This window comes from Euleptes europaea, chromosome 6 (assembly GCF_029931775.1).
Source record: "Euleptes europaea isolate rEulEur1 chromosome 6, rEulEur1.hap1, whole genome shotgun sequence".
NCBI lineage: Eukaryota > Metazoa > Chordata > Lepidosauria > Squamata > Sphaerodactylidae > Euleptes > Euleptes europaea.
In genome coordinates this window covers 50285293-50429471 of record NC_079317.1, presented here as the reverse complement: position 1 = coordinate 50429471, position 144179 = coordinate 50285293, and the positions used below count along the sequence as shown (strand labels likewise).

Here is a 144179-nt window from a genome sequence, read left to right as displayed (position 1 = left end):
GGCTGTGGTGATTCTCCTATTGGACAACAGGGCATAGCTAACATTTGGGGAATCAGATCAGTAGGGTTGCCAACCTCCAGGTACTAGCTGGAGATCTCCAGCTATTACAATTAATCTCCAGCCGATAGAGATCAGTTCCCCTGGAGAAAATGGCCGCTTTGGCAATTGGACTCTATGACATGGAAGTCCCTCCCCTCCCTAAACCCCACCCTCCTCAGGCTCTGCCTCAAAAAACTCCCGCTGATGGTGAAGAGGGACCTGGCAACCCTACACATCAGGCAAGCCTTACCCTAGTTAGTAACCATTATGTATCTACAAATTGGTTTCCAAGAGAGGGTAGCCCTGGCTGAATGAGTCCTTCTGCGCAACACAGTTTGTTAATGCCTGTTGCTATGGTCATGGCAAGCCTTTTCTAAAGGAGTTTGCTTATTTTTAATGCCGCTCCAAGGACTTGGGCCTGGAAACAAGATATCTTTATCCTGTTTTTTCCATCTCACAACAGCAGCTTGAAAAGATAGTGACTTATTTAAGGCCACCCCTTGAGTTATCATAGCTAAGCAGTGACTTGAACCTTGATTCTGTATCCACACACAGTGCTACTAACTACTCCACAATGGCTCCCGCAATCAGGACTCCCTTTAAATAAGTCATAAAAGGCTTACCATTAGTTTTGTCTGCCAGGCCCTATTGTAAGAACTCTTTCTCTTCTCACGTGAGCAGGCGAAACTTAACCAGCAAACGAAACTTAGTTAACTTTATACTCTCTCTGGGGGTTGACTTAAGGCTGTTTTTTATAATAGCCGTGCTATGGTTCAAGAAAGGGCCTTTTGATGGTCAGTTCAGTTGTCTTTTTCTTTTAAGTTTTTAGTGTGGGCACATTTTGCTCAATAAGAATGTACAAAACGTTTGTGTCTCGCTTATTATTCACTGTCTACAGAATTTTCCTCAAGGTTGTGCTTTTGTTGCAATATCCCACTTATCCAATATGCTTTTAATGCTGGGAACATATGACACAACTAGGGTTGCCAGCTCCAGGTTGGGAAATACCTGGAGATTTTTGGGGCGGAGCCTGAGGAGGGCGGGGTTTGGGGAGGGGAGGGACTTCAGTGCCATAGAAGTCCAATTGCCAAAGCAATTTTCTCCAGGTGAAATTATCTCTATCGGCTGGAGATCAGTTGTAATAGCGGGAGGTCCCCAGCTAGTACCTGGATGTTGGCAACCCTAGATACAACAGCCCTTGCACAGACAGTGCCATTCTTTACTCGTGAGAGTTGTTGAGTATACCGTGTAGGAAAATACAAACAGCTGAATTTTTTTGGTGGTGGTGGTTGGGGAGATATCAGAGAATGGGTTTTTGTCTCACTGTTGAGCTTAAATGATCTGGTGAAAATACAGATTCAGGCTTTCTAGATCTCATAACTGCCAGTGGAATAGCAGGTCACAAGTGACCTTGTAGAAGTGAATATTCGGGTGTTCAAGACAGCAAAGCAATGTCACTCCCATTGTATACGCAGAGATCAGAGTTACCGATGCATGTTACCGCAAGCTTATTTCTGTGTTTGGGGTCAGTGATATGCGTAAATATTGACCTTCACCCACCAAACTATCTTGTTTAACTTGCTTTTCTGTTACGCTGAAACTCTTTGCATCCCTTTAAGGGAGAGGCCAATTGAAGGTTTAGGTTAGAGAAACCTACAGAACACTAGCTATGGGGGAGGAAAAAACCAATTTCCTCATACCAGTGCACTGTGCCTGAATCCTGACTGGGTTGGCCAAAGGCATGCAGGTCCCTGAAAACAGGGCACCTTTTTCACACCATCACTTCTCTCCCGTTCTCTCTCTTTCCATAATTCATGATTTGACCGGTATTGTGTGTTAAGTGCCGTCAAGTCGCTTCCGACTCATGGCGACCCTATGAATGAAAGTCCTCCAAAATGTCCTATCTTTGACAGCTTTGTTCAGATTTTGCAAATTGAAGGCTGTGGCTTCCTTTATTGAGTCAATCCATCTCTTGTTGGGTCTTCCTCTTTTCCTGCTGCCCTCAACTTTTCCTAGCATGACTGTCTTTTCCAGTGACTCTTGTCGTCTCATGACATGACCAAAATACGACAGCCTCAGTTTAGTCATTTTAGCTCCTAGGGTCAGTTCAGGCTTGATTTGATCTATAACCCACTGATTTGTTTTTTTGGCAGTCCACGGAATCCGTAACACTCTCCTCCAACACCATATTTCAAAGGAATCTATTTTCTTCGTATCAGCTTTCTTCACTGTCCAGCTTTCACACCCATACATAGTAATAGGGAATACGATGGCATGAATTAATCTAGTCTTGGTGGCCAGTGACACATCCTTACACTTCAAAATATTTTTTAGCTCCTTCATGGCTGCCCATCCCAGTCTCAATCTCCTTCTGATTTCTTGGCTGCAGTCTCCCTTTTGGTTGATGGTGGAGCCAAGGAATAGAAAGTCTTGAACAATTTCAATTTCCTCATTGTCAACCTTAAAGTTGTGTAATTCTCCTGTAGTCATTACTTTTGTTTTCTTGATGTTCAGCTGTAGTCCTGCTTTGGCACTTTCTCTTTTAACTTTCAGCAGTATTGCTCCCCTCTTAACTTCTTTCCCTTTCCTCTTTTAACCAAATGTCATCCGGGTAAGGAGAGGGAAATAAGTGCATGAACCTATTAAGCAAGGTAAAGAGTTCCTTTCATCAGATGGAGGTCAGTAACTATTGAGGTCATACCAGAAAACCTGCAAGACACTCCCTGCAAGTGGGCAAATTTATGCCAGAAGTTTATTTATTTACCACTTTTTTATCCCACCCTTCCTCCAAGGAGCTCAGGTTAGTATACACCAGTTTCTCCTCCTTAATTTTACCCTCATGTCTCGTAACTTTCAATGCACTTTAGTGATCATTTGCAAATTTTGCCATTTCACACAGTAAAATCCAGTTGCAAAATTCATTGAAAGTGCATTATTACTAATAGGTGTGAAAGTGCCCTTATAAGTGACTGGTCCAAAATCACCCAGCAAGCTTCATGGCTAAATAGGGATTTGAACTTCTATCTCTCAATGCCATCACTACATCCCACTTGATCTCAAATATCCTTTTTGGTCAATGTACAGGCCAGTTGTGGTCATGACAGCATATATGAAAATATTCTGGGTCTGAGGGCAACAGGAATCTGCAAGGGTATTATCACATCAGTGAGATCTCATATCTAATGTGAACTGACCATCAGGTTGACAGCTTTAGGGTCTGTGGACTACTAGCAATCGTGCCTCAGCAGCAGTCCATCTGGGAAAAGGTCCAGGTGAACCTTACTGTCCAGCATCTTCAAGACTGAGAGAGGCTGTTCCTTCTTTTGGCCATGGAAATGGTATAACCAAGAAGATGTAGTTTATTTTTTGGTAAAGCTATCACTTCTAGAATGCTTTCCTTCCCAGTTGATGATCAGAAAATATTGGGAGGAATCAGCTCTCATTTTGAGTATGACATCACCATATAGGGAAGCAACACTGAGATGCAGGCTTGATGTTCAACACAATTTGCACCCGTTGTGATTCACATGTTGGTGTATTCTTTTTACTAAACATAAATTATATTTTTAATGGCAGATCTCTGTGCCTGCCAACTAGTTTCCATGTAGGGTTGTGAGGTACTTAGAAATAGGACACTGAGGGAAATGCCCAGTATCTTGAAGATCAAATCAGAATCTCAGCAACTCTTTTGAAAAGGAACAGGTTTCTCTTCTTTCTCTATGTTTAAGATGTGGTAACAGGCTCAACCGTCTCTTAACCACAAAGAAGCCGAGGCTTTCACATCTGCTGTTGTGGTTGCTGAAGAGGCATTGTGTTGTTTTTTTATTTCTCATTACTTCCTTTCTTCCTTCTACATTCACACAGATCAACTCTCCTATACAGAAAAAATTAAATCAGCTCTTCTTCTAACACAGTGGTGGGCTAACTTTTCAAGGAGGTCCAAAAATTGCAACAGCAGAGATGGTGGTGATTGGGTCCAGGACCCTAAAATTCAGTAAGAAAATCTCTATCATTGCTGTATCTTTCCCCATCTTTTGATCAGGGGGTGGGAGCCTTTAGTCCCATTTCATATCCCAATAGCTACTGGTTGTCCAAATTATTTAATTACCAGTAGGGTTGCCAACCTCCAGGTACTAGCTGGAGATTTCCTGCTATTACAACTGATCTCCAGTTGATAGAGATCAGTTCACCTGGAGAAAATGGCTTCTTTGGCAATTGGACTCTATGGCATTGAAGTCCCTCCCCTCTCCAAACCCCACCCTCCTCAGGATCCACCCCGAAAACCTCCCGCAGGTGGCAAAGAGGGACCTGGCGATCCTCATTACCAGCTAGTCACGAAAGTGGGGTGAGATACTTTTCTGCCAGGTTTGCTATGTAGAACTGTCCTACCATCCCACAAGATAAAAAAATAACAAACTTTTTTTTTGGGAGGGGCTGTGGCTCAGTGGCAGAACATGTACTTAGCATGCAGAAGGTCCCAGTTTCAGTCCCTGACATCTCTAGATCAGGTAATCTGAAACACCACTGCCTAAAACACTGGAGAGCTGCTCTCAGTCTGAGTAGACAATCTTGAGTTTGAGCACCAATCCTGAGTGTGATTCAGTGTAAGGAAGCTTCATATGTTCGTATGAACAATAGGATAACATAAAAACCAACAAATAGTAAATGACTTTTATCTATTGTGATTTTTTAAAACCACTGTTGCTCAAGAATCAATATGCTCTGGGCCTTTACTATTGCTACCCTTCATCTCTTCTCAGTTTTGTTAGGAAAACTTTTCCTTACTACTCACAGTTTTGAGTGTGCCCAGGAGCCTGTCTGGCCACTCAAGTGGCAACATTGGGATCCCAATATCTGACTTTGAATTCTTCCATTCCTAGAAGATATTTGCATTTTAAAAAAATTATAAATAATCAAGATCCTCTGACAATGTACTTAAATTACTATGGAATCTTGTGTGCGTTAAGTGCCATCAAGTTGCTTCCGACTCATGGCGACCCTATGAATCAGTCCTCCAAAATGTCCTATCTTTGACAGCCTTGCTCAGGTCTTGCAAATTGAGGGCTGTGGCTTCTTTTATTGAGTCCATCCAACTCTTGTTGGGTCTTCCTCTTTTCCTGCTACCCTCAACTTTTCCTAGCATGACTGTCTTTTCTAGTGACTCTTGCCTTACAGGGATCATACAGGGTAGTTAAAAGTATTTTACTGTGGGAGACACATGAATAGTTTCAGTTAATTTCTTTCTTTCTATATTCCCTTTTTCTAAAATGCCCTGGTTTTGAATCTTCCCTCAAGACTGTGTTCCTTTGGTTGAGTTTCTTAAAGTGCAATATTTTATACCTGTGAAAATTTAATCCCCTCCAAGTAGGGTTGCCAGGTCCCTCTTCTCCTCCGGCGGGAGGTTTTTTGGGCAGAGCCTGAGGAAGGCGGGGTTTGGGAAGAGGAGGGACTTCAATACCATAGTGTCCAATTGCCAAAGCGGCTATTTTCTTCAGGTGAACTGACTATCGGCTGGAGATCAGTTGTAATAGCAGGAGATCTCCAGCAAGTACCTGGAGGTTGGCAGCTCTACTTCCATGCCACCTCTGGCACTTTCCTGCATGGAGGGATGTGGCTGTGAATTTTTTCATGTGTATTTTAATGTGTGGCTATGTTTAGTGATGAAGATCCAAGTCTCATTCTCTCACTGTCTCTCCCATGCCTACAGAATGTTGTGGGAATATTTTACATTCATTTTTATTAGAGGCCATTCACTCTCATGGTACTACCCAGTGCTCGTCTACTAACCTTCAAGGCTGACTCTTCTTCCTGCTCTCTGCCTTTTCAGTAAATCCTTTTGATAGCGCACAGCATTTAACAAATTGATAAAAACTATCAAATTCCTAAATGGGAGTGCATATCTCGCCATATAGTTGGGGGGGGGGGATCACAATAAAACTGAAGGCCGAGCATCTCATCTGCACCATCTGTTAGATGTTGTTGGGATGTTGGTCTGTTGTCATGGAAAAGATACCAGAGATTTGTTGGTGTATCACACGAAGGCTGAAATATGATTGGGACACCCTTTGCCTAATTGTCTTGAAAGAGTCTGAAGAAACGAGGTTTCCTAGCAGTAAATACTTGCAAATTTTGAAGCCAGTTGTTTTGGCTCCTTTCACTCATCTGCTCATGGCGTAAAGCCTGAGAAAGGATTAACCCTGTCTCTAGAAAATAAAAGAACACATACATACCTTAGCTGAGTAAAGAGCACCGTGGGAATATCACTGGCTGGTGTTAAGTACTGGCTGTTGTCACCTTTTAGCACAGGAAGTCTGCTGTCCTCCATTACACACGCATGCTAATTTTGCATTTTGTTAAGATTTATCACCCAGCCTCTTCTCTTTCTGTGCCCTCTATTAGCTGTTCTCTGGCTCCCCAAATATCCAGGGATTTCCCAACCCAAAGTTGGAAACTCTAGCCCAGAGACATGTCCAAAACAGAAGTCTTCATTTAAATTTATACACTGCTCAGACACAAGGTGACTTTCACAACACTTTAAAGCTACATCCTACACTTGATGTTTGACCTCTTTGGTCAGTCATTTGCATATTTAGGCTTTTATCCTGTTTTTTGGTCCCATCCATCCCATAGCTTTCAGACCTTCCACTATCAGAACACTTTCCAGATTTGTCTTGTCTGACAAGAAACCCCTTGAGCATTTGCTCTGAAACACCCATGAACTGCAGAGGATTCTGAGGTAATACAGAATTTTCACCAGGCCTTTCTGGGACTCATCAAAACCCCACATTAACTGAACGTGTGCTTTACCTCAGGAACTGCATATGGGGGGTAACAACAGACAAGTGCCTTGGAGATGCTTTTCTGCTGTTGTTGATATTCTCAGTGAGGAGCTTTCAAGGAGCCTCAGCATTTACTAGAACATCATTTGAAAACCACCGCTCTGTCCCATCCCTCCATTATCCTTCTTAAGAAACATTTCATACATTTTTTTAAAGCAAAACATTCAGTCAAGTGTCCTTCTGCCTGTTCTTTTTCTTCCATTCATGAGAGCTTGTTCAGCCTCTGCTGCTTTATTTTCTCACCCAGATCCAACGTCTGTGCCCTTCAATAACAGCGACCCAAATCAGCTGACTTTGACAGGCAGCACAATCAGCTGTCAGCAATAGGAGAACAGCACTAGTTGCAGTTGTAATGTTTCAGTCTGGATGGTAGGACAGTCTCTGTTGCAGGGACATTGTGTTGCTGCAGGGCTATATAAATCATAAATAAAACCCAACTAGTCGATGTGTTTAGCAGGAACATACTGTGCAGCCATCTCTACCAGGATGCATGCAAAGACAGGTGAGGGTGCAGCTTGAAGTGCTATTACCCCTCTCACACACATTACTTTGCTGTTCTCCAGGTTTTGAGAAAAATGCTAAGATCATGCTGGCGGGGGGTAAGGCATGGGAAGGGGGCAAGGTTTTGCTTCCCTTGCCCATGTGTTATATTATTGTTTAAAAACAGCCCCCTCGCCTTGTTTAAAATGTGAATGGTTAGACTCATGTACTGATATAAGGTGTTTCCTGTGATACGGCTGCCAACCTCCAGGTGGTGGCTGGAGATCTCCTGGAATTACAACTGATCACCAGACTACACAGATCACTTATTTATTTTAAACATTTATTCCACTTCTGCAGAAAATGGCTGCTTTGGAAGGTGGACTACATAGCATTATACCCCACTGAGGACCCTCCCCTCCTTAAACACCACTCTCCCAGGCTCCACCCTCAAATCTCCAGGTATTTCCAAACCCAGAGCTGGCAACCCTACCCCAATCAAAAAATTGGTCATGAATTAAAATGCTGTCAAAAACCATAGCAGGTCAGAGATAGCAGAATAACTCTTAGCAAATGGAGCCACAGCCCTTCCTGAGCTGTTTTTACAGTAGTATGACTAGTAGTTTTGTGGTGGAGGAAAGTGCCATGAAGTCACAGCCAACTTATGGTGACCCCATAGTGTTTTCAAGGCAAGAGAGATGGTTTGTGATTGCCTGTATAGCAACCCTGGACTTACTTGGTGGTCTCCCATCCAAGTACTAACCAGGGCCAACCCTCCTTTCCACCACTACCATGACTGACAGAAGTGCTGTACACAGAAAGACGTCACTAAGGGACCCTGTTAGGTGACACAATTGTGTGACCCTTTTAATTGAAAAATACCACCCTCAGTTGAATTTGTGTCTCATATTTCCTGTTGCTCTCAGCCCAGAACTGTGAAAACCAAATATCCAAATGGTGAGCTCTCCTTCCCTGGAGGTTTTTAAGCAGAGGCTAGATGGCCATCTGTCAGCAATGCTGATTCTATGACCTTGGGCAGATCGTGAGAGAGAGGGCATCTTGGCCATCGTCTGGGCATGTAGTGATCACTGAGGGTGTGGGGGAGGAGGTAGTTGTGAATTTCCTGCATTGTGCAGGGGTAGGGTTGCCAACCTCCTGGTAATAGCTGGAGATCTGCTGCTATTATCACTGATCTCCAGCCGATAGAGATCAGTTCACCTGGAGAAAATGGCCACTTTGGCAATTGAACTTTATGGCATTGAAGTCCCTCCCTTCCCCAAACCCTGCCCTCCTCAGGCTCCACCCCAAAAACTTCCTCTGGCAACCCTATGCAGGGGATTGAACTAGATGGCCCTCGTGGTCCCTTCCAACTCTATGATTCTATGAATAATCATCAGTGTAGTGGTTAAGAGTGGTGGTCTCTAATCTGGAGAACCAGGTTTCATTCCCCACTCCTCCACATGAAGCCAGCTGGGTGACCTTGGGCTAGTTACAGTTCTCGTCGAGCTCTCTCAGCCTCACCTACCTCACAAGGTGTCTATTGTGGAGAGAGGAAGGGAAGGAGATTGTAAGCCGGTTTGATTCTCCTTAATAAGGTAGAGAAAATGGGCATATAAAAACCAACTCTTTTTTTTCTTCTTAACTCCTGTAAGAAAACTAGCTAACAAAGGAGAGGCATTTGTATTGCATCTGAAGCTGCTGGGTTGGTTTTTGCCGTGTCAAATGTTCCTTGCAATTATGGAAGTGTGTTGTGGCAAACATTGCACAAATAGTTTACCACTAGTGCAGTTTCACTGTTGACAGTAAACAACTATAGATATTTAGGTCAGAGATTCTATTACTTCATTTGTATAGCTACAAGGGAAGGGCCGGCCAGAGAGTAGCTGAACAAGTCTAAAAGGCCTGAAGGTGTGTGAAACCATTGATTTTGGACTCGGCACTTCCTGTATCAGAAACAGTATGGGGCATACACATTGCCATGTTTGATAGTTCACTAGGGTTGCCAACCTCCAGGTACTAGCTGGAGATCTCCTGCTATTACAACTGATCACTTTGCCTGGAGAAAATAGACGCTTTGGCAATTGGACTCTATGGCATTGAAGTCCCTCCCCTCCCTAAACCCTGCCATCCTCAGGCTCCGCCTAAGGTTGCCAACCTCCAGGTACTAGCCGGAGATCTCCTGCTATGACAACTGATCTCCAGCCGATAGAGATCAGTTCACCTGAAGAAAATGGCTGCTTTGGCAATTGAACTGTTGTAATGCCTGTAATCATTATTGTATGCTTATGTGTTCAGTTTGCATAATTGCTCTTCTGGAAAAGCTAGGCCTAAAGTATAAAAGCAGGTTTGGAATACTGTGTATTCATACCGCACACATGGAAGCTTTGGGAAGGCTGGCATCGGGGGGCCATGAATCAGCCAGCTCACGCTGTCTGTGTCTGATACAGGCTTTCACCAGTAAGCAGCGTATCTTCAGAATTACCTTTCTGTTGAGGAATGTGGTATCTAGTTACTTCCAAGATCACAAGACCTAGAGCTTGCCTAGAAACAACATCAGGCAAAATCTATAGGATAGTCTAATCAAAGTAAAGTATATCCCTAAAGTGTGATTGGGGCTTTTCTATGTCAATCTGCTTGTCAGCAGCCATGGGCCTGGCCCATGCGAATGCATAAATGATACTGACTTTCCTTTGTCTCTCTGGTGAGTACCCCGCATCTTAATTGTGGGCTATTTCACCCCAGCTCTGTTGTTTAGCTAAATAAAGAACTGATTGTAACCTCCTCCTAATTGTCTTTATTGGACTCTGTGAGACGATTAGGCATTTCACTGTATGGCATTGAAGTCCCTCCCCTCTCCAATCCCCACCCTCAGGCTCCACCCCAAAAACCTCCTGCCAGTTGCGAAGAGGGACCTGGCAACCCCATAGCTCACATAAACTGTGTGGTGTGTAGATGCAATATATACATACTGAGAAGCCATATTTGGTCCAGTTATAGGGTTGGATTCAGCCAGTTTTTCTGCTGCTGGTGAAAAGGGACCCCCATTAAACATCAAAACATGATATGCTGAGGTGCATGGGACCTGAATGCACAAAACCGGGTAGAGGGGAATTAGGCAACATTGTGTGAAAAGGCTGGCTGAATCCCACCTATGGCTTCCTTGTCATGTGTCAATACACAAACTGTGTGTGTGTGTACGTGTGCAAACACAGTTAAATGGGAAGTCATCCCTCAAGTCAAGGATTATGTTTTACTTTATTAATACTTTGCCTTTCTCCCTTATGGGGCCCCAGAGCTGTTTACATTGTTCTCCTCTCACCCAGTTTAAACTTACAACAACCCTGTGAGGTAGGTTAGGCTGAGACCGTGCGACTGGCCCAGTGAGCTTTTGTGGCTAGGGATCTGAACCTCTGTCTTCCAGATCCTAATGCAACCACTACATCAGACTGGCTCTCTAAATCTAAATGTTTGGAGGGTGTAGAACTCTGTATTATGTTGTTGGTAGGGTACAGCCTAACCAAACTTGAGCTTCCTCTGCTGTCAGTTCAGAAAATTAGCACAGCTGGGAAGTGGGATCAAGGAAGGCGCAGGCGTTTGTTTTCTATGTGGTAGAAGGATATATCTGACTGCATGGCTTGCAGTGGCCCCCAATTGTTTGCCTGTGGAGTACATGGGTGAACAGACTGGTTAAGGCTGCAGTTATTGGCACATGTGGCCTGTGAGAGTTTGGATGTGCTTTCTGTTCACAACAGACCTCCCCACTCCCTTCCCAGATGTGCTAATTTATGTTCCTTAATGCATTTACCAACTGTTTCCAGTTCTGGCTGGGAAAGGAGATGCTTATGAATGTAGATGGAGTGTATTGGTAAGCACTTACCCTCTTTCTCTCTCTGTTTGCAGTTCAGGTCCTGGTGGATGGAGCACCAGTTCGTATCCAGCTATGGGACACTGCAGGACAGGTGAGGCCCATGAGCCAAAGCAGCTTTTGTTGAGATAAGATGCCAGTAGTGATGTCAAAAATAATGAGAATCTGAAAATAATATGAGTGAAATGGCAACAGTTATATTAACTATAAAATAATGAATAGATTTTGTAGAGCTTATTTCAAACACTGAAAGTGCTTCAAATGCCTTATCTTGGTAATTATTGAACAGGCCTATACAGTAGGCTAATTTAATTATCCCCATGCTGCAGACGGGGTATGCTGAACTTCAGTGGAGAGCGGCCTGCCTAACATGTTTGTGTTTTTACTGAAATCTCTCCTTTAGTGGACTCAAAGCCTGCCATCCTCCCTCCTTTTCCCCATTGGCCTAACTGATGACTGAGCCTGTACCTGGCATGAGAGTGTATGAGGTGTGCGTGTTCCACTAAGAGTGGAGACTGAAGTTCATACATTCAACTGATTAGCCTGCTATGGAAGCAACCTTTCCACATTTTTGACAACACATTGGTTCAGGATCAGGGCAACCATTTCTTCTTCTGTTTAAGGAGAAGCTGGGCTTTCATAGGATTGACTTGCTGGCCTTTGTGTCAATCAAGAAGCCACACATACAGAGAACTAATTTTAGAGTCCAAAGAAACAAAACAAAGAAACAAAAAAGGGGGAAGCCTTAAAGCACCAAGCTAATTTTTAAACAGATTATCACAACAGGTATGGGGGGGGGGGGGTTGAGGGGAAAGATCCACCCCAAATGGGCATCTTGCCAGTTGATCCTTTGCCTGTTGTACTTCAGTCACCTTTCACTCTGAAGCCAGGTATGTGTGCCAGAGTAAAGACCAATAGATCCCCACAAAAAAGTGCCACACTGACTCCAGTTTGTACATACATCGATCTCCAGGCTTAGTTACCCTATTAGCTTGGGGAGATTTTCTGGGACAAAGGCGGAAAATTCCTGAGCTTTGTGGAAGAGACAAGGTCATTCTATCTATGCTAGCTATCATTATTCCTGTAGGCACCCTTCACAAACTGATCTCTGTACTTTTCTTTTTCCTCTGCAGGAAGATTTTGATTGCCTGCGCTCTCTCTGTTACCCTGACACCGATGTTTTCTTGGTCTGCTTCAGTGTTGTGAACCCCACATCCTTCCAAAACATTACAGAGAAATGGATCCCTGAGATAAGAACTCACAATCCTCAGACCCCAGTGGTGCTAGTGGGGACACAGGCTGACCTGCGGGATGATGTCAATGTGCTGATCAGTCTGGACCGCTACCGTGTAAAGCCTGTTCCTACAACTCAGGCGGAAGGACTGGCTGAGAAAATCCGGGCTGAGACATACATCGAGTGCTCTGCTCTGACTCAAAAGAACCTGAAGGAGGTTTTTGACACGGCCATTGTAAGTGCAGTGGAGCACAAAGCCCAGCAAGAAAAGAAAATGACAGCCAAGGGAATAAAAACTCTTTCCAAATGTCGCTGGAAGAAATTCTTCTGCTTTGTCTGAAGCTGGTTTGGCAATGCAAAGGCTTAAAAGCCAGTGCTGGACCTCATGACTGTCTCTTCCAGAGAGTGAAGTGACTCACTAATGGCTCCGGAGGAGGATTGTGATAAGCCAAGCTGACCCAGAGCCACAGATCTTTCTGGGATATGGTAGAACTTGCCTGTGGGGCAGGAAGTGGACTTGTGTTGCACCATGATATCCTATGGTCCATATGACCTTTAAGCACCTGGGATGCTGGATTTGTTATTCACAGGCAGCCAAGCTTATAATTTTTAGAAACACTAGGCAGCATAGCCAGTTTCTAGAACCTCCCAAAGAACATTATTAATCTCGGATATCAAGTCTGAGTTATAATCTTGAGAGTTTTGTTCTTGAGGCACAGTTAAGGATGGAGGGATTTTACCCAGGAGGCCACACTGAAAAATAATATGGCCTGCTCAACTGAAATGGAATGAGCCTTCTAAACATAGTATTGGGTGTTTTGTGCAAAGGGGTATCAGTTGTGTGGCTCACCCTTAGAAGGAGAAATCATGCCCTGATTAAATTGCATAGGAAGACCTCTCTGGATCCAAAAAACAGGCAGACTTTCAGACTTGAAGGTTCAAAAATGCATATAGGGCTGAAGCATCATTTGACCCCTGTGGGATGACTTATTGAAGTGGTCCCTGAGACTAGAAATGAGGAAAATGGGTCTCATGCTCCTAGCAAGAATTACGTGGGCAGGTTACAACAGAAATGTAGGTTGTCACTCTAAGAATTATATCTGGAAAAGTTCCATCCATTTTGATGAACCTTTTCCTTTGAACACACTCACCGGATCATCTGAAAAGTCAGTTCACGAGAACAGGAATTTTGAATGTCTGGATTCATGGATTCTTTCTCCTTAATAGTAAAGGCAATGTCACCTGTACACTTCAGACATTTTTGGTTACATACTGCACTGTGTCCCACATACTCGTGGTGTATATGAGAAGGCACGATAATACCTATTTTTAATAATGTCAGTAGATACCTTGCCAGCTACGGCTATGTGTAAGAGAAAGAGAGTGCCCTGCCAGTAGAGTTGCCAGATCTGGATTGGGAAATATCTGGAGATTTTGGGGGTGGAGCCTGAGGAGGGCTGACTTTGGTGAGAGGAGGGACCTTAGCAGGGTATAATGCAGCCATTGTCTCCAGGGGAAACTGATCTCTATTGTCTGGAGATCAGCTGAAATAGCAGGTGATCTCCAGGCCCCACCTGGAAGTTGGCAACCCTATGTGCCAGGTACTTACCTTTGGGATTCCTCCTACGTGATACTCCTTAGCATCTCTGTCCTGACCTGTAGTGCTTCTACTCCCTTCCCAGTTTGTTCATCTGGTCCTACCAGCTTAGGTACTAGGATGGGTATTATGCAACAGCAAGAACTAGATGAAGTTAAAATGTAATTCCTGAGAAAGCAATACAACCAAACCTCCAAAAACAGGCCAGAAAGGTCAAAAGTGCACCAGCCAAATACCAAAACACATACTGTGAGTGAACACCTGAAGTGCCACCTGCCCAAATTCTTACCAAGATCCTGTATCTCTACCCTTGGATTCAGTACATTTTAATATTAGGCACAGTTGTAAACAAAAACAGAGGGATCTACATGAAAAACTAGGCCATTTCAGGTGGTACATTTGGGAGGATCCAGTTGTGTGCTATCCATAATGCTCCTGATATACGTGGTCATCTTGTTTATTTTCAGATTTTGCACACACAAGATAAATACAACATTTTTCAGAGTATGGAGTCACGCATACTGAAGTTAGAAAATATGTACATTTCCACATTCAGAAAAAATGGTAATTCTGTGTATTGAGAGCATTACAGACAGGGCACACTCCTGGTTCATGTGCCCCCAAACTAACATTTGATTACAATGTAATGTTTGGTTCAGCCATGAAACCCAAGGAATGAACCTGGATCAAGCCACTGTCTCTCAGCCTAACCTACCTCAAAGGACTGTTGCAAGCAAACAAAGATAGCAGGGTGGATTACAATATATTCTCCTATCTTTGGAAAGGAAAAGAAAGGAACAAAAAATGTATCCTCAGGAACCTATAGAATTCTTTACAGTAGCAATATTTTAAAGACCTTTCTAAAAGTTGTAAAAATCAATTAAAGTTAGCATCTGACAGTGTCATGGGCCATTCCTTACGCAATGACCTATAAAGGTATCCACAGAATGGGAGAATATCTACTTCAAAGAAAAGACAGGCTACCACCTTTTGTGGAAAAAAAATATGCTATGGTGATGTAGTTAACTCCGTTCTGGTCCTTTAAATGTGAACATTTTACTTTTAAGAGAATCCTAGTGTGTTTGAAAGAAATCTAAAACAATTTCACCTGGGTTTGATTCATATGTTGTAAGGTGAGGCAGTAAAATAGGAAGTTAAGGGGGCGGATGGGGGTAAAAGGGAGAAGCATGTGACAGAACGAGGAAAGAGAAAAGGGAGACCATGTGATAGAGAACAGGAGGCCATGGGCCTTTTATGCAGGCTGTTTCCCTCACCGACACCCCTCTGATGATGGCAGGTCTTTGTTTGGATTACGCATGCTGTTTCCAACCGTCAGAGGTCGCCTCGCTCTCTCCCTGTGTTTCCCCATGTTTCAGAGACCTGTTTTACCTCAAATTTGAAAACGCGGGCAAAATGCAAGGAAACACGGGCAGAGCGAGGTGAACTCTGACGGTCAGAAATGGCATGTATAATCAAAACAAAGACACGAAGTCATTGGAGAGGTGACCGTGAGGGGAACAGCCATGCATATAAGGCCAGACTACAGTTTAAAGAAGCTGAAAGGAAGGCATGTAGAGAAAGAGAGGGAAAGAGAATTTAATGGAGTTTAGCTAACTTGTCTGGGAGTTTTGAGCACTAGGAAGCCCTTAATGACTTCATCTCTTAATTATTAGTCATACCTCACATTCAAATGAAGGAAGAAGCCCTGGGAGTGGGGGAATACAATCGTTATGGAAATAAGATTTGTTTTATGTGCTGTGGAAAAAGGGAGAGCTTACATTTCTTCCTGTGTCATGAAAATCCAGCCCTCTACATCTACAGGTGTACAATGAGAACCAGAAGTTTAAAATACTACACTTTCCCTTAGTGCCCATAGAGTTTTATGGTAGTCATCAGGCAGCCTCCAGCCACTGGCAGTGCCCACACATGAATTGAGGATGGAGAACTGCATCATTTTGTAAGGGCGTTTTGTTTTGTTCCGCTTTGTGCAAACTACAGGGAAAGAAACAATACTGTGTTGGTAAATAAACTACTTTGTGTGCAGGGTTATGTATCCTATGAATGTAAAATGATCTCTGTCAGAATACCTTGGAATTCAGATTGCCAACTCCTAGTTGGGAAATTCCTGGAAATTTGGGAGAGGAGCCTTGGGAGGGCAGAGTTTGGGAAGGGGAGGGATCTCAGTGAGGTGTAATGTCATACAGTGCATCCTCCAAATCAGACATTTTCTGGCTATAAGTTGTAATTCCAGCAGAGCTCCAGGCCCTACCTAAAAACTGGCAACACTACTTGGAATCCATTCAGTTACTTCAGAAAATGTATCTGAAGCTAGAACTTGAGCGGCTTTGCTTTTTTGTCTCCACAGGCATAGTTCTGTGCTGGGAAGCTTACCTGGGCTGCAGTGTATGAATTGTAGTTCTTGGAGCCTCTTCAGATGTGATATATTTAATGCAAATAGTGTTTGTGTGCAAGAAAAAAGCCTCCAGATCAGGCACAGATCACCACAAAATAATCATACACACATCCATTTGCCTCACAGACATGCGCTAGGGAAGCTGTGCCATGACTTCCCCACACATGCACACCTTATTTGGTTATCTTTATATCCTTTTTTAATACAGCAAGTGCTGTTCATGTGGGAAATTTGCCACGCTGAAGCATTCTTTACCATTCCTATTTCCCTAGGTATACATTACTGTATAGTTAGAATACTTTGCATGTTGGGTCTTTATGCATTTCCACTGTATTCAGAGAATGAGTCCTGGAATGAGGCTGATACATAAGCACAGCTTTGTCCCAGGGCTCAAATCTCAAAGGCAGGAGCCCACTGGGAACATCATGCTCCCCTTTTCCATAGTACTGAGGGATTCCTGGGTGTTGTCGATCCATGATGTTCTTTCCTGGGAAAGAAACAGTACTCAGTCATTGGTCTAAAGACTGTAATTGAACTCTTTGTACAATAAAGATGTTTTATTTGAGTCTGAATGCACTTTGTACATTATTTTTTTAGTGAGATGCACCACTTGCAGATGAAACAAATTTGTTCAAGAGGATATGAAAGCTCAGATAGACTATTAAGCATGACAGAAGTAACAAAAATTGAGGGACAAAATGACAGATAAATTTCAGGTATCTTTCCTGGTGAGCCCGGCTTCTACTCTAGGAAAGAGTAAGAAGTAATCAGTATCCAGTGTTAAAAACACTGTATCAAAACTCTCATGAAATTCAGTCTTATGATTTTGTTCTGTTTATGTTCTGCTAACCAGAAACCTTTGTTTAGAAACAAGTCTAGAACAAAGAAAATGTTTTATAGAATAATTTTTTCAGGTCTGAACCCCTAAAAATAGGGAGTGATTTAAATGACTTAATCAAAATTACAACTTTAAATATGTAAGAAATTAATTTTTTCAGTGTCCAATCTAAGCTTGTGCATATCAGAAACATTAACCTTAACACTCAGGTGTGACTGAATTATTAAAGTTATCAGTTTATAAAGATTGCTAAAAAAAATCAGCATCTGTGCCAGAGCTACCTTTTTTTTGAAGGGTGGCAAAAGTACAAAATGACACCCCCCTTATATACATAAGTTTTCTTTATATATAAATGTATATAAGCAACAACTCTTTTAAATGATACAATAAATTATGTCGACCTCTATGAACTATTAATGAATAATTACACTTTTAGATTATTTTATCTATAATGTTTGAATATGCCCTCAACCCCTCTGCACACATAAAAACCCAATCCAAGGAGAAAGTTTTTCAGACTAGCCTTTTCCCAGACATTTTTTAAAAATACAGCACACATAGTTTTGACATGGGAAACACTATACACACCTCATGCTTCTTTGCAGCCTGATCAAGTACAGCCCAAGAAAAGCTTTGTATGGTCATTATGCTGCTAGAAGCTAAAACGACTAAACTGAAGCTATTGTACTATAGTCACTGGAAAAGACTCATTGGAAAAGACAATAACACTAGGAAACATTGAGGACAGTAAGAAGAGAGGAAGACCCACTATGAGACGGATTGACTCAATAAAGGAAGCCAGTTTGCATGACCTGAGCAAGGCTGTTAACAAGAGGACGTTTTGGAGGTCACTGATTTATAAATCAGAAGCGACTTGTTGTCACATAAGGCATGTAAACAGGTCCTCTGTTCTTGTCACCTCACTTTCCCGGGCTCTTAGGGGAAGGCCAAGCCTATCAGATGAGGGGTAGGTCTACTCGTAGCCTTTGGCAAAGCTAAGCATAACACAGCTCCCAGTTTTAAAGCAGGAAGACAAGGAATTTGAAGGTCCTGCAGGTGGAAGAGCGGAGGGTGCCTCGACGGGGGAAGGAGGGAGACTAGTGAGACCAAGGAAAATTATTTTGGAGTCTGTGTCTCCCACTGCACAGATCTTGACATCTTTGAACATCTCCTCAGGAACCTCTAGCTTCCCCTCCTCTTCGCTCGCCATAGTCTTGCCTGACTAACAGCTGCAGCTTCTGCTTTACCAAGGGCTGGGACTTCCCTCTGAGGCCCGGGGTCTCCCTCTCCTTCCTGCCCACCTCCTAGCAGCAGCCTAATCAGGAAAAGGGTGCACATACACTGCAGAATGAGCAATCTCTTCCATGCAATTGAGCCTCCCCCACCTCCTAGCAGCAGCCTAATTGGGGGAATGGGTGGGTGGGTGGTTGTTGCACTGCAGAATGAACCATCTCTGCTGGGCAATTGAGCCTCCCCCACCTCCTAGCAGCAGTCTAATTGAGAGAAAGGGGAAAGAGTGGGGGAGTGGGAAGTGAAATGCCTCACGCAAGTCCATGCAGGTTCCCACTTATTATAATTAATTACAAAATGTATATCCTGTCTTTCTGCCTAATCAGGGCCACCAAGGCAGCTAACAATTAAAAACAAAACCTTACAACAGTATATTCTGTTAAAATCAAAGCTAAAATACATCTCTAAAATTTAAGGACAGCAATTAAAGATTAAGACAAGAGAAGGGGTCATCAAGGGATCACCAAACAAAACAAAAAGTCTTCATCCATTGGAGGAAGACAGTGATAGAAGGGGACAGATGACTATCCCTGAGGGGGGCACCACAACTGAGAAGGCCCTCTTTTGAGTTGCCATCTAACTTCAGAAAGAGGGGTCACTGAAAGCAGGACCTCAGAAGATGATCATAGTGGTTGGATAGGCTCATATGGGATATAGACAGTCCTATATCCCATATGGGATATAGAATGCCCTAAGATTCCTAGATCTAGACATCCAAGAGTGTCACCCCCAACATGATGATACCATCAAGGACATTTACTCCACCCACCTAGGGTTGCCACGTCCCTCTTCACCACCAGTGGGAGGATTTTGGGGTGGAGCCTGAGGAGCCAGGGTTTGGGGAGGGGAGGGACTTCAATGACATAGAGTCCAATTGCCAAAGCAGCCATTTTCTCCAGGTGAACTGATCTCCATCTGCTGGAGAGCAGTTGTAATAGCAGGAAATCTCCAGCTAATACCTGGAGGTTGGCAACCCTACACCCACCCCCAATTTCCCCCCAAGGCATAAATATTCTCTGTGGCTACCTCCATGCTATGGAACAATTCCACAGCCTACTGTCCAGATTTTCAGTAAGCACTAAAGTCGGATTGTTTAGTAGAGCACTTTGAGGACATATGAATGGAGGTTACTTAATTTGTTTGTTGGATGGTTTTTGTTCTGTCTTCATTGAAGGCAGCTTTTGAGAAATGTGGGACTGTTGAACGGCATGAGATATTTCATGTCTCTGATGGTTGTAAATGCATTGGGCAGGGTTCTTTTGGCCTATGAGTAGGGTTGCTAGCACTGGGTTGGGAAATACTTGACGATTTGGAGGTGGAGCCGGAGAGGGAGGGGTTTGGGGAGAGGAGGGACTTAATGGGGTATAATACCATAGAGTCCACCTTCCAAATTGGCCGTTTTCTCCAGGTGAACTGACCTTAGTCATCTGGAGATCAATTGTTATCCTAGATCTCCAGCCACTACCTGGAGGTTTTGGCAATCAAAATTGGATCTAGTGCCCCAAGCGAAAGCTACTGGAAATCTCAAGCACTTATGGCACTGGAAATCTCAAGCACTTATGGCATAAGTGCTTGAGATTTCCAGTAACTACCTGGAGGTTGGCAACTATGAATTTTTCCTTGGATTTCTAAAAGAGTATTTGTAAGCTGTCTCCTTGAATCCCGATTCAGGAAGAAGGTGGAATAAAAGTATTTGAAACTAAATAAACAGATAAGATACATGTCTGCAATTGGTATATATAATGCATTCTCACAAAGTGAGAAGATAGATGCCATAAATGTTAGATAGGTATAAGTGAAAAAAATAGCAGTGCCCCAAAATAACTGAAATAGAAAAAGGTGTTGATTGGTATAACTACTGGTCTAATGGGCTAGACCAGGAGTGGGGAACCTCCGGCCTGCGGGCCGTTTAAGGCCCGCAACATCATTTGGTGCGGCCTGCGAACTCTCCGGCAGAAGCCGCCGCCATTGCCGCCACAGGGCCACACACGTGCGTGTGTGTGGGAAGCCAGGAAGGCTTATGAGCCCTATGGCGCAGAGTGGTAAGCTGCAGTACTGCAGTTAAAAGCTCTGCTCACGACCTGAGTTCGATCCCGACAAAGTTGGTTTCAGGTAGATGGCTTAAGGTTGACTCAGCCTTCCATCCTTCCGAGGATGGTAAAATGAGTACCCAGCTTGCTGGGGATAAAGGGAAGATGACTGGGGAAGGCACTGGCAAACCACCCCGTAAACAAAGTCTGCCTAGTAAACGTCGGGATGTGACATCACCCCATGGGCCAAGAATGACCCAGTGCTTGCACAGGGGACCTTTACCTTTACGTGTAGGGTTGCCAACTCTGGAGATTTTGGGAAATACCTGGAGAATTTGGGGGTGGAGCCTGAAGAAGGTGGGGTTTGGAGAGGGGAGGGAATTCAATGCCATAGAGTCCAAGATTCCTAGATCTAGACATCCAAGAGTGTCACCCGCAACATGATGATACCATCAAGGACATTTTCCCCACCCACCTAGGGTTGCCACGACCCTCTTCGCCACCAGCGGGAGGATTTTGGGGCGGAGCCTGAGGAGCCAGGGTTTGGGGAGGGGAGGAACTTCAATGACATAGAGTCCAATTGCCAAAGCAGCCATTTTCTCCAGGGAAACTGATCTCTATTGGCTGGAGATCAGTTGTAATAGCGGGAGATCTCCAGAGACCACCTGGAGGTTGACAACCCTAGTTACATGAAACACAACCCTGAGCATCTGAGATAATTGTGTATTATTGGTTCTTGTAGGTTATCCGGGCTGTGTAACCGTGGTCTTGGAATTTTCTTTCCTGACGTTTCGCCAGCAACTGTGGCAGGCATCTTCAGAGTAGTAACACTGAAGGACAGTGTCTCTCAGTGTCAAGGGTGTAGGAAGAGTAATATATAGTCAGAAAGGGGTTGGGTTTGAGCTGAGTATTGTCCTGCAAAAGTAATGTGCTAATCATTGTCCTGTAAGTATCAAGATAATGTGCTAATGATGGTATGGTATGTTAATATGGAACCATAATATGGTTCCATATTATTAACATACCATACCATCATTAGCACATTAATATGGTTCCATATTAACATACCATACCATCATTAGCACATTATCTTGATACTTACAGGACAATGATTAGCACATTACTTTTGCAGGACAATACTCAGCTCAAACCCAACCCCTTTCTGACTATATATTACTCTTCCTACACCCTTGACATGGAGAGACACTGTCCTTCAGTGTTACTACTCTGAAGATGCCTGCCACAGTTGCTGGCGAAACGTCAGGAAAGAAAATTCCAAGACCACGGTTACACAGCCCGGATAACCTACAAGAACCAATGAACTCTGACCGTGAAAGCCTTCGACAATAAATTGTGTATTACATTCGTTTCTCTAGTCCTTTCTCTGAACTCTGTTTCAGTCCAGCGCCTGAAGTTCTCTTGCCATTAGCACAAAGACTCTCCATGTTGTAATGACATTATTTTTTTTAGGGGGGGGATAATCACTATTTTCATATTGTGCTGTTGAGATGCCAGCAAGATAGATACAGCCTAAGCAGTTTAATCCTGCTGTAACCAACCCATGACTTGACCTGACTAAGTTACAGCATGCCATGCTTTTTTTTCAAAATTTTGGAGCCCAAGGAGGTCGATGTTGACAAGGATTTTGAAGATGATAAGTCTGCTGCTCTTTCCCAGCCTAACTACTAAGGATCACTGTTATGAAGAGACCTTTGCCTAGAAGCAATGTCAAAGCCTGCAAGAACCATGGCAGTAATTCATTCCCAGCAGCAGCATCCTTCATGAATATAACAACCCTGTATAGCTTAGAAAAACACCAACAGAAATCAATCCTATAAAAAAGTAATTGGGATGGGGCCATTTCCATGGCATTCTGCAGAGTATTGATTCCAGTACCTTTCTTGATTGCTCTGCACTGAGCCACACCTTTCTTACTCACTCTGGTCCTTGTGATGTTACAGAATCAATCTTGTTGGAAGACCCAATTACAAAATCCTTCAGGTCATAGCAGGGTTATTTTTTAAAAATAAGGATAATAATTCATTAAACATGTTTGATGTGGGAAATGTCTTACAGTGTTTATTGTGTTAATGCTGCAAAGCAAAGCGTTCATAATAATCATAGCATTTCAAGCAAACATTATCTCATTATTCCTTACTAGGTAGGTCGCTATTAGTATCTCCGTACACATTGCAGATGGTTGGGAAAGCAGAGGGTTTAGCTGACAGACTAATGGTGCACCTAAGGTTCAGAGCCATCATACTAGCCACTAGACAGCAACACTTCTCAGTGGGAACCACCTTATTTGCTTTTTTACTTCTTCCTGCAGCAGGAAGTTACATTAACTGTTCCTCAGATCACGCTAAGCTAAGCAACGCAGCTGAATCATGATGCAAAAGTGAGAGCTGACACAATTGAATCGAGAAAATGTGCAGATTGCGTTGCAATTTACACTCGCTGCATTTTTAAAAATTTACTTTATATCCCACCTTTCTCCCCAATGGGGACCCGAAGAGGCTTGCATTGTTCTGCTCTCCTATGTTTTATCCTCACTCTGCATATCACAACTAATCCAATCACGCCTGCTAATGTTATTTACTGGCGTTTGACATTTACGTTGCCATTGTGTGTGTCATTCACTAGTCTATACTTAAGGATAGATAGGCTCACATTATAGTTGTATCTGGTGAGCTGTGGCTCACGGAAGCTCATACCCTGCCAGAAATGTTGTCAGTCTTTAAGGTGCTACTGGACTCAGGTAGGTTAGGCTGAGAGTGTGTGACTGGCCCAAGGTCACCCAGCAAGCTTCCTCAGCAGAGTGGGGATTCAAACCTGGGTTTCCCAGATTTTAGTCCGATACTTTAACCACAACACCACACTGGCTTTCTTTCCAAAGTTCTGTAGTTACTAGTTAATACAGTAACACAGAAACTATGTTGTCTAGCTCTTTCTTTATTAAGTTTGAATTTAATTAATGTCATTTCACCCCGTAGTTCCTGCATTTCATGGTCCTTTGACCCTGCAGTTTAATTCTTTCTATACTTCCTGCATAAAATGTTTGCAGAGTTAGGATCCACTCATTGCACAAGAGGCAGCAAAATCTAATTCATGAAAGGTTTTTTCTATAATAGAATTTTGTTACATTTTTAAGATGCCAAAAGATTCATGTTTGTTTTTTGCTGCATCAGACTAACATGGTCACTCCTCTGGAATTATTCTCCATAATCAATGTCATTTTGCTAAGACTGGTCCCACATTACAGAAACAGCTGGACATTTTGGAAGATGGCATTAGCACAGCTGGACTTTTGGCAGCTGACTGGTTCCAATATAAACCCTCCAGGTACCTCTGTTGATGGCAGGGTCCAGTCTAATTTACTCAATGGTGGCCCCAGCCTCACTAAGGTACCAACTTCAACTCTAGCATTTTAAGCCATGGAAAAGCTTCCACCCAAATGCAAGGAGTCCTTTATCTTTCTCTACTGAAAGCAGCACATCCTTCAAAAGGCTTAGCTGCACCTCATCAGCCCCCTAATGGCTTCTGCTACCCTACTCCGCCTCTGATCTCAGGGTGAGAATTAAGCCCTGGAATACCCCCTATTGTCCCTTGCAGTGGGGTGCCTCTTCCTCAAAGGAGGTGTCCCTGGCCTTTGAACACCCCCAAAAGATTTGTGCCTCCTGCTGTCTTTGTTTAGATCTTCTTTACAGTGCATGACAAAGGGTAAATGTTAGTGTTAAATGTTAGTGTTAGTCCCAGCCAATCCATCTGAATTTGTAATGGTAATGAGAGCACTGGGAACATAACTTGTGCTAATTAATGGGGCTTTTTGAAAAATAAAATAGTGATGGTTACCCCAGTTCTCCTAACAAATGATTTGGGGCTTTTTCCACTCTTAACATTTATTTATTTTTATTTAAAACATTTATTAGCCACCTTTCTACCTTGTGGAACTAAAGGTGGCTCGCAATGTAAATAAAACTACTATTACAAAAACACCTAAAATGCCACAATTTAAAACCTCAGTTAGGATTTCCAATAAATAAAAACGAAATTAGTCAAATGCAGTCCTAAATAAAACTATCTTCAGCTGCCTCCTGAAAACTGAAAGATAACAATCCTGTTCAATAAACAAGCAAAAAGCTGTTTCTAAGACTTAAACGTTTGGAGGATTATTTATGATCTGCTTAGTACCTTAAATTCCTTATTGGATTAATCTGCACAAATTTATTCCAGCATTATTGATTTATCTGTAAGAACCTAGAATGGCCAGCCACTATGCAGGAAGATGTATATTGAATCAAACCATTGGTCCATCAAAGTCAGTATTATCTACCTTGGAGGAGGCTCTCCAAGGTCTTTCATATCACCTACTACTAAGGCTGCCAGCTCCAGGCTGGAAAATACTTGAGGATTTTGGAGGTGGAGACTGAGGAGGGTGTTGTTTGAGGAAGAGAGGGACTTCAATGAAGTATAATGCCATAGAGTCCACCTTCCAAAGTGGCTATCTTCTTCAAGTGAACGGATTTATGTCACCTGGAGATCAGTTGTAATCCCAGAAGATCTCCAGCCACCTCCTGGAGGTCAGCAATCCTACTAACTGGAGACACCAGGGATTGAACCTGGGACCTTCTGCATGCCAAGCAGATGCTCTGTCACTAAGCCAAAGGCACCTCCCCAGCCTCATGGTGTTCTTGAGCAGATACATTGCAGGAATGTTGTGGCAACTTAAAGACTAGCAAAACGTTGTTCCAGCATAAACTTCCACGGCATACTGAAATTTTTAAAAGGTAGTTTTTAAGGTGCCACATGATTCCTATATTTTATCTGTGCAAGAGACTGGCTGATCATTCTAGATACTTACAGATGAACCAATAATTCTGGCATTATATAGTCATGAAGGCACTCTCAAAGAAATCATTAGTATTGGTAATTGCTGTAAAAGTTACTGTTAGGGTAATTAACTTCTTATTTTTCATAGTTATGGTTAGATGACTTCTAGTGTTCACTGAATTCATTTATTCAATTTGCATGCACACACATACGTTCACACTACCTTCCATTCAGGTGGGTTTCATTGTTAACCTTGGTATCACCCACTCCAAATGAGATCTGAGTCTTTCATACATAATAGCAAAAACAGGGACATAAGGGATTTGAGTCATGTAACTTATGAACTTGCTCTTAGACTTGATTGACTCACACAAGTCAGGATACTCATTTAGTCTGCCATGTTCAGTGGGTGGCGATTCCTGGGATCTGGCTATTTAGTCCCCCCTCCCTTCCAGAGTCATCTGCTTCTTGACTGTTATTGCTAGTTTTCTAGACCAAAACGTAGTGTTGCCAGGTCCCTCTTCGCCACCCGCGGGAGGTTTTTGGGGCGGGGCCTGAGGAGGGTGGGGTTTGTGGAGGGACTTCAATGGCATAGAGTTCTATTGCCAAAGCAGCCATTTTCTCCAGGTGAACTGATCTCTATCAGCTTAGGGTTGCCAGGTCCCTCTTTGCTACCGGCGGGAAGTTTTTGGGGCAGAGCCTGAGGAGGGCGGGGTTTGGGGAGGGCAGGGACTTCAATGCCATAGACTCCAATTGCCAAAGCTGCCATTTTCTCCTGGTAAACTGATCTCTATCAGCTGGAGATCAGTTGTAATAGCAGGAGATCTCCAGCTACTACCTGGAGGTTGGCAGCCCTACCAAAAAGAGAAGGTGAGGTGGCAGAAGCTCAAAGTGACTGTAGAAACAAAAGTCTGGGGGTGGACAGGAGAACTCAGACTAGATATAGGATGAGAGATCCGTGATATGTTTGGAGATTGTCCAGCCAGGTTCAAAAAGAGGGTGAAGGGCAAAGCTCAAGTGGCAGGTGGCCTGGTGACAGATGTTGGTGCCATCTTGCACAAGCCAATCAGGGTTTGAGCCTCACGTTTAACAGCAGTTTCACCGGACCACGCTGATTCAGGTCAGTAGGTACCGACTGGGTAGTTAAATATTGCAAGAGCTCCACAGGCAACAAGCTCGTTCAGTTCAATTTGTAGCGTGGCTGTGATCCCAGCAAGGATAAGGAGAGGATATAAAAAAGCCAGCTCTCATCATGCTCTGAGGGCCTCCTGCAATCTGCTTACTCATGTAAACTGTAGCCCTTTCTGAGCTAAACAAAAGTTCCAAACATAATGATAAATGCTGTATTGTTTTGGCCCTGCAAAGACCTGTTGTGCAAGCTAAGGAAGAAAGGGTTGGGGGCAGGGAGAAGGGAAATGGTATAACTCCAGCCCTGAGACAGGTATCATCTGTAGCATGTGATGTCAGTTCCCAGGCTGACAGGATGCCCTTTGCATTGTGAGAGCTGCAGTTCTCCACGTCTAAACTGGTCCAACCAGTCCTGGAAGGGAAAGATCAGCTGCAGGCCCTGTCTTCCTTTCTTCCACCAATGCCCCCATTCCTCCCCCCTCATGAGGCTGAAGTGCTGCATGTGTTTTCGCCTCTGACTGAGGTACATCGGGTGTGTGAAATTTGGCTCCCAAACAAGTTTCACCACATGTCACCGAGCCAGGGTTTTCTTTCCCATGAGATAATCTTGGGCAGGGCAGACAATCTATTAAAATTGAAACACAATGAAAATGAATGGCTTCTCAGGGGTTAGTGTAAATCTCTCTTGCCTGGCTTTCTCAAGAAGCAAGCCAGAGCATATGAAACTGCTACCCAGTTTCTGGCATGGAGGATAACCCTATATATGGTCACGGTGAAAAACTAGAATCATCCAGAGTCTATTGGTCTAAGGAAATATCAATTATCTTAAATAAACATCTCTTATTTTGGAATACCACAGGTCTATAGAACATTGGGTGGATACAGGTGACCATCAGCAAGCAATTACCTACTAAGGTGTAGAGGAAGTCACCATTTGGCAAGCCAGTTGTTTGTATCGCAATAACCATTTTGGAAGGACAAGAGAAAACGCCTGCAAGGTGATCAGGGCCTTTTATGCATGGCTGTTGCCCTCCAATGACTTCGGGTCTTGGTTTTGCCTATGCATGCCATTTCTGACCATAAGAGTTCACCCCGCTCTCCCCCTGCGTTTCCAAATTTGAGATAAAACAGGTCTCTGAAACGCGGGCAAAATGCGGGGAAATGCAGGGGGAGAGCAAGGCGACCTCTGACAGTCGGAAACGGCATGCATAATCAACACAAAGACCCAAGGTCATCGGAGGGGTGACGGCAAGGGAAACAGCCATGCATAAAAGGCCCAGGTGAGAGAACTCATCCCACAATAGATTAATCATCTGTAGGAGCTATTTGAATATTTCTATTCATTGGTAATGTAATTTTGCCACACAAATTCAGATATGTAGAAAACATGCTTAAATCCATGGGGAAATGGTTGTCTGAGCCAAGAAGCAAAATCGCCTAACCCTGTACAGCCCTTTAGCTCAGTGGACTGAGGAATGATTCACACTTAGCACAGCAGTCATGTTTTCCCATGTCTGGCCATCCATATTTGAAAAGTATGAGAGATTCTTATCTCAAAATACACAGTGGACGGACACTATGGAGGCACTCTTAGTCACAGATACCATGTGTGTGTCCAAAGTGTTCGTATAGGTACATCTCCTCTCCATCCCTCATGAACCCAGGGCACACAACACTGGTGTATAGGTGCCAAACAACATATATTCTATGAAAAGTGTGAATTGGCCTTGAGATATACATCAGGACAACAAGGGCACAGATTTGTTCATACTTGGACAGAAACGTGTAAAAAGCAAAAAGGATACATCCACCATAACAGGGTATATGACTTCCTCTAAACTCTGGATAACTTATTTCAGTAGGGTAGCCAGGACTCTCTTCGCCATCAGCGGGAAGTTTTTGGTGCGGAGCCTGAGGAGGGCGAGGTTTGGGGAGGGCAGGGACTTCAATGCCATAGAGTCGAATTGCCAAAGCAGCCATTTTCTCCAGGCGAGCTGATCTCCATCAGCTGGAGATCAGTTGTAATAGCAGGAGATCTCCAGCTAGTACCTAGAGGTTGGCATCCCTATATTTCAGGGTCACATCACCTGGTATCTATACAATTGCACACCCAAGCCTTCTGCACCAAAAAGCAGAATTTCAAGGCAACAAGAACAAATGTTTCTGTATCTGAATTTCAACTTCCTGACTTACTGAAATCATCACGGCATAGGGCATATTTAGACAACTTCCCAAAGCCATTCAGTTAAGGGTGGTGGTGTTTTGTTGAAAGTGAGGTTTTTTTACAGACAGTGTAACAAACTCCCAGCAAGCCATTGAAGTAATTGGAACAATATGTGGAGACATATCTGGGTGGTTGTAAGACAAGTGAAAAGGCTACCCCTATGTTCCTGCATGCTCACCAAAACTTCATGTGGCTGTAAATATATTGGGCATATGTCCTACACTTCAAAGGCTGGGGGTGGGGAACATGCTGCAATCTGTGGCTGCAGAAATACAATCTAAGTATGGTCAGGATTGCCTGAGCTGTTCTTTTGCCTTCCCCTTCAGTGAGTCGATAGGTGCCCCAGGCAGTGCAATGACGCACCGCGCACCTTAGATCATCCGTTTTCATGGGAATAGACTCATGAGAGAGAAGAGAAAAGAGTCAGTGAGACTCTCCCAGGACTTCACTCACTGTCAGCACTCACAATGCAGATTTCACAAGATAATCCAAAAGCCCTTAATAACCGCAAGAGACCTAACTTTGAAAACCTTCCGGATTTATGCCAGGAAATACAGTCAGCTTGGGGACACCGCAACCCTGATCAAGGTACCTGACTACATCCAGACAGGGGCGGGGGGGGAGGGGAGTACACTGCTTACTCACCCAAATCCAGTATTATTTCATTAAGTGCTGGACAATACATACGTGAGCCCACATGTCTGCTGAGATCATGCCAGCAGGCTCTATCTATGGTACCCTCTTTGCACCAGGTCAGATCAAAGGTGTTCAGCTGTACAGCCTTTTTTGTCATGGCCCCAAATAAAAAAGTAGGAAGAGCTGGTTCCTTGCTGCACTCCTGATATGGTTGCCAACCTACAGGGGGAGCCTGGAGTTGCCCCCAGAATTACAGCTGATCTTCAAATACAGAGATGTTTCCCTGGAGAAAACAGCATCTTCGGAGAGTGGACTTGACGGCATCACGTCCCTGCTGAGGTTCCTCTGCTTCCCAAACTCTGCCTCCCCCAGACTCAGCCCCATATCACTGGGAATTTCCCAGCTGGGAGCCGGCAACCCTGTATGCAACCCTGTTTCTTTTTCTTGCTTTCAGCTCAATATGTTATCTGACAAGGCCAAGCAGATTTTCATTGTTACTTTTTGTAGTTTAATAAGTGATTGGATGGTTTTATTGTTTCCAGTGATTGTTTCATAGTTACTGTACCAGAAAACTTGATTCCAGTATGTTTATTGCATAAAATAAAAGCAGTTGTAAGAATTGGACGCACAGTGAGGAAAAACTATTCAAGCATTCCAACATGGACCTGAAAATAGGTATGCCAGGTCCTACCCGGCCTCCGGTGGGAGCTTCATATCCGTGTTGACAAGAGGCAGTGATCCGCGCATGTGAGTGAGCGTGCGGCGCATTTCCCTCACTTCTGGGTTTATTCCAGAAGTGCCGCTCATGCAATACTCTAGAAATTCCCCTCTAAAAACTCTATGGAAATCATTGAGTCATGGGGGAGATTGCTAGAGTATAGCCGGCACTTCTGGGATAACCCGGAAGTGCCAGCAGTGCAGTGCGCACACGCATGGCACACATGGATTGCCACCCCCCCCCCAGCTGGCCTACTTCTGCCCACCGGCATTGGTGGGCAATTGCCCACCCTCACCGGGCACTTGGGAACCCTACCTGAACAGGAATGATCTAAGCATTAAAGTGAACAGCTAGAGTTCCCTGGTTCACATCTCAGATGTGCTGAGCACTCACCAGGCAAGCCACATTTTCTCCCCACCTCAGTCTTTCAACTGTACTATGACTATTTTTAAAACAATGTCCTACCATAAGCATTTCTTGTGAAAACTGATGAAGTGCACTGAGGACTTAGATACACAAGTGTGATATAAATAGTAAATACTAGCATTATGTGTTTATTATTATTAACAGATGCTTCACCTGGCTGCATCGTCACTTCTCAGCTGCTATAAGGCAGCTGGTGAACCAGGTGTTCTACCAGCCAAGCCCCAGTGCCCTACAGCTTGTACCCCAGGACCAGTTTTCTGTGTAAAAATCAAGGAAGGCCTGATACCTGGCCCAGTAACACTGGGCTGCAATCTCCTTTAAGGCTTCATCAGGCCCTGCAAGACCAGACCCTGTTCTGAAGCACAAGCACAACCATTCTCAAAATGGGAGAGAGGCCTCCCTAAATGGCTCTGATTGTCCTCCCAGGTTAGGGACAACCAAGTGTTGGCTTTCAGACTGCCTCTTCAAGCAGAGTTGCCAGGTCACCCATGGCTACCAGAGGAGGATGGGTGGGGTAGGGTTGCCAGATCTAGGATGGGAAACTCTTGGAGTTTGAGGGATGGAGCCTGGGGAGGACAGGGACCTCAGGCAGCTACAGTGCCATACAATCCACCCGCCAAAGCATCCATTTTCTCCAGGGGAACTGATCTGGAGATGAGCTGTAATTCCTTGGGATCCCCAGGTCCCACCTGGAGGCTTGCATCCCTGTCTTCAAGTCTGGACAAACTGTCATACTGTGGAAAGGCTTGGCCTTGACAGAGCTTGTGCTTACGGATTTCTCCTGCCCTACCTATTGACTTCCTGGAAATGTGACCTTGCAGCCAGAGATTTTACACCTGAGCTCTTAGAGAACTAGAATTTAGCATCCCTTGAGCCCCGTGGCATTTTGTTCATCCAGCTTCAAGCATCATTTTTGGGGGGTGAAAGAGGAAGGGGACAGCTGGAAAGATCCCTATCCATCAGTAACTTCTGCTCACGTTTTGTAGGATCCAACCCTGAATGATTATAATAATCAATTAAATGGGCCTGTATATTCATAGTTGTGTTAAAGGCCCAAACCCCTGTGACTGCTTAACTTATGCTGATGGAATCACTATAGTTACCATAAGAAGTGCTGTTAAAATCCATTTTTCATTAGGTTGCATTTTTTAAAAACATCTTGAAGAACAGGAACTTGTGAATCTTGGCCTCCTTACTGAAATCTGAAATGGTACCCTTGGCTCAGTTATGAAGAAAGTTGCCAGTCCCCTTTGTAAGCAGAGCATTTACTTGCTTTTTAAAATATGTCTGCAGGTGACTTTACATCTATGGTCACCATCTTACACATATCGGTAGAGCACTGCATTAGGACTGGGAGACTTCCATGTGAATAGTCCTCCAGAAACAAGGTTTTACTTTTGTTGGGTGTGCTGGATCTTCTGGTCAAATATACTCAAGCCACATGGGAAACAAGTTATCCCTGACAGGGAGTAAAAGAGGAGCATAGAACCAAACCTAGCCTCTTTGTGGAGGTACTTCTTCTTCGGCTTCTGGATTGGCAGTAAGAGCACTATTCCAGATCCTTGGGAAAGTCACTTGTGCCACCTGGAAAGGTGTCCAGTCTCCTCAACTCAAGGACATATCAGATTAAGAAAAAATATTTCTAGATATATAGATATTAAGAGAAGTCAACTGGTCATTCCTCATTCAGCTTTGGTGATTCATTTGACCTTGTCGCCAAAAGATGGGATGTAACTCTAATACAACAGATTACCAAATACGTTCAGCAGGTAACAATGTAGCAGCAAAGGCATTATGAAATCTTTTTCCCCACTGTTTAGCTTATGGGGCTAGTTGGCTTTAACCTTTTGGCTTCTCCCCACTTAGCTGCAACTCTGAGGTTGTCTCCGTGTGAATCACCATTTCCTTGAAGCTGGTATTGTTACTCTATTTGTCCTTAATGGAGCCAAGCCAGAGTCAGCCACATGTCATGCACCATTTCTCTTGAGGAAATTGAAAAGTGTTTGAGGGGTAAATTTCCTCTCACCAAGAAGAATGCTGAACATCTGGTGAGCTTTGGCACTGCTCCACTGAAAACAACAAAATGTCAGAGAAAACCCAGATTTCTTTCACACTGATGGTCTAGGTGCAGAAATTCAACAAGTGCTACTTCCCTCTCTGTGCAACTCTATGTTTGGAAAGAAACACCTGTTGAAGCTAAGGTTACTGTACAGCTGTAAAAAGCCCAGATCCTGGATTGGGGGGGGGGTAGCATAAAATGCCACATCTTGAAGAATTAAGGGTTTTGAGACAGAATTTGATGCTGAGCTTGTAGAACACAGAAATTACAATCTCAATCAATGTAACGTGTGAACAAGACATATCATCTTGCCTGAGCTTCCTGACTCTTAGTGCCTCCCAGTTCTTCTCAGAAAGAAATTCCAGCTCTTGTCATACAATAGTAATACTTAGCAATTAAAGATCACTGCACACGCTACATTTTTAGGAATATCTAAAAATATAAATGCAGCAAGCACTCATCTGCAAACATATGCACCTTCCAGGTACATCCATCAGGGAGCCATACTTGGCTACTGCTCTTTTGATTACCCCTCTGTAGTGTGTGAATGGAGAGCTAGCATGGTGTAGTGTTTAAAGTGTCAGATGAGGACCTGGGAAAACCCAGGTTCGAATCCCTACTGGTGCCATGGAAACTTGCTGGGTGACCTTGGGCCAGTCACACACTCTCAGCCCTGACCCTGGCTAGTATTTGGGTGGGAGACCTCTAAGGAATACCAAGACCGTGATGTGGAGGCAGGCAATTTTCAAACCACCTCCAAACGTCTCTTGCCTTGAAAACCCTACAGGGTCGCCATAAGTTAGCTGCGACTTGATGGCAAAAAACAAATGTGTCAGTAACCCTCATTGCATAAGGACTTTTTACTGTTTAAAGCACTTCAGATATCACAACAATCCTGTAAAACAGACCAGTATTATTTTCCTTATATCGCAGATGAACAGCAGAGGCTCCGAAACAGGGACTTCCCTAAAACTAGCTAAGGAGTTCTGCCTGAGTTGTGATTTGAAACAAGGGTTTTTCCTTAACCGCTATACTACATGATACCAGCTGATGTTTGACTGGGGCACCAGCCAGCATGAGTCAGCATCAATTGTGTAAGATTCTCATACTTGCAGTTCTCATAATTCAGCACAAGAATCCTTGATGCAGAATTCTAAGAAAGTCCATGTGTATTTCTTGCGATCTAAAATTACATTCTCATCTGCCCATTTTCACTAGAGTACTTTCTAGTTCCAAAATGTCTCACCTGAGAACTACTTTGCATCTGTATTCACACTTTCACTTTGGATAAAATTAATCCTTGTTTGTACTGGGCGCTTGCTTTCCACATTTCATACTGAGAATAGCAATCACACATTCACTCAAGAGAAGAATGGGATGCTCAGGCTGTACTGTGTGTGACGTCGGAGTCCCATGATTGGAACCCCAGCTGTGTAATTTGGCCTTAAAAAGTCATGGTGGTGTAGCTCCAACCGTTGTGCTGGAAAGGGGGGTGTTACCTTCACCATTTCCCTGATCAACTCTTCCCTGCCTCCCGCTACCTTAAGGTCTGGTTGGGCCTTTTTCCTACTTGGGCTTAGTTGGGGGGGGAGGCAGGATTTCTAGCTGGAAAAATTACATGAATTCATTTCCCTTTACTTAGTGCTGTGGTGCCAATACACCCCACTGTTATGGTTTTTCAGGCCAAAATTACATGTCTGATTTTCCAAACATAGACCTGTATTGTTACCTATTGCCTTTCACAGAAACGGAGAGCACTGATGTCTGTCTTCAGCATTACCTGTACAGAGCACTGACTGGCCATAGTCCTAACAAAAGATTTTCTTTTCTAATATCAGTTAGGGTTGCCAACTCTGGGTTGGGAAGTTACTGGAAATTTGAGGGTGAAGCCTGGGAAGGGTGGGGTTTGGGGAGGGACCTCAGTGGGGTAAAATGCCATGAAGTCCACCCTCCAACATAGCCATTTTCTCCATGGGAACTGATCTCTGTAGTCTAGAGATCATTTCTAATTCAAGGAGACCTCCAGGCCCAGAGTGACACCCAAGTGGAAGGAGGCAGGGTAGGTTCTCCCTTTTCTGTTTGTGCCTTTCAAATACCTTCAACACAGGAGATTTTAAATATATTTTGTGTTGGTTAGCATATCCATAAGGAAAAAGGAAAATGGGCAGGCAAAATCATTACTTGGTCAGAACACAAGGTATGGCAGGCTGTGAGCTATAAATGGCCTGAATCCATGCCAGCGAGTAAAACCAGGAAACTAGCTCCTACAAGAATCCACTGGTGAGCTGGAGAACCAAGGCAGGACCAGGGATGGAGCACTTGACTGAAGCTCAGGCAGAAATTAGAGCTGGAGAGAATTTGGGGGTCTTGGCAAAACTGGAGACACACAGAAGCATAGGAAGGAAGAGCTGTCGATCATGGAGAGAACAGCTACTTTGGCCGCAGAAGGTCCTTGGTTCAATCCCTGGCAACTCCATTAAAAGGGACAAATAGGGCCAAAAAAAACCCTTAAAGTTTATGTATGCATGTGCACAGTTGCATGGGAAGGGGAGAGTGCCACAGTACTCATTTTTGTGCACTCCCAGCATTGTTATTTACATTTTAAAAGAAAAAATAAGTGTCCTTGAAAAACTTGTACTATTCTGCTAATAAATGATGATTAATATTTAAAATGTTAATAATAAATGTTCCTGTTGATGCTAAGAAAAGTGTGGGACACAGTTTTGATTAGTAGAATTCAACAATAATTGAGGGGTTACATTCTTTCTCCTTCTCACATGATACCAATTCAATTTGCCTTCTGTAGACTGATGGATATCCATGAATACCTGTTTTGGGTTATAAGAGAGTGGTTACTGGGAAGGGCCCTTTTCTGCCTTGAGACTTTACAGAGCCATCACCCCCATAGTAGACAGACTTGCATTCAATTTAAGGAATTTCACATGTTCATAAGGACATGGGGCTGGATACCTGGGCTAAAGAAGGCAGCCACAGAGATTGGAAGAAATATATATAGCCTACAACTTAATAATAATGTGGCAGAGACAAGAAGATCTCCCAGGACATGGGTTACATTTGACTTGAGGTCATGATAAAGTCAAGAGTTTATTCATAATTCCTTAGTGAAAGGCACTAAGGCAAGCTGGTAGACACCTGATCCTTATTACCCACGATAACATCAAGTTTCACAGTTGCATGATGCACCAATATTCTTTTCTCATTGACAAAGGCATGTGGAAAGGGAAAAAGGAGATATTAAACAGAGGGGAGCTGAGGGGATGCACAAACAAGCAGGAGGAAGTATTATATTGTGAACATGTCCAGACATACATTTTGCACCAGGTGTGGCCAGGACTCGTCTACAGAAACTGCAATAGGAACTGGAGTGACCTAAGATTAGATGATCAAGATTAACAAGGCCATCCTAAGCAGAGTTACACCTTTCTAAATCCATTGAAGTCAATGGGTTTAGTAGGGTGCAACTCGGTTTAGGATTGCAAAGTAGTTTGCAGAGCTACGGCATCACCAGCTGAGCCAGCCAACACTTGTGTGATGAGGGTATTAGTCATCGAGCAGCCCTCACTAACATGTCTTGTTTTGAAAACAGAAGCAAGTGGAAGAAGAACCGCATAAACCTAACGGTTGTGTTACAAAGGATAAGAACTTAGAATGATTGGCCATAGGAAAGAGAAAATCACTACTATCTCTGCGGAAACATTGATCCCCCATCCAGCCTTCCAACTGCAGCAGTGGAGTTGTATTTGCAAGTTGCCATTGCAGGATCTGAGAAAATTTTGTTGTTTATGTGCAAGTAACAGCACTGTGAGATAAAAAGACACAAAAAACAAGACTTAACTAGCAGTTTTTTTCATTGAGTTAGCAGAATTCTGGAGAAATGCATTAGACTATTATATTCCACCTGCTGTGTGGAATAAGGATGGAAAGGGCCTTAAAACAAAATGCTTCCATTCACACTGTGGAAATATAATATAGTAGTGGCATGTATCCAGCCATCTATGGACTTCACAGAGCAGGGCTTTCCCATTTCCTCTTCCTGCTGCAGCCCACTGAGCTCCCCCCACTTTTGTCCCCGGGAGTCAGCAGACCCTCAAAAAGCAAAGGTGGCAAAGGAATGTCTGAGCAGGAGGGGGAAATCAGCAGAAATCACTGCTCTCTTTCAAAGATTTAAACACCATTAACTCTTTACAGCTTCATGTTTGGATGCATGCCAATAAATATAAAATAAATATTAGGTATAAACACTTCACTGGGTTTGTAGCTGTGTTAACCTGTGAGTCCTGTGGCACTTTAAAGGCCAACAAAGGTATTGTATATGTGAAGAAGGACCAAATTCTATGAGGAATGGTTGAAGGAGCTGGGTGTGTTTAGTCTGGAGAGGTGATATGATAACCATCTTCAAGTACTTGAAGGGCTGTCATATAGAGGATGGTGCAGAGTTGTTTTCTGTTGTCCCAGAAGGTCGCACCAGAACCAAGGGGTTGAAATTGTAATGCCCAGATATAAGGGCTGGTTTAGAACACTATGTATTCATACGCACACACATGGAAGCTTTGGGAAGTTGGCATCCGGGAGCCATGAACCAACAAATCATGCTCTCTGTGCTTGGTACGGCCTTTCACCAGTAGAGAGCTCTGAATCACCTTCATCCTTAGGAATGTGTTTTCTAGTTATTAAGATCATAAGACCTAGAACTTGCTTAGAGACAGCCTTCGGCCAATATCTATGGCTATGCTAATTAGAGTAAAGTAGGCACTTAATGTGCATTGGTGCTTTTGTGTATCAATCTGCTTGTCAGCAGCCATGGGCCTGCCCCATGCGAATGCATAAATGATACTGACTTTCCTTTGTTTCTCTGGTGAGTAACTCTGCATCTTATTTGTGGGTTATTTCACCCCAGGATCTCTGTTTAGCTAAATAAAGAACTGTTGCTTATTTTAACCTCCTCCTAGTTGTCTTCATTGGACTATAAGACAACCAGGGCACTTCAAAATTAAATCAAAAAAGTTTTCAGCTAAACATTAGGAAGAACTTTCTGACAGTTAGAGCAATTTCTCAGTGGAACAGTCTTCCTTGGGAGATGGTGGGCTCTCCTTCTTTGGAGGTTTTAAAGCAGAGACTAGATAGCCATCTGACAGCAATGCTGATTCTGTGAACTTAGGCAGATCATGAGAGGGAGGGCAGGAAGGGTTGCATCAGTGCTTGGCTTTCGTGGCCCAAGAAAATGCCAATTGGCACTTTGGAGTCAGGAAGCAATTTTCCTCCAGGCCAGAGATCCTGGAGGGGAGGGTTGTTGGGGTTTTTTTTTTTTTTTTTTTTTTGCCATTTTCTGGGCATGGAGTAGAAGTCACTGGGGGTGTGGGGGGATTTCCTGCATTGTGCAGGGGGTTGAATTAGATGACCCTGGTGGTCTCTTCCAACTCTATGATTCTCCAAGCACTGCCCCCAAATTTCCAGGAATTTCCTAAGCAGAGTTGGCAAATCTGTGTGATCCTCTCAGTATGTATGAGAACTATTTTATGTAAGCAGGACAGCAGACATATTTTCCACTTTTGGTACATGTGATTGGAAACCTAGATTTTTGAGGAAACCCCATTCACACACAGAGCACACAATTTGCTAAGGTTGCCAAACTCCAGATGGGGCCTGGAGATCTCCTGGAATTACAACTGATCTCCAGATGACAGGTATCAGTTCCCCTGGAGAAAATGGCTGCTTTGGAGAGTAGACTGTATGGCATTATACCCTGCAAGTGCCACAATGGAAAATGGTGCTCATAAGAGCCACAGGCTCATGTCAAAGAGCCACGAGATGCTTTTGAGCCACTGAGTATCACTGGTCTAAAAGATGCTCTCAGAGACTCGAGTTATCTGCAAAATGACCACTCACAACAATGTGGAGATTTTTCTCTGCTTTGAAAAGAATCAAGATAATCTAAAGAAAATCACGAAGGAGGACAGACAGAACATGTTGGTAATGCTACAGATCAAGAAGGGACTTATACAGGTTATTGCAGATGTCAATGGAATGCTATTGATTATGTGTTATTTTAATAGCTCTGTTTTTTATTGCTCAAACTGTTTTTTATAATGTGCTTTTTGTGCAAAGCCACTTTGAGCACTGGAAAAGTTTACATAAAAAATAAGAACCACAGCTTCAGGAATGATACACAAAGCTTTTCCCTCAGCTATTTCCACATAAGCTTAATAACAGGTTCCCATGCAGGTTGCAGATGTCATTCAGCATATTAAAATATAAACCAATTGTATTTGGGAAAAGGAAGCACTGGGAAATCCCTATTTTGACCACAATATGCTCAGGAGGATATAAGGAAATGTGCATCTTCACAAAGCTACTTGGTAGCCTGACCAAGAAGACAGTTAAAAATAAAATGGATATTGTTGCCAGTGTGTTTTGGCTACACTATTCAATAGTCTCCTTTGCATGTCCTGAATGCAGCTCAACAGGCGCATCTTTAATGATGACGAAGTGGACCTGAAATCAATTTGCCTTTGCAAATTCAGAAAATGATTTATTTATTTTTTTACTATTTGGCCAGGTGAACAACTACCTGGGTTCCAATTTTCATGCTTTAAGAAGCTTGCTGCTTTTAGTTGTTGGCTGTTTGCATGTTGCAGATGTATTAACAAACTTACTGGTATTTGCATATTTTGTATGATTGGCTTCCTCTTCATGGATGGGCACAAGCAAATAAATTACTGAATAAGAAAATGTCTATTAATACCGGTGCTGAGCCAAATCATCTCCAGTTTTAGCTTTAAAAATAGTGGATTTTTCAGCTAAAAAAATAGTGGGGACTCTGCAAGACTTGCAGGGGGAATCCCATCTCCCACCCACTGCTGAGTTTGTCAGGCTCCTTCACCCACCTTATAGCCTGGCAGTGCCTTCAGTGGTGCTTGGGCTTAGAGCGGTGCTTGTGCTCGGAGCGGGCTCGGAGCAGCTCCCAGAGTCCTCTGCTGCTGCAGCTGGTCCCACAGCAGCTTTCAGCATCCTCTGCCACTGTGGCTGGGCCTCGAGTGGCTCCCAGTGTCCACTGCTGCCAAGCCCAGAGCCTCTCCTGGCATGTGCCACCATTACGACCAGGTCCAGAGTGGCTTCTGGCGATCACCGCTGCTGCCAGGCCCGGAGCAGCTCCCAACATCTGCCATGGCTAGGCTCAGAGTCGCTCCCTGCGGCAGCTGCCCACCAGCTCTTCCAGTAAGTGTTTTTTCTGCAATGCACAGAAGATTCTTCTTCTTCTTTTTTTTTTATTTGGGGGGAATTTAAACCTCCAATGTGTTTTCTTTAACATTTCAAATTTTTCTGCAAACCTGGGGAGTCCCCCAAGTTTGCAGAAAAATCTGTTTACCATCAGTGTGGCCCCAATCTGTGGATTAAAGCAACTGCAGATAGGGGCCACATGTCACTATTTGATATATAGATGGTGATGATATTGATGATGGGGGTGATTTTATTGTAGTTGCTTTGAATCCCATTTACCAGGGAGAAAGGTGGAATAATAAATGTTGTAAATACATAAATAAATCTTCCATGTATGCCCCAGGAACCTGGATTGCTGCGCAAAAATTATGACAGGGATTTCCAGGTATCTTTAAGTCTTACTTAATTTATAAATTCTTTTCCTGCCCTCCAAGTATGCACAGACTTTTATCTTGTTCATGGCTATCCCCATTCCCCATTTCACTGCACTGTTAACCTCCACGTGGTGGCTGAAGATCTCCCACTGTTACAACTGATCTCAAGACAACCAAGATCAGTTCCCCTGGAGAAAGTGGCTGCTTGGGGCGGAGGGGGGGGTGAACTCTACGGTATTAAACTCCATTGAAGTCCCTCCCCAAACCCCACCCTCCTCAGGCTCCACCCCCAAAATCTCCAGGTTTTTCCCAACCCACAACTGTCAACCCTACCTGTGGGTCTTCAAAATCAATATTGCTCTCAAACAATACAGTTTCATACTCTACTGATGGGGATGTTCTATATTCCCCTCAGTTATGCATTCTGAGCAATTAGGCTGAGGGACCATTTGGCCCATGCCAGGATGTTGGGAACTGCCGTGCTAGCTGAATTTCACACTGAATTAAACGGAGGGGTTGACTTCATCCTCAGGACAAGGCAAAGAAGATTTGGCAGCGGTCTGTGGTAAGAGGCCCCATCGTCTTGTTTTTAATTTTTCAAAAATGCTAAGCAGGCTAACAGCTATAGAAAGAAAGAAAAAACATCTTGGCCATGATCCCTGACCCTCTCCCCACAGGAAAATAAGGAAGGAAGAGGGCAGGCAATGAATTCAGTCTCCTTGGGGCTGACAAACCTGACTTACACACAGGGCTGGATTAAGGTTTGATGAGGCCCTAAGCCAGGGGTCTCAAAACTGCGGCTCCAGAGCCGCATGCGGCTCTTTGGCCCGTTGAGTGTGGCTCTCCGAACTTGGTTCTGAGCCCCTGCCAGCGCGCCTGAGAGCGGGAGAGCGGGCGCTCTGTTTCTCCCCCCCCCCGCCATGGAGAATTGCCAGGTCCCCCTTTCCCTTGCGCTCAATGGTTGGGAGGCTAAAGCCTCCCCTCCAGCCGCGCGATTGCTGGGCGGGCGGCTCGGCGGTTCCTGCCCCCCCCGCCTATCAGCTGTTGGGCGGGGCGGGCTTCCTTTGGTAGACCTGGCCTCCGGCTGAGTCCCATTGGGAGGCCATGTCTACCCACTGGCTTTCTTGATAGTAGACCTGGACTCCAAGGAGGGGAAAAAGTCCCCCTTCAGAGGCCAGGTCTACCAATTGGCTTCTATGGGCCTCCGGAGGCCAGGTCTACTGCCAAGAAAGCCAAGGGTAGACCTGGCCTCCCAATGGGACTCAGCCGGAGGCCAGGTCTACCAATAGGCTTTTATGGCAGTAGACCAGGCCTCCAGACGAGGACTCCGGACGGGGAGGGGGAAATGGCAGGGTAAAAAAAAGGTAAAGGTCCCCTGTGCAAGCACCAGGTCATTCCTGACCCATGGGGAGACGTCACATCCCGACGTTTTCTAGGCAGACTTTGTTTGCGGGGTGGTTTGCCAGTGCCTTCCCCAGTCATCTTCCCTTTACCCCCAGCAAGCTGGGTACTCATTTGACCGACCTCGGAAGGATGGAAGGCTGAGTTAACCTTGAGCCGGCTACCTGAAACCAACTTCCGTCGGGATCGAACTCAGGTCGTGAGCAGAGCTTTTGACTGCAGTACTGCAGCTTAACACTCTGCGCCACGGGGCTCCTAAATGGCAGGGACTTACAATTTAATTTTTATCAATAAATAAGATCACTATTAAGTATGATATCGTTTTATTCAGTGTACCTATAGTTTAATTAAGACTTAAAACTTTAATTAAAGTTTATTAAGTTAATAAACAGTGTACCTACCTATATAGTTTAAGTTTAAGAAATTTGGCTCTCAAAAGAAATCTCAGTCGTTGTACTGTTGATATTTGGCTCTTTTGACTAATGAGTCTGCCGACCCCTGCCCTAAGCTATAGCTTGTTTAGCTTATACGTAAATCCGGCACTGCTTACACATGACCACATTGTTGTACAAAAGCCACTGCCATGTGGCCATAAGGTGCCAGGACTGGCCGCAGCCTCCTTACTCCTATTCCTACAGTAGATCTTGTGAGCGCCACCTTGACACAGTCTGGGCAGCCATGCCGCTAAAGCAAGGTGGAGACAGCTTGTTTCAGGAAGCAGATTTTGAGGTAACATTGAAGAGCACAAAACCTAACCTTTTTGTTTGTTTGTTTGTTTATTAGTATGTGTTTACTACCAAGGCAAGGGAGGGAAGATATGGATGTTCTGCCTCAGGCAGCAAAATGTCTTCAGCCCTCTCTGCTCCAGAGAACCACAAGTGCATGAGGGTAAAGTGCAGTCAAGTCGCAGGAGACTTACGGTGACTCCACCAAGGAGCTTTCAAGGCAAGGGAGAAGCAGAGGTGGTTTGCCTTTGCCATCCTCTGCAGAGCCTTCCTTGGTGGTCTCCCTTCCAAGTACTGAACCTGCTTAGTTCCCGAGATCTGTAGAGATCAGGCTATACCATGCTGCCTTCCCTCCAGAGAACCATGTACGCAACAAAAAATAAAATTCCTTCTGATTACAGATAGGTCAACAAGCAATATTCTCATCCATCACCACAAATGTGGCTCACTCTCATGCACCCCAGACAGAATCACAACAGGCTATTTCGTGCCTCGTTTCCCAATGAATGCCAAGGGAGTAAGTGACAGAAACACTAATAGTAATTTTCTTAACCAGCTTGTGCAATACTGCCCTCTGTCGGTGTGAAGGACATGCAAACCCCTTTACCATCTTGGCTGGGCAAGGCCTTATAGCCTTTACCGTCTTGGCTGGGCAAGGACTTATAGCTGGGCAAGGCCTTATATCAAAAAACATATCCTACCCTTCCTTTTTTCCTCTTTCAGCCTGTCTAATGAAAAAACCATCAGAACAGACAGGTTTAAGAAACTTTAAGATTTTATGGCTAAAGTAGTATGGATTTATAAGCTTGTAGAACTGTTCAGTCCAGTGAACATCAGAGTGGTACCCATTGATGTGCATTCCCTGAGACCTGCTTCATTCTTCCTAAAAGCTAAGAGCCACCCCAGCTTTCTTTCACCACACTGAAACAAGAGATGCTTCAGAAGAGGCTAGGAGGGGAGCATCCATTTGGAAACAGCAGTCTCCATCATAGGACAACACTTGGCTTAGAACTGCCTGATAATTTGTGATTGGTTGCAGCCCCGCAGTTAGGGTTGCCAAGTGCTCCCACCCCAGTTGCCCAACCTCACTCTGATGAGTAGTGGGGGGGAGTAGAACGGCATCCCACGTACTAGAGGTGACATTGCCATGTTGCTTGCCAGCCATTTTGTGGCTGGCTGCTAGTGAAGGGGTGGTAGCCACTCAACATTCTCCAACTTCCAAAAGCCCAACAACCTCAGCAAGTTTGGAGACCCCTGGATTAGGCTCATTAAGACTCTTTCATTGCCTGACATTTGTGCAGTGACAAGTCACAGGGCCTGGATGGCCCAGGCTAGCCTGATCTCGTCAGATCTCAGAAGCTAAGCAGGGTCAGCCCTGGTTAGTATTTGGATTGGAGACCACCAAGGAATAGCAGGGTTGCTGTGCAGAGGAAGGCACTGGCAAACCACCTCTGTTAGTCTCTTGCCATGAAAACCCAGAAAAGGGGTTGCCATAAGTCGGCTGCGACTTGACGGCACTTCACACACACACATAAGTCACAGGGCAAATGACTCAGGAGAACAGTTAGCAGGAACAAGAAATCATGAACAGAAGAACCAGCCAGAAAGTGGCCTGAATCCTCCTGAAGGAATCACTTTTTCTGGCACTGTAATGCAGAACCATGTGAGGGCACAATATTGCACTCCAAACAATCCTTTCTTACGGCAGTGCTTTCCAGCACGCAAAGCACTTCAGGAGTTTCTGTGTTGCCCTGGAGCCGTGCACAGAGATAACCTCCAAACGCTCTTTCAGAATTCTGTTTCCTGCGCCGATCCCCTTGCAACAAAGCACAGTGGCCATACCGGCATATGCCGCCGACTCAGCTAGCCACAGGGCAGATGGTCAGTTGCTACTGCATCATCATTCAAAGCATGGACAATCAACTGTCCTGATTTTTCACTTGGTGCGTTCCCATAAACTGCTCAAAGCATAATGTGAGACCCAGGAGGGTAGAATGGAATCTCTTCCATATTAATATCTAATTATTGCACATCTTCCATCACAGTGAAGAACAAAAAAATTACCCCATTTATGTGAGGAGTGGAGCTGCTCTTGATTACTAGCCTCATTCTGATCAGTACAGCAATATTCTCTCTAAGGCTGAGCAGACTGTAAACCTATCCTGCAAACATGTGGCAGAAAAGTTTTGCAAACTGATTAGAGTAGGCAAGTGGCGGGGGGGTCCCACAAGACTCAGGGGAGGGGGTGAATCCCATCTCTCCTCCCCCCACTCGCTGGCCTCCCAGCCAACCTGCAGCACCAATGGCTGCCTGGCTCACAGGGCGGCAGTAACTCCACATCTCATAGAATCATAGAGTTTGAAGGGGTCACCAGGTTCATCTAGTCCAACCTCCTGCACAATGCAGGAAGCTCACAACTACCTCCCCCCACACCCCCACTGACCCCTAGAAGATGGCCAAGATGCCCTCCCTCCCATTAACTGCCCAAGGTCATAGAATCAGCATTATTGACAGATGGCCATCTAGCTTCTGCTTAAAAACCTCCAGGGAAGAGCTTCTCAAGGAAGTCTGTTCCACTGAGGAACCACTCTAACTGTTCGAAAATTCTTCCTAATGTCAAGACAGAAACTCTTTTGATTTAATTTCAATCCGTTGGTTCTGGTCCGACTTTCTGGGGCAACAGAAAACAACTTGGCACCATCCTCCATATGACAGCCCTTCAAGTACATTAAGATGGTTATCGTATCCTTTCTTAGTCTTCTCCTCTTCAGGCTAAACATACCCAGCTCCTTCAACCATTCCTCATAGGACTTGGTCTCCAGATCCCTCACCATCTTTGTTGCCCTCCTCTGGACACTTTCCAGCTTGTCTACATCTTTCTTAAATTGTGGTGCCCAAAACTGAACACAATAGTCTAGGTGAGGTCTAACCAGAGCAGAGTAAAGCGATACCAGCACTTCGTGTGATCTGGACACTATACTTCTGTTGATGGAGCCCAAGATCGCATTTGCCTTTTTAGCTACCACATCACACTGCTGACTCATGTTCAGTGTTTGGTCTACTAAGACCCCAAAATCCTTTTCACACACACTACTGCTAAGACAAGTCTCCCCCATCCTATAATTATGCATTTGATTTTTCCTACCTAAATGCAGAACTTGACATTTATCTCTGTTGAAATGCATTTTATTGGATTTAGCCCAATTCTCCAGCCTGTCAAGATCATTATGTATCCTGGCTCTGTCTTCTACTGTATTTGCTACCCCTCCCAATGTAGTATCATCTGCAAATTTAATAAGCATCCCCTCTATTCCTTCATCCAAATCATTTATAAAGATATTGAACAACACAGGGCCCAGGACAGATCCCTGAGGCACTCCACTAGTCACTCCTCTCCAAGTGGAAGAGGATCTCTCTTCCCCTCCTCTTCCCCCTCCACCTGCCTGCCCACCCAGCCCCCTGGGCCATGCGGCGGTGGTTAAAGTGCCCCGTCCTCCCTGCTCACCTGGCTAATGCGTTGTTGGCCGAAGCTCCCCCTGCCCCTTTCTCTCCCTTCTCTGCCTCCCTGCCAAACTCAGACAGTGACAGATCGCCTGCCTACTTCTGGCAAATGGGGAAACACTTTTACATACTTTGTACAAACACTAATAACATTGCTCTGTTGTGGGGAATTCAATCCCCACCCCCATTTTTCTGAAAACCTAGGCGGTCCCACCGGTCTGCAGAAGAATACTCCGTACCTGAACCTAGCCCCATATATATTCCTTGTATAGTAAAAAAGAAAACGCTGGGCTAACCCCGCAGGAACGAGTCACCCCTCAACTGTTCCTATTGGCCAGAACTATGGTCAAACAGCGACATCGTGTGGCTGCTTTGGGAACTTCACCTCATTGTCAAATACTGCCAGTTATATGTTGTATAGCCGTATTGGTCCACATAAAATCCCAAAACAAGAACAAAATCCATGTAATACCTTTTGTTGGTGGTGGAAAGGGCTGTCAAGTCACAACCCACTTATGGCAACCCTATAGAGTTTTCAAGGCAAGAGACAAACATAGTTGGTTTGCCAGTGCCTGCCTCTGCATTGCAACCCATGTATTCTTTGGTGGTCTCCCGTCCAAATACTAACCAAGGTCGATCCTGCCTAGTTTCCAAGATCTGATGAGATTGGGCTAGCCTGGGCCATCCAGGTCAGGACAATACCTTTTCTTAGGGCCAACCTGTGGTGAGCTCAGAAGCGTGCACAGCTTCTGTGCCAATTTGATTGGTCCTGATAAAAGGTATTACATGGCTTTTGTCCATTGTAATGACTGGTTGCTCATTTGTTCTTTTTGCGATTGTATAGCTCTCCCACAATCTCAGTTCCTTTCCCAGTTGCTTGTGAATTGGAAACGTTTAGCACAACTGCTGTCATTTCTCCATTTACTAACCTCTTATCACTGGTCAAAGGAAGATAGAAAAGAGCTGTAGTGACCTTAGACACACTCACAGCTAAAGCAGAAGGTCAGAATGGCACCACTTCCCTGCTGATTTTTTAAATGAATAAACAGAGGTCCATTGCATGAAGCAACTGTCACTTTACGGCAAAGCCTGAGGGTGGGAAGAGAACAGGAATGGCTTGTATTTGGTCAGCTAGAAAGCAATTGTGTCCATCAGTCCATCAGCCCACACTCCTTATCAGGCAAGACCATGTGTTATACTACTGCCTTTCTAAGCAGCCTCTATTGCTGCTAATTGTTGCTGAGGAGATATCTTTGATACTGCCCTACATTTACCAGAACACAATGGAAAACTGATTACAATGTCCCTGCAAATGGTTGTATGTGAGGATGACCACACAGACTGTTAGGACCAGGATCTGGGCCAACAATTATTGCCTAAGAACTGGCAAGACACAAGTCCCACTTGTCAAACATTTCTCCGCTTTGAGTCGTTGAGAAGATTCAATCATCTGGCACACAGCTCTGCTAGAAACTCAAGAGATCTTAGAACCAGCATTGCTGTGAGCCTTAAGGAAGATGTTGACTGGATGACTGTAATGTAGGGCTGTCAGCTCCAGGTTAGGAAATACCTGGAGATTTGGGGGGCAGAGCCTGAGAAGGGCAGGGTTTGGAGAGGGGAGGGACTTCAATGCCATAGAGTCCAATTGCTAAAGTGGCCATTTTCTCCAGGGGAACTGATCTCTATCAGCTGGAGATCAGTTGTAACAGCAGATCTCTTGCCACCACCTGCAGGTAGGCAACCCTACTGTAATGTAGGATGTTTGCTCTGGATGCATTACTTGGTTACTGCTTGCCTTTATGAAACATTTCTTTGTGTATTTTTTTCTAAATCATGTGTTGCTTGGATTTTGTATTTATATTGCACCAATTCTATGTCATTCAGGACTATATTTACCTTTAAGGCCAGGGTATTGGTGTTTCATCTCGGGCATTATTCTTCAGGTGAATTCAGTTGAGTGGACAAGAGCTTGACCTTTTTCATCCGTTGTTCTCCTCCACTAGATCATTCAGCACTGAGACCCTTCTGAGACTAAGTTCAAGTAGTATTACTTTTGGATGCAGACTTTTTCTCCATTTTTGGATTTTTGACACTTAAAAAGCATACATGAAATTCAAGTGCTTTGGAGACTCTTACTATTTATTCCATTGCATTGTTTCCAAATCCATATTAAGTGGTGTGTATAACTACAACAGTGATCTTGTTTGGCTTTAATGTTGCTTTATTTTTTAGGATATAGTAATTAGTCTTTTACTGATATATTTCACCCAATAGAGAAAGGTAGTCTGATCATCTTAAGGTGGGTGGGATTTTTAACCTCAATATACATTAAGCATATTTTTACAACAAACTTTTAAAAAGTCTTTAATTTTGCTGTTTCTATTTGCTAGAAAACAATTTTATTCATAGTGGATATAGTTCATTATGTGGGGGGGAACTTGATTTAATAATTGCCTCCTTTATCTGTGCCCCCTATCTATTTTATGCAGTATGAAAATGTTTCAACTTGTATGTTTGGGTTTCCAGAAAGGCTGTAAAGAATGACTGAAAGGGCATCGTGCAGTGGATGCTGATTGTATATTAATATTTTTGATCTTTGTACTGATTCTGCAAATATTCATGGGAACCCCATGTTTACAGAAAAATAGTAAAAATAAATCAGTCTGGGGATTTTCAACCCCCCTCCATGAGTTTTTAAAGTATGAGGTCTGAACATCCAAGCTTCTAGCACTGCACTGTGAAGAGGGGTGCGGACATGTTTATGGAGGATAGGGCTATTCATGGCTACTAGTCAAAATGAGTACTAATCATGACGCGCACCTGTTCTCTACAGAGGTTCCCAAACTGTGCTCTAAGGAGCACTTGGTGCTCCGCGAAGCATCTCCAAGTACTCCGGTGAAGAGATCGGAAAGAAAAATACTACTGTCATTTGGTTTAGTATATAGGTGCTAGGTGAAAATTAGTGCTCTTTGATGAATTTCTCTTCTAAAAAGTGCTCCATGACTCAAAACGTTTGTGAACCTCTGCTCTACAGTATTAGAGGAGCATGCCCATTACATTAAGTATTGTGAAACACAGGCAGGATAATGCTGCTGCAGTCGACTTGTTTGTGGGCTTCCTAGAGGCACCCGGTTGGCCACTGTGTGAACAGACTGTTGGACTTGATGGACCTTGGTCTGATCCAGCACGGCTTTTCTTGTGTTCTTATGTCTTCCCGAGATTCTTGAACAACAGCTTTATCTTATAGGAGTTTATATGTTTATACCTGCTCTGTTTTTTGAAAAGCTATTTGTGACTCTTCCAGCAATAGCTACTGCTCTCTACATCTCAGCCCACATGATGTCCATGATTAGGGTCATACATTATCAGTTTCTCACTCATCCTCCAAGGAGACGAGGCAGCACACACAGTCCTCTCTCCCCTTACCTCACACCTGTCCCGTGGAGTAGGTTAGCCTAAGAGTGACTGGCTCAATGACACCCAAAGCCTCTGCAGATTCACCCCTTTATGAGCAAGCTTTGCCACCACCTTACTAACACTCCACCTTTGAGCTTTCATACTCTCCCCATCTACTTTTATTTCTGTTTATTTTGTACCACTTTAGTCAAGCTTTGACTTATGTTTATATAGAAGTCACCACCATGTCATTCCCCCCCAGTCGGGCAGAATGCATGCAATAGAAAATATGGAGAATGGTCTGACTTATGTCCAAGACAGTCACTGATAAATACAATTTACATTATAGTCATAAATATATCATCAGGTTAGAAGTAGATGTCAAGACAGCTTCCCCCCCCCCCCATTCTCCACACCAAACTTCTCTGACTAACTGAAGGCCTAGTTTCAGGCTATGCCCTTCCCTAGTATTGCATACTAATGAATCAGAAATGATCCCTGTGACCTTAATTGTGACCTAGTTCGGGGTGGCATCTGCCATTACAGCGCAGCAAACCAAGTTCACCATGATGAGAGGCCCAGCTTCCCTAAACCATTTGCTTCCTCGGGCCTCTTTGAAGTCAACAGGGCAAGAGGAATTCTGGGATCATAAGAGAACACATATCTGAGCAAGTATGTTACAAACAAAATATTTTTTAATTAAAATCTACATTTACAGTAGAAGAGCGATCTACAAGTATAAGGGCTCAGAAGGCAGTGAAGGTTTTCAGGAGGAGAGGATGGTGCAGGCATATAATTAATGTGGAGAAACCTGCCAACTACCATTCTCTTGTCCCATCCTTGTTTCCAAAGGCACAACTGCGAGCTAGGTCATCTTCTCACCCTGCCATTCTCTGAGAAGCACGCTTGGGCAGTCCCACACTTGAGAAGGCTGCCCTAGTAGGGTAACCACTTGAAGTATGATGCTTCCAATATGCTCCCCAACAGTTCCACTGGTTTTCTCAGCCAACAGAGGCTTAAAAGCAAGCACTTAAAAACAAACACAAGTCTTTATATACATACACAACATACAAAGGGAAAGACAAAAACAGCTTCTGCTATTGCTCAATTTCATTGTGGAGAGGGGACTTGTTTCCTAACCAGCCGATAAGAGCTGCATGAATGAATGAAAATGTATCATAGTTTCAGGACACAGGTCCCTAACAGGTGCCCTCAAGTGAAAAAGTACCATTATTAGCTTTGGTTCACAAAGCAATACTTGGCTATGTTATTGGATTTAGTGGCACTAACGGGCCAATCAACTAGTATGGAAGCAAACTGAGGCTGACCAACTCATTACAGCCACCAACTAGAACCTGACCAAGAGAGCCTCTTAAAGGCAGGTATCTGTAACAGCAGCTAGCCACATGTTACCATTCCAATTACAAGCATCCCACAGATGCCACCATTAGGAAATCTGGTGGGCACATGAAATTCACCACATGATGGGAGTGATTCACATGGCCAGCCTGGAGCCACCAAGCACATGACGTTTGTCTGAAACAGCTTCTAGTTGGTGGTCACAGACCAGCACTCAGGGAAGAGAGTAAGTTCAGATCCTAGAAGCTAAGTGAGGAAAATGAGATGTCTAACACTAGACAACAAAATATAGCAGCAAAAGGACTATTCTGATCAGCAACTTCATTAAAACATGAACATCAGGTATGGCTTTATATATTTTATGGTTTGACAGCTGAAGCTGGGAGGAAGAAAGGAAATGGAGAGTAAAAAAGCAGCGCACTCAACATGTGGTCCAGTGGACCCCACACCCCTCTCTTTAAAAAAATTTTTTTAATTATTTTTCAAACTAGTTCACATTCTATTGTATCATTCCGTTCACAAAATGTATAAACATTTTCTATCTTATCACTAAACAAATATATATAGTTGACTTCCCCTCTCCCCTCCTCTGTCCATTTGATATCCTTATTTCTCTCTTTGTATCAATGTCTAATTCATTATAATAAACCACTTTTAACATTTTCTTAAAATCTCATCTTTAACTTTGGTATCTTAATTGCTTCAGAAAGTTTGAATTAGATCAAAACATATCCCTTAATGTTTCCTAAATTAAATTCATTTACACAGTATGTTGTCCATGCCTCCCATTCTCCCACAAATTCAGTGTTTTCTTTTTGATTTATTAATGCAGTAAGTTTTGCCATTTCAGCCAGTTCCATCATTTTATCTATCCAAGCGGTCTTATCTGGTATTTCAGATGTTTTCCATTTCATTGCTTGGACCAATCTTGCAGCAATAGTGGCATGTATCAAAAACGATCTCTGAGTCACTACAGTCTGGTATTATACTTAACAACATCATTTCCGGTGTTTTAGGGATATTATGTTGTACTATCAACCTTAGTTCATTGTAAATCATATCCCAAATTTTTTTTCCCTTTTCACAAAGCCACCAAGCATGGTGAAAAGATCCAACTTCTTCTTGACATTTCCAACATTTTGGTGACATTGCTCCATACATTTTGGCTAGTTTCTTTGGTGTCAAATACCATCTGTAGATCATTTTATAAATGTTTTTGGAACATCATGTTCTCTTTCCCCTCCCCCCCAAAAAACCTTCCAAATCCCTGCAGGGCTCTGGGATGCTGCAGGGAGTTTCCCCTCCTCTCTGGGGAGGGTCCAAAATGCCACCCCCAACCAAGGAGACAGAGGCAGTGTACTGAACCCATCACCACCACCACCCTGGAAGATTCTGCTGTGGTCCCTGGTCTGGGACATAGCAAGAGGACTGAAGAGGTCAGAACATCTCCTTCTCAACTGATAGGTGGCATTCTGTTCCCCTCCCAACTAGGTAGGCAACAATGGGCAACCCACTTTTGAGTCCTAAGTGGGACTCTCCACTTAGCTCCAGACACAGTCCATTACAGCCCACATAACTGTCTGAGTTGTGCCTGCCAGCCTGGAATGTACTCTCCTCCCCTGGTTCATCTCTGCCCATTTGAGGAAGGGAAGCTGCTACTTCCCCTTCATACCACTCTCTCTTTTTATTGCCCTCTAAAAACACAAACTTCCACCTTTCATGAGGCTCCTGTCTTTCCAAACTCTTGTTAAGCCGCCTACAAGGAATCAGCATTGGCACTAGCTTAGGAAAAGTACATTTGAATTTGCTATATCTGGCAAGAGAAAAGGGGGAATAACTTTGTATTCTAAAGGCAAGCTAGAAAGCCAGGTGTATGTTTCCAGTCACATTTTAGTTCTAAAAATAAATACACACAGGGAACTGAAAAACTAGTAGTTCTTTAACATTAAAAGTAGAAATGGCAACCTTAGAGGTAGAAGCAGAAGGAGAAAACGCAGGCCTAGCTTCTCAGTCACTTAGGTACACCCTCTAGATCAGGGGTGTCAAACTCAATTGTTACGAGGGCTGGATATGACATAAATGTCACTTGGTTGGACATGGCCATGCCTCGCCAGCCCAGATTTAGAGTGGGAAAGGGGGCCGTGGCTGCCTCAGTTGGCTTGCAGGCCAGATAAGATCTATCAAGGAGCCAGATCCGGCCCTTGGATCTTATGTTTGACACCCCTGCTCTAGATGCATTAAAATTAATTTAATAAAAACAAATGTGGGTATTCCTTCATGGCCTATATTCACTGGGGCACCCAGGACTACCACAGCACACTAACCATCCAAGCAGCCATTTCAACTAGTGGAAGGCAGTGGTGTGGGAGGATGCCACGAGCATTATCTTCCAGACCAGCCCCACCCCTGGGCCAAGGGGAGCGCCAGCAGTGCTTGCGGCACCAATGGGGCCTGCCTTCTTCTTAGGTCCAGGGTGTTGGTGGGCCCTCCCCCCAGTCACGAGGCTACAACAGATTTTAAACCAGTAGCTACTGGAAGATTAAGCCAGTTCTACTGTATGAAACTTCTCTTTCCACCTTGAATCTGCTGAAAGACTGTCATGTGCATTCCTATGCCAGAGGATCCCAGAGAAACCAGGAAAACTTTTAAGGCATTAATGCTATTCAAGTGAAAGAAGGGGAAAGGCCTGACATGGGGGAGAGCTTTGTGGGATGATGAATTCCACACAAAATCAAACTGTGGTTTAAAGTAGTACAATAAGTCCATTTACTTCAAATGGACTCCCCATTCCCTCAGGGAATCAAGTGGAAACCAACAAATAAAGGCATTGATGTATCACCAGGAGAAAGGGTTGAGAAAACTAGTCTCCACATCATTCCGCCTCTCCTCAGGGGCTGGATTTATTCTGAACTACTAAGGGTGGTAAAATGGCTGGAGTTGATCAACAGTCTACGAGAAAGGAGGGTGGGGAATCCTTCAGCAGTAGGCCTTGGTTTCAAAAGCATCAACAGTAAATAAAAACTGTCCCGTTCCCCAGAAGCGGAGGGCAGCTCTTAGGGGGATCAAATAGGCTTCGTAGTACTGTTGTAAACCAAGTGCTCGGTGTCCTCAGTGGTGGAGAGAACTGAAGAGAGAGTGGAGTTGGCAGCAGTGACTGGTTGGCGTCGCCGGCGATAGGCCTTTCTGTTCTTGAGCAAGAAGTAGCCCAGGATTGCCAATACAACCATAATGCAGACACCAAGGAGCACGGCAATGGCCACTTCAAAGGAGCCTGTAGACACGTGGGGGGAAGCACCATTTACTCAGCTGGCATTAACAAACATCACAAAAGCACAGCAATGGGGTATGACCATAAATTTTATACCTGTTGTTTCTATGGACCCTAAGTTGTGATTTATTCAGCAAAAAATTATGTTTAGGATATACTGGACACCACAGCACCTTTTTAGTAAAGGACTAAGTAAAGTGTCCAGTTGCTGGCATTGTAACTCACAGGACACATCTCTTAAACATATAACTTGGGCCTCTGCATTAATTGATTAGTGAATGAGGGGGCTAGCAACAAGAGATGTCATGCTGTTGATCGTTCCAAGTTTGTACAAGGTGGGTCTGAATGGATATGGAAGAGCCACATGTTTGCTTGCTTCCAGTATGTCCTTAAGTGAGACAGGACCTTGGACCTCTCAATGTTGCATAACTTTGCGGGGGGGGGGGGGGAAGGGAGGAGGGCAGAGAAGGAGCTACAACCAGCATTCATATGCTCCTTTATGCACCACAGAGGATTCCTATCTGGTTTCCCTGAATGGAGTTAGGTCAAACCCCAGAGATGTCTGTGCTGCGGAGAACTCTGGGAAGAGACCCCACTATTACTGACCCCTGTGAAAATCCTTTATGCATCACAAAAGGCACTCTAGACCAAGGCTTGTGCTGTTTTTCATAATAGTTTGATATAAAAGCAGTTTTTCATAATAATGCAGTTTTTCATAATAGTTTCAGATATATCAGAGCATGCATTAGTATATTTAGGTAGAAATGCCCCAATTCCCTACCCCCACAGGGGTTCAGTTACATACTTAAATGGGCACGCCGAGCCTCGTATCCACTCAACCTCTGGCCAATCACATCGGCCTCTGCAAAGAGAAAGAGTAATACAGTGCCTTATAATTATGTTTGAAAGTAGCAAAAGCCCTTCAAAGACATAATGTTTTACTGGGCACTTAAAAAAAGTGAAATTCTATAAAAACTTTACAACCCAATAAAACATTAAGTACATCTATGTCAAAGCATCTCAGAAGTTGCATCAAATTGTTACCCACAAGGATGTACTTGAAGATTATCAAATTAAGCTGTATGCCCAATATACATCTCCTGCATTAACACAGATTACCAGGGGAGGTAATGTTGAGTATCATCTTCTATTTTCCTTGGCTAGCTTTATAAGACATATTGAACTCTTTTGAATGTAATTTCTGTTTACAGACACCCAAGATTAATTTTTGTACTGTTGGTTTAGGCACTCAGTTTTCAAACACATAACTTTGTGGAAACAGCTACTGTAGGACGCGAATAGTGCTTTGTAAGCCTTAGAAGGAGTGATTATTCAACATCCTCCATAAATTTAAGCAATTTGAAAAAGTATGCTAAGGGATACTCTACAGCTGAAGGATAATGAACCCTTATTCTGCTCATCACTGGCCTACACAGTGCCAAAAAATTATAGCAGAGGGATTGTCTCTGGGGTAAATTACACACTTCTCCACCTCTTAAGGTTCTTACTTACTCGTGATGCCTTCACAGGATTTCATACAGTCTTCTTCCTTTTCAAAATTATTCTTATTGCCTTCACAGCCTCCATAGGTGAAGCGATCACATTTCTCAGCGAATGCATTGTAGTACCAGCGGGATATGCTTTCTTGGCACAACCCAGTGTCTGGCAAATCAACACAGTGACCTGGCAAGAGAATAATCGGTGCTTATCAAAACTATACTTACCTATACAACTTAGGATTTCTGCCAAACCCTGTCTGAATTACAGAAATGCAACTCAAGTCCAGTTATTGTTCTCTCCAGCCACAACTGCATTTGGGGAAGGCAGATGTAGCCATTAGGACCTTTGCCAAATGTGCAGCTTGTTATACCAGCACCCGTGATATACCTACCTTGGCTGGCTGTAACATTGATCTTCTGTAATTTATTGAATGCTTGAACATCTGTGAAAGACACCAAAAGAAAACTGCTCAGAATGACAGAGCTTTTCACACCACAATGCAAAATAACTCTCAATGTGGAAAACACCCTACATGGAAAAAAAACAATCTTTACCAGCCAATCCATATTCTGCACCAGAAGAAAGTAAACTCTCCGATAAAAATAAATAATGTGAACAAGCATGTTTTCCCTCTTATCTTTAATATACATTCTGCAATATTTTGCAGAATTTATTCTGGGTTTGCAAGTCACAGAGAGAAGAAAAGACAGAGCTGGTTTCAAGTATGTTGCCACCCTACACAAGGTACAATTTCGGCCCCCTCTTTCTGCGGCTACTTCCTAAACAGCACAATATGTACCAATTCCTGGGATATAATTCTTTTATTTTAAAGTTTATTTAATATTAAATAAATATCATTCAGAGATCACAACTCCATGAAGAATACATTTCAATAGGGGTTAAAATTATTCTCTGTCCTTTAAAACAGGAGTTTTGCAGCACCTCAAACATTAACATTTATTGCAGGATAACCGCTGGATCAAATTTAACAGTTTGTAATGCAAACCTGAATAGAGTCATACCCTGAAGTCAGCGGACTTAAAAGGAGACAACTGTGCTCAGGACTGCACTGTTAGTTGTACTAACCACAGTTTAAACTGGCAGCAGCTGCTATGAATGGTCACCATCTAGCTGTATCTGAAGAAGTATGAAAGCTCATACCCCGCCAGAAATTTTGTTAGTCTTTAAGGTGCTACTGGACTCCTACTCTTTTCTATTGCTAGTGACAGACTAACACGACTACCCATCATGATCTATCTCCATGTTTATCCTGTACTTCTGAGTTTTGCACAGAAATGTCACAACTACCTTGGCATTGACAGAGCGGGATATAAATTCAATAAATAAATAAATAAAATGGATACCTTTTACTTTTAACCCCACTACTGCTGACTGAGGATTCCCTGCATGCATCTGATAAAACACGCTCTAGCTATGCAAAACAGAATTATTCAAGAAGGCCTTTTTGCACAGGTAAACAGGACTGTACCGTAACGAAATGCCATAGAGTCCACCTTCCAAAGTGGACATTTTCTGAACTGATCTCTGTCGCCTGGAGATCAGTTGTAATAGCGGGAGATCTCCAGCTACCACCTGGAAGTTGGCAACCCTACCTCACATGCTGAATATGACTGCTATGCATGCACAAATTGTATATGTAGAGTTCTCCACATTCAATCATGATCCTGCAAAAAGCAGCACTCCCAACTGGAAATACAGTTTGTACGTGCACAGAAGCTGTGCTGAATAGACCAGCAGTGAGTACATTGATGATTGGTGCGGAAAACACAAGTGGAATGAGCTGCTGTTGAAAGGCACTTCCATAATTCAGTATTACTTGCCTGAAGTTTTGTTCTGATTGCTCAAAGGTTTCACCAAGTTTACTCGCTTCTGCTAACAGTCCCCATTGTTCTAAGCACTAGCAACCTGAAACCAGTCACCCAAAGATGCAGGCGGGATGGACACAGTGCAGGAAAATGGAAGAGAACCACAGAGAAACAAATCAACTAAAGCTATAGAGAAGGAGCTGAAGTGCTTTGTCATAGTGGGATTTTAAATCCAAGGCACAAGGAAGCAGCAATGATTATGCTCAAAGGGATGCCAATTCGCCCTCCTCCAGTCTTGTGGCACATCTCTCATCCTCCAAGAGGTTTGGGAGATGATGGACAAAGGCTCTGGAAGCTCTCCAGAAAGTTATTTGAGCACTCTCAGGTGCATACTATCTGACCCAGGGGATTTGTACTCATTCAATGCAGCCAGGTGCTTCTCAACTACCTCTACATGAGCCTGAACCCAGGGTCGAAAGAAAAGAGGCATCTGGCCTGCATATGTAAACCACCCCTAGGAATTTGTTTCAAATTTCAGAGTAGACTTTGAAGGCTACATGGGATATGTTAATATAATGGCTAAATATTGTAGGGGATGATCTCTCACTTGCAATGACAAATGAGATGATGCATCATCTCCACTCCAGATGTAGTTTAATTAAAGTAGTTCTTAGGGAGGGAGACCCTCCATTTGCTATACTAGAAAGAAGCTTTTATTTTCAGTCCCAAAAGATATCCAACAGAAGACCTCGATACCAAGACCTAAGGCAAGGATCTAAATGAAATAAACCATATTGACAGAGCAGCAGCTGCAAAAACTTTTGCAAACTACAAGCATAATGTTGATATTTGAAACAATGGGAATAGAAGGGAAACTGGTTACTATCAGAGAAGCCGGGAAGAAGCGCAAGGAAGCCAGTCATCAAAAGATAGCAAATATGAAGCTCCCTCAGAGTCAAAACGATTCCTCTAGCCCAGTGATGTAGTGTATTCTGAGGAGCAGTGGCTCTCTAGAATCTTAGGGAGGCGTCTCTCCTAGCACAAGCTACCCAAAATCCTTTCAACTGGGGATGCCAATGACTGAACCTGTGATCTGCAAGCTGCTCTAACACTCAGCTATGCCTCCTTAAGAGGGAGGAGGAGGACAGTTTGACAGGCTCCCATTTTCTATCAACATGCCACCCAAGGCATCCAAATCAGAAGTTCATTTACTTACATGACTCACAAGACTCCTCATCTGACCCGTCTGAGCAATCACGGGTGTCATCGCATTCCAGGAAACTATCAATACAACATCCATCTTTGCATTTGAAATAGTAGGGTGGGCACTCTTCATTGCACACTGTGTGAGAAACACAGATTTTAGTCTTTTGTGTGCTTAGCAGACAAATGTCGCTTTCTACCATCCAGATGCTCCAGGAAGTGATTTGCTTTTGACCAGTCTTCCTCAGGAAGAGCAGGACTGGACAGTAGCGCTCCAGAATGGCCCAATCACAGTTCTAAGATATACATAGTAAAGGCAAGAAAAGCTTCCTCTTTGTAATGCTTAAAGAACACAGTGAAATCTTCACTTAGAGTTGCCAACCTCCAGGTGGTGGCTGGAGATCTCCTGCTATTACAACTGATCTCAAGGTGATATAGATCAGTTCCCCTGGAGAAAATGGCCACTTTGGCAATTGGACTCTATGGCATTGAAGTCCCTCCCCTCCCTAAACCCTGCCCTCCTCAGGTTCCAGCCCCCAAATCTCCAGGTATTTCCTAACCGGGAGCTGGCAACCTATCTTCACTACACCCTACACTTGCCGTACAACAGCAGCCTTATAGCATGAAGAGTCTAATTGCTGAGAATCCTGAAGGCTCCCCCACCAACAGGCAGAAAAAGCTGGAAGACACAAATCAAATAGGAGCTACTTTTTCTTGCCTCCCTTGCTCTAATACCCTAAGGAAATCTAATGATAAAGAGAAATTAAGGGAGGAGGGCAATCCTAAGTGTGATCTCCCAAAAGCAGTCCCCACCCCAGAGTTTAACAGGACTTGCATACATGTGCATAGGACTGTAGCTTGAGAAAGACAACCAATGGTTCCTCTATTGTGTACATTGTTGGTGGGGAGGAAATGCAGAATCCTCAACAAATACCTTAATCATAATCTGTTGCCACCCTCTAAGAAACTAGCCAAAGAAGACTGGTATTGAGTGCTGAAGTCAGCAAGAAAGAAGTGGGATTGGAAGTGCCTACCTGGTTCTTGCCGTTCTTCAACAGCACCTGAAGAAAAAGAAGGTGGGAGAGGTATGACATTACCCTGACTTAGTAGAATAATTGCTTACAGTCCTTCCTGATTCCATGACTTAGCTTTCATCTCCAAATGAAATGTGATACATGCTGAAGTACAGAGAATCAAGTGGATCTAAAGCTGTTAAGCAGGTCTTCCCACTGTGTTAATACCAGAGAATAATGGTCAGAGGAAAAAGGAAATGTTATATACTGCAAAAGCTCATTGCTCAGTAGTTATATCAAAGCATTCAACAGGCGGCTGAGGTACAAAACTGAAGTGAGTCTGGATTAATTTAGGGCCATATTCAGTTCTCATCTTGCATCCTATAATAAGCTAAGAGTAGAAAGACCAAAAAATAGGTCTTATTGTTTACACACAACAGCAAGATTCTATCAATCTTCCAGGGAAGTGTTTTGGAGAAACTGTCAAACTCCAAGCTCATATAGCATAGAAGTTTGCACAATATTCAGAGCAATACAGTCCATTGCTTTTCTCCATAGGTAAATACAAGGACTTCAGAAACAGCAACTCAGCATACTGGGCACATCGTGGCTGGTCCATTCTGCCAAAATAATCACTGATGTCATCACCTCCCCCCTTGAATCCCAGAAATCTGGTAACAGGATTTCTCCAAGGAGCGTACCTGCAACATTCTTGCAGGCAAGTTTGCATTCTTCTTCCCATAAGTAATTGTTCTTGTTGGGTTTGCAGCCCCCGAAGATGAAGCTCTCGCACTGCATTATTGTTGGATTATAGTACCAGCGAGGGAAGGCACCTCGACACCGCCCCACCTTCGAAGGAGCCAAGCAGTGTTCTAGAACAAACAAAAGGGCAGTTATTTTAGCACATTCAATGTGACCACAGAGAGCGTAAAGCAGGAGTAGCTTATTCCACAGACAGTTGCGAGCTGGACCTACTAACAATCCTCAAGAGCATCTATTGAGGGAGGGAGAAGCAACAAGTCCCACCAAATGCATATCCATGATTAACATATCAGTTTAGCAAACTTTAACATCTGGAGGGTTGTTCTGCCATGGCCTTGCTACTTGAGAACAAGTCTTGCCCTGGAAACCATACTAAAGTTGCAGAGTAGCTGAGCAGGTGGTGGAGTACAACTGAGGAGACTAGAGTTCAATTCCCACTCTGCTGTTAAGCTCACTGGGGGTTGTTGGGTCAGTCCCCGTCTAATCTACTTCACAGGGCTGTTGTGAAGATAAAATGGGAAGGATGCCATGCTTGGCATCCTAAGCATCTTGGAAGAAAAAAAGATAAAAATGTGTCCATTCCAAGCTCAGTTTAAAAGGAACAACGTGCACAGCACTGAGGAGCAATGTGAATATTAACACTATTACCTAGAATATTACCACTTCATAGTTCTTCAAAAAACTCAGATAAGGTTCCCACACAGTGCCCCATCCACAGTGATTTAAGCTGGAAATATTGTTATAGCCTAATGGTCTTCAGACCACTCCAACACTGACCTCTCAATTTTCCAACCAATATTTAGTTTGTTCCCCAATGTCTTCAGCAGACAAATGAAAGCCAGAGTTACCAGTTTCAGGTGAAGCCCTCTCCACAGTATCAACGGTGTATCTAGGTCTAACGCACCTGTGGTCTGTTCTGCATTCAGTACAGTGACAGTGACATCGACTGAGTCCTGCTGGTCAGCCGTATCGATCACTGTCAGTCGGAAGACGTATATCCCTTCCTTCAAGTTGGTGACCACTGCATGATCGCTCTCTTTCTAAGAATGCAAAATAAAAGGAAAAGGACCCTGAGAAAGTGCAACAACGTGCTCTACAAAGGGACTTGCAGCCCCACTGACCCACATTAGCTCAAGAACCAAAACACAACGGTTGACAGAGTTGCTCCAGAAGGTGCTTTACTTCTGCGGTGAATTTGGAGGGTTTGGGAGAATTTTGAAGGAAGCAAATGAAGTTTAATTATGGTAAGAAACATTTATTTGGCAGCTCTGCTCATTCCTAGTTTTACACTGTTCTAATTCAATCAAAAAGCACCCTTCACCCAAAGGACTGAGGACCAATTACATTTCATCCAGAAAATGCATGCCATACAACTAGAAATCCCTTGCATGCGCAGTACACGTTTTAGATAACAAAATATTAGTTTTCCATTTATAAGCTAAGCTTTACAAAACATGTTGACACTGGTTTTGGAAGACACACAATGTCTGTGATCCTCTAACAACACAGTTTATGGACCAGAACACCAAAATGGTACCACATCTCCATTCTGCCTGACGGAAGAACAGGTTGCAGCCATTTCTGGGGCAAGTAGATGATGTACAACAATTTAGGACAGGAAACAAGTGAACAAGAAGTCGCTGTACTTAATAAGGTTGACAAACTAGTCCCACAAGCAGAGTTTTGCTCAGGCACAGTTGGCAACATCATTCTGGCCTCATCTGTTCACCAGGGGAAGCTGCCATCTTTTAATCTGAGCAGTAGACTCGGACGGGCATTTTGTTTTGCTCTTTGTTGAGCCAACAGTACAAGAAATCTCATTTGGCAGCTGGGTTTTTTTAAGCAAAAGATAAGCTGAGAAAAATGTCACTTTTCTTCCAACAGATAAGAACATGTTCTTCCAACATGTTCCGAGAATGATGCCAACCTCCATGTGGGACCTGGAGATCCCCTGGAATTACAGCTCATTTCCTGATAACAGAGATCAGTTTCCCTGGAGAAAATGGATGCTTTGGAGGATGAACTCTATGGCATTGTATCCCACTGAGGTCCCTGTCCTCCCCAGACTCCATCTCCAAATCTCCAGGAGTCCCCAACATGGATCTGGAAACCCTACCCCCCATCCCCCTCCAGAGGCCAGGAGGGACCTGGCAACGCTGTGTTTAGAGTTCAATGGTCTAGGTGAGACAATGTACATTGAGCATTCTGAAGGACTCGTAAAATTATTTACATAGCCACACTATTAACCTTTAAATACAGAGTAACAAGTCCCTGTGCTGAGGAGTTTATATATCTAATTCTGAAGTGTGCCCCCTGCCTATGGATACTTAAATCCACAGATAGGGGGCACATTCATCCCAAGAGGTTTTTCTGCAGACTTAGGGGACCCCCTAGGTCTGCAAAGAAATCGGAAATTTAAAAAACCAAAGAGTTTAAATCCCTCCGACTTTTGAAAGACCATTGTTTAAGCATGTGCAGACAATGTTCTTTCAAAATGGTGGAGAGCTTGGGTCAGCCGCCAGGCCAAGCAGCAGAGGCAGATGCTGGGAGAGGCTCCTGGGCTCCCTTCCCGTGCCAGACAGCATTCCTCCCCTCCTGAGCCAGGGGGAGACGTAACAGCAGGGAAGAGTAACAGGCTTGAACATACACAGTTACACACATGAACCTGTCATATGACAAGTCATGATATTAGTTCATTTAGCTCAGTATTGTCAGCTCTGACAGCCATTCTCCACGGTCTCCAGCAGAGAAAAGTCTTTCTCAGCATCTGCTGCCTGAGATCCTTTAATTTAAAATGCCAGGAATTAAACTTTGGTCTTTCTAGATGCAAATAACATAGAAGTTAGTTAATTTTCAATTAGAAGGGTGGGACTAAGGAAGTAGCCAAAGATTGCATAGAAAGTCTAAGGTCTGAGCTACTAGGAAAGAAGACAGACAGGTGGCACTACGTCTGTGCAAGGCAGTTATGCGAGGGTGTACATATATATTACCCCATAATACACACTTGGCATTGCACAAGGTAAATCTTGGCAGAAGGGTGTGACTTGACATTAGCCTTCAGCCTCTTTTTAAAATCTTTTCATTTATTCTAGGCTCGTGAATGTTAAGAGACTTGCAGAAACGTAAAGACACAGTATATTTTAACCATTGAGCATTCCAAGACACGGAATTCTGTGCAGAATGCAAATTTTGAAAGCATGGACAACATTACCTGCTGCTTTCATATTCTGTGAGCCAATACATTGTTTTCAGAATACCTCAAAAGTCGTCATTTGCCCAAACTTCTCATAGGTCCAGATAGGAAACCCACACACAAATTTATTTTGCCATTTGGCTATTTTATTATTGAGCTACGGAAATATAGATTAGTCTGCTGCTATTTCTTCTTTTCCTTTAGGTAATAAATCATTCAACAGCCCTGACAAATACACCAAGAAACCCAAGTATACATTTCTGTAATCTATGAAACCTTTATGTAACCATCCTTAACCCTCAAACCACCATTCATATATCACTTTTGGGGTCTCTTTTGGGGTCACAGCCCTTCTAACATAGTCTCATGTGAGAAGAGGGGATTGTCATTTGACTCTATTTGCATTATGTTAACATTAGTTTGTCCCTCATTGGCCATCTGAAACCAAATGCAACAGGAAATCCACATGTACTTACACATGTATCTACCTGTCCACATCTAAAGGAGGCAACAGAGTCTGTTAAGATTCCTGGTTACAGATTCAGGGTTTGTTTTGTCCCCTCTCTGTTGGGTGTGGATTTCAGACCTCATACAGAAATACACGTCACACACTCCCCCCAGCCCCACTCCAGCCCCAAATGCTGCTCTTGGTGAACAGGGGCTGAAGTGGGAGGGGGAAGGACAGAAAGTTTTGTTCCACAGGCAGAAATCCTTCTCCTTGTAGAAACAGTCCGCTGGATCTGAGCCAGGATCTAAACAGCAGTTATACAGTTAAGGTACAGGACTCTAAGACAGCACTTGTAGTTTAGATTTAGGGGTGTGTTTTTCTTCCATTTCCCTGGCTTATCAAGTATCAACATATAAAATAAATATAAATATTTAAGTTAGGGCTCAGTGTGGTATAGTGGTTGAAGGGCTGGACCAGGATCTGAGATAAGCAGGTTGGAATCTCCACTTTGCCATGAAGCTCACTTGAGTGTCCTTGAGCCAGTCACACTCTCAACTTAACCGACCCCACTGAGTTGTTTTGAGGTTAAAATTGAGGAGGGGGAGAACAATATACTCTTCCCTGAGTTCCCAGGAGGGTGGGATAAAAATGTACTAAACAAAAGCAAAAATCGCCCACCCATTAAGACTACCATGTTCTGGCTTCAAAGCTCTTAAACTTCCCTTGTGCATGAGCAGTAGGAGAGTATCAGTCCAATCTTTTTCACTGTCAGAGGTTGACAGAGAACAGCTCCCCCAAACAGATACTCTTGCCAGCTCTTGTCCTGCCTGGGAGAAGGCAGTCCTTTGCTGCCTCCCTGGTGCCAGAAGAGGCAGCATGTCTGAGGTCCCTTTCAAACAGCCTTTAGCATCCATTTAAGCAGCCAGTTGTTAACAGATTTTTTGGTTGTCATTTCAGACACAACCATTTTGGCTCCCAGCTGCTAACAGGTTATTTAAACTTTTTCATACAAATCCGCTCGTGTCCCATTCGCAAAGTGGGGCTGAGCGTTAAAAACCCCCAAAAAAACTCCTTTATTTCATTTTCAGGTCTTCTTTGCACTTCGGAATTGCTGTAGTGTGTTGTTTGAAATGTCTGCAGCACTTATGAAAGTGCCCCCCCTTTTTTAGGTGCATTCTTTTCCTTCTTTTTTTAAACATTCTAACTTCTGCGCTATAGCACTTGACCAGTATAGTAATTCAGTGCTATATTGCCAGCATTCAGATGCTTGCTGAATGCTGGCAATATAGCATTCAATTGCTATATTGGTCTAGCGCTATAGCGCTAAGTTGGAATGTTTAAAAAAAGTTAAAATAGATCTCACAGCAAAGAGTCTGGGGAAAAGCGCCAGTTTAAATGGCCAGAGCACTTCAGACATGGCTCATTAATGGATTTAAATTTGCTGTATGAAACCTCCACCCCAATGTTGCTTTACTTGGGATCTGGCCAGCAATGGATAACGACTGGTTTGGAATGGCAATGTGAAAGGGGCTTGACTCAACAACCACAATGCTGGAGCATCTTCCTCCTGTTTTCTAGCACTTCTTAAGATTGACAGCCTGAGTTTTAACAACTGCAAGAACTCTGCCTCTCTTTGTGTTGGGCCGCAGCCACTCCTGGAATCTGCCTAAACTGGGTTTGCCTTTTCTATTTCAGGCACAGGAGTTCACGAAAATATGTATGCAGACACTCCAAGAATATACAAACCGAACTTATGTCCTTTTTTAGATCTGTCCGAGTCTCACATAATCAAATTTAAATACAATGTGTCCATGATATATACACACACACACCTGTATCCTACTCTACTTAAAACAGCTCACATGGGACTTCCAAGCAACCTCACATCCAGTCAGGTGGACATCTGCTGAGCTTTTACAATTCAACAGCATAGGCCAGGGATGTCAAACATGTGGCCTGCGGGCTGGATCCGGCCCCCGAAGGGCTTTTATCCGGCCCATGGAGCCGAGGCACCTAGTCCTCCTTTTCCCCCTCCCCCAGCCTTTTCTGGGCTTCCTGGGGCCGTGCGTGGCCGGGGAGGGAGTGGGGAAGGCTTCTGCCTGGTCGCATCGGGCCGCATGTGCGGCCGGGTGTGTGTGGGGGAAAGGCTTTTCTCTTTTCTTCCTCTTTTTTTGTCACTTTCTCTCCTTTTCTTTCTCTCCCTCTCTTTCTCCTTTTTCTGTCTCTCTCTCTCCCTTTCTTTTTCTTTCTTTCTCTGTCTCCCTCCCTCCTTTTCTTTCTTTCTCTCCCTGCCTTCCTCCTTTTCTTTCTTTCTTTCTTTCTTTCTTTCTTTCTTTCTTTCTTTCTTTCTTTCTTTCTTTCTTCCCTCCTTCCTTTTTTTCTTTCTTTCTTGTTTGTGTGCACATGGCCCGGCCCGACCAAGTGACATTTATGTCATATCCGGCCCTCCTAACAAATGAGTTTGACACCCTTGGCATAGGCCCTCAGTCTGTTCTCTGGCCTGAATAGCACTGTTTTTTAATCCTGTTGCTGTTCACCTTCATACAAAGATTACTTGGCTTTCACTTTGCCAACAATGCCCCATTTCTGAACATATTTGCCAACTCTTTCTTTTTTTCTGCTAAGCCAATAGGGCTGCCAATTACACGTTGGGAAATTCCTGGAGATTTGGGGGCAGAGCCTGGGGAGAGGAAGCACTGCATCATGGTATAATACCATACAGTCCACCCTCCAAAGCAGCCATTTTCTCCAAGGGAAATGATCTCAGTATTGTGGAAACCAGTTATAATTCCTGGAGATTTCCAAGCCCCACCTGGAGCTTAACAACCCTAGTTATGCATAGGGCAGCCATAATTTTATTTATTTATACATCCCACCTTCTTTCCATCATGGGACTTTTCTAGCATGTGTTCAAAGTAGCCCAACATAGAAAAACAAATTTACAATCATGTAAAATAAAAACAGAATTATGCTGCAATCCTAATGTACACTTACTTGGGAGTAAGCCCCCACTTTTATTAGGTGGGGCTTGTTTCTGAGAAAATATCCCTAGCATTGCACTACTAAATATCTAGAAAAATCTATCATCCAGTTGCCACTTTAAGGAAAGAAATCCAAAAGACTTGAGGGAAAAAAGGTTTTACAGCACTTCCAGAATGCAAACAGAGACCAATTTCAGAAGAAGGCCATTGCTGTAAAGGCCCTCCCTCTTCCCCTTTTACCATAATAAGCAATAAGCTTCTCAGAACTTCTCTGAGTTCATCTAATTCCGACAGTGATGCAATAGAGGTAGAACACACAAACACAGCTCATGTTGTTGGAAATGGAGTAGTTATTTTTTTGTAATGGGGAAAGCTGGCAGGGTTACTAAAATATTGCCATGTTTGTTTATTTTTCTGCTTTTTTCAATTCACAACCTATTAATTATGCCATTGCATATTAATATAACAAAAGTACTTAGAATACTGATGAAGCTACTCATTAATGAATACAAGGATTTCAGAAGCCAGTTTAGAGGTATGGAGAAATGAAGGGGCCAGAAAGGGAGAAATTTGAAAAGCTCTGGGCTCTACTTACCAAACTGCTTCCTTTGCATATAATTTCCATTAATTTACTTGAAGGGAGGAATCAGCAACTTACTCAGAACTATGCTGGAGATTGCGTGTCAAGGAGTTTCACTACATGGTATTGGAGGCTGAGAGCATTCCTAAGTGGACCTTGTAAGCTACTGTTCGAGAAGACATGGTTTTACAATGTTATCCATACTCACCTCTATAATCACGGGGGAATCACCATCATGAAGTGTCCATTCATAACGCAAATCTCCATGGTCATCAGAACTTTCTGCGCCCCTCAGTATTACTTGCTCACCAGGCTGCACTTTCACGTCTGCCCGAGCACGGGCTACTGGGGGCCGATCACCTGCAAGACCCAACAAAAGAATGAAATAAGAGGACCATCTGCCTGGATACTGAAAAGGAGCAATCACAAAATTAAGCTGAAGCAACCAATGTGCCTGTCCACATGCACCATGGATAAGGGGATAGAAATGAGTCAGATTCGTATTTTTAAAATATATACTCCATACGTATATCTCAGCAAATAGCATTTAATGCCACAAAGCATATCACATCACAGTTTTTCAGTTCTGCATTATTAGACGTGCACCCTTACCAGATAACCTGCATGGGTATAGTATACACATCTGGGGAGGGGGATTGTGGTGGCAGCTGTTCATACTACTGACCAACATTGAACTGTTGTTGCTTTGTGTATATTCAAGTGAACATCTGTAAATTGGGCTACAGTTTGCCACTGCGATCCCACCTCCCTACCTCAGACACACATAAGTTGTAGGGAAAGGGTTATGTTTCCAAAGTGGAAGTAGAAAGCAGGATATCAACCTCCTCTGAGTTCCAGTGGATGCAACAGGCCAGTCAGAGAAGCATGCTTGTGGCATATCATGGCCTCTGTGGCCTAACAAAGGAAAGCATATTGAGCCGCAGAAATAGTGCTAATGAGGACAAACAGAACTGAAGGAGACACTACTAGGGGTGAGCATTCGACTAAAGCCAAACCAGAAAAAATGAAAAATAACTTGTCAGTATTTTTCGGGGGGGGGGGGGCGTAAAAAAAATGGCGTCAATTAAAGAAAGCTGAAAACCAGATCTTGAATAATGCCAATTTTTTCCCAGCATTATTCGGGGACGCTTTGGCCATGCTGCCATTTTCCCCCTCCCTCTCTCCCTCCTTCCCTCCCTCTCCCACTCACTTACCTGCTGGCTAAGTCTGTTGTAATAGTCAAGATCTAAATTTAGTCATTATGGGGTTAATGTATTTGTTTAGCAACGTCATAGACCTGACCTCAAAGTGAAATGTGGCTTTTAGCCAATCCTATGTATTATTTGATGTGTTTGATTTTAAGTCATTACGTGGTAGATCAAACACAAGATATAAGCAAAGACCTAATGATGGCAGAAATGCTAATGATAATAACCAAGTGTTTCAAATATCTGACTATCAAGGTGGATGATTTGTTAATATGTTGTCAACATAAAGAGGATATTCAAGAAATAGCTGATAAACTGAAAGAGGACATAGAGATTAAACAACTTGGAGAAGAAAGACATTACCTTGAAATGGAGATTGAAAGACTCAACGATGGAAATTTTCTTCTAAATCAGAAACGTAAAATCATGTACTTTATTGAATCAGTCGGTATGACAAATTGTAAATCAGTAATTGACTAAGCCACTGACAACAGAGAAATTTGTACACTTTCGTGAACTGTTGAATGTGATTGATCCTAATGTGACAAATTTTGATGATTAATGATGTCATTGTTTATGTGAACTGAAATGATTAGATCTTGAAGAAGGGGTGTTGTAATAGTCAAAATCTAAATTTAGTCATTATGGGGTTAATGTATTTGTTTAGCAACATCATAGACCTGACCTCGAAGTGAAATCTGGCTTTTAGCCAATCCTATGTATTATTTGATGTGTTTGAGAAACTGATTTGTCAATTTGAATTACATCATTGTTTGAGTTGGTTAACGAGCTCAATTGGTTTCCTGTAGAGATTTTAGTAAAATGGCTAATTTGTAACTCAGTCATATAGCCACTGGCCGGCCGTGCCTAATTGCTTGTTGGTATGTAACCAAATGTTTTAGTAAGCCAACTATGGAGAGTTTAGGAGTTTATTATTTTATCAGGAATTTCCTGTTTTACCTTTTCCCTATAGATTAGATAAAGTTTGTTACTTTGATTAATAACTACCGTCTCAGCGTTATTATTTTCAACAAAGTCCTTGCTGCCACTACCTCTGAAGTTCTGGACTTTGGAGGCAGTGGTGTGAGGACTCAGCCAGCAGGTAAGTGAGGCCAGTATTCAGCTCTGCGCTGCATATTTTTCTGGTTTGGGTTTAATAAACCCAAAAAAGTTCGATCTGAAAAAAGCCAATATAAGGATTCTGCGCTGCATATTTTTCGGGTTTGGGTATAATAAACCCAAAAAAGTTCAATCTGAAAAAAGCCAATAAAAGGAGTCTGCTTTTTCAAAAATTTCCAGATTAAACTCGAACCCAAAAATACCCAAGAAATGGTGCACAGCTCTAGACACTGCCTCAAGACCATTCTGGCTATGAGGTAGGACATAAATAATGTCAATAAACAAAATGCCAGGTACTGCTGTGACAGGTGATGCTGCTTTAAGGTACTGGTAGATACAGAGCAAAGTGTAAACTAGTTCCTACCTGACTTATCTTTTCCCAAGGATAAGATACTAGAAACATGGCATGTAGTTGTTTGGGGGAGGGGGGAGATTTCCTTATCCTTCAGCTACAGACTTACTCCCAAAATGATGGCAAACAGAACTGATACCAACAACTACAAAAACTATTGTTTCAATGAGTATGACCAATGTTTAGCTATTGTTTCCCACAGCTGTCCAAATCTAAATCGGAAGTAATTCTCCTTAAATATGGTTGTTGCTCCAGCAATTACGGAGGTTCAGAAGTCCAGGCAATAATCTAGGACCCAGTGACACCATGTGGAACAAAGATATGAGGAACTGGCAAAACACTGGAAGAGTCATTAAATGCCGGAGTTCCCCCACATTGACCTTGCACTGAAAAAGCTTTTACTGAAATGCTGTAATTCCTTGCCAGTTACACACTTATCAGTTTGATCAAATCACTTGTCATGTTGCAGGAACTCCAGTAGTACAGCCAGCATAAGAGCAGCCCTGCTAGATCAGACCAGAAATTCATCTAGTCCAGCAGTTCCCAAACTTTTTGAGTCATGGAGCACTTTTCAGGAGAGAAATTCATCACAGAGCACTAATTTTCACCTAGTACCTATATACTAAACTGAATGACAGCAGTATTTTTCTTTCTGTTCTCTTCACGGAGCACTAGATGTTTCGTGGAACACAGTTCAGGAACCGCTGATCTAGTCTATCACCCTGTTTCCCACAGTGGGCAGCCAGATGTCCCCAGCAATGGCACACAAACTATATAACCTGTCATTGCTGTTGCCCCATAGCAACTGGCATTCAGAGATATAGTGCCTCTGAACATACCAATGCTGGCTAATAGCTACTAGTTGTTTTTGTTTGTTTTTAATCTTTTTGTAGACGGCAGTATTGTCTCAATGGCTGAAATCGTCATTCTGAATATGAATATGTTCACCATGCCTTGATTTCTAACTGGATACTTAAAACTAAGAGCCAGTTCATACAATCAGCAGAGTCAAGTGGACAACACCTTCCCTGACCTTTTCCACCTCAGGATGCAAGGAGGGGTACATTTTGCATGCTTCCCCATTTAAACATACACACTCAACCCTTTATCTGATCACAGAAAAATCTTGCTATGTAGAAATGTAGAAACTTTATGTTGAAATTTATTTTCATGAAATGATTTTTTAAAAAATTGTAGCCAAAATGGAACTATCCAGAAAAGCATTACCACTCAGTTATGCTAATGGTATAAACTGGTCCTTAGACATTTTGCTGAGCCACCTTGCAGACTCTCCTGTTCAGTCCTTGATCTCATAAAATGCACATGACGTTTTATCCCATACAGCCACGTGCCAAAAAAGGGGGAAACCCAGCACACTCACTACCAAGACACAGTGCAGGAGCACTTGCTGGCAGCTCAGAGGTGACAAGTTACAGCTTGAAATCAAGTGGAAAGGTACCAGAAAGTTTCCAGTGACTTCAATCAGGCTTGCCTTGCTGCCAATCATTCCACCAAGTCTCAATACTGAAAGTGATCCTAGAAGCAAGATTGTTGTCTTTCTTTCCTCGGTTGGTGGTTAACAGTGTGCTGTGGCCAGAACACTCAAGACACACCCAAAGGAATGGACTGTGCTATATACACAAACTACTTTTCATCATTTCTCTAAGGAAATTCTCCACTGGGAAATGCCTTCACTTCTATTTGGCTGCGCCTGAGATCCAATTAATAAGCTACTGCTGTGGTGTGAGTGTCACTCTCCTGTAACTTCTTCGGCAACAACTTGTGTATTGTATGGATAAAGGAGGCACATGGGCAGAGATGAACATACGGTTCCTCATGCCGACCAGGAGATGTCATGGGAAAAGTATGATTGGCCTCGCCCACACGGCGTCTTCAATCTATATGTCACTGGAGTAGCGTAGGAAGAAGCCACATGAAAGCAGTTTGTATGCTGCTGTAGTAATTTATGGGAATTTATGGAATAGTTTAAAATACCATTATGCTCTCGTACCATAAGCAGCACATGGATATTCAAGCCAAACTGTAGTCAGGTAGCAGCAAAGGATTGCCAGAATAGATCCTCTGCTACTAGCCCTGAATGCCAGCAAGCAAGCTGACACTAGGAAAGACAATGGCTGTCACAGCAGTTGTAATATGGGAGACTCTTATTTCCAAAGATTTTGAAGGGTGTTTGCAGTACACAAGTCATAATCTGCCAAACAGTGGGAGCCCTGCCTCTCATTGTATCCGGTTGCAGCCATTCCCAGAATCTGCCTAAACTGGATTTACCTACTGGACTGCAGGCAATGGATTTCACTCAAGAACCCCATGAAGAAAAAAAAACACAAACAGTTCTCACACCCATAGACCTACTCTTTGAAAACAAGAGACAGATTTAATTTGGCACCTGATCATCCCTTAAATTCACTCTGGACACGACTGAACACAAGCATCAAACCTGCAAAATTCTGTTTTGTAGAAAGGAGGCCTTTGGCTCTGGCAGGCAAACATAGACCTTTGGCTTTGGCAGGAGCAATCTTGGCAACATGGAAATTTAAAAAGATAAAATGGCATATTCTTGTCACAAGCTTAGATCAAGATTTTGTAGCTGTATTAGTCTGGTAGGGGGAAGTCCATTGAACAATAATTAGAAGAAGAGATGGTTTTTATACCCCGTTTTTTCTCTGCCCTTAAGGAGTCACCAAGAGGCTTACAATCATCTTCCCTTCCCCCCCCCCACACACACAACAGACACCTTGAGAGGTAGGTGGAGCTGAGAGAGTTCTGAGAGAATGTGCAGGACTGGGGGATCAAACCTGGTTCTCCAGATTAGAATCTGCTGCTCTTAACCGCTACACCACGTAATTAGTGAACAAAATAAATTGTAATTATACATCACTGAGAATTCTGTGAAAGAGCCCCTAGTCTGAACAAACTTGCTATTGCCAGGGTTTCTTTCAGCAAAGGGGAAAGGAAAACTCAAGATGGCTGCAATATACTAGCAAACCCATTCAGAAAATGAAAACATATGAAGCTGCTGTATACAGAGTAAGATCACTGGCCCATCTATTCTGTTATAGCCTTTTCTGGCTGGCAGCAGCTTTTCAAGGTCTGTGCCAAAGGCCTTTTCCAAGTCAGCTATTCAAGATAATTTTACACTGGGGAGAGGGGCTTCTGTATGCTAAAAAAGTGCTGCGCAACTAGGGTTGCCAGGTCCCTCTTCGCAACCGGGGGGAGATTTTGGGGGTGGAGCCTGAAGAGGGTGGGGTTTGGGGAGGGACTTCAATGCCATAGAGTTCAATTGCCAAAGCGGACATTTTTCTCCAGGTGATCTGATCTCTATCGGCTGGAGATCAGTTGAATTAGCAGGGGATCTCCTGCTACTACCTGGCAGTTGTACAAAGAGGCAGCACGTGGCTCAAAATAATAAACATCAATATCAAAAAACAACAATTGTGTTTGTCTTACTGTCAAATGTATTGAAAATAGACCACCAAAACAAATGAAAAGTGTGTCAAAAAACACACACACAATAGCCTCACAGGGCTAGCCTCGCAGGGCTTATAAGGCAGTGCCAATAGGCTGAAAATATAGGAAAGCCGAACAGCTAAACAAAAATAAAGCCTCCCAGGCTGAATATAAACCAAAAAAGATATGGTTAAAAGCAATACACAACAATAGTGGTGGTTGTAAGCAATACACAACAATAGTGGTATTACAATCACAATAGTAACAAAACAAAACAACAATGCAGTCCAAGGTGGGTCCGTCGCAAAGACGCGTTTCGAATCTTCTTCAGTTTGCCGACCCTGAGGATTTAAAGGGACCATACCATTCTTAGGAAACAGACATTTCATGCAATGTTATGAAACAACACTATTAACAACAATGTTTATCTAAGCAATTTAAAGAAATTAGAGGCTTTAAAGGCTTACCAACCACTTTTAGAGAAGGAATTAGAACTTAGTGGAATAGTTCATCACATGTATAACCTGCAATACAATAATGCCATATGCACAACTTTTCCTTTATCTGTGGATATTACTCAAGTATTTGTATGCCAAGTATTCAGATAAGAATTCAGTTTTGTCCACAGTTGCTCTTAGGGTGATACGTGCTTGGGGTGCTTCTGCCCAGGCAATATGCTAAGACTTTGGAAATGTACTGTGTTTCCAAGGATGTCACAATGTTAAAAGAAGGTGCAGCCCTAAAAAACAGACAAAGTTCAAGGAGATTATTATTCCAATTCCCACTGAACTGGTTTGCCTAGACCTAGAATCAACTTACGTAGTCATGATTTAAACAACATGCTATCTTGTTGCTAATAAAATCCTCTGGAACCTGCCTTTCGGTACTAGCAAGAACAGGAGTTAGCAACTTTGGGGACCCAAGTACCTTGGAAGATGTTGGAGTGCTGGCAAATTTTTTAAAAATGAGAGAGTATGTTGAGGGCTGTACTTGACCAGAAACAGTTGGGCATGCCACAGGTTGCCTACCCCTGGCCAGACATCAGAAACCTGAGAAACTCAACAGTTAGTGGTGTTTTCTCTACTCTGTGACAATATCATCTTCCATATATCTAATTCTCAAAATAGCCAAATGTGAGAGAGATGTTTATTCTTACAGCCATAGGCCAAAATAGCCAAATATGTGAATTCCCAGATCCAGACAATGATGGCATGAACAGACAAGACAGTTATTTCAACAAACTTTTTTTAAAAACCCAACTTTGCAGAAAAATCTTTAAAAATATTACATTGAGGGTTAAAACAAACCCCAAAACAGTAGAAGCAGCACCTGCAGTTTTAAGAAACAAATGTCCTCAGTGGCAATTGCTAGGCATCCACAACAGCATTGCCAGCCTTCATTTCTGTTAGTAAAAGGCAATGAAGGCAGCAGGGCCCTTTCCAGGGCTGCTCTGTCATTTAAGGGAGGACGTATCGGGGCCAGGCCCAGCAACAACCACCAGGCAACTCGCAACCTTTTGGCTTCAATGACTCACCTAGGCTTTGGTTGCTTGCTACTGTTCAACAGCAACCACTCAGCAAAAGACAGTGTGTTGTAGTGGTTAAATTTCAGACTATGATCTGGGAGATCAAGGTTCGAATTCCCACTCTGCCACTGAAGCTCACCAGGTGACCTTGAGCCCATCACCCATTCTCAACCTGACCACCTCATCAGTTTTTTTGTGAAGATAAAATGGAAGAGAGAAGAATTATATAAACTGCTTTGGATCCCGGTTGTGAAAAAGGCAAGGTATAGATGAAACAAATAATAAACATAGCAGAAAATGGGGGACAGATAAGTGGTTGGTGCGTAGGTGGGAAGGAGAGAAAGAAGCAGGGAAAGGTGAGTTTCCAGAAGGAAGGAAAAAAGAAATAGTGGGGGAGGCAATACAGGGGGAAATGAGGTGCCCTATTAATATCTTTGCAAGTTTTGTTCTGCACAACTAGGCCTAGCCTGGCAGACAGAACTGTACAACTGAACCCAGACCAGTGGTTGGCACTGGTGCAACTATTTTCCCAGATAGAGGCGAGGAGAGAGAGCTGAAGATGGGGGGCAGATAAAGGTAGGCTGGCTGGCAGGTGGGAAGGAGATAAGGAGGGAGGGAAAGGGGAGATGACGATGGGGGGGATTTCAGGGAAGGGAAAGAGAAGACAGTGGGTAAAGAGAAAATGAGATGCCCCCCACAAGTCTTTTTGGGTCCCCCACTTGTATATATTAAGAAGAAGAAGAGTTGGTTTTTATATGCTGACTTTCTCTACCACTTAAGGAAGACTCAAACCGGCTTACAATCACCTTCCCTAACCCTCCCCACAACAGACACCCTAGGTGGGGCTGAGAGAATGTGACTTGCCCAAGGTCACCCAGCTGGCTTCATGTGTAGGAGTGGGGAATCAAACCCGGTTCTCCAGATCAGACTCCACCGCTCCAAACCACCGCTCTTAACCACTACACCATGCTGGCTCCCAGTATGTATTTCAATTTCTCTCTCTCTCAATTTCTCTCTCACAGTTGCATTAAGCTGGTCCTGAGCGTCCCCAGTTTAATTTCCCCTCACTGTAAAATAAAACATTTATTGTGTTCAGTCTCTGTTCTCCTCCTTGGTATTAAGGGGGGATAGGTTGTAACTGGGCTTTAACAAGGCAGGGAAGAGGGTACCTCAAGAATACCATCACAATATACTTCGGAATGGCTAGCTGTATGTAAATAGTACCACGCACTGGCATGCCAGTAATTAAATATGTCTTTGGCCTTTTTAAACAGCTGTGCTTGGTGGTATGATGAGGGAAGTGTGGTATGGGCAATAGTCATCAGGAAACCTTAAAATAAATACCATACCATGCACTGGGCTGGGTGGGCATTTTCCCACCAAAAATATTTTAGTGCCACTCCAACTCATCACAATTTAAAATATTCTGCTGTTGGGTTTGTTACTTGAGGGGTTGACGCGATGATTTTTGTATGCTATTATCCAAGACAACTGCATAGACTTGCCTATACAATTAAGCCAAACTAGGCACAGGCAGTAGGTAAATTCTGTAGTTCCTATACAACAGTCTCACTGTAAGTTCCCAAGAGGGTCACGAAGAGAAAATGACGTAAATGCCAAACCATTTGCCAGGTTGATGAAGTAATCTCACAGCCCAAGGCTTTGTTAGTCAGATCTCCTAGAAAACACACCTGGGGAACTTCACTCTTTTCTTCCACCCAAAGGAAGTGATGCACTCACCTGTCCTGCTCAGACATAGAATTCCCCACCTCCTGACCTAGTTAGTATGTCATAGCTATGGAATTAGTCTATCATCCAAGTCTGATCCAGCCCCTTCCTTCTCAAGCCATTATATGCCTGAACACCCTTTACTGCTCTTCCCATTTACCATCTGGGAAAGTTTTTTAGGTTAATGTCATAGACGTGGAATTTCATTGCATCATAGTATGTATTTACAAAAAAGCAACTTCCTTAACTAATTTAATAGAAATACCATTGAACAGTTCATACTTTGCCAATAACTATTAGGTGTTAAAGTTGATTTGGTTACAACTGAGAAAAATCTGAATTAATTTTGAGCATCCAAAGATCTAAAGAAGACAGGACATTTTTTCAGCACCCATCTTTATGTACTTACTATTCCCAGTATGAAGTGCAAAAAAGGAGAGGGGAGAATGATTACAGATAGTTATAGTGTGATGACAAAACTGAAAAGCTAAAGCAGTTACTGCTGATGCAGACATGGAAAAAGTTATTTTGGAGTAGAGCAGTGACCCCTCAACATGACAGCCTGTGGGTGTCATGCTACCTACAAATGGGCTTCCTGGCATTAATTTATTTATTTGACAAAGCATCTCTTACCATGGAAAAGAGCCCGCCCTAGCTTTCCTGCACATCTCTGGAGCAGGAGGAGCTTCAGTAGAAGCCAGGAGACATCCACTTTGTATGAGCAGGGAGCACGTGTTCAGAAATAACTGCCTCCATTGTAGGAATAGGCGGGGGCTTGGCTTCAACCACCATATATTAGTTGATTGGCCCCAGCACCCCATGGCAGCTATTTTGTGGTGCTGACCATTCCCCATCCTGCAAATTCCAGAAGTATTCATAGGCTCAACAAGATCGACAACTTCTGAAGTATGGCCCCAGCCATAACACCAAAAGACTTTCAGTCTTTCACAGTAGAAATAGGAGACCCACTGTTTAAATTCAATCCTGGACCAAGTTAAAAAAAAATACAGAGATAAAAAGGGGAAGCCTTCCAGAAATCTCTGAAGGATGCACTATGATTGTTTTTCCCATAAAGCAGCAAAGGAGCTGTGATTTAAGGATAAGAAGAGCATCAGGGGAGGAAAAGAATTCTTTTCTCTGGTGCCATTTTCTCAAAGTATATTATTTAAAACAACCTCCAATGGTTACAAAGTTTAAAAAAAACTAGGGGAAAAATCATGTAGAAATCATTGTAAAAATCATTAACCTTTCAGACATTTGACAGTCCATACAGAACCTCCCAGGATGGTGTTCTCCGTCTTCGGTGAAACCTTCTTGGTTTGACAGGAGACAGTATAGTCCAAGAGGACTTAGAACGGTTCTGAAGTATATCTAGGGCTGCCAACCTCCAGGTACTATTACAACTGATCTCCAGGCGACAGAGATCAGTTCACCTGGAGAAAATGGCTGCTTTGGCAATTGGACTCTATGGCATTGAAGTCCCTCCCTGTCCCAAACCCCACCCCAAAACCTCCTGCTGCTGGCGAATTGGGACCTGGCAACCCTAGTTATATCTTTTGCCAGAATAAAAAGCATTTAAACCATCTCAAGATAAAATCATTGAGGAGATGGTATGTTTTATATAAAATGGGAAGGTACAGATACCCATGCAGTGGAATCCTTAAAACAGTACCTAGAACTAAAAGTTCAACGGCTTCTTAAACTATGCACCAGGAAAAGTTTCAAGGCTGCTATATAAAGCATAAGAACATCACTTCTCCCATTACCTGGGCATTCGGCAACATTTAAGCCAAATAATTTAAAAAAGAGAAAGAGTTCAGGTGGTTACACGGCATCCTATTGACTCTTCAACATGGTGTATTTGGTCGGCAAACGCTTTAGTCAACAGAGCCAAATATCAACAGTACAACAATTGACATTTCTTTTGAGAGCCAGGTTAAAGCCCCCCCCCCCAGCTGCCCAACGAAGCAGTTTAAACCCCCCCCACCGCCAGGCTTCCCGGGACTCCGGGGGGGGGGTCTTTAAACTGCTCCGCGCTGCCTGGAGACACGCCAGAGGCCGTAGGGGTGGGGGTGGCATCGCCCCTGCTTGCAGCTGGGGGGCGGCAGCGCGGATGGGCGCTGCGCCCTGCGGGGCGCTGTGGAGCGGGGCGGGGCGGTGGGGGGCGCAGCAGCGCCTCCAGCCGCAGGCTTCCCGCCCCGCTCGGCTACCAGCAGCAGCCGCTGCCGCTTTTCTGGCCGGGGGAGGCGCCGGGAAGTCCCGGGAAGCCTGGCGGGGGTGGGGTCTTTAAACCCCCCCCCAGCCCGGCTGCCCGACGAACAGCTGATGGGCGGGGGGGGGGGTTAAACTGCTCCAAGCTGCCTGCGCTGAGCAGTTTAAACCCCCCGCCCATCAGCTGTTCGTCGGGCAGCGGGGATTTGTGGCAGAGCCGCACTCAAGGGGGCGGTTTGCCGACCACTGGCCAAGTTGAGTTGCATATTCTTGGAATGCTCCATGCCTTGGGTAACCTATGTGATTCTTTTACACAGGCTTGTGTTGGATTGGATCTTAATAGAGGTGCGTTTGTACGGAGGTGAAAAAAGCAACATAGAAGCCATTTCCTACGAAAGCATATGTGCAAGAACACACACAGTCCTTTCTCCAGGTTACTCAGGGAAGCATCACCATCAAGGCTAACCACCAAACTTAAAGAATTAATAGAAATATCAACCCAAGTCTCACACATGGAAGTTCTGCCTTGGCCTTTCCTCATCATTAGGAAGCCAATACTCAATGTGACACTAAAACTCTGATAATTTGCAAGTAGCATGACATCCCCCAACCTGGAATGGATGAATTCATTGAGACTCTCTGCAATGGGTACTTCTTTATTCAACATGTAATTAAATTGTGAAATCCACTGCTAGTGGATGCAGTGGCCATGAGCATGGATAGCTTAAAAAAGGAGTCAGAAAGATTCATGAAAGAGTTGGCCTTCAAGTGACTACCAGCCATTGAAGAAAAACCTCCTTCAAAAAGTTGAAGAAGATTGCAAACCTCTCAATACTAGTGGTAGGAGGCAACATCAGGGGAAGGCCTTGTCACTGTGCCCTGTTGGCCACTCCAAAGCAACTGGTTGGCTGCTGTGTGAAACGGGTTGCAGAACTAGATGGACTGTTGTCTGATCCAGCAGGCCTCTTAATTTAAAAAAAAATTAAGTCTCTATGCTTCATTGATGCCAGCAGGCCTCGTTTTATGTACTTGGTTAACAATGTTGGAGCACACAGCCATCGATATCATAAAATAATTAAGGGATTCATTGTTGCAGCTAACATTAATACTTCAGACAATAAGCAGGTCTGCATAATACCTGGACATGACACTTGTGTATTGACTTCATTGATATCCCACCTTTCTCCCCATTGGGGATCCAAAGTAGCTTACATTGTCCTCCTCTCCTCCATTTTTATCCTCATGACAATCGTGTGAGGTTGGTTAGGCTGGGAATATGTGACTCTGGCCGCAGATTGCAAGCTTGCATAGCAGAGTGGGGATTCAAACCCGGGTCTCCCAGATCCTGGTCTTACACTGTAACAATTATTTATTTATTTAATTTATACCCCGCCCTCCCTGGCCAATGCAGTTAAGTGAGCAGGGCTCTGGCTTGGTTGGGGAGACCACTTGGGAACTTAATTTATGCCATCGGGTCTTCCAAAATGGAAGAAAAGAAGGATACAAATAAAATAAATTAGGTGTCAGCGCAATTGTGTTTCACTCCCAACTTCTGTTGAGGATAAATCCATACTCTACATTATGTGAAGGATACTTAGTAGTGTTTAAATTATTGCTGGATCAGACCAAACTTCATCTTACAGCCACCATTTTATTTCCAATAGCAGCAATGACAGAGAGCCTCTGGACACTCACAACGGAAGCATGAAGACAAGACTGGGGTCTTCCCTTACTGTTTGTACCTAACATCAGCATATACTGCCTATACCCATGGAGGCTTCATTTTGCTATCAGAACAAACGGTCATTGATAAACCCATCCTCTTTTAACGTCTAGCTCTTTCTACAAGCCACTGAAGCTAGTGGAGTGTGAAATAAATATTACTGGTTTTGTCTTTCCTTTTACCAGACCTGAACACTCCCCATCACCTGTCCCCAAACCCAAGAACACCTTGCTGTCCTTACCACCATTGCCTTGTCCCAGCATAGATATATAGGCCTCATACATGTCCCTCTCGATATAATTGAGGAAGCCGTCCTTCTTGGCAAACTTGCAGACAAAGGCCTGGTCGTAGAGGCAGTTCATGAGAAAGCAACTCTGGATGGTGTCTTCCTCTCCCTGGCTCTGCTCCACCAGGGCCAAGTTACACTCCGGGTTCTTACAGCAAGCTCTCATGCAGTCCCGGTTCCCTTCCAGAGGAGGAGACGCCAGGAAAGTGGCTCCGTTTTGCACGGAGGCGTCGATGTCCAGCACGAACTCCGGCTTCCCAGCGGTAAACCGCGCCAGGCAGCTCTCGCCGAAGGAGGCTCCCGCCTGCCCTTCTCCCTGGCCCAAGACCGCCACGCTCACCAGGAAGCTCACCAACCCGCGCAGCTGGCCAAGGCGCCTGGCCATCGTGGCGCACGAAGAGCTCTTCACCAGCCCCCAAGTGGCCGTAACCCCCCCCCCCCACCAAACGATACCGGCGAGCGCAGTTGCTGTCGTCGTCGTCGATTTATTTTATGTGTTGCTGCTAAGTCCGGCACAGTGCGGAGAGAAACGCGCAGGTCCTTGAAAAGCCAGGAGAGGCAGGCTGGAGGGGGCAAGCTGCAGAAGCAGTACTTGTTCGGATCGGGGGTTCCCGAAAGAGGGGCCTCTAGCTGTCAAGTCAAGGAGTTCTCGCTGGAGCGCAAACGCCAAAGAAACACCTCCTCGCAATGCTCCCCTCGGTTCCCCAGATCAGTGCCAGGTAGAACCCGCGTGACGCGTCCTTTTGTTACGCAGCGACCTGCTTTCCCTAGAATCCAGGTGGGTGGGAATGTTAGACGCGAACACCCGAGGCCCTCCCCACGGCCCCTGAAGCTTTGCGCGGCTTCTTTCCCACCATGAGTCCTGCTTCCCCTTCGAGAGGCGCTGCCTTCGCCTTCCCGTCGGTCTTGCCCTCCTCTCTTCTCTACCTGTGGAGTTTCAGGTGAAACTGACTCATCGGCTGCCCTGCAGCCCTAGAGGGCGTCTCCCTTCCGCCGGAGCAGCCCGGCCTTCAACTCCTTGCTCGCTTGCTGCCTGGATCTCAGGTGTGCCTTTAACTGGCAGGCAGGAAGAGACAAAAAAGGCTCCAGGTGGCCGGAAGTGAAATCTGACAGTTGGGCAGAACCCTCTTAAAACCATTTATTTGCACAACTAGGCGACAGAGAATGGGAAGGTTCTTCTACAAAGGGGAAGTGACTGTCTAAAGCCGAAAGCAGTTTTGTTCCTTGTAAGGCAATGGCTAATCACCTCTGAACTCTCTTGCCTTGATAACCCCAGGGGGTCGCTGCAGGTTGGCTGCACTGGGTGGCAAAAAATAAATAAAGGCAGACAAATAAACATCTGTATCGAATCTCTAAGGGTATATTTTGGTCCTGTTCTGTAGACCAATGTTTTCTAATCAATTATGTACCTGAGCAAAATCTTGCCTGTGGAATTTATGAATTGTCATTGTGAAAATGTTTTATTTTGAGCAACAGTATGAAAGATGTAGCTACAATTACTCATGCTCCTTACAGGCATCCAGGTTGGGTTATCTCTGTAAAGTTGTCTGAAATTGTATTGGGTCCAAAATGTGGCTGCCATTTAGAGCATATGACTCCAATCACTGTAGGCCCAATTCAAAGTTCTGGTTTTGCCTTTGGTCCTAAGTGTTGGACATCAGTGAACATTAAGGACTATTGGCTCCTACATGAACTTGCAGATACACTCAGGTCATCTTCAGGCACTGTTCTCCCATCACCTGTATTGTGAAGGGTGGCTACACAGATTAGGGCCTTCTCTGTGGGAGTACCAAGATTATTATCCAACCCATGGATATTTAAATTTTAAATTTTGGTTTTATGATTTTTATGTAATCTAGTTTATTTATCTCCAGTGAAAGAATCGTTGTAAGCTGCTTTGTATAATATTAATGTAAGCCGCCTTGAGCTCCACAGGGAAGAAAGGAAGCTAATAAACGTTTTAAATAAATAAAATAGAGGGAGGAAGAGCACAGCCATATTTCTGGTGACAGCTGTGCTGTTCATCATTCCTTTAAGGGGACCTGCTAATTAAGAGTGGAAGACTCTAATCTGGAGAACCGGGTTTGATTCCCCTCTCCTCCACATGAAGCCTTCTGGGTGACCTTGGGCCAGACCACTCTCAGCCCAAGCAGAGGCAGGCAACAGCAAACCACCTCCCAACATCTCTTGCCTTGAAAACCTTACAGGATTGCCATAAGTTGATTGTGACTTGATGGCACTTTACACACAAAGTTCACTTCATTGGGAGGGGCAGGGAGAGGAAAGGAAGAAATTGTCATAGCTTTACACTCCAACTTCAGCTACAAGACTACTCCTACTGCTAACGTCTCAAGGTGAAGCCTGGGTAAGCCCCATGTAATGGATAAGATATTTCTCATAATTTTACTTTAGACCAGTGATCTTCAGCCCTCAAGGGTGGGTCATCAGCCCTTCAAGCACCCCTGTAATTTTTATGGTGTTTTTGGGAAGGACCTGCTGTTAGTTTGTGTCCATAGAAAGCAAAATACCCATCCTTCTGCCTCTCTTTGCGCACACAATGAGAGGAGCAGCAGGACAGCAAGGTGAGATGACTCAATTGTGGAGAAGACTCTGACACTTGCTGCTGCGGTACACCTCTGGGTGCTCAGCTTGTGTTTCCTGGCCTCAGATCTCTTGGTCTGCTGTCCGCTATCCTGGACTTGACTTTGATGAGATCATAACTCTGTCTCCCCATCTTCCTGCCACACGAAAGGGGTGTCATTCAGTTTATCTACTTAGAAAGCTTATATGCTGCTTTTCCAGAGATCTGCTTTTGAGGTGGTTGCTGTTACTTCTTGTTTTCCTGAAGCTCAGTGGATTCCATGCCGCTTGGGGGTGGGGGAGGAAAGGGTGGATCCTGGCTCTGGGTTTTATTATGGATGTTTTAATTTGTTAGGTGCCTTGGTGGTCCTAACAGAAAAGCAGGGTATAAATCTAGTTAAATAAACAAAGGTCGAAGACTACTGCTTTGGAACGTGTTGCTAAGGTGGAGACCAAAAATATCCCATCAATTTAATTTCATAGCTGGTTGGCATAGAGCAAAGCCACCTCTCCAGAGACCTGCTTGAGTCAACATAGGGAGTACTAGTGCTAAACCAGAAGTGGGAGAAATATCTCTTAAAATTACTATATAAACAATCATGTCTAAAATGAAAGCTGGAGAATACAGCTTTGAGTGCTATTCCACCAGTCTCTGTGTTATTAATTTCTGTTGTGGTGCGCTATTCACCTCTTTCTATCTTTGAGGCAAGGGTACTTTTAAAAAGTAATTGTTTTAAGGTTTCTGCCATTAGGCTAGAATCTTATCGTAAATATTTACTATGAGCCACCCTTATGAGGATGAAATTGAACACTCAATTTGGAAGATCAATTGGTGCATACTAATAACTGTTAATTTACAACAAAGGCTGCTGGGATCCAGTCCACCTATAGGATATTTTCCTTGTGGAAACTACTCATTCTTACAAGCAGCATGGCAAATGTTATTAATCCATATCATGGAGAAAGAATACACTCTCAATAATTTTACAACATGCAGCTCTGATCAGGTAGTGTGTATTATTAAATGTCCACGTAATAAGATGTATGTTGGCAAAAACTTAAGAAAACGTAGAATACATACTGCATAATCTTCATCTTAAAAACAACAACAGGTGCTCCTTTGGTTCAGCACTTTCTAGAGCACAACCATGATCCAATAGACTTTACATTTTGGCTATTATAGGGTTTCCAGGTCCCTCTTCACCACCAGAAGGAGATTTTTGGGGTGGAGCCTGAGGAGGGTGGGGTTTGGGGAGGGGACTTCAATGCCATAGAGTCTAATTGCCAAAGGGGCCATTTTCTCTAGGTGAACTGATCTCTATTGTCTGAAGATCAATTGTAATAGTGGGAGATCTCCAGCTAGTTCCTGGAGGCTTGCAACTCTAGGCTATTATTTGATCAGAGCACGGTAGTGATAAAATGCTAGTAAAAAAAGAGGCAGAGTGGATTTTGAGACGGATGGCTCTCATCCCTCAAGGGTTAAACAAAAGCCTCCAATTGTTATCTCTCACATGAGCTAAAAACTGAGTCATTACCATCACATTTCTCTCTCTGAAGTTCTGTTTCGGTGGGAATATCTTCGGTTATATAATATTACAGGTTAGTTATATGTTTCTAACTTGTGAAAGTTTCAGTAAACTATGTAATTTTTAAGACCCATGTATCCACCCATATATAGTCTATAATGTTATTTTATTGTAGCTGTATAATATCTGAAACATGTTAATGGGTTTGTGGGTCTGGGTACATTTATGTACTTTTTGCGTGCTCAGTGATTACAGTCTTTTTACTAAGTTTCTTAATCCTGTTTTTTAATGGTAAATGGTTTTTTATTGTTTTTGTTAACATACCTATAGATCCCCTTGAATAAGCATATGCAAAATTCATGGGGGCAGTATAATTTCTTCCCACTATACTGCTGCTCTTTTGTTTTTTTTGCTCTGTCGCAGGTTCAGCCCTCTTCTTCTGTATACTACAGTCATGGTAGGGTTGCCAACCTCCAGGTGTTACATGGAGATCTCCTGCTATTTCAACTGATCTCCAGCCGATAGAGATCAGTTCCCCTGGAGAAAATGGCCATTTTGGCAATTGGACTTTATGGCATTGAAGTCCCTCCCCAAACCCTGCCCTCCTGAGGCTCCACCCCAAAAATCTTCCACTGGTGGCGAAGAGGGACCTGGCAACCTTAAGGCCATTTTTGCATGGTCAGTTTTGATACTCACTCAAAGCTCTTTTTTAAAATGTGACTTTAAAAATGTGTTTTCATGGTCCCGACGCAAAAGGAAAAGTTTCATTCTCCCCACTCGCCTGCTCCTTTGTTCCTGTTCGCATAGCCATTAGCATATGCATAGCTAATGCGCCTCTGTTGTTTTGCATTGTTCCTTGAGGGGGATTCTTCGAGGCAAACACCAAAGGTCACGTTAAATGGGCTCTTTAATAATGCGAAGCAGGTATGTGCAGGCTTCACAGTCACTTCCGGAATGACGGTTCAGCATGCAAAATTCAAAAAAATATGCTGGGCAATTCAGCCTGGAACGCGCTGTTAATTACCATGCAAAAATGGCCTAAGTCATGGCCAATCCTAACCCTTTAAAAAAAAATGTATTGCCACAGTTTTTACCAGCAGGGTTCCTTTGTCTTTAATGCTACAGGATGAAATTTTACAGATGTAACTTCTGCTCAGCATTGAGAAACAGCAATAGGGAATTTTGTATGTTAAACTTCTGCCTGTCATGCACTGGTGACCTAGCCGGGGGCGGGGGGAAGAAATCTATTCAAATCTGATTCTTACTGTGTGCATGGCGTTTCTCTGTCAGGATAATCACTGCACAATAAGGAGAGCAGTTCATTTGACTAACACACTTTAGAAAAACACAAGTTGACTGTCTCGGCCAGTAGCAACCTTCTAAAGAAGTACATTCAAGGATTTACCAAAGATTCTTTTATCTCATGTAGTGAGCTCCAATTCCAGACAGGCAAAACATTTGATCATACTTTCATACTTTCTCAAGGAAAAACAAACGTAATTCTGAGCCAAGAAGTGTTTAAAACTTAAATTTCCCCAATTGTTTCTATATATTTCATATCAGGGACTGAACAAAAAAAAAAGTGTCACTGTTCCCCAGCCCCCACTCCACCCCCTGGAAACTCCTGAAAGTAAGCTCTCAATGTATAGAATGATGCTTAATCATCGAACAAAATCGACTTCCTGTGAGGAGAGAGTGAGATAAGAGTATAGTACTGGCATTCTGTATGCTGTTACTGTAGCTCAGTGGGTAGAACACAGGTTTAGTGCCTGCAGTTCTAAAGCTCTGATAGCAAATGCTGAGAAAGATCTCTGTTAGAGACCACAGAAAGCTGCTGGCAGACAATCCTAAACAACACTACTGTGTTTAAAGCAGCTTCATACACTGTTCCAAATGAGAGCAATTGATAGGGTTGCCAGGTCCCTCTTCGCCACCAGCAGGAGGTTTTTGGGGTGGAGGCTGGGCAGGGTTTGGGGAAGGGAGGGACTTCAATGCCATAGAGTCCAATTGCCAAAGTGGCCATTTTTCTCCAGGTGAACTGATTTCTATCGGCTGGAGATCAGTTGTAATAGCAGGAGATCTCGAGTTAGAACCTGGAGGCTGGCAACCCTAGCAATTGACTGCCTTGCTTCCCCTGTCTCCAACCACCATTTTCAGGTTCAAAAGACTTTAAAGTAGCTCTGTGCCTTTACTGCAGTGGACAAGCAAATCACCCACATCTGTCTCAGCAATAAACAGATGAACACTCAACTATTCTTTAGCAATATGGGCCTGCATAATATTTAAACATACATAATATTTAAAGTCATGTGATATCTACTTATGGTCTTCTATAAACTAATAATAATCAAACTAAATAAATTGATTAACTAACAATATTATAATTAGAAGAAGAGTTGGCTTTTATACCCCGATTTTCTTAACCTTTAACGAGTCTCAAACCAACTTACAATCACCTTCCCTTCCTCTCCCCAGAACAGACATCTTGTGAGTTAGGTGGGACTGAGAGAGTTCAGAGAGAACTGTGACTAGACCAAGGTCACCCAGCATGTGTAGGAGAGGGGAAACCAACCTGGTTCACCAGATTAGACTCCACCACTCTTAACCACTACACCACACTGGCTCTTACAAACCAAAAACCAGCTACTGTGTTCTCATACAGTCAGTCCACATACTCAGTTTTGGTGTCCTACCATGAACTCTGGTCAAATTAGCTCTTAGGGTTTTTTACAGTACTCTTCAAGCTGTACCCTGGAAAAGATGGAACATGGCCATGACTTTCTGCAACTAGCAGGTACGCATTGTAGCATGACTGGTGCTTCTCCATCCCACTGTGCTGAACTGATTTCTTGGTTGCAGTCTCTCTTTTGGTTGATGATAGACCCAAGGAATAGGAAGTCTTGAACAGTTTCAATTTCCTTATTGTCAACCTTGATTTTTAGAAAAGAGTAATTCCCCAGTAGCAATGACTTTTGTCTTCCTGATGTTCAGTTGTAGTCCTGCTTTGGCATTTTCTGCTTTAACTTTCACCAGAATTGTTTCAAGTCTTCACTCTTTTCTGCCAGTAATGTGGTATCATTGGCATATCTCAAATTGTTAATGTTCTTAACCTTCATTTTTTATTAGGACTATCCAAAATAACATAAAACATTGGTCTTAATGAAAGGTATTACATGGCTTTTGTTTCTGGGATTTGCTTTGGACTAATGCGACTATGTAGAGTCTCTTTCTCTTGTGAGAGTACTTGATAGTCAGCCAGGGATGGTTTGAGATTTGTGCTTTAGCGGTCCTAGTTCAAGTGGAGCAGAGCTGTCTTGCAAAGTCTTACAAGGCACTTTCTGTTAAACTATGACTGCTGTAAGATCAAAGCTGTAAGAAAAACATGTTAGAGGCATCTAAAACATAATCTTCTGATAAATCTTGACCTCAGAAAGGAGACGTCAGAATATCCACTCTGGTGGCTTATCTAAGGTCATCCAGTTGGTGTACTGCTTAACTTTTTCTTTGTTTGCTGTGTCCCACAGAATGACACACGTTCTTATCAAAAATAAATACATGTCTAATTACATAGCTCGACTTTCTGTGGAAACTACCTCACTTGAATAAGCCCTGGGGGTGAAAATACGGCCTTTTTTTCCCACCTGTGCCTCTCCATGTGAGAGGGATTAAGCTGCCCAGTGGTCAAAAATCAAAGGAGCTCACTGCATCTGACTTACCTGGTATCATCCTCAGGAAGGGAGGTTACCTTTTGCTGCCTCAGTTTCCCTGTCATGATGAGAAAAGTCAGTTCATCATGGTAGCCAGGCTTAATTGAATATCATCATTTATGAACACAAGTGACAGGAACAAAAAGCATGTCCTTTGTCTTCAAAGATGTTATGGTTCAAGTCCAGTGGCACAAGATTTTTGGGTTATGAGCTTTTGAAAGCCCAAGATCCCTTCTTTGTCAGGTTAGAGAATGACATCATATGCATGTTCCAAAGTTCCAGCTTGGCATCCAAACTGGAGCAAAACCTCTGATTGGAAGGGATTTTGGATCCAAAGAACCATATAGCTTGTTCTATGAGCCTAAGGAATAGGTCTGATACTGATGTGTGTTTGGAGTGTCTAACCAGGGAGTCCTCCTCAACCACCAACCTCGTTGGGTGAGCAACTCTCTCTCATCCTAACCTACCTCACAGGGTATTTGGGAGGATAAAATAGAGGACAAAACCATGAAAGCTGACCTGAGTTCCTTAAGGCCAAACTACATATTTGGGTTTTTAGCGAATTGGGTCCATGTTCCCTGCAGTATCACAGCAACTGTGGGGAATGGCTTTTAAAAAATAAAAAGGAGAGCCAAAACAGGCTTGGAACACCACTGCAGGAGGAAGAAGGGCTCCTGCCACCCCTTGCTAGGGTTGCCAGCCACCAGGTACTAGTTGGAGATCTCCTGCTATTACAACTGATCTCCAGCCAATAGAGATCAGTTCCCCTGGTGAAAATGGCCGCTTTGGCAATTGGGCTCTATGGCATTGAAGTCCCTCCCCTCTCCAAACCCCACCCTCCTCAGGCTCCGCCCCAAAAACCTCCCGCCAATGGCGAAGAGGGACCTGGCAACCCTACCCCTTGCCCAGCTCTTTTTCCATTGCTGAAATAGTGCAGGAGAGAGAGTTATGTCCCTGTTTTTCCTGTTCCATGTGCACAGAATACTCCACATGGAACAGCAAAAACAAGGAAATAACTCTATCCTCCCCTCACCCCTTGCACTGTTTATTTTTTTTAAAGCCATTCCCTGCAGATCTGTGTGGCTGCAGATAACCCTAGCTGGGTCCAGAAAACCCACACCCAACTCGTTAAAAACCCACAGTTGTAGTCTAGGCCTTAGGGTGAAATAAAAATGTTTTAGATAGGGAAGTAGAATGGAGTCATTGGATCTAATCCAATTTATGCAGCATGTAGCCCAATCAATCAAAGCAAGCTAAAAACAAGACAGAAAAACTAGTTGTATGAAAAGACATGATGCATGTTCCATATAAACGCATACATTTTAATATCCACATCCCAGAACGTAGGTTAAACTAAACACTCAAATTTGACAAATATGATTACTACACATAAACTTAATTTGGGTTAGCTCTAAACCATACTTAAGAAATCGCTTCTGATATAACCTGAGGGCTACACTCCCTGGCAGCTACAGCAAAGTATGTGTCATATTTGTGTATGAATGGTTACTGTGCTAGATTTATGTCAACACAAATTTCATCCTTGCAGACTGACTTATTAGCACTATAGCCCCAGAAGCAGACACCACTTTTTGAGATCAAAAATGCTCCATAGGTTTGCTCATTCACATTATAATGTCCAGGATTAAGTGTAGTAACAATTGTCTCCAATTCCTCCACACCAAAAATCTGTGAGCAAAGTGGAATGCCCCACAATCTGATTCAGCCTCGTCTAGAGATCTTCAAGCCTTGAATTATGAATATTACCTCTTACTGTAAGAAGATGCTTTGAGAAATGGATTGATTACTGAAGCCCCCTCCCAATTATCTGAAGTACCTCTCCATTGAAATTTGGCATGTGTAGTATTGAATACACAATATCACAGCATCAGATAGCTAGGCAATTAGTAATTTTTAGTACTTTTAAAAGAAATAATCATATATGCAGTTCCTTGTCCTTGTATCCTCCATCTGGCTGTTGAACACGTGGAGGCTGATGAAGGCTGGACTTCTTCGTGACTGCTATATGCAGGAATGTAACATATTTCCCCTTGTTTTTGTGATTGCAAAAAAAAAGGTCATGCAGGCATCACAAGAAGGGAGAGATTCTCACCAGATTGCTTTCATGCAATCACCAGGCATGCAAGAATTCTGGAGACAGGATGCATCGCACACACAATTGCTGCCAACATGACGAACGGGTCCATGTTCTGCAACTTTCATGTGATGCAAATAGGTGTGCTTGTTGCTTTACATAACATCAAGCTCCTTGTACTGTTACAAACAAGCCACCTCTAGAAAGTTCAGTGGCTTGCATACCCCAGAAAAGTAACCTTAAAGCCTTACTTTTAAAATGTACTTTTTTTTTTCTTCAACTGAGAAAAGGTAAGTTTCAGTCCAGTGAAACATATTTAAGGCTGTTGTGGGCAAAATTGTACTTGCATGTTCTTATATGTAATTTATATTCATAATGCAACTTATTTTTAATAGCAGGGGCCTTAAGAGCTACTTTAGGTATGCCCCAAGGGGAGTGTGATTTTGACGTCTCTTCTTTGAACTCAGTTTTCTTCTGACAGAAAAAGGGTGCCCTCCAGTGGAGAAAGGCTTAACAGAAGGCAGTATCCAGCCCATTGTGTTAGGTGTGCTTTTCTTGGATTCCTGTTTCCGTGCAATAAAATTTACAGGTGTGTCTGGGCAATCGGTCAGAATCAGTTTGTCAAAGAAATAAATGTTTTTATAGTGTGCACCAAAAGGGACTCTGACCCTTTTATGCAGTAAGGTGAAATTACACACTCCTCTGTGGATCTGATTGTTCTCTGCAGCTTGTATACTGGCTCAATTATTGACCGTGTTTGTATACAAGTTTAGCTTTGCTTTTTGAAAGATAGTTGAAAAGTTATTGGCTTGCTTGTTTTTCCACTCTGTTGTCTCTGCCCGGCAGGTAAATTGTCTTGGAGCTGTGGGTGTTGAACCACAAAGGTAAAAGGAAGGGTGTGGACTTCGTGAAGACAAAGAGGCAGAACAGGAAAGAACCTGGGGGAGGAATTCCAGAGTTCAGGAGACAGTGACTAACTGACAACTAAGAAATAATAGCAAGGGGAACAAAGCACAGAGTGACAGGCTTCTGAGTCCACAAGGAAACACTGTACTGCAATGTGATTTGTGGACTCCCCCATATTTGCTTTCTCATGAGCAAGACACCTTGGTCTGAGCCAAATCTCAGTATATTGTAGCTTTCTCCACTCTGAATCTGAATAATTCCTAAATGGTGAATGGTCCAAGTTCCAAGGAATCCTTGTCTAGACAGCAGCATTTTAAATACACTGGAAAATGCTGGGAGGGTGGAGATGTGATGCACAGTACTCCTTTTTCAGTAGCATGTTAAGCTGAAATCCTATGCACATTTATTAGGAAGTAAGGCCAATAGTGACATATATCCAACTGTCCCCAAACTTAATGAAGCAGGATTGTAATGTTTCCCCCTGTTCTTCCTGAGTCCCCTAAAATCTTGTTCTGGGGGAAGTGGCAGAAGATGCTCAGATAAGGGTAAGATGATGCATATTGGGGGGGGGGGGAATCCTAATTTTGAATATATGCTGATGGGATCTGAACTGGTCGAGAATGAAAGAGATATTTGGGATTGTAGTAGAAAGTTTGATGAAAATGTTTACCCAGTGTGTGGCACCAGTTAAACAGGCACATTCCATGCTAGGAATTATTAGGGAAGGGGCTGAAAATAAAACAGCAAATACTGCAATGCCTTTGTGTAGACCTAAGGTGTAACCTCATTTGGAATACTGTGCGCAGGTCTGGTTATCGTACCTCTAAAAGGATATTGTAGAATTGGAAATAGTACAGAGGAGGGTAACCAGGATGATTAAGGGGTTGTAACACTTTTCCTATGAGGAAGATCTGGGCCTTTCTAGTCTAGAACAAAGATGGCTAAGGGGAAGTATGTTAGAGATTTATAAAATTATGCATGGGGTGGAGAAAGTAGAGAGAGAGCTTTTGCACCCGCTTCCATAATACCAGAATTTGGAGGCACCCAAATAAGTTGTTAGGAAATCACTTCCAGACTGACAAAAAGAAATGGTTCTTTATCCCATAGGCAATTAAATTGTGGGATTCACTGCCAGTAGACAGTGAGTGCCACAAGTGTAGATGGCTTTGAAAGGGGATTTGACAAGTTCATAGAGGAAAGGTTCATCAGTGATTACTAGCCATAGTGACTGAAGGAAGCCTCCATATAAAGGGGCAGCAAATCCGAGAATACCAATGCTAGGAGGCAGCATCGGGGAAGGGCTTGGCCTCTAGGCCCTGTTTGTTTAGCACCCCAGGGCTACTAATTGGCCACTGTGTGAAATGGCAGGCTGGCCTAGATGGACCACTGGTCTGATCCAGCAGGATCTACTTATTGGCCAACTTTTCACGGTAGATTTTGCTTCTCTTTTGCTGTAGAGCAAAAAAAAAAAACGATTAAAAATTTTTTTTCATGGCCGCGGATCATCCTCGTCAATTCCAAAGTAGTTTTGGTTTTTCATGGGAACAAAGCTGGCAGTATTTTACAATGGTTTGGTCTGCCCCTTTGCTGGAGCCCTCCCCTTCTGATAAGCTCATTGTTTATGCCCGCCCCAACTCCGCCCCAACTCCACCCAGCGGATTACCTTGTGCGGTTCACCTTTGTGGACACGGCCCCAGCGCAGAAAAACAAGCACCAGTCCCTCTTGTTTCCTTATATAATTTTTCTATTTACCATTCTCACTGTTTCCCCCCACCCCCATACTTGGCGACGCTCCCCCCCTTTCCCAGACTTTGACAGACGGTCATCGTTGTGCCCCCCCCCCCCAGTACAGCTCCAGCCGTCCAGTGCCAGGAACTTCCATCCAAGAGAGCTGGCTGCCTCCATCCTGGGCCCTTTTCAGGCCCACTATCTGGGGAAAATGTTCCACCCATTAAATGAAATACCATGTCTGCAAACTGCTGTAGCAAGCAAGCCAGCTAGGGTTGCCAGGTCCCTCTTCGACCCCCAGCAGGAGGCTTTTGGGTTGGAGCCTGAGGAGAATGGGGTTTGGGGAGGGGAGGGACTTCAGTGCCTAGAGTCCCAGTGCCATAGAGTCCAATTGCCAAAGCAGCCATTTTCTCCAGGTGAACTGATCTCTATCAGCTGGAGATCAGTTGTAATTGTAGGAGATCTCCAGCTAGTACCTGGAGGTTGGCAACTCTAAGGCCAGCCTTACTTTGAGGCTGACATTTCAGGCAGTAGGTTTCACAAGGTGAAGGGGAGTATTTTTTTTCTGCTCCCAATCATCACCTGTCATTAAAAAGGAAGAAAGGAGCCCTTTTGATTTTTCTTTTCACGTACAAAAAAATATATAGCACACACTCCTGGGGATTTCTTGTGACTTCAGACTCTGTTCTCTGCCATACCCTATTACAAATAGTAGCTTACATCTTCTGGAAGGAACCGATTGGTTCCTTTATTATGTTTATATCATTGTTATATTAAGGAGCTCAAGGTAGTATATGTTGTTCTTCCCTTTCTCCATTTTATAATCACAACAACCCTGTGAGGTAGGTTAGGATGAGAGAGAATGGCTGGACAAGGTCTTCCAGTGATCGACAAATAGGAACTTCAACTCTACATTGACCTGGTTATCTTTAGAAAAGTGACACGAGAACTTCTGAATTATTTAGAGCAGGTAAAAGTTGTTAGTATCGACAGAGAACTAGATGCAGTTCAATAGCTTCCAGGAAAGAGCACAGTAGTCCTTCCATAAACTGCCTTCCATAAATTGAAGAACATTTGCGACGTGTGAAGCTTGTTTGTATGGGATGCAGATCATGGCAGCTCAGACTTCAATGGGTTTTGGAGTCAGGTACTTATACCTGCCTGCCTTTGATGAGAGCCAGGGCCTTTTTGGCCCTGGCCTGGTGGGGTGCTCTGTCTGGTGACATCAGGGCTCTGGGGGACCTTAAAGAGTTCCGCAGGGCCTGTAAGACAGAGATATTCCACCAGGCCTATAGTTGAGGGCAGCCGTGGATACTACATCTGCTAGCCTCCCTATTCCCCCCCTCTTTTGTATTATATTCTGGAATCCATCTGAGGGGGTGGCCTGCCTGTCTACTCGGTCAAGTCGGTAGAAATTGGAGCACCACCTTGAGACTTGCTTGGTTTTAACTAAAATATTATTGTTTTACTGTTTTAAATTTCTATGGTTGATGTACATTTTAAATGATGTGACCCGCCCTGAGCCTGGCCTCGGCCGGGGAAGGTGGGCAAGAAATCTAAATAAATAATATATCTGTTATTAATTATGAATGCTGCAAGTGAGGGAGACTCATAGGGGGTCCCATTCTTCTCCCCTTCATTTGCTTTCCCAACTGCCCTTGTGTTCCTCCTCATCCCCTCCCACAGGGACCCACAAGAAGTGCACAAGGGAGGGGGCTCACTCATCCCCCCCCACTCTGACAGCCTGGTATGGAATACCATAGAAATGGAAGTCTTAGAAGATCCACGCTCTGTAGCCACTCTAGGATATCTTCTTTTCCCAGACTCTATAAATCTTCAAGGGGAACTAGGCTTGTCAGCTTCAGGCTAGGAAATACCTGGCGATTTGAGGGATAGAGCCTGAGGAGGGTGAGGTTTTGGGAGGGAGGGACTTCAACGGGGGTATAATGCCATAGAGTCCACCTTCTAATGTGGCCATTTTCTCCAGGTGAACTGATCTCTGTTGCCTAGGGTGCCAGGTGGCTTGGAATTGTGAGCAATTGCCTGCCAATCCATCGGCCAGCTGTAGGGTTGCCAGGTCCCTCTTCACCACCGGTGGGAGGTTTTTGGGGCGGAGCCTGAGGAGGGTGGGGTTTGGGGAGGGGAGGGGAGGGACTTTAATGCCATGGAGTACAATGGCCAAAGTGGCCATTTTCTCCAGGGGAACTGATCTCAATCGGCTGGAGATCAGTTGTAATAGCAGGAGATCTCCAGCTAGTACCTGGTGGTTGGCAACCCTAGCCAGCTGACAGCAAGGATCGCATGCGTGCATGGCCGTGACCCCATCACTTCTGATTTACTTCTGGAAGCGCAGCAGCATGATTTGCCACTCAAATGGGGGGGTTGAGTGGTAAATCGTCCAGTTGTGCCGTGGTGCTTCCGGAAGTATATCGGAAGTGACAGGATTGCGACGCTTGTGGCTGCGTGTGATCCCCACCCCAAAAATCTCCCACCAGAGGAGAGGGGGGACCTGGTAACCCTACAATCGCCTGGAGAGCAGTTGTAATCCCAGGAGATCTCCAGCCACCACCAAGAGGTTGGCAACCCTAAGGGGAACTGATCTCTGTAGTCTGGAGCTCAGTTGTAATTCCAGGAGAACTCCAGGTCCCACCTAAAGGTTGGCAACCATAGCCAGGCTCTAATACCAGATGTGAGGTGGGTTGGGAGAAAAATGCTGAATGTCCTGCTTGAGGCTGAGGTGCAGGAATTAAGTTCTTGTAACTGGAGCCAAGAGTGTATTAAGGGTGTTGTTCCAGCAAAAGCTGAAGGTGGAATGAGGCTTCAAATACTCTTTCGAGGAGGTAGAGATACAGGCCCTTCCCTACCAGAAGCAGGCTGCCAATAGTTAAAGGTCCCATACTTGGTAGGGTTGCCAACCTCCAGGTACTAGCTGGAGATCTCTTGCTATTACAACTGATCTCCAGCCAATAGAGATCAGTTCACCTGGAGAAAATGGCCTTTTTTGGCAATTGGACTCTATGGCATTGAAGTCCCTCCCCTCCCCAAACCTCACCCTCCTCAGGCTCTGCCCCAAAACCTCCTGCCGGTGGTGAAGAGGGACCTGGCAACCTTAATTCCTGGTTACGGCAGCAAGTACCACAATGGGACTGAGGCCATTCAGTGCTTTGAGAGGCTTGAGGGGTTGGTGGAAGTTTAAAATAATTTAAATAGCAGTGTCAAAGGGTCATAAAATGCAGAAAACTAGAGTGAAATCTAATTATGTAAAATTGATATGTACTCAAGAGAAACACATTCACAACAGCACCTAGTAGCTATCTTAGCTTTGTCAAGCTAGTTAACACCGAGAGTGGATGAGGAACACTATGCCCGATAGTAACCCTACTGGAGGCCATGAGGCTTATGAATAAACATGCACAAGCTCTGACTGCCCGTATTTAATGGTGGAGGAGATACCTCTGGTTCAGTAGACCGCTCTGGGGTGGAGGGTTCAAGGTCCAAGTCTGAGTCAGAAGGCAGGGCTCTGTATCCCAGGATGAACAGGCTGACTTTTAGAGTCTTGGAGCTCTTCCTGCACATCAGAGGCAGCTCACGTCTCAGTTGTCTCCTTCTGCAGCAGTGTTAGGCGCCCGCTGCTTCCTCCTCTGAGTCTTCAGCTTCTTTGCCTGATGAGGAGGAGTCATATTCTGATCCATGACACTTAAAGAAGAGGGCCATAATTAGGTAAACTGTGGAAGGACCAGATATTTACTCCCTTTGTCTGCATCATCTGTTTTTGCTTAAAAGTAGACCCCAACACCACTTCCTCCTCCTTCCTAAATTTCTTTGCACAAGAACAGGCAATTTCCTATAATTAACCTTTTTAAGTCCCATGAGGTGGTTAATTCCACCCTCATGGCTGCTTTTAATAAACTGTATGCACATATGTTTTTTTATTAAAATATTTATATCCTGCCTTTCTTTTTGGATCAAAGCGGCTTACACATCCAAATTTAGAATTTTAGAAATAATCACTCAGTATCGTCTTCTCCCTGAAAAGTGCCTGTAGCGATCACCTAGCAAATAAAATGGCCTGCAGTGCCTCCGAAAAACTTCTAGAGAGAGCCCATTCCATAGAGTAAGGGCTACAAAGAAAAAGCACCGCTCTGGTCAGTACCTTAAGCAGGGGAACAGCCAGTAGCCTGAGGATTGTTATCAGTCTACATGGATTTATGTGGGGAGATGGCCCTTTATATTTGTGTGTCTTCTAGGCCATAGAGGGCTTTAAACGTCATAACCAACACCTTGAATTGAACTCAGAAACAAACTGGCAGCCAATGTGTTCCCTTTGGCTGGACCCTGACAGTAATGAGGCTGCCACATTCTGAAGTTCCTGGGTTGTTTACAAGGGCAGCCCAATATAGACTGCAATCCAGTAATCCAATACAGTAATTAATTGAGGTATCTCAGATCCCGTGTCATCACTTATCTCTCAGATGTCATCTGGTTCAGTCCTAGTTTGTCTCTTGCTCTCTTTCTTTCTGTGTTACTGATTGCAGTGGCTGTCTGTTAAGATGACAGGCAAAAAACCTGCTTCTCACCAGGAGGGTGAAGACAGTATGGCATAGGTTTCCATTCCACCACCGTGTGCTGTGCTGCCTGTCTATAATATGCCAATGTATGCTAGCAAAACTGTTTTGCCTCAGTCAGTCAGTAAGGGTGTCATTTGCCTCCATCCTCCCCAGTGTGCAGTGCAGCCTGCCTATCTGCTAGTGTATTGGAGGGGGGGGGGATCCCCTGTGCCTAGCAAATGCAGCCTGGGAGAGAACAGAAGATCAAAAAACAAATAAACCCGGAGCTATTGTGCTTACATAGAATCAACATCCTTCCAGCCAGTGAATCACCGGTGCTCTTTGGTGGTAAAGTCTGCAAATTGGTTAAAAAAAAAATCTCCGTCACTTACATATTAGCTAAGTCACTCTCTCATCATTCAACCTCTTTTCCTCTAAGGAGCTCAGCGTTGTGTAGATAGTTCTCACACAGTTAATCCCCACAACAACCCCATGAGTAAATTAGACAGAGACAGAGTGACTGGCCCAGGATGACCCAGGGAGCGTGGGTGAGTGGCAAGACAGTAGCTTGTGATCTTCCTGAACGCTAAAGCACACAGCTACATGCCAGAACAATGGCCAGTTCTAAATGTTTCTGAATTTTATCACCTGCCGTTAGTTTTGTAAATTCAGATTAGATATAATAGGTTCCTACAGGTTAGAATATAAAAATACCATACTCTAAAGCCCAGATCTTAAATGCACCTGAGGTACATGTCCATATATTTAGAAAAAATAGAAATTGAATAGTGCCCACTTTCCTTTCCCTCTCTCTCAATAATCTTCACTTGGCCTATTCTTTTCAGGAAGTAGATTGCATAAAACTTTCATGGACTTTGCCTGCCAATTCTATGATGTGCTCAGCCTCTTCTAAGAACAGATGTTATTACAACTACTCTCCCTCCCACACTGCTTTTGTCAGTGTCACTAACAGTGTAACTGAAGAAGCTTTTTCCTAGAGCAGCTGATTGATTGCTCCTCCTGCTACTTTTCTCTCTCTCTCCCATCTAGTGACCTGCTTAGGGGTGTCATAGGAAGCTTGTTCTGTGACCGGAAAGAATCAATGGCAATTTTTTGAGGAAGGAGGGGAAAAGAAACATGTTGGAAGAGAGAGCACTGTCACCAGAGACTACAGAGGAAGTGGAAAGATTAGTGAGCCTCGCCCAGGGGTCAGCTGCCCTCCCTCGGGTGACTTTCAGCACTCCAGAGAAGCTTGAGGAAGAACCATGCCACAGAAAGTTGGCCAAATTAACAACCAAGTATAATCGTAAAGATCTTCAGAGGTGGAGAGACCTGGAGGAATGGATTGATGCCCAGTTGCAGGAGCTGTATCAGTACCAGGTAGGTAGGCTGAATCTCACCTGTACCATAATCATATACCCTTTAATATAATTCAAAACCCTATCTATGCCACAGCATATTGCTTATAATGTCAACTGTGGGGCAAAGGGAATTAGCTTCTTTACCCCTCTGAAACAAACTCTGTGTGCTGGGGGTGGGAGGATAATGGAGGAATGAGGGGGGAAAGACAGGTCATCTCATTCGCCCCTCTATCCTGAGAAAAAGATACGTTCTAATAAAGATATCCCTGGCACATGCCTGGCCATCTTGCCTTGAATTTTTCCAGTAAGTAGATTTCACAACTTTCTTTGGTAGCCTATTCATCTGTGAAATGGGAATCAGAAACTGGTTTTTAACACCATTGCTTCTTGGTGTCCTGTCCTCAATGGAAAGAATGAACTATTGCTCCACCCCATTTGCTTTCTGAGACTTTTATAAATATTTGTATAGTGTGACCATATTCCTTCAAAGAGTAGATATTTTCTTCTAGAATTTCATGTCCTTACTTGGTTTATTTAGGGCATATTTTATTAATTTAGTCTATTAAACCATATCCTGCCTTTCCTCCACTTAAAGAGGAATATGTAGCTTCACCATCCTCTAAGAGCATTTTAATGTCACAACAACCCTGTGAATGTAGGATACGCTGAGAAACAGAGATGTCCACAGGCACCCCAGTGAGTTTCATAGTTAGATTTGAACCTCAGTTCCGTGTATCCAAATCGAACGCTAGCCATTTATCCACACTTGTTTTGTAGATCTTTCCTCATGCTTGCAGGTTCCTCTGGCTCCTTTCCAACTTGTCAGTATCTCAAACAGAGATAATCATAAGCGAACACTGTACTCTACTGCTGAGTTCAGATATCATTTTTTAAAAGTGTATTTCATTACAAGTGTAATGAAGTGTGCCTGGTTCATTCAGAATCACAGAATCTTTCACTCTTCCCCTCATAATTTGTCATGACATTGGAATGCAGGTGCCTTAACAATTTGAGCATTGGTCTTTTTTCCTTCTAGTAATCAGGACCTTTAACCAGGATTGAACCAGGATTTAGACCTGGTCTACACAGTGGAATGAGGTGGTAGAATGGGCTGCGTTACTTCAGATTGCAGGTGAAAGCAAGAGGAGGGCCCCTATTAAACACCCAAAAAGCCTAGGCCAGGGATTGTGAATCCCATGTAGAGAAAATTCACACAGTAATAGAGCTGCTCTGAGGAGGAGAAATGAGTGATACTGATCAGAAAAGCTAGAAGGATCCAACCCAGGAGGTTCTCTTGACTATCTGCGCTGTAATAAAAGAGTTGTTAAAGATGTTATTCTGCTCTAGTTGCAGGAGGAGACAGAAGCAACAGCTGCTCCAGAGCCTGAAATTGACATTGAAGATCTTCTTGAAGTCTCTAATGAGGAACAGAAATCAAGACTACAGGTAGCCAGAGGGACAAGAAACATTATTGTGCATTTCAAAACTAAAAGATGCAGAAGGGGGGGTAGAGCTGAGCAGGCCATGAAAAGGTCAAGTGGGAAGTCCACTTGGCTCCTTTGTCATGACTTATTACAGCACTATCCCTGCCCCTCCCACAATGCATGATATATATTACCTGAATGACCTCCTGATGACATCTGTTTGTTTTGGATCTCTGCCTTGTATAGTATGATCATTTTAGAAATACACCTTCCTGTCGGGGCAGATTGAGCCTTTAAATCACCATGAGACTTCCTGGCAGCCTGCCACTGGAGGGCCAGAAGCAGACACTTCTGCTTGAGCATTAAAGGGTTATTCCATGCTTGCCGGCACATCTGGGACTTGGTTTGTCACCCACCCCAGACACACTGTCTCTTCCATTTAAGGACAGCAGTCCAGGTGCAAGCACAGTGGCTACTTCTTCGCCTCTTTGCGTGAAACAAGTAGTGACTGGTGAGCAGGTGGTTGTGTCGGTAGCCATAGAAGGGCTAAAAACTGGACTGTCCTCCTTATGAGGAAGCAGAAGCAGTGGCTGCAGGAAGGGGAGCACAGCACACCACAGACTTCTTGCCTTAGCAGCTGCAACCTCATTACCCCCTTGGTAACCACTACAACAGACTTGAAAGGGATGTCATGTGACATGGGCTCCCAGGGAATTTTCCAGTCCACCCTGGTTTCCTGTAGTTCCCATGATACACCTATTACCATTCTCTCTTACCGATTGAAATTTGTCTTAATTAAACCTGTATAGTTGATTAATTATCCTGCTAAACTGATTAAAGCTTGTAGTTGTAATCATGTGCTAGTTATTTCTGGAAAGGCTGCAGTGAGGACTACATCCAGATTCGATGAATTTCCTAGATAGAAAGCACATATGTCTGTTTGCTAGACCTACAAACTTGCTTATGTGTTATAGCTGTGCATGCACATATGCTTACATTTTGGTAGATGGCATCAAAGAATCTAACAAGAACTGTAGCGTAAAGGTAATACATGCACACATAAATGTTTTGCCTTGACTTGTAGGAAATTCTTCACCAGTGTTCGCGACCTACAGAGGTGAGCAGAATTTGTCAATGACTTTAATATCACATAGTTGTACAGTGATAAGGTAGTTTCAATAGATAGAAATGGCTGCTAGTGTTCTGTGTTTTGAACCTTGTAGTATCAGGTACGTTTAGTTTAGCTCAAGCATTTATTGCACAGCAAGAGCTGAATACATTCTTCAGTCAAATGACCCTCAGATTCTGTACAACACTTGGATAGTCCAGAAATGTGGTTAGACAGGAATACTATTTCCATAAAATGGCACAAAATGAGTCAGAGAGAGCACGGTGAATTTGGATGAGAACGTTTAAATAATGGAAGTTATGCTTTTTAAATGTGTTGACGTCTTGTGGAATGATTAAATCCCACTGCACAGGGTTCCTTTCCCACCTACAAATGTTGTTCTGTGCATGGGAATCCCCTCCTTTTAATCTGTCAGTAACCCTCCTTCATTTGAAGTGTTGCACAAAGGCTGTGCTTGTGCATTGCCTTACACAGGGCTCCGGCTGCATTGTGTTTCTGTTAACTTCAAGTTTGCATTCTGCATGCCCCTACTAGACTCGCCAGTCTCTGTGGGGGCCTGGCATTCTCCCAGAATTACAACTGATCTCCAGACGAGAGAGATCAGTTCCTCTGGAGAAAGTGGCTATTTTGGAAGGTGGACTCTAGATTCTACCTCACTGACGTCTCTCCCCTCCTCAAATCCCACCTCTCCCAGGCTGCACCTCCAATTCTCCAGGAATTTCCCAACCAGGAGTTGGTGACCATACTCCACCTATATTTTTATTCTGGAATCAACAGTTCTGAACTGTAACAGATGGTCTGTTGAACAGGATACTTAACTATTGCCTTTGGAAGTGATATATTTGCCCCCTTTCCTCTTAGTGCTTCTATCCAGTTGCTTGTGGAAGATGATCTTCTTGATCCATCATCATTTATCTAAACTGGTATCCTAAACTGGATGAATCCACTAACACTGACAGATTAGGAATGGGTATCCAGTTCTGTAACCTTCTGTCAGGGAGGGAAGGCCAAATGGTATAGCCCTATCTCATCAGATCTCAGTAGCTAAGCAGGGTCAGAGCATAGATGGGAGACCACCAAGGATGACTCTGCATGGGAAGGCAATAGCAAACCACCTCTGCTTAATCACTTGCCTTGAACACCCCTTGCTGGGGTCATTATAAGTAGGTTACAACTTGACAGCGCTTACATATGTAACCATCTCAAGACTGCAAAAATGTCTGGTTTTAGCAGTCTAATACAATGTTCTCTGTTAAGTACAATTTAAATATTTTATACTACTTGCTAAATATTAATATGATTATAAATATAGATGCTGTTATAGTGATCATCAGAGAAAAAAAGGTGGGGGAAGAATCTCAGTGGTTTGTTGATTACGTAAAAAAAAATGAAAGCTGTATATTCAGAGAACCTGCTGCATGCATCATTACAATAGTATATCAGAATAATGATATTCTAGTGCCTTTTAAAAAAAAAGACCCACCCCACCCCAACGGCAGGGGGTAGGAATGGCTGCTGCAGGGACACAGTAAGAGAAAATGGCTGTCACATGGGCCAGAAAAATCTGAATTTACCCAGAGTCTTTGGTGCAGAGCCAACGTGATGTAGTGGTTAAGAGCAGTGGACTCTAATCTGGAGAACCTGGTTTGATTCCCTACTCCTCCACATGAGCTAATCTGGTGAATCGGGTTGGTTTCCCCACTCCTATACATGAAGCCAGCTGGGTGACCTTGGGCTAGTCACAGTTCTCTTAGAGCTCTCTTAGTCCCACCTACCTCACAGGGTGTCTGTGGTGGGAAGGGGAAGGGAAAGTAATTGTAAGCCGGTTTGATTCTTCCTTAAGTAGTCGAGAAAGTCAGCATATAAAAACCAACTCTTCTTCTTCACACAGCAGCCACAAAAACTTTACTGCAACATTTCCCAAAACTTTGGAGCAAAGCAGGTTTCAGGGGAAAGCCAGGGAAACTCCCACCCACCCACCCACCCACTGACCGAAATTGCACAAATGCACCATGATGTTGTTTGGAAAAAGAAAAAAACCTGCTTCCCAAAAGCATTGAACTTGGGTCAAATAACCGGTGTGGAAGCCCCAGTGTGTGATCAGAGGCAGTCAGACCCAACTCTTACCACTTGACGGGGACAGAAACATGGGGAGGGGGAGAGGCAAGGTGAACAAAGAGGCACCGATTTGTAACATTGACTGTTTGAATTAAAATCTCCTTTTCTGGCGTTTGATTCAGGACTTTGTTGCAGAACTGCTTGATCGATTGAGAGGTCTTAGGAAAATTGCCAACCCTCAAAGGAAGTGACTCTTATTGACAAAACCCAAGGGGAAACACATCGTCCTGCAGTAAAGAATGATCAGGATATGGAATTGCAAGGTTTGGCCAACGTGGTGCATATTTCAAAGCTCCCATCATCATCGTTACTTTGGATTTCTATCTACAGGCAATGATGTCTATTTGAAGAGGAGAACATATGCTTCATCCAATCCCTAAGCCTGCAATGGAAGGGTTGCATGTAGCAAGACTGGGGAAGACCACAACCTGAAGCCTTGGAGAGCCACTGCCAGGCAGGGTAGAACACTGAGCTAGAAAGACAATGGTAATGAGGGTTGAAGTAGACATGATCGTAGTAGCCCGTTTTAAAATACGAGTCACAGTTTGTCAAATATGAAATGGAGGGGGTCATGCGGAGAAGGGGCAGGTGGGAAAGGGATTCTGAATCCTTCTGTCACTCATGCATCCTAACTCCCAGTTCTGTTCCTACAGCTGCTTCTCTTTTGCCTAGTCTCAGATATTAGAAGTAAGGTCCTCTGTAGGAAAACTGATAGAAGGAAACAGGAAGTTGTGGAAGGGGCGATGGAAAATGTAGAAGAATAAAGGGTTCAGCACGCTCTTCCCCTGCCCATTCTTGCCTTTAAATTCTCACTTTATACATGTTTAGCATGATCTAAATGCTAACTCATGTATTATACCCATAGTTTTAACTTTTGTGACCTGCCTTGGGTCCCTTGTGGAAAAAGGCAGGATAAAAGGGGTCATGGGTGTGGTAGAGTATCTGCTTGGCATGCCGAAGGTCCCAAATTCAATCCCCAGCATCTCCAGTAGAAAGGACCAGGTAATAGGTGACGAGAAAGACCTGAAACCCCGGAGAGCTGCAGTCAGCATGAGTAGACAATACTGACCTTGGTGAACCAAGGGTGTGATTCAATATAAGGCAGCTTCATGTGTTTAAAAACATTTTAAATAAATACAAATGTATGCTTCCGGACTTAGACCTTTTCCACACGAATGGTTTAGAACGTTTCATGCAATCAAAAGCGACATTTTATTTTTTTCTCTTCCACACTTTTTCCCTCTGTTTGGTGTTGGAAACGTTTTCCCATAATTTTCCCCTGTTTTCCCGAGCACTTTAACTGCGATGTTTCCCCCCGCCCCTGCTTCTGAGCCAGCTGTCCTCCAACATGTGAATGTCTTAAAACAGTCTTTATTTCTCCGCCCCACCAAACACCCGTCCCTTGTTCATGACCACTGTTTTGCTCATCTCCTCTCCCTTCTCCTCCCTCCACCCATTTCCCACCTAATATTTTTAATTTTTTAATGCGAAGATTAGCTATCAAATGCTGGATCAAATGGATACATGAAGTAAGAATAATCCCCCTTTCTGCATTCCCCTGGGCTATAAGTCTGCTACCCTGAGCTTCTCGTTACAAGCTAGGAAAGCCAGAAAGTTGCTTGGTAAAATCCTCTGAGCAAAACAGAAATGAACCCCTCCCCCATTTTTAATTTTTTTGACAAAGAGATTAGTGATTAATGCTGGATTGGATGTATGCAAGAATAACTCCCCCTTTCTGCATTCCCCCTTTCTGGCCTGCGTTGTTAAGTGGAGAGTTATGCAAATTCCCAGACAGACAGGGAGAGCCACAAGTGAATTTCATGTGAATTTGTCAATTTCGTGTGAAATTGACAAAGGTCGATTGTGCTTCAGTTTGAGGCAACTGAATTGGTGCATTTCAGGAAGGAGTGCTGGGCAAAGCACTGTTGCTGGGCTTGTTGGTTTAAAGTGTAGAGTTTTGCAAATTCCCAGACAGAGGGAGAGCCGCAAGTCAATTTCAGGTGAAATTGACAAAGAAATTCTTAGATTTGCAGGTGTGCCGGGGCAGGGGAGCTCTGGTCAATTTTATTTCTCCACAGAGCTCTGCACTCTGACTCAGTTTGGGGCATCCATTTTGAGTGCAAACTTTTTCAAATGTGTATAATGGTGGATGAGACACGTGTTTTCCCATCTAATGGTATTGTGCATCAGTGCTAGAGTTAGACAGGTTCATGGAGGATAGGTCCATCAATGCCTACTACCCATGGTGACTAAAAGGAACCTCTATAGTCAGAGGCAGCAAATCTCTGAATACCAGTGTTGGGAGGCAACATTAGGGGAAAGCCTTGGCCTCTATGGTCTGTTTGTTGGATCTCCAAGGCAACTGCTTGGCCACTATTGTTCGTTTGTTTAGACTTGTAGCCCACCCTAAATCCCCAGCAAGCCGAGCTCAGGGTGGGTAACAACAAAATAGCAGCAATAAAATAAATCCATAATACATCCATACTTAAAACTATTAAAACCATAATACATACTAATTAAAACAGACCAGATTAATATAATCAGATGGCGCCAGTTCAACCATAATCGCTGCTGAGAGGCCTATCCAGGCAGTCAGTGCCCCCACATACTTAGAAAAATAAAGTGTGGGGAGGAGGAGGGTAGGGGGTGCCAACCTCTAGGTGGTGACTGGAGATCTCCTGCTATTACAACTGATCTCCAGCCAATAGAGATCAGTTCCCATGGAGAAAATGGCCGCTTTGGCTATTGGACTCTGTGGCATTGAAGTCTCTCCCCTCCCCAAACCCCGCTCTCCTCAGGCTCCACAACCAAAACCTCCCGCCAGTAGCAAAGAGAGACCTGGCAACCCTAGTAGGGAGGCCAGTGCCAGTGACAACCTGGGGCTGCCAGTTGTAGGCCTGGTAGAAAAGTTCCATTTTGCAAGCCCTGAGGAATTCTTTAAGATCCCACAGGGCCCTGATGTCATTGGGAAGCAAGTTTCACCAGGCCGGGGCCAGGGCTAAGAAGGCCCTGGCCCTTGTCGAGAGCAGTCTCACACTCCTTGTACACTATCTGATACAGGTTGCTGAACTAGTTGGACCACTGGCCTGATCCAGTATATTATGAGATACCAACCTTTTCATTCTCAGACTTGTATGTCTAAACTTTATTGTTCTTGGGCTCTGCTTATCCAGAACCTGGACTGCCTGTGGATTACAACAACATCAAAAAGGCTGCTTCATATATCTGAAATATCTCTTATTTGTGAAAAGACAAGCAGACAACACTGTCTTCAAAGATTTTCTTCTATCTGTTAACATTAAAATAGCAATCCTGATATGGGTAACACAAATGAAGAACTACAGCAGTCATTAGGTCTACTGAAGAAAGAAGGTATCAAATTTGTTTGTTTCCATAGAGCGAGGAGCTATTAAATGAAGGAGAAGCCACATAGGTATGCTTTATAGTAACATTGGCATTCCTCTACAGAACATACTGTGAAAGTAGCTTGTGTGTATGTGTGTGTTATATATAGTGCTTTGTGATAAGAATCTGTTAACTTTGCCCCCTTGAACTTTTGTGACATGGGTAATAAAATTAAATGAATGTCAAAGTTTGCCATGTTTACCAGTACTGTGTTTGTTCAATATTTTCATTCACAGAAACTAATGAAATATGCCATGGAAATGTTCTTCCGCTTGTGAGTGAAACAAATTGAAACAGGCTGTCCAGTTTGCATAGGGTTGCCAACCTCCAGGTACTAGCTGGAGATCTCCTGCTATTACAACTGATCTCCAGCTGAAAGACATCAGTTCACCTGGAGGAAATGGCCACTTTGGCAATTGGACTCTATGGTATTGAAGTCCCTCCCCAAACCCCGCCCTCCTCAGGCTCCACTCCTAAAACCTCCCGCCAGTTGCCAATTGGGGCCAACTCTGCATAGCTTCTGAGATCTGGTGAGATCAGGCTAGCCTTGGCCATCCATGTCAGGGCAATTTTCAGAGTACTGACAAATAAAGCCCAAAACTGGTGCAGGAGCAGTTTTTTACAGTAAAGGGGGGAAAATCAACCGTGGAGGAGTAGTTTTGGCTTAATTGAATTAACATTATGTATCACATTATTATCCTATTCTTCCTCCAAGGGCCTCATGGTTTCCCTTCCTCCATTTTATCTTCACAAGCTTGTGCGTTTGGTTAGTATAAGAGTGACAAGGCTAAGGTCACCCAATGAGCTTCATGGTTGCAGATTTGAACCTAGGTCTCCTCAGCCCCCAGTCCAGTACTTTAATCATTACACCACGTTGACGCTATTTTTAAAATGTTTCGGGGAGAAATGCTTTTTATGTATTTGTACACAATTCCATTCATAGAGACGGTACAGATCAGTATTTAAAATACAGAGATTTCTAGCAGCTCAAAGTCAGAAAAAAAGCAGAAAAACCTGAACTGTCATAGATATATATGTTTACTTTTGTTGCGCATATCCCTTCTCTGTCCATAATTACAAGGTGGGGTTTCCTGTCCCCTTATTTCCTATCAGGAGTAGACAGTGATGACTAAAGGTGTGCATATGTGATGACTTTTTTTTTTATAAACAGTGGGAGTGTCTTCCCTAAAGGCCTTTGCTCTGTCTAGATCCAGCTCTGCCACTGTACCAGGAGATACATACGTATGTAATGCAGTCTTCCAAAGATTACCATTTCAGTTCATGCCTACAAGACCTGTAACTATTAGAGATTTGAGGAATTAACATTAAAAGAAATAGCATTTCATTTCAATCGCTGTCTATATCTTCAGGTTCCCTAATAATCAGAGATGCAATTTGTCTGCTCTGGGAATGCTGTTTCAAATGCTAACCATCAGACAAATAGCGGTGTCCAGCAAATAAATCGCTCTCTCTTGATCTGTCATGTTTAGAACAATGTGAGGTGAGAAGTCCCTGAGCCACAAGTGGCCAACAAGTGTTACAAGTAGTCAAGACTTGTGGCCCAGAGACAAACGTGCCTTTTTTAGAAGAGTTGGTTTTTATACATTGATTTCTCTACCTTTAAGGAGTCTCAAACCAGCTTATAATTGCCTTCCCTTCCTCTCCCCACAACAGACACCTTGAGAGGTAGGTGAGGCTGAGAGAATTCAGAGAGAATTGTGACTACCCCAAGGTCACCCAGCAGACTTCAAGTGTAGCAGTGGGGAAACCAACCCGGTTCACCAGGTTAGAGTCCTTTGCTCATGTGGAGAAGTGGAGAATCAAACCCAGTTCTCCAGATTAGAGTCTACCACTCTTAACCACGACACCATGCTGGCTCTCACGCTGGCTTTACCTGAATTGCATTGCTGTTTGCTTCCTTGCTCATACGGAGATGCAAAATCACACCAAAGAAAGGTAAATGAGAGAAGGTTGTATATGTAACGTAGTGCCATTATAGGGCATTTTAATACTTTGAATTTGACTAGTGACACACTTGCCAAAAGACTGCTCACCACTGCTTTGAAAACCAAATGTGCCAACCTAGAGCCTTGTCAGTCTGTTTCACATGCTGGGCTAAAATAATGGGTTGTAAGACTGCTCAGGGATATAGTGATCCCTGCGACACATCCTCCCTAGATTGGATGATGCCATAGTATTTCCCATGAGCCAGAGGTGGCTCATTCAAGCAAGTATTGTGGGCAGAGCCAGTTGTCCTATCATACATGTTATATTCCAGACAGACCTCATCTCAAGCATTCGCTGGATAAGTAAATTACATAAAGGAATTGAATTTTTCAAATTGCATCTAGCAGCTACATTTCTTTGGCCAGCTCATTAACTAGTCATTACTGAAACACATGGCTGCCACCGAAATCAGCAGCCCTGTGTCTCCTCCTGTACTCCCTCTCATATATGTCTAGAAAAAGAAAACATGTTAATATTGTGTATTAACAATTAAAATAACCCCCAGCCCTGTAAGCTAGAGCTAATGAAATGGAGCAGAAGGCTAGCAGTTATCTGCAGAGGTGAGGGTAAGAGCCACAGTGTTGCAGTTTTTTGGCAGTAGCTTTTTCCACAATGTTCATTTCCATTCTCAGCTGGTATGAATGGGCACTGGAGCAATAGTAGGGATTTCATTAATTTGCTGTAGCAAAAAAAGCAACAGAGTTCAGCAACATCCTGACAACTAAAAATCTATTTTGGTGCCAAATTTTATAAGCAAAGGCAACCTCCACTAGGTGCAACTGATGAAGAATAGGATAATAATGTGATGTGTGTAAAGTGCTGTCAAGTCGCAGCCGACTTATGGCGACCCCTTTTGGGGTTTTCATGGCAAGAGACTAACAGAGGTGGTTTGCCAGTGCCTTCCTCTGCACAGCAACCCTGGTATTCCTTGATGGTCTCCCATCCAAATACTAACCAGGGCTGACCCTGCTTAGCTTCTAAGATCTGACGAGATCAGGATAACCTGGGCCAATAATGTGATACATAACGTTAATTCAATTAAGCCAAAACTACCCCTTTGAAATGGCCTTTTCAAAATGAAAACACAAGACTAAACAATCAGCTCAGGCCTCATTTAAACACTTCATTAACAATGTATGATAAAATATTTCATGCAGACTTAGGGTTGCCAGGTTTGGGTGGAAAACCAGAGAAAGAGAGAGAAGAACAGGACCCAGATATTCAACTAGTCTTCCTGTCTTTCCTATCCTAACTCAAAACCTTATGGTAGAACTACAGACAGGAACTAAGCTTCTACAAGATCAGCAGCAGAGTTACCTTCATTAACGAAGGATTTCAGCCTGGGATGTCACAGAGTCTACTGACTCAGTGTAAGGAGTTAGATTTACCTACACAGAGTTACTGAGCTGAGAAGGGTGCAATTCTGTTTAGGACTGCACTGTAAGTGACCTTGAGATGATGAATGGTATTAAATTCTCAGATTTTAGGATACTATGGTGACTAATAGCTGTTCTCAAAAGAAAAGTCATCACACTTTTTTCTCGCATATAATTTATTACCTATGTGACATTCTTGCTGCACATCTCATCCAGTTATGGAGTCACTTTGTACACTACAACTCACCTTTTAAAGCATGATATTCTTCCCCTCCATAGCATCACTGGCTTACTCACAAAGCTATCCATGGACAGATGTTGTGTACTGTTAAACTCCACGGTGGCAGCCTCGGTTTTGCCAAATGCTTTCCCTCCAGGCTTCTCAGCGCTGCATTGTTCAGTGATCTGACAGTTGAGGCTGCAATGCCCACCAGTCCTGGATATCTTCAACTTCAGCAGCAACTCTTCCTTCCTTCACCCAGCAACTCTTCCTTCCTTCACCCATCTGACATCTCATTCTCTTCTCACCTTCCATAGTGTCATTTTTTCTTCTGAGGAGGGCGATAGCTCGAAGTTTGATGCTCCTTCCGATCAAACCCATCATGGCCTTCCCTGAAAGCCAGGGAGGGAAAAAGAGAGAGAGAAAAGGGGAATGAAACCCAATCTAGAAAACAGAAGCTGGGTACCCAAGGTTGGGTGGGATAAATAAAATATATAGATAATGAAAATATAATTTATTTAAAGCGCTATGTCAAGATAAAATGTATTTTAAAACATTAAAACAGCACAATGGAATTTCCTAAGGTTGATGTACTATAACCACATACCAGACGCGTTTCGGCCTATTTGGCCTTCCTCAGTGGTCAATTGAAACCCATGTAAAACATACACACATATTTACAGATATATATACACATATACAGACAATATATATCAGACCAGGCATGTATATAGGTTGTATAATATATTACCAATTACATAAACATCTGGTAAGATTGTCTCAAGTTGTTATACTGGGCTGTATAAGTCTCCCATATAAAATGCGTGCAATTATCAACCTGGTAAAACTTCCCTGAAAGCCAAACAGGAAGTGCAGACCCTCTTTAGTGAAAAAAGACCAGGGCAGGCAGAACAGCCCATGATAGCTGCAGGGGTTCTCGCTCAGCCAAAGCCCAGAGGAGATGTTGCAAAGGAATAACAAGCTCTCCGTCAGTCTGAAGCACAAGGTCTCACATACTTTGAATAATGTAAGAGTAGAATGTTTACTCTGATGGGCGTAGCTGACAAACAGGAGGGCTTCAGCTCACTTGTGTCCAGCTCTGAGAAAGCTCAGGATGCCGACACAGCTGGATTGTGCAGCTGCAGGAAGGAGTGGCATCATTAAAGGCACAATCTCCTCCTGAGCAAGCCCCATTGAAATGCAGAGAAACTGCATGTATGTATCCACCCATGTCAATAAGGGCTTGCACAGGATTATGCCCAAGACTGTTTCTTCCTTACAGGCGGGCCCTTATCTGTTTGCCATTCCACTGCTGCACCAAGCTGCTTCCCACAAAGGCTTCCCCTCCACATAGGGACATCAGGAAGCCCCTGAAGTAAAGGAGACCATGCAGATGATTCATCTGGCTCCTGTTGCCTTCCCTCCAAATAAAACATAAAACTATTTTTTCTCCAGTAAAAGAGAAACAGCTGGGTGGCTGCAGGTGGAGCTCAACCCTGTAGCCACCCCAGGAGGGGTGGTGGAGCTTCAAAATGGCAGAAGTAAGCACCACATTTCTCCCCCTTTCAGACCTTTAAGGGGCTTTTTTCAAAGTTGCACAGAGACTCTAAATCTGGGTTTCAAACATAAGGCCTGCGGGTCAAATCCGGCCCCTTGAGAGCTCTTATCCGGCCTGTGAGCCAGCTGAGGCAGCCATCCCCCCCACAAACACACACACTCTTGTTCTGGGCTGGCAAGGCATGGTCCGGCCCAACCAAGTGGCATTTATGTCATATCTGGCCCTCATAACAATTGAGTCTGACACCCCTGCTCTAAATGGCTGTGAGCAGAGAGAAAAGGCAGCGTTTCGTTCTGCCATTTTGAAGGTGGGACACTATAGCAACACGTCACAGCTGGGAAAAAGAAATAAAAGCCCTTTAATAGGCTGCAGGGGGACCCCGCACACAGTGCAGGCATGACATGGAGGTGGAGGGGGGTGGAGGGGTGGCAGCAGAGCAAGTGGCGTGGGAATGGGTGGCGTGGCTGCCTTTCCCACATCTTCCCGTGCCACTTGCTCCTGCTGCTCCTGGGGGTAAGGGCACATTTTCATGCTGCTGTTTGGATGTAGCTCCAGATTCTGAGACCAGAATTCTGAAATATAAGTTATAGACATTTACATTATTAGTTTACTTCTGAAATTCAGGTTCTGCCAGATTTTTAAAAAAAAGACTTCAGAGTAACGGCGAGATTAGAAAATCATATCAAAAGCAAATAGTGTTTGTAGCAGACATGTTATATACTTTACTAATGATGCTAGACACTTTCCTCAGTGGCATCCTTGCAAATCGTGACTGCTTCCAACTCTTCTTCCTACAAACTCAGCAGAAGCACACCCTGAATTCACAGCAAGTAAAGCTGGGTTTTATTCCACTTACCGGAAGCACCTGTGGCAGTAGAGGTCATCATCGCAGCCGTGGCAGCGCAGGGTAGCATCTTCATTGCAGATGCAGCACCAAGGTAACTCTTCCTCATCGCTGTCCACTGCTTTAGCAGGCAAGACGAGGGCTTTAGATGTCGAAGCTTGCGCCTAATGAAGGAGAAGACAAATATAAGAAGGCCATGCACAAAAAAAGAGCACGAAGGCCACGCACAAAAAAAGCACCTTCTTGCCTCAAAGAGAAACTGTGGGAAACAAGCATGACTGTGAACCTATCCGACTCCTATGGTCATTGTTGAAGGCCCTACTTCAGATATATCTGCCATCTGATGCCACCACACAGTATTTGTCATGGGGTGATAGGGATAGTCACAAAATACTGGTAGGTTGCAAGCCAAGCATCTCTCTGCAATGGAGATAGCTGTTTCTGAATGGGGCTCCCTGAGAACACAAAGGTGCCTCTTCTGAAGCACCTCCTGCTCCACTGAGGTGCAGAAAACACTCTCTTTGCTTTAGGGAAGAGGTACTTCACTGAAGAAGCAAATGGCCTCCAGGAAACTTACTAGCTGGCACCATGGGTGCCCCACTGGGGATCACTGGGATAGTGTTTAATGCACTCAGCTAATCTCAAAGCAACACAGAGGTGTAAGAGTTGCAGGTGCCCACACAGAGAGGATCTGACTAGCTGCTCACCTGCTTGGGTTTCTTGACTGGTTTCTGATGTGCACTTCCTGCCTGGGTGGACTGATCTGGGGTAATGTTGAAGCCGCTTGCTTCATCCAGAGCGGCCTCCTCAGTAAGCTGTGGGAAATAAGAAAGAGCTTTGGAAACAGAAAACTTTTTCTTCGTATCAAAGACCCTTCTCAGTAATCACTTTCTTCTGCTCCCTTAATCTTTTATTTAGCAAACAGACATGCAACTAGCTAATCTATCAGCTGGCAAGAATGTATGTTTTTCATATATTTCCAAATGCCACCAAAGATAATGTAAACCCTTGCAGTGGAGTTTTTTTGATGCTTCTACTGGATACAAGATATATAAAGCCATTGCCAGGTAATGAATACAATCAGTGTTAATCAGGCCAGGCCTGGTTGTGCAGAACGTACATTTCCTTTACTGCTCAATGTTTTGGGCCAGACACCTAAATGTTCGTGTATCAGAGAAGAGATTAACAGCAAGGATTGTTCATCGTTGTGGCACTTAGTTCAATGTCTATAGGTGAAGTTTAAAACGACTTGTTTTCTCATGAAATCCAATTCTACACATTCCACTTACGTTTCCCAAACTTACTGACAAAATTTCTTCTAAATATCTGCCTTGCCATCTGACCAGCACTTCCTGTCCAATCTGACATCATCGCCATCACCACTTCTCCCAATACCAAATGTAAAATGGTCCTCAACCTAACAGTGGGGCAGCGAAATGACACCACCCATAGACAAGATAAAGGTTCCTGCATACTTGGGCTGGTGGTGCACATTTCCCAGCTATGTGGAACAATACTTGTTTTTCCAGAAGGCATCTCCCCCCACCCAATAACCCTCAACCTGATTAAGACCAAGCATACTCATTGCCTTCCATGAAACACGGAACTTTGGGGCAGCTGAGCATCCGCTAAAGAAATAAAGGGTGGGATGGGAAATAGGCCTGGCCTAGCCTCTAAGCATGTAGTAGCCTGGATGGCAAAAAGCACACCTCCCCCTCAGGCTCCTCTTGAGGGGAGGAGGGAAAGGCAGACTATAAATGTTTTAATTCAAAATGTAATAAATACGTTTCCACCCTCAGACGAGGAGCTTCTTGCTCATCCAGCTCCAAACCGCCATTTGCAACAGGGAAAATACAATGCAGTGCTGGACTGCTGAGAGCAGTCATCTCTAGTCCCAAAGGACAGCCATCTCGTGTTCTTGTAGTACAGCATGAGGGGAAATGAACTCTATCTGTTTAGTCTCCCTACCTCCCTGTTCCCTGGAGCCCCCCATCTGACCACCATCTATGACTTGAATAGTAGGTAGTATGTACTAGGCATTATATATCAGCTACAACCAATAATTGTCAAGTTGAGTCCACAGAAAGCCCTGAGAATTAGATGTGAGACACATCTACCAAAATTCAGCCTGTGCACCTTCACCAAATTCTGGCCAAAGGAGAGAATTAGAGGGAAACCAACCAGACCTGCAAAACTAATAAAAAAACCAACCCTCCAACAGTAACAGGCCAGAATAATTATTGAGACCCTTAAAAAGTTCTGCTCCAAGCTTGTTTACCTCTGCCTCAACTTCACCTGCCTCCTTCCCAAATTCACCCAGAGCTGGTTCTGACAAGGCCATAACTGCAAGCTTATACTCTAAGGCAGGGGTCCTCAACCATGTTAAGCCTCTGGGCACTTCTGGAATTCTAAGAAAGGGTACTGGACACCACCACAAAATGGCTGCCATAGAAGGCTGGGCCAGTCATAAAATGGCTGTCATGGGGTGGGGGCAATTATCAAATTTTAGGAGGTTTCATGCCAAGCACCCTCCTTATTATAAGATGGGTACTCCCTCCTGACACAATGATGAAGCCTTCTGGGGTCCTCCTTTTCCCACGAGGTAGAAGAAAGCAGAATTGGCTCTTCGCTTTGAGGAAGAAGGAAGTGGGCACCAGAAAACACGTTGACGGGCATCATAGTGCTCACAGCTACCATGTTTGGGATCACAGCTCTAAGGTCATGAGACAGAAAAAGAGGGAAATGGGAGGGGGAAAGTAAGATTAACACTTGGTGTTCAAAGGAAGCAAGATAATCAGCAAAGGGCAGGAAAAGAAGGTGAGAAATTAAAATCAAGGTGGAAATGCAAGTCAGAGGAGTTTGTGTTTTTTTTAAGGGTGAATACAGGACACAAAGCCAGGTCTGAAGGGAAGGGCTTCCATGCCCTGTCCTCCCTGCTACATCCATTTCTGATCATGAGAAATTTTATTCCTAGAGCTGAGAGGCTTGCAACACCAGTTGGGTGATTGTAATGGGAAGCGAATGAGATCACCCTTTTTGACTCTTGTATCAGTGCAGCACCACTCCCAGAAGAGAAAGAAAGGAGCAATTCCCTCCCCATTACATGTGTCCAACCAGTGCAGCTATTAGTACACAAGTCCTCAACCCTGGGAATAGACTTTCCCGGGATCGGAATTTGCGCCAGGAGGGAGGGTAGGAGGGTGGGAAGATCCTCTGGTCCTTGTGCCCATGGATCACAGTTGGGATATGGCACTAGAAAAAGTCAGCTTAATAGCAAATGGGAATTAGATTAGTAGAGAATACAAGAAGGAACATGAGGAGAAACTGAACAAAGGGCCAGGAGGATGTCTGAAACCGAGAAGAAGCAGCTTAAATTGAATACAGCATGATCAGTGACAACAGCAAACATGCTGAGAATGCTGAACAGGATGAGGCAAGCAGAAGGAAGGACAAGAAGTAAGAGGCTTAAGTGAGGAATCTGGAAGACCAACGAGCAATATTATAAAATGTGCCAATGAACATTGAAGCATCCAAACAATTTTTAGAATCTTCTCTTTCCTTTGCTCAAGCTAAAAAAAACTTTAAAAAACTGCAAGACATACGGACCACTCTAGGGAAATCTTTGAGAGCGTGCTCCAAGGACAGAGTTATCATAAGGATAACCTGGACATGATGAAATCCTCGCTTGCTGGCTATACACCAGGTGCATTAAAGAAGATTCAAGAGCAACAAGATTAATACCACAAAAGTAATGGCTGGCAACTACTTTAAACCTGTTTCAAAACTCTTTGAATGGCCTCTTCCTCTTCCATTTCTTCATCACTGTTGGGGAGTTTGTAATCATCCAAAGTAACTGTGAAAGAAAGTTCGTGAAACTGACATTGTAATTTACATACATATATCATTTCATGTTTTTAGAGACACCTTATACCTCCACTTATGCAGATTCTACCTACAGGGGTTGAGCTGTGTTTATACCAGATCATAGGCTTTTTCTAGTCCTTGCAAATGAGTCAAGAATCTGAATCTCCCACTGCTGGTATAGGCAAGGCCTGCTCTAGCTGTTGGCACTGGGATTGCCAATTTCTCAATAGGTTACTGCAGGTGTGTCTTTAACTTGCAGCTTCATAGGCTTCATTTGTTAGTGGCTGACAAATGTTTGTCTTCATACTGTGAAAAACGTCAAAACACCTGAGCTTTCTTGAAGCGATATTATACATATTTTAGAGGAAAAGAGTATTGGGGCAGAAAGAATAGGACTGCTAAATAACAGAAGACAAAAGTGTGTCTTGAATTTGTCTTGAGGCTAGAAGAATAGCACCTTCACAGTTTTGCTTGTGAAAATCATAGAGTTCTTGTTACCAGTGTGCCTTGAGCAACCACTCATTTTTTTTATTATTTGCTTCTAAATAACCACAGCCCTGACCTGGATGGCCCAGGTTAGCCTGATCTCGTCAGATCTCAGAAGCTAAGCAGGGTCAGCCCTGGTTAGTATTTGGATGGGAGACCACCAAGGAATACCAGGGTTGCTGTGCAGAGGAAGGCACTGGCAAACCACCTCTGTTAGTCTCTTGCCATGAAAACCCCAAAAAGGGGTCGCCATAAGTCAGCTGCGACTTGAAGGCACTTTACACACACACAAATAACCACAATGTTGGGACTAGGAAACAGACATTTACTTGTTTTGCATCTTGGACTAATTCCCATTAGTCAGCAAATAAAGATTAACCTCTTCCAAAGAAATAAGCCTCTGTTCCTCAGAACAGTCTCGTGTACCTTGCTCAGGGTCTTGGCCTCTGAGTACAGCCAATCGCTTGGCCACTTCTAGAATCTTCTCCTGCCTGGTGTTCTCTTCCCTCAGCTCAGTAGCAGCCTCTGCCAGAAGTTTATTCTTCTCTTCTTCCAACTGTTTGGGATCCAGATCATCAATGCTGGTGATCCCATCAGTTCGATTTAGGTCATTCAAACTCTGTGTATTGATTTCTGGAGAGCAAAGACTTAGGGTGAATTCACACATGCATGATAGAGACACATCACAGATAGAATGCTAATTCCCCCTGGAATTTCAGTGCAAGCAGTTTTACACATTCAACTTCTAGTCCATCAAGGATGAGACACAGATCTACCAGAATGCATATCATTACTAGGAATGCTGCAGAATTTGTGTCAAACACGTTCAACAGTCAAACGTCCGTGTTCAAATGAGATGATCAGATGTCAGCCAATCACAAGGGCTGACCAACAGGCAGCAAACAACTCAAATGTCTTCTGAATAGGTGTGAGGTTTTTTTCCCCCAAAACTGTGTTTGTACAAAGTGTTACTGATCCAAGCAGACTGGCAGCCATGAATTAGGGACTACTTAAACAAACACAGAAGAATAGGATTTTTTTAAAAAAAATACGGCGTTTATGTATGACTGGTTTATACAATCTAGGGCTGCATCCACTCAGTGAGCCACAGTTTCCCTGCATTTTTGCCTGCTGTGCCCCCAGAAGGATTTTGGAGGTTTTTGAATTGGTAATACTATTGTGCTCTAGTGACATAGTGTTCTAACAATGCATTGCCATGATCACTGCAATCCCAGCTTTCTTTTTTTTTTTTTAAAGTGTCTATTTATTTCCATTGCAGGGTCATATGGAGAAATGTGATCCCTGCACCTCTTCCCTTATACCTGTGCAACAGAAGGAGCTAGAGACTTTGTACAAAAATGAAAGCTGGGACTTCAGTGACCCTGGCAGTATATTGTTAGAATGCTACACCACAATAGCAATTACTGATTTTTTAAAAAAATTCTCCAATAGCCTTCTGATGGCATGGCAGGAAAAATGGTGGCCATGGCTGTAGAACACAAGAAAAGCCATGCTGGATCAGGCCAAGGTCCATCAAGTCCAGCAGTGTGTTCACACAGTGGCCAACCGGGTGCCTCTAGGAAGCCCACAAACAAAACGACTGCAGCAGCATTCTCCTGCCTGTGTTCCAAAGCACCTAATATAATAGGCATGCTCATGTAGGAAAAACCAATTAAGCTGTACTACACTGTTAGGAAGAAATACAGTGAAGCAGCCTGCCAAACAGCCATGAACGTGCCAATGAATAGTTGAACTAATTATCAAAAAAATCCACTCCTCATTTGGGAGCAGAACACAGGATGTGAGCCTAATTGGTGGGTGTTCAAGCATCATTAATCGGTATACAGAAGATGCCACTGGTTGATCTTACTAAACACAGAATTAACGAAGAAAGGCACAACAAAAGCTACAATGTTATGATGGTGATCTGAGACATCTATAGCCAGCTTTCCCAACATACACAGCAGACATTAATGTGAAACGTATTTACATTTCCTCAATCTGACTTCCTTAAAGTTCCCAGACCCTTGGTGGTCATGTTACCACTTCTCCACAGTCTCTCCACCCCAGTGCAGGATTGACCCACATAGGGAAATGATAAGAGGCACAAGGCTTAACTCCTCGCAACTATATTTTAAATGTTTTTTTCTTCAAAGATGAGAGCTAAGCTTATAAATGTACATGTATCACTTCATAACAAGTAACAAAAGCTTGACAGCCCTTCTTGCCAAAGCATGTGGCAAGACCAGTTTGCTGATCTAGCATTTGAATTATTGGAATGTACATCTGTCGTGCAAATTGTGAAGTCAAGCTCACATCACAAGTGAAGAACCCGCTATGACTGCTCTTTAAATACTATTATCTGTCTTCTCTTCAAGATTTTCTGAAACTTTGCTGCACCTTTTTCAGGTTGGTGTTATAAAGAGCAGGTTTACTTTTAGAAAACTTTGTGGAAGTTCTAGCATTGTACAAGTCATTATAGGATGAGACTGAGGGAGAATGAAAACTGAACGAGAACCTTGAGGGAGAACACCTGAGCTCTGATCTATTGCAACTTCCTCAGCCATCTGGTTCAGCAGGTCATCTGACTGCTCCACTTGTGTCCTGGTGCTGGAGAGCTGATGAACCTAGCCAGAGTGAGAGAGATACAAACAGAGTTAGACAAGCAAAACGAGGCACTCAGTGGGTCACAGTTAGGAGACAAAGAACACCACCAAGCAGAAGGATTCCCAGATTTTTCAAACAGCTTGAGAGCTTTTGCATTATGTTGTGCCAATCAAGATATCTCTTTTCTAGAGCGACTGAAGAACCCACAGCACCAGCAGCAGGAAGCTGGACTGCATGCCAGGCCGGAATGGGGATCGACAAAACCCAACTCTATCTGCAGCCCAGCTGTTTGAGAGCTGAGATCAAACCAACAAGGCAGCTTTTAATAGTTTTATATATCGAGTATAATTCAACGGGAAAATATTCCTAGTCAACACAGAGCATCTTTCTTATATAACAAGGTCCTCTTTGTTCATTCCCTTGCTTTCCTTATATTTGAAATACCCCAAAAAATTTCCAAGAGCATTCAGTGAGCGTCCTGTTTCTTCCCAAGATAGGTAACTCTTGCCCCTATTCTTGAGATGAAGAAACTGAAGTACATAACCAACCAGTCCACTGCTTTCAACAAAGACTTTATTCAAAACATTCACATCCTTATGCAACTAAATGAGATGATATTGCACCCCTGAGTCCACCACAGGGACACGGTCCCTTTTGAAAGTCCAAGTACATAATGTCTACATGCTTGTTCACTTTCTCAAAGAACTCCAAAACACGGGTGAGGCAGGACTTCCCTAGGCAGAAGCCATTCTGATTTGCCCTCTGCAGGCTTTGTTCCTGTATGTGCCTAACAATCCTATCTTTGATTACAGTTTTTACTGATTTGCCTGAGACAGACATTAGGCTGACTGGCCTGTAATTTCCTGGTTCTCCTCTGGACCCCTTTTTGAAAATTGGTGTAACATTTGATACTCTCCAATCTTCTGGTGCAGCAGCTGACTTAGTAGTAGGTTACACACATGAGTTAGTAGATCAACTATCTCACATCTGAGTTCTCTAAGAACTCGTGGGTCAGGAGAATTATCAGTTTTTAATTTCCCAAAAGGTCTAGAACTACATTCCTTGTCACCTCAATTTGACTCAGCTCTTCAGAAAAACAGTGGCTGTAACATGGGCACATGCCCCACACTTTCCACAGTGAACACAAGCAAAAAATCCATTGAGCTTCTCTGCCACCTCCCTATCTTCCATTAGCAACTTCTTTATTCCTTGCTCATCCAAAGGCCCAACTACTTCTTTGGCTGGTTTCCTGCTCCAGATATATTTAAATAAATCTTCACTGTTTGTATTGATGCTTTTAGCAACTGGCTCCTTAAATTCTCTTTTTGCATGCCTAATGATTGACTTGCATTTCTTTTGCCAGTGCCTGTGGTCCCTTCTGTTCAATTCACTGGGGCTGACGTAAAAGAAGCCTCTTTTAAAAGAAGCCTCTTTATTTTTTATAGCTTCCTTGACCTGTGTTGTAAACCACGCAAGCATTCTTTTAGGCTTGGCAGTGCCTTTCCTAACCTGGGGAATGCATTCTCTCTGGGCATCAATAAGTGTGGTTTTCAATAGCTTCCAAGCATCATCTAGGGATTTGAGTTTTTTGCGTTTCCCTTTCAACTTCCTTTTAACTATTCAACTTCCTTTTAACTATTCACCTCATTTTTGTAAAGTTCCCTCCTTTGAAATCAAACGTTACAGTTTTGGAATTTAGGGGTAACTTTTCTTTGTGCTCACTGTTCTCAGTTGGTGCAACAACCTGTACATCTCTCACCAGTCTTGAGCCCCGCTCAGAACAAAGTCCAAGATCACTACCTCTCTCACTGGCTCTGTGGCCAACTGGTCCAGTGAACACTCATTTATGATGTCTAAGAATCTCAATTCTACAGCATGACTCGAGCACGTGTTTACCCAGTCAATGTGAGGGTAGTTGAAGTCTTCCAGTATCATAGCATTATCTGCTTTAGTCACCTCCCTTATTTCCTTCTCAATCTCAAGATCCGACTCAAGGGCTTGATCAGGTGGGCGACAGTACACCCTACTCTTAAGTAGCCTTTAAAGCCCAGTATTTCCACCCATATTGCTTCTGTTGGGGAGTTCATTCCCCTAATGTTTTCTAACTTATTTGATTCTATGCCTTCTTTGATGTACAACGGAACGCCTCCCCCAACCCGTACCTCCCTGTCCTGTCAATAGAGAGCTTATACCCAGGGATGACTGTACCCCATAGCTTTTCCACATTCCACCATGTTTCTAAGATATTTACTATATCTAAATTGTCCTACAGAACAAAACAGCAACTACAGAACACTACAAACAAAATAATCATATGGTAACTTCACATCCAATATAAAATATAATATCAAGTTATGGTAATGAAAACCAAAGAACACACAACAATAAAAAGGGAAAAGAGGGGGGGAAAGGGGGGTCCTTCCCTCTACGATGACTGAGACTTTATCTATTCATTTCTAAAAAAATATGTCCTGATATAACTATTCAATATTTTATTCAAAATTTTCATGTAATCCCCTCCAACCATTAAAGAAAATTCTTTAACAAGCTACGCTCTTGAAATTCCATTGAACTCAGTTTGTACTGTTGTGTAGTTGACATTTTGTTCCGCATGTGTCTATATTTAATAAAATTTATTTTAAAAAACTGACATTGAGCACCAAGCATTCCAGCTCCCCCATCTTGGCTCCGAGACTTCTGGCATTGGCATATAAAATGAGCCATGGTATGGAACACTGCTGTAACAAATGGAAATCTGGTAAAATAGCCTCCTTTTCCCTCTTCTGCTGAAACGAGCCACCAATAGAAGCAGGAGAAGGAGATAATTTTCCTGATTCCACCTTCTTGCTGCAGCACTCCATACCATGTTGTGTTTTTCCACTGTATCAGCAGTGCCACCTGGTTTTGACAGCAGTCTGGGATGTAGGTTGCTGAGTGCCAGTTGATGACGTTTTATTTTGATGTCTGTTAGGATATTATTTTACTATCTTGTATTTTAAAGATTTTGTATGTTTTATTGTTGCTGAATTCTTGTTTATTGAGCCGCCCTGAGCCCTGTGACCCAGGGGAGGGGTGCAGCATAGGTCTAAAATAAAGTAAAAGTAAAGTTTTGTTTGCAAGGCTCTCCTGATCCTCAGAGTAGGTTTTCAACACAACAGCGAGCTGCTTGGGGAAGGCAGGGAAAGATCCTCCCCTGCCTTCTACTCTGCCAAAAAGATACTTCTGTGAGCTGTGACACAAGGTCCAACCCATGGATCTATGCAAAAGACAGCTATCCCTAGTATTTTGTTGCCACTAGAAAACAGTATCTGGTAAAGAGTTACAAAGGAGAGAGGGACCTTACTGGCCTGGGAGCTGTGGAGGGAAGAGGTCTGCCCTGCAAGGCTGCCAGGCGGTTTTCCATCTCTTGGGTAGATGGAATGGGCTTCGTAGGGCCATCTTTCAGTGCTGCCAGTCTGGACTCTATTTCAGCCTGTGAAGGGACGGACTCTGCAGTGAAGAGCAAATTGGTTTATTAACCATCAGAATTAATTGTGTGCCTTTCTTTGCTTTCATTCTTACACAGCGGAACTTAACACAATTCTAGGTAATCAAGGACACACCCATTATGAAGAGAGATCCAGGAAAGCCGCTCAGAGCCTGACCTAGCCAGGAATGGGCGGCATACTAATCAAACAAATACATCAATAAATATTGAAGACCACATAGGGGTACTGGCACAGGACATTTATCTCTCTGCTAATGTCTGTATGTGTTTAGTATCATCAAATCTGAATTCTGCTGTCTGAATAAAGCCAGAGAATTGGACTATTTATTCACCGTCTGCTATTTGCACGACAAAGAGTTATTCAGAATGCTTAAGCTCCATCTGCTGATCACCAGAAGGCTTGCAAACACACTCCCCATCCAGCGTCAGTCATTTCATCAGACTCCGCCCACACAACAAGCAAGTAAGCCTTTGCAACCTGAAGGCTAGAAACTGGCTTGGAAAAACAAAGAATGCTTCCCATCACACTTGAAAATACACTTCTGCTAGTTTTCCAATTGCAAGCTGGTAAATACCCAACCTTGAATTAGGGGAGAGTCCCCAAACTTTTTCAGCCTTTGGTCACCCTTGGAATTCTGACAAAGGTTGGTGGGCACAACCACAAAACAGCTGCCACATGAGGTTACCACAAAATGGCTACCACAGGGACACAGCCATGCACAAATGGGAAGCCAAAGTGCAGAGGAGAGGGTAATTTAAAAAATACATTGGAAAAGAGGTATAAGGGAGAATGAAAACAACACTGGTGGCAGCTGCCGCTGAAACAACATTACTTTAAACTGTGCAGCCAATCAGATCTCCAGTGACCAAAGAGAAGCCTTTCTGGGCAAGCGCCCCACCTGACCCCACACACTTTTAAAAAACTCTTGGTGGGCAGCAAGGAAGGTGTTGGTGGATGCCCACAGGCACCATGTTGGGCATGGAAAATCGAAGGTAATTTCTCTCTGGCTTTTTTCCTTCAGCACCTTCAAACAAATGGATCAAGGAGAGCCTCCTGCAGCAGTAAAGCAAGCAGTACAAGAAGGCCTATGGCCCAGTGGTGCTGCATATTCTATGCATGCAGAAGCCCCAGCTTCAGCCCCTACCACCTCCAGGTAAAGGATCTCACAAAGCAGTTGCTGGGAAAGACCTTGCTCTACATGAGACCCTGCTGAAGTCCTATAATTTGCTTGTGCCAAAACCCTATCACGTTCTGTGTTCCCATTAGGGTTGCCAACCTCCAGGTAGTACCTGGAGATCTCCCGCTATTACAACTGATCTCCAGCTGATAGAGATCAGTTCACCTGGAGAAAACGGCCGCTTTGGCAATTGGACTCTCTGGCATTGAAGTCCCTCCCCAAACCACGCCCTCCTCAGGGTCCACCCCCAAAATCTCCAGGTATTTCCCAACCCAGAGATGGCTACCCTAGTTCCCATGCTTTTTCAAGACTGTACAAGGGGGCTGACCACTACTATCAACATTTCTCCTTCTCTTGCATTGTATAGAAACAGCCCACTTTCATTTTTTGAACTCTGTACGATATGACATCTGAAAGACAGGAAATATAATTAGACTCACTGGGCTTTGATTCCTTCTTGAGCCTCTCCAGCCTCTCTGCGATGGCTCGATCCTCTTTGGACAGCCCTCGAAACCTGGAGTCTGTTTGACTTTGGGATTTCACCAAGCCTTTCTGAGGCCCCTGTGGCTGGTTCTGCTTTGCCTCGAGAGCCGCCACACGCCTGCAAGAACCGCCAGCATAAGCTTTATGCTCTTCCATCACATTTTAATCCCTTTCTTACTCCAAGGAGCTCAGGGTGGTACACAAGCAGCCTAACCTTTCCTCATTTTGTCCTCACGACAAACCCTGTCTGAAAGCTTAGACTGAGAACGTGTGACTGTCCCAAGGTCACCTAGTGAGTTTCATGGCCAAGTAGGGATTTAAATTGGCATCTCTCTAGGCCTAGACTAACAACTAAACCACAGTGGTATACATTACAGCAGGAGATCTGAAGCAGAATTCTAAAAGCCCATCAGTCTTCTAAAACCTGGTAACTTGATGACTGCAGTTTCAAATTAGGGCTTACAGGTATTAATTCACTTTCACAGATCAAACATCAGAGTTTTCATATCCCCACACCTCACAGTCACCTTTTCAAAATCGATCAAACGTTCAGCTAGAATCTTGTTGAGTAATAAAGTAATGGACATGGGAACTGTCCTTAAGAGACATGCAGTTTAAGCGGTTATTAACATGGAAAACTAATTTTCCTGAGCTTCAAGATGTTTTGAGGCCCGGAAGCACAGCTAATCCATTACGAAATGAGAATTGTTACTTCAGCCGGAAAACCATTGTAGATCAGACTCTGAAAGCTATCTGGACCTTTTCCTTGTACTGTATGTTAAGAATTCTGCCACCAATAGACAATTTTATAGGCAGCTGGTTAATGGTCAGAACTATTGGTCTCGGTTTGATTCTAAACAGACACAGAATGCTGAAGTATGTACACTGACACACACACACACACACACACAGGATATGGAATTAAGCCAACTATGTTGTTATTAGGACTCACTTTTTATAGTTCTCTGGTGGGGACCATTTAGCTGCGTTGGACTGAGGTGGTCCACTAAAAAGCAAATGAGAAAGTCACAGGGGGAGAATATGGATTTATTTACAATGGCAAGAAATATCTTGTCTTTGCCCTCATTCTTATGAGAAGCCTTGAGAACAGCAGCATGACACTTACAAGTCCAGTCCTCACAAACTACAGATCACATGGTAAACCATTTCTTAACTGTGTTCTTCAGACTATAGGCAATGGGATCACATGACTGAATTCTCCCTCATATAAAATGAACAGTCAAACGCACCCCTTCCTCCATATGGAAAGATGTCCAGGGATGCTTTCACAAGGAGGATTTTCACTGTCACCCAATTTGCGAGTGTTTTTTTCTTTTTCCACAAGGCATTGCCCTGCATTCATGCCCCAACCATGGGGGGGGGGTTTGTTAACCCCATGAGTTTGCCAAGGCTGTAATTAGCCCTGAGAAGAGAGGTGGAAATCACCTACCATCTCCTGCCCAGTGCTGAACTGCAGCAAAATCGAGAGAGGGGAACTTGTTCATGGGGGGGGGGGGGGAATTGAGCTGTGCTACAACAGGCAGGCAAGTACAAGAGGTGGAAAGCTTCAAGTTTTGGGTTATTCCTAAGCAGTGCTACGTAAATATGCAGAACGTTTTTTTAAAAAATGTTTGTGTTATTGCTCAGTTCTTCTTCAGCACTATACATGCACCCAAAATGTCTTTTAAAAGGGAACAGAGAGTCGGCAGGGCTTCATGACAGAGAAGAGACCGCAACAGAGGGAGGGGATAATGGTACTGTGTACCTACTGTGAAAAGGAAAGCCCAGCTAATGGATTAACACTGTGCGGTGTGGAATCTCTATTGCAAGTGCAAATTGAGAAAATATTGCACTGCGAACATGATTAGGACAGTAATACTCCCTATTGTGAAAAGCACCCCAGGCGAAGTGTTCTAGCCTCGGCTTCTTCCCAACATGCCAGCTTTCTACAGGTAGGGAACTTTTTTGGCATTCTGAAGCATTCAGCCATGTGCACCTCCACTTTGCAGTATGAAAACGTACTGTCGAGAAACAACTTTGCCTTCCCGCCCTCTGTTTTCAAGAACTAGTTCTCAGCATTAGGGCACAAGAAGCAACATATTTTCTGAGCCCTGATGTGCACTCAGTCAGGGGAAGGGGGGAAGAAAGAAGGAATGTAGCCGGTAGACTAAGGATTGTTACAGTGCCATCCTAAGCAAAGTTACACTGTTCTAAGTGCAGTGAAGTCAGTGGGATTCAGAAGGTATACCTCTGCTTAGGATGTCACTGAAATTCTCTGAATTCAAGAGTACCAAGAAACCTTAATTAAGAAATGCATTATTGCAGTTTCAGAATTGTATGTCGCAATAAGGATATTGGAATATACTACAAAAGTGATTATATAAAACAAGGATGGTAACCAGAACATTCTGAATGATGTGCCTATGAAGCCAGGTAATATAACAGACTAGTATGAGATTTATTATGACTATAACCATGTATATACCCTTATTGCCAAGTAATCATTAGAATTTGTTTATGAACTACTGAAGTGCTTCACTACAGTGGGTGGAATACTAGGAGCAAGGAGGCCTCTGTGGATTATTGAGTAGGGGGCTGGCAGTTGAAAGGCTAGGCTAGAAGAAAGGCAGAGGAAAGGGAAGGTCCTTTCTTGCCCACCTCCTCTACGTCGGTACCCTGCAGCTTGTCCTCAAGACAAGTCTGGAAAACTTGGCCAGCCTCATCTCTTAGGATTAAATTATCACCACTGCCTACTGTTGCCTTCTGCCATTCATATTGCACTTTCAGTTTGCAAAGTGCTTAGCCATTTACACTGTGTTCATCCTAACAGCCCTATTATGAAGCTAGTTATATTGTTTTTATGCTGCAGAAAGGAGGAAGGGCTATTGACTTGTTCAAGGCGACATCACTCACTCTTAGCAGAGACAGGAGGTGAACAACTTGGGACTCCCAGATTCACTTTTCTATCCACCAGATCACATTCACTCTGAGAACTACAATTAAATTAGAAGTCTAATATAGACACTTTAAGTGCTATCAATATGTTGGCATCATTTACACTTGAGCCTCAGAAGGCTAGATCGTAGGTTCTGGCTGTGTGGCACTTGGTTTAAATCAGTACATCTAAGAGTCTTTCCAAACAGCAGCCGTGCCCAGACGATAGGCAGGTGCAGAAGGTACAGGGAAAGAGGACCATGCTAAAGACCGAGCAAAAAAACAAAAGAGCAACCCTGGGTCAGAATTCCATAGATGCCCACAGGCTCAGAAAGTTCGGGGACCTCTGGGGTAGTGTATATTGTTAGATGTCCTTTTGACAAGCTGCATGTTGACAAAACCTTGAAAAAACTTAGAATACATATTGCAGAAAACAAAAGTAATATTCATCTAAAAAAGAACAGGTGCCCTTTTGGTTCAACACTTTCTAAAGCACCACCATGGTCTAACAGATGTTACATTTTGGGCTATTTTCAGGTCAGAATTCCACAGGGGTAAAATGTTATTGAACAAAGAGGCAGAATGGATTTTGAGACGGATGGCTCTGATCCCTCATGGGTTAAATTAAAGCCTCCAATGGTTCTCTCTCATACAATATAAAAACTGAGCCAGACCATCAGGCTTTTCTCTCAGAAGCTCCGCTGCTGTGGGAACTGCTTTGATTATACAATTTTACAGGTAAGCTGTATATTTTTCAAAGTTTTACAGTGATCGCTGTAATTTTTCTTTTAAGAGCTGTGCTTATACTCATGCATGGTCTGTGTAATGTTCTTTTAATGCACCTATATAATATCTGAAACATGTTCATGGATTTGTGGGTATGGACAAATTTATATGCTTTTCACACGCTCAGTGATTATTGTCTTTTTACTAAGTTTCTTAATTCTGCTTTTTAATGGTATTTTTTGTTTTTATTTACATTCTTATAGACCCCCCCCCCAAAAAAGCATATGCAAAACGCACAGGGGCAGCACAACTGAATAAAAGTATTTCCCTTCCCATTACATTGTTGCTCTTTTGTTTGTTTGCAGTTGTAGAAGGCCTGAATGTCTTTTCATTCAGCTAGCACAAAGGGGCAATTCATATTCGCCAGTTCCTGTATGTTAACAAAGGAAATTGATGTGTACAGACACATCGGTCAGAACCACAGCTGTGTTCTCACCTGGTTAATTCCTTGTGGCATTGCTTGCACACCTTCTGTTGAGTGTTTCCACAACGGGGGACGCTCGCACTGAATCCGAGGCAGCCAGAACAGAACGCTCGGCCACAGTTCTTGCATCCATACTGAGAGAGGCAGAAAAAGGGGAAACGAAGGAAGCAGGCCTCCTTAGAAGCTGGCTGTACTAACACTGAGAAATCTCTATTGTAGTTTTTGGGAAGGATCACAAAGAAGATGCTTCTAGACCAACATGTGCCGAACATACATAGCAAAGGGGCAGTTGTGTTAGCTTGCTGCAATCACAACCAAATAGAGATCTGGTAGCACCTAAAAGGCTACCAACGTTTAATCTTACATAAGCTTTCGTGGACTGCAGTCCATTCCATCCATTGTTCAGGCTATAGTCCCCAAAAGGTTGTTAGACTAAATGTTGGTTTAAGGCACCATAACTACATTGAATTCTCTGACAGTTTTCTATACATAAGCAAATTAAACACTTGCTAAGATAAATAACGCAAGGAGACATAATTTTAACAAATATATTATTATTAAGCTTTTGTTAATTAAGTATGTAAATCAACATTTAGTCTAACAACTTTGGGCCACTGGCACATATCATATGACAACAAACCTAGGTTTCCCACTAAATTCAACAGGAAGCTGCAGTTAATCACGGCTCTTCAGTGAATTGTCATTCCAAACATGTTTCCTTATTCATACACTACATTTTTAGAGTAAAGTGTGTACTTAAATATGCCCACTGACTACAATGGGATCCTAAAGTTCCTTAATTTTGGCCATAGGAGTACAAAATGTGTCAATCACCTATCAATGTAGGTCTCTCACATTGTTGACCCTTATAACAAAGCATTTACTTTCTTCTACCCCTTCACAGCACAGTAAAGTGGATTTTACGTTTCCTTTGAAATGATGTAAAAGAATATCAAATATGACAGATAGGGTTGCCAGCACCATGTTGGGAAATACCTGGAGATTTTGGGGGAGGAGCCTGAGGACGGTGGGATTTGGGGAGGGGACTTCAATGCCATAGAGTCCAATTGCCAAAGTGGCCATTTTCTTCAAGTGAACTGATCTCTATTGGCTGGAGATCAGTTGTATTAGTGGGAGATCTCCAGCCACCACCTGGAGGTTGGCAACCCTAATGAGACCTTAAGAAAGCTCTAAATACTTCATTTAACAATATATAAATTTTCTCATCATTTATAGTGAAGAAAAACATCTGAATGGCATTCATATGCTCCCAAACACGTTTTTGAATTTACAAAAAAAAAACCAACCTTCCCATAAATAAAAGAATGATACAAAATGGCATGTGATGCAGTGACATAATCTGGTTCTAATCCAGCCCATCTTTTTATGTTTTCCCCATTATGATTATTAAAAATAATCAGTTTTAGTGTGCACAGGGCTTTATCAATTCTTATTACACACAATCCAGTTAAGTCTTGTTTTTTTCAAAGAAGCTTGCATTTCACCTTGTCTCTATAGAACAGTATACATATGGTTTCCAGGCAATTTATTATCTATATCAGTATTCCCCAATGCAGGGCCTGTGAATGCCATGGCTCCTGTCAATGTGTTCTCTGGCACCCATTTACTTCTTCCTCAAAGCAAAGAGCCGATCACTGCTTTCCTCCACTTCTCCTGAGTTAGAAGTGCTTCAGAAGAGTTGAGGGTGCATCACTTTTGTGTCAGAAGGGAGCAGCCACTTGGAAACACCTTCCTCCATCCTAGGAGAATGCTTTTTGTGTGTGTGGAACTGTGCACTATTTTGAAATTGGACCAGGTTCTCATGGCAGCCATTTTGTGATGGGTCACACCTTCCACAGCAACTATTTTGTAGTAGCACCTACTAACCTGTTTGAGATTTCAGCAGGGTCCACAGGTTCAACAAAGTTGAGGGGGCCTGAGCTATACCTGTGTATTGTTGCATTTATATATTGCCTTTCTTCTTTCCTAGAACCCAAGGCTGCTTACATAGGATTCCCAAGAGGTCTCCAATCTAGGCAGCAAGGTGTGCCCTCTAATCCAAACCTGGTTAAAATTTCCCACCAAAGTGTTAGCCAAACCCAGAGCTCTTAGGCTTTAGAGAGGAAGTACATTCAAACCATGAGCACCAATAAGCTATTATTATTACGGTGACATGAACAGGGAAATGAGGCTGAGAGGCAGTGACTTGCTCAAGAGTCACCTTCCTTCAGGAAATCAATGGCACCGGGAAGGGGGGGGAGTTGTATAATATATAAAAATCACAAATAACATTCAAATAGATCAAATGCCTTTCTAAACAGACAGGTCTTGAATCACTCACAAACTACTGTGTAGGCTTAGGCACACCATTTTCAGAAGAGAACAGTAAATTCTACATCTCAGGTCAAAACAGAAGTTAATTCTGTCTTAATTGCTAACATAGAGACTATTTTAATGCAGAAAAACTTGCCCGTTTCTTGAAGACGGTAAACTTAGATGCACAGCCATAACATCTACCATCCATCGTCACAGATATGGCAACATAGACAGAGACACTTAATCCTTTTCTGACTGTACACAGCTATCCAAGTGGTCTTCCCCTTCAGAGATGAGATGCACAGTAAGGGAGATACAGTTGAGAAACATTGGAGATGGATCGCGTTCTATAAAAACGACAACCTTAGGCTCATTCAGTCAAACAAGAGATTGGTGATCTTTTCCTTTTGAATGAAAGCATCTTCAATAACAGCAGTTGTTAAGTATTGATTTGATGAATTAATAGCTTATGTCATTTGAAAGCCAGGAAGACCTACACCAAGCTTAATTTATGAACATCCTGTCTCAAGGAACCTTACACTATATTTTGTAGAGCCTCCCTAGTTCAAAGGAAAACACATTTAATTCTCCCCAAAGACACACTTTTAGGCTGCAGTTTGAATCTCCCCAAAAAAACACTCCCTTTCCGAAGATAGCAAACTCTGTCAGGAGGACCTCTGAGTAATGGGTTTCTCCATTAGTTCCCATCATGAATAATGGTTGGCAAAACACAACCACCTGCAATATAATGATTGCAAGAGGAAGGGAGCTGCCAATTTCCCTCTTCAGGGCCACAGTGACCCATTATCTTCCCAAGCCACTCACTCATCTCCACAGTTTTAAAGAGAAGGACGTTGGAGGCAATCTACTACGTATGCTGCCCTACACCAAGTGAGGTTGCAGTGGATATTAGCTTCACATTTTTGCTAAATTGAGAAGCAATTTAGTGAACATGTAACAATGACAAGAAATATACACTACCACAGATCAAAACAGCTGGTTTACAAATGCAAGGAAATGAGTTGTGGACTATACTACTGCACATAATCCATACTGTCTGTTGCTGTATGTATTATCCTACCATGTAATTTCCACATTGTTTAACATGTCTTGTTAATGCCACTATTTTACTTCAGCTCTCTTTCAGATTTAAGACAACCCTAATCCTATTACACTGTTTGCTGGATGTCCCACGCTGTTGATTGTATTGATTAAACTGTGCAATCCGCATACAGTCTTAGTGAGAAAGGAGGACTATAAATAACATAAATAAACTGCACTTCATACAGCAGAAAGAGGGTCAGATTCCAAAATTCCCTTACGTAAAAAATTTCCTGCAAACGGAAAGCTAACATGGCAAGGTATGAGACGCCTCCTGAGCTAGTTTTCTGTTTGCAAGCTTGTTTGCTTTTTCAATAAAAACTAATTCAAAGCTGGAATCCTCCACCTGAAATGTGAATTGGCACAGTTCATTCTATAACCTTAAGGCTGTGTGAATTAGGACTAAATTTGGGCTTCCCATCTCCAGCCTATTCACTGCTCAAAAGATCTTCAGCCTTTTAAATCCCGGTATTATCAACAGAGGGCTCACTTTTAAATTTTATCATAAATACATTCAACTTTGTCCGCCTACCTACCCCCACCCCATTTCTCTCTCTGGTGTAGTGGTTAAGAGAGGTGGTTTGGAGCGGTGGACTCTGATCTGGAGAACCGGGTTTGACTCCCCACTCCTCCACATAACCGGCGGAGGCTAATCTGGTGAACTATATTTGTTTCCCCACTCCTCCACATGAAGCCAGCTGGGTGACCTTGGGCTAGTCACACTCCCTCAGCCCCATCTGCCTCACAGGGTGTCTGTTGTGGGGAGGGAAAGGGAAGGTGATTGTAAGCCGGTTTGAGTCTCCCTTAAGTGGTAGAGAAAGTCGGCATATAAAAACCAACTCTTCTCCTTCTAAGAAACACATGTGAAGAGGGCCCTGCCACTCCTACCTTTGGCTGAGCTGGGAGCCAGTCGAGGACCAATCTCCACTTTTACCACAGAAGAGCCAAGCAGTAGCTCACACTCGACTGCTTGGAGATCACAATCTGGAAATCAAACGTCGAAGTGCACACGCAATGGAGACAATCAGCTTTACAACCGAGCCAGTGCACAATCACGGCCCGGCAAAACATAATCTTTCCTCAGGACACACATCTCCTGCACAAGGCGAGCTTTGGACACGGTAAAGTAGGGCAACATGAATTAGGTTAGCAGGCAGGAAACTTTGCTTCCCTGTCTCTCATCATCCGATAATATCCACTGTATCAATGACAGCGTGCGGTATGACGGGAGTTATAGTTGCATCGCTCTCAAACACGTCTCATTCTCTAGCGGAATTAGTTCCACAGAAAACTACATTTCCCAATAACACTCTTTCTTCCCTTACGCGATGCCTGCTGGGAATATTTGTTATTCCCACCCTCTCACCTCTCTCAAGAAATCTCCCGGCATTGAATTTAAGGTGGCATGATGGAAGTTGTAGTTCAAGTCGCGCTAAACTGTGGTGTATAGCGAAAGTAGGTTAGCCTGAGGAAAAACTACATTTCCCAACAGTCCGTGGGAAAAGCAAGGCTGCGCGAAGCGCTCGGACTGATGGTGGTGCCCGGCCTGAAGCCAAGTGAACTCAACTTGAGAAGAAGAAATAGACCGTGAGAAGACATGGCGGTGGATAAAGAGCTGCTAGAGCTGGATTTGTACGAGTTGTTGGGAGTTGGTGAGAAGGCGGTGGATAAAGAGGTCAGGAGGGCCCTTTGGCGAGGGTATTCGCGGGGCTTTGCGGAACTTAAGCGGGGAAGAGGGTCGGTAGAGCCGCTGGGAACGAGGCTAAAGCGGCTTTGGGGACGCCTGGTCACTTCGGAGCCCCTGAATGTTTAAACGTCAAGGTGTCGGGATCCTCCCGTTCCTGGGTTCAGGTTCAGCTAGAGTAGTGCTTACAGTTGCCAACCTCCAGGTGGGGACTGACGATCTCCCAGAATTAGTGGTGATCTCATGACTACAAAGATCAGTTCCGCTGAGGAAAACGGCAGTTTCCACAGGTGGACTCTATGGCATTATATCCCTCCCCTTCCCAAACCCCATCTCCCCAGCCTCCACCCCTAAATCTCCAGAAATTTCACAACGTCAACCCTAGTTGGCAACCCTAGGAAAACCCATATCCAAATAATGTCTCTTTAAAACGAATGGTTAGAAGAGGAGACTTCAAAGAGTCAGTCTTCCGTTTGTTAAGGCCCAACGGGTTTTGAGTCAGGATACTCATCTCCGGGGCAACTGAAGCAGAACATTTCTTTAAACCGTGGTACAAACTGACTGTCAGATTCTAGATAGCTGTGTTACTCTATAGCAGCAAAATAAAACGAGTCCAGTGACACCATAGAGGCTTAAAAAATTATTCCAGCATATGTTTTGTTAGTCTCTAACATGCTGTTGGACTTCTGTTTTATAGAACTGTCTGATTGCAATATTGTTTCAGTCGTTCTTTGGAAGAAATCGATTCAGGAGGCACTTCCTCAGGGGCAACTGAATTGGGTCATGCTCATAAGTGCTTAAACAGTCTTACAATCTGACAATTAATTTGTAGGGCTGTATAAAGTGGTTTGAAAGGCTGTTGTCCCTGGAGATGAGTCTTGCTAACTTGAAATGTGTTGGGCCTTAAATAGATCCTTCTGCTCCTGTGAGGTTTCCTCTTCTGGTCACTTCTTGCCCTGCTGCACTTTTTTATTCTCTTTCACTGTCTATAAAAGCCAACTTCCAGAGTTCCACCTCACGTTCCCCATATACCATTGTGCTCTGGCATGACCAAGAAACAAGTGCCAGGCTGGACATATGTAGGCAAGAACAGGTTTGATTCTTAATGGCTGGACTATCAGAGGTAGTCAGTCCTGTCTCTGAAATGTATCTTTCATATTTGGAGTTAAATGAGCAGCTTCCAAATTTCCTAGACTCCCAAAACAGTTCAGCTCTGTAGGGCATTTGCACTGTAGTAATAGTCAGCTGAGGCTCAGGGTGAGGTGGAGGGGATGTGTCTCCTCTAGCCTTAAAGATCAGTGGTCTCATACAGTTGTACTGTAAAATTGAGGAATCTCCCAATGTTTTAAACCCCCCACCCTGCAATTTTATCACCTTTCAATTCTCCACAGGCCCATTACTTGTTATTCCTCTATTGCAAGCTGGTCATAGCTGAGATGGGAATTTTTGGGTCACGGCTCATGCTTTTAACAACTGCTGTGCTAAAGAGCCATGGTAGTATAGTAACTGAAATGTTTGGCTGGATGTGTAAAACTCAGGTTTCTATCTCTGTTTAGCTATAAAGCTTACTGTGTGGCCTTAGGAAAAGTCATTCTGTCTAGCCTACTTTACAGGGTAAGCGTGTGAGACTGCAGTGCTGCTTTTTCTTCCCTTGTGCCATTGACAGCGATGTGGCAGGCAGAAGTTCAGCAGATGAAGCATAGAGCCATTGTGCTGTGGAAGCTTTTTCCAGTGAATTTGTATGTCACACAGTTGGTCAAAGGAGCTTTGTCTTGAAAAATAATGCATTCCCCAAGATCCACTCACTCATAGGGACTGATTGTTATATAGTTGTGAAGAAAAGGCATTTTGCACATCAACAAAGGCATTACATTGTCTTGTGTATTTTAGGAACTGAAAATGCATTTGGGATACCGGTAAACCTTGACTCAAATTAAACTCTGATTAAATGAGATTAACTTAACAAAAAGTTGTAATTTTTTCCCTCCCAAGGCTGCAAAATTTATGCTTTAGACTAATTTCTCTTTATCTTTTGAGTTTTAGATTTTGTAACTTGTCCTTTCTCCTCATGCTTTCTGTAGTGTTGACATAACTAGATATAAGTTTGGACATTTGGTTAGTCAAAAATATTTGATTAAATAATCATAATGTATCTTAAAACTCACAAACTTTAGTTAGGGCAACAGAAAGATGCTTCAGTCATCATGTTTGATACTTAACTACTTTTTGCAGTTAGCATAACTGTTACGAAACAATGTTTTTTAAATTATTGTAACTTTTCATAAAACTAGGTAAAAAAATTTCTGAATGTAAACAGTTCAGTGAAAAGTTCTTTTACCTTAGAACACCAGGAACAGCCCACGGTTGCAACGTTTTAAAAATGAAATTAAAACAGAAAAAAAACAAACCCCCAAAACAGCAGTTGTTAAACAGCAAAAGTCTGTTTGCGGATCCCTGCAATGATAGTAGGAAAAGCATTGCTCTGCTGTTAGGTTTGCTCTTGACAGCTGCGGGGTTAGAGGCAAGCAGCCCTGACTCCTCTCTTTGCTAATAAATGATACCATCATGAAATGGTAAATAGTGACTGGCCAGTGGTATTCTTGCTTTCATGGAATATTTAATCGTAGGCAATTGACTGGTGTGCCAACCCTGGCTAGACATTTAGGTTGTAGTTATATTTTTGTTTTAAATGAAAATAAAGGATCTTAGCACTTGATAATTGTCAGATAAAGAATCCAGCTTTCTGATACTACAAAACCCCTGACCTGTGCAGATGACATGAAAGCCAAGAATATTGAGCAGACAGTGGGGCAATATTTGTGGACAAGGACTTGCACCCACTTGCTTTCTCCCAGACTCCACACACTGATTAGTCAGGTCTTTTACTGTACAGACAAACTATATATGTAGTTCTGTGCAGAAGACCCAGTCAGTTTGTGCTGGTAAGGAAGGAATGGTGCCAGTGGGCAAAGACCTATGCCATATGTTGATTATTGCTGGGTTTCATTTGGTCTGCTGGAGGTGAATGTGTCCCTGTTCAGGCTTCTCTCTGTACATAGGCCTGCACACTCTCTGTGCCCCCACATTCACAAGGGAGGCAGATGGTGACTAGAGACAGGGCATTTTCTGTGATTTCTATTTGCCTCTGGAACACTTTCCCCCTTGAGGCTCACCTAATGCCTACTTTGCTTTCTTTTAGGCACCAGGCTGAAACATATCATTTTACACCCCCCAGGGTTTATTGCCAGTTTTTCACTGGTCTATTGCCAGCTTTTCACTGGTCTGCTTGTACTTAACTAATAGTATTTGTGCTGCTTGTGTTTAATGGCTTATTTTTTTATATTCTGATGATTTTCATAGTAAACCATCTCGAGCAGGACTTAAAAGTGGCATAGAAGTATAACTACATATTTATGTTTTTATGCTGGGCTGGGTTTTTAAAGTGGATTTTAATTAATATAATTTAATGTTTTGGGGTGTTTTGGTTTCATTATTCTTGTTTTGAAAGCCACCTCGGGAAGGTTCCTGGAGAGGAGGCATAGACATTTTCTAAATAAATATCAAATCTCAGCCTTCAATAGTAGGTGGCTTTTGGCAAACAATTTATTTTCTGAGCCTCAGTGCCCCTCCTCCTATATGGAGCTAATTTCTGCCCTAATTTGTGTGGGTGGTTGTTTTTGTAAAACCACCTTTTAAATAAAGTAATTGTAGGATAGTAGCTTTTTTGACTTTAATAAAGAATTCTTGTGTAAAGATTCGTTGCTTTGTCAGGGGGAGGAAATTTTTACTTGTCATAGGAACCAGGCAAATGAGTTTGAAAGCCTGTTGTAAAAACTACCGAAATACGTATGTGAAACACTTTCATCAAATAGCACTAAACAGTAAGTAGTATGGTACTGAATTTGCCAAAAGCACTGATTTAAATAGGCTTGCAAGTTGGGTGTTTACTATTCCCTTTTGCCACTAGATGGTGGGCGCATGCCGTGTGTTTCTAGCCAACCTATTAGCAGAATATTTAACTTCCCATCTCAGAATAAAATGGACCGTAACACAATGCTTTTATAGAAATCTGTAGTTTTCGGCTACATTTTACTGCCTTTCCATTCCTGTTCCTCTTTGGTGTGTGGATATTATATGTGGTAGCTGCCAATGTGTTAAACCTCCAAAGCAAAATGTCATCTTCCTAAGTTACTGTGTTCTGAGCAATCAACGGTGTGATGCTGCATTCAGAAATCATGCCTGTGTGCAGTAGTGTTTCCTGCTGCAAACTTTAAAGCATGAAGAGCAGGCACATCTTTCTGTTTTGTTTCTTTATTTACTTCATTTATACCCCACTTTTCTCCCCAATGGGAACCTAAAGTGGCTTACAATGTTCTCTCCTTCTCCACTTTATCCTCACAAAAACCCTGCAAGATAGGTTAGGCTGAGAACATGTGAAGGTCACCCACCAAGTTTCCATGGCAGAGTGGGGATTCAAACCTGGGTCTCCCAGATCCTAGTCCAACACAAATCAGTGCATGCTGTCTCTCTGACTAAAATACTTGGGGAAATGTACTAGAGAGCCCTGACTAGCTCCAGCTCCCTGAGCATCTGTTCACTGTGTGTTTAGGGACCTAGTTTTGCTTTTCATACCCTACCTGTTTACTTATGGAGTGTGAAATGGCCCTCAGTCACAACAGCCTGTGTCCATCTGTGTTTTGCCAAGACTGGATCCTATAGCTGCTTGTATCTGGGAGTAAAGACTTTTCATCTTAAATATTTCTGTTTGGTTCCTGATGCTGAAATTTAAGTGTTTTTGCTCCAACTTCATTTCAGTTAGCTGTGGCAAAAATTTAATGCTGCTATTACAAATCAGAAGATGCTGATGTATTAGCCTTATGCTTCCATTTAATATGTTGCCAATCTTACAAGTTTGTGTCTGTTTTTCAAACCTTTTTTGATCCCTTTGTTGTCATTTCCTTGTATACTTTATTGTGATTGCTGCCTCAGTCTGCTGGTCACATTGTTAAATATCAGTTCTGTCTTCTACAGATTAAGAAAGCCTACAGACAAAAGGCATTGTCTTGCCATCCAGATAAAAATCCAGATAATCCCAAAGCAGGTACAAGCAGTCTTTGTGGAAACTTTATGCCATTTCCAGTTGTTTTTGTGTGTGTCCGCTAGGAGTATCTAGGTTTAACCAGAATAGCATAGCAGTTTCTGTGCATTTATTTATAGGCAGATGCATTAGAAAAGAAAAGACATACATTGTAGAGAGTATTTCAGAAGCCCATTTGGCAGTTTGCATGGGGTTATTTGTGGGATTAATTTGTCCCAAGAGAATGCCTTAATTTGCTTCCATTTTTGATTTATGATCTAGAAGTCATTTGTATTTTGAAGAAGGCTAAAAGTGACAGAAGAGAGCACTGGTATACTGTTTTAGAATCAGTAAATTTCTCTTAAGTTCACAAGAGTTTACAGAGTTCAGAATTCATTGCAAATTCACAGTGTTTTGCAAGGAAGCTGAGAGAGTGCCCAAGGGTGTCTCACCAATCTGCTCTATGATTGACTTATCTATACATTTAGAAATAAATTATTCAAGAAATAGCAGTTTGTTCACTTTTTAAAAGTTTGTGTTACAATAAGGTGCAAGCACTGCCATTTAAATGGGTATTTAAATTTTAGCATACACCTTTATGTGGTTTGATTCTTTTCATTATAGCAGGTTATACACTGACTTTCCATGTTATATATATGCTCCAGACTGTAACATTGGTCTGTGGTTTCCTTGGTGCTGAAGCAGCTCCTGACGTAGCACAGTGGAAATGGGGGATCCACACAGGAGGTTTTCCTCCACCCTTTCCCTGTGTCTGTTTGCTGTTTTCCTGTACACATCTCCTTGACTCAAAGCATTTGTGTGCACGTATGCAGGCTTACACTGTAGTGCTATTTCACTAAAATGCTCTTAAAAACAGTCTGTGTGCTGGTGCAGAATACTTTCCTGTGCGGGTAATGATGAGTCTGACTGGTGCTTAGAGAGGAAGAAAGACAGGGAAAAAAGGCCAAAAACAGTGTCTGGGGTTGGGCACAGAGCCCTGGGAAGAGGATGGCGAGGCATTCAAGTTGCTCTGGCTGTCTGGAGGAAGAAGAACAAGCCTCTTTCAAATCCTTCACAGATCCAAATGAATGAAGAAAGCCCATCAATTGGGCTTTCTTTTCCAAGGTTTCCAGAAAATCATATTTGCTGATTTCCAGCCCTACCTTTAGACACCCCTCCCCCAAGGCTGTAGTTGTGCTTTCCTGCATAGCTTGATCCTCACTCATCAGTGGTGCTGATTTCCAATTCGGGTGCCATTATGTTGTGGTGACATCATCCCCCCCCCCCACATTCCTGCCAATGCCTGATTGTATTCTTTGAAGGATATACTTTGCTGAGTTTACTTTAAAAAAAAATCCATGTTATGTTTCCTGGCTCTGCCTTCCCAACACATCAAGAGGACAAAATGCCATCTTCCTTTTGGATTAGAAATCTGGAATGACATATAATACATGGGGGGATGTAGCTTCACTGGCTCAAAACCTGCTTTCTCTTCTTCTATAGTAATTCTAGAAGCATAGTTGTGTAGCTGCTTCTGGACTCTGTACATCACAAAATGGTGTTGAGGAGGGGGTTGGGCTGAGCCAGTAGGGTTTTCAGAAAGATAAAAATATGCCATTGATACGTATCAGAAGAAAACTTTAATGAGGTTTCAGAGTCATTGGGAAAGGCAGAGGAGAAAATTGGCTCAGCAAGGGATAAACCACAATGCTGTGAGGAGACTGAAATAATCTGATTAACAAAGGCGTCCAAACTGCAGCAATAAGGCTGTCTGGAATATGTCATAGAAAGTAGTTCTATTAAATTCTTTTTCCAAAGGGAGTGCTAGATTCCAGTCCAGTAGCAAAAAGAGTTTTCTGTTTCATTTGCATAATCAGGAATTAGATGTGCTTTCTTACACTGTTGTGTTTAATGTCTTAATTTTCTGATCCCCAGCCGAGCTCTTTCATCAGTTATCTCAGGCATTGGCAGTCCTAACAGATGCAGCAGCAAGGGTGAGTTGTTCTATTTCACAATAAGAATGCTATGGTTTTGCTATTGCACTTATGGCGCTTCTTCCAGCTACTAAGTTGTGGACTAGAAGAGGTTCACAGGTTGTTCCTAGCTGTTGTTGCTTGCAAGTAGAAATGTTCTCTTCCCCTTAGAAACACAGCCTATTCTGAATGGTGAAGGTCTGTGTGTCTCACTTGTACAGCAGGAGAACTGTGCTACCAAATATATCTCTTTCACAGCAGGCTTTCAAGAGCCATTGTATTGTGCATGTAGTGAAAAAATACACCCCTATAATATTAGATTACTTCCATATAGGAAGGTACTTGCTATCAAGAGAAAATCCATGTGCACATCTGTGCAAGCCAGGGAATGCTTGCAGATGAGGGATATTTGTCATCAAGGGGCATGCAAGACTATTCTCAGTTTCAGAAGCTGATTTTACAAAAGAAAATCTAAAAAATTAACAGACATCATTACCAAACAGCAGAATGATGAAATGTGGAATTATAATTGGCACAAGAAAGATTTATTTTTAAACTGATTTCTCAGTTTTTGGATCTTGTTGGTTTTGTGATTCATTCATTGTTTCCCTTAGGTAAAACTTCTTTGGTTTAAAAAAAATTATATTTTACTGGGGAAAAAATACTGTTTCCACTTTGAAACCCAAAAGAGAGTGGACATTTTTATGTAACTTTTCTATAGTGGGAAAGGCTGCTGGAAAAGGATCAGCCAGAGCTCCTATGGATACGTGCACATCCATCCTTTGGATCGGAGTAATAAATCATACTCAATCAAAACCTCATATCTTTTGTTAATAGTTCAATCAATTAAATTTAACAATGTAATTTAGTAGATGCTTTAGTTATTCACCATCTTTCAGATCAGTCCTACATGCTGCCTATGGAGATCCAAATTGTCTTTTTCTTTATCAGTTTTAGTCTTATCAAGTTAGTCAATTTGACTTGGAAGTACTTCAAACCATTTTTATGACACGTGTCTGATTTTTCAGTGTACAGAGCATTGCTGCACTTCTTATCTAATGAACAGTACAATCCAAAAAATGCCCACTGTAAATGGGCTTAGGATCCAGCCTTAATGTTTCCTTGGACTACCTTTCCTTCCTCCATCCCAGATACAAAGACTGAGTTTCTTGGGGGCAGAAAAAAATGCAAGCTGGTGACCCCTTGTTGTTAAATGCACACAGGGTTTGAATGCTGCCTAGCAGACTTTGCTTGCTTTTTTGCTTAGCATTTTTCATGTATTCTTACTTTTTGTCCGATTGCTACTTCAACAGGCAGCATATGATAAAGTGAGAAAAGCCAAGAAGCAGGCAGCAGAAAGGACTCAGAAACTTGATGAAAGGAGGAAAAAAGTCAAGCTTGGTATGTAATAATATATGAGGAATAGAGTTGAAATTGCTGGGATCTGTATTTGTTAATATTTAGAATTATGTTTTTTTCATAAACAGATTTTTTAAATAAGATTTTCATAAATTACATGCAAATGTTAACAGCAGTGTGAGGGCTTCTGTGAAATTCTCCCTGCAATTAGCAAATATTTTTTAATTTTCAGACTATTTAAAACGGTTTAGATTTTTCTGAACGTGTAATTTTTCTTCCAGACCTTGAAGCCCGGGAAAGACAAGCCCAGACCGAGGTTAGCAAGGAGGAGGAGATCCGGATAACGAGGACATTAGAAGAAGAGGTAAAACTGGTGTGCCAAGCACAATATAATATTATGGTAAAATGGATATGGAAACATAATATACAGTCCAGGTGGTGAGCAAAAAACCAGTGATAAGATAAATGGAATAAAAGATGCAGGGACTCGGTGCTTAAGGGTATACGAAGAGGCAGCATAAGGGGGTTTAGCTGTTGATGAGACAGAATGCTGAGTTGCTTACCTTTCACAACCATTTCCCTTATATGCTATAAATAGTCTTTGTTGGAAAAGGATAGATAGTCATTTTGGGAGCAATATAGCCATCATTTTTGCTTTCTGCCTCTCTTCCCAGATCCTACGGCTACGTGAAGAGGGATCCCGCCAACTGGAGGAGCAGCAAAAGCTCATCCAGGAGCAAATTCGACTTGAGAGAGAGCAAAGAGTTCGAGGTAAAGCCAGGCAAGAACCTCCATCTGTGCTGTCCGTCTGGGGTTGGAACATGGCCTTATCTGACGCTCAGAAGAACTTTTTG

The 144179-nt window shown here is 43.3% G+C and overlaps 5 protein-coding genes across 5 annotated transcripts in view; 3 read left to right on the top strand and 2 right to left on the bottom strand.

Annotated features, from left to right (window-relative positions):
• The window catches only part of RHOV (ras homolog family member V), a 19547-nt gene extending 6712 nt beyond the window's left edge, over window positions 1–12835 (top strand). Inside the window, exons 2-3 of the mRNA XM_056851030.1 lie at window positions 11259–11317; window positions 12357–12835. Of these exons, the coding sequence (XP_056707008.1) occupies window positions 11259–11317; window positions 12357–12797 (500 nt within the window). The 3' untranslated portion in view covers window positions 12798–12835. The remainder of the gene's footprint in view (window positions 1–11258; window positions 11318–12356) is intronic.
• Window positions 12836–53703: 40868 nt separating this feature from the next.
• SPINT1 (serine peptidase inhibitor, Kunitz type 1) lies at window positions 53704–81420 on the bottom strand. Its single transcript, XM_056851468.1, has 10 exons — window positions 80991–81420; window positions 67624–67775; window positions 61118–61253; window positions 60153–60323; window positions 59473–59499; window positions 58452–58577; window positions 55801–55851; window positions 55422–55592; window positions 54715–54771; window positions 53704–53912 (listed from the first exon to the last, which is right to left on the bottom strand). Exons 1-10 carry the CDS (start codon window positions 81418–81420, stop codon window positions 53704–53706), a joined length of 1530 nt encoding a protein of 509 aa, XP_056707446.1.
• Window positions 81421–99207: 17787 nt separating this feature from the next.
• PPP1R14D (protein phosphatase 1 regulatory inhibitor subunit 14D) lies at window positions 99208–104413 on the top strand. Its single transcript, XM_056851826.1, has 4 exons — window positions 99208–99504; window positions 100833–100931; window positions 101994–102026; window positions 104279–104413. The coding sequence occupies exons 1-4, from the start codon at window positions 99262–99264 to the stop codon at window positions 104345–104347; spliced, it is 444 nt and encodes a 147-aa protein (XP_056707804.1). The 5' UTR covers window positions 99208–99261; the 3' UTR covers window positions 104348–104413.
• A 7023-nt stretch (window positions 104414–111436) lies between these two features.
• On the bottom strand, window positions 111437–130214 carry ZFYVE19 (zinc finger FYVE-type containing 19). The gene is made up of 11 exons (XM_056851876.1): window positions 130180–130214; window positions 129828–130064; window positions 126624–126677; window positions 125629–125789; window positions 123867–124012; window positions 120450–120543; window positions 118343–118549; window positions 117340–117419; window positions 114274–114381; window positions 113579–113730; window positions 111437–111556 (listed from the first exon to the last, which is right to left on the bottom strand). Exons 1-11 carry the CDS (start codon window positions 130212–130214, stop codon window positions 111484–111486), a joined length of 1347 nt encoding a protein of 448 aa, XP_056707854.1. The 3' UTR covers window positions 111437–111483.
• Window positions 130215–134794: 4580 nt separating this feature from the next.
• The window catches only part of DNAJC17 (DnaJ heat shock protein family (Hsp40) member C17), a 22156-nt gene continuing 12771 nt past the window's right edge, over window positions 134795–144179 (top strand). Inside the window, exons 1-6 of the mRNA XM_056851254.1 lie at window positions 134795–134907; window positions 139948–140017; window positions 141929–141987; window positions 143280–143367; window positions 143607–143689; window positions 144000–144096. Of these exons, the coding sequence (XP_056707232.1) occupies window positions 134830–134907; window positions 139948–140017; window positions 141929–141987; window positions 143280–143367; window positions 143607–143689; window positions 144000–144096 (475 nt within the window). The 5' untranslated portion in view covers window positions 134795–134829. The remainder of the gene's footprint in view (window positions 134908–139947; window positions 140018–141928; window positions 141988–143279; window positions 143368–143606; window positions 143690–143999; window positions 144097–144179) is intronic.

Excerpts from the sequence above, each read along its gene's own strand:
- SPINT1 (XM_056851468.1), bottom strand. The coding sequence starts at position 81,420 with ATGGCCAGGCGCCTTGGCCAGCTGCGCGGGTTGGTGAGCTTCCTGGTG. Across the intron at positions 59,500-60,152 it reads TGCCTGCAAGAATGTTGCAG|GTGCTGTTGAAGAACGGCAA; the intron begins GTACGCTCCTTG and ends CTTTTTCTTCAG. Across the intron at positions 53,913-54,714 it reads GGCTCGGCGTGCCCATTTAA|GCTCCTTTGAAGTGGCCATT; the intron begins GTATGTAACTGA and ends ACGTGTCTACAG.
- PPP1R14D (XM_056851826.1), top strand. The coding sequence starts at position 99,262 with ATGTTGGAAGAGAGAGCACTGTCACCAGAGACTACAGAGGAAGTGGAA. Across the intron at positions 99,505-100,832 it reads AGGAGCTGTATCAGTACCAG|TTGCAGGAGGAGACAGAAGC; the intron begins GTAGGTAGGCTG and ends ATTCTGCTCTAG. Across the intron at positions 102,027-104,278 it reads AGTGTTCGCGACCTACAGAG|GACTTTGTTGCAGAACTGCT; the intron begins GTGAGCAGAATT and ends CGTTTGATTCAG.
- ZFYVE19 (XM_056851876.1), bottom strand. The coding sequence starts at position 130,214 with ATGGATGGAATGGACTGCAGTCCACGAAAGCTTAT. Across the intron at positions 125,790-126,623 it reads CCACCAGAGAACTATAAAAA|GCGTGTGGCGGCTCTCGAGG; the intron begins GTGAGTCCTAAT and ends CGGTTCTTGCAG. Across the intron at positions 120,544-123,866 it reads CCTCCACAGCTCCCAGGCCA|GTTCATCAGCTCTCCAGCAC; the intron begins GTAAGGTCCCTC and ends CACTCTGGCTAG.